We start from the raw sequence: 103,003 nt of genomic DNA on the forward strand, positions 1-103,003 counted from the left end.
GAGTTCAGAATGATTGTGACAAACAGGACACACGTTCTAAAAACAAAAAACAGCAACAAAAAAAACTGGGATGCAACTGAGTAGAGACAAACCCAGCACTGTATTATCAACTGCTTATGTTCAGGATGGAGAACTACTGGTTACACAGCAGTTCTGCAGAAATTATTTGGGAGTTAGTTACAGTAAATCCCAAGCTAAGCATTTGCCAACAGTGCCGTGCTTTTGCTTAAAGGAGAACCATCATGCCGGGATGTCTGAACGCATGTGAGGTAATCCTGCTTTGTATGGAACCGCTAAAGGCCCAGCTGGAAGTCTGTGTCCAATTTTAGGACTGCACTTCAAGAAGGATGTGCACTAACTAAAGTCTGGATTAAAGCAATGACATCAATCACAAATTTAGAAAGCCTGAATTCTGAAAAGACTGGAGAGAAGGAGTTTGTTAGTTTAAAGAGAAGTCTGAAAAAGGTAGGCATCCTTAATATGCTACAGATTGCTGCAGAGAAGAGACTACATTTTTCTCCCTCTCAGATGTAGCAAAGATGTGAAGTACAAAGATTTAATTTTGAAGGCTGAGAGGTTCAAATGATATGCTACAGAGAATTCATCGACAATGAAGTCAGTCATCCTGCGTGAAGAGGGATGGTGGTGTGATAATCACCCTTATTTACACACAAGCTGTTGCAAAGATGGGCACAATACTATGTGCTGATGAAGCAACATGTTACCTTACATTGCAGGAAGGAAGATTCAGATAATTATGAGGAAAAGCTGAGCACTGAGGACTTTATTGAGCTGTCATCACTGGAAGGTCTAAGAGAGGTTAGGCCTGGACAAAGTTAATCTTGCCTTGGGGCAGGAAAATGGGATAGATTGCTGTGAAAGCAGTAATTCCTAGGATGCTTATGTGAACGTATTCTTGGGCTTGTAGTTCTATTCGAAATTAGATCACCACTATTAACTACGACTCTAACTTGAGGGCAAAAAGATGACAGAGATGGTAAAGAAGGCAAAATTTGGTTCCACATTTAGACCTAGATTCAAGAAAATATTTAGTTTTCATACTCCTATTTTGGCTCCTAAATTTTAATTAATTGGAATTTGGAAGTATTTAAGAACATGCATATTTTTATATGCATATCAGAACTTAATGAACAATGTTATTGATGCTATCTGAGCCAAAAATCTTAAATCCCGTGTTCAGATTACAGGGATGGAAGTTTGAAAAAAACTTTTCTTTTTTCTTAGTTTAGCCAATCTATAGTAATTGAAAAAATAAAATGGAGCTCTACCCTGATGTTGTTTGAGTACTAATATAGCTAAATAAATAACTTTCCAGTTGTGAGATTATAAATACCAAAGGTCGTTCCATATTTGATAAGTGGAAAGGTAGTTTTTTCCAAGATCAGTGAGGCTTCTTTGTCTTCAGTGTCATGGACAGAGTTGGTTTAATTATTTTTGAAACAATAATAAAAAGAATATACCCAGTCTCAGAACATGACAAAAATGCACATTTTATCTGGCGCAGTCACATATTCCGCTTAATTTTGAGAGAGAGAAAGAGAGAAAGGGCTTTTTTAAACAATTGCCTTCTGACCAAAACATAACAGAAAGCTTTAATCTACAAGGACCTAGAAAAGATGGTGCTGCATCTGTTCGTCCTAATACTAAATTGCCTTATAAATTTAAAGAGACACCTATGACACTACAAGACATTTTTAAACTTTCTGATAGCAATCTCTATATAGTGCTTGCGCTTTATAAGTTGCTAGTTTTGACTTAGCTGAACAAATGAGTTTACATGACTATCCACATTGTTTGTTATTAAATAATTTAAAGTTGTTATTGACCTTTTTTATGACACTTGTTGTCTATAATCCATATAAAAGCATTGATATGAAGGACTTTAGCAACTTACCATTGGGCCAGGAAGAAACTGTACTGGATAAAGAGACACAAAGAATAAATCACAAAAACTGTATAGACTATAGACATCTCTGACAGATTTCTGAGGACTGTGTAATTTCCTTTCATTGTCAGTTATATATGTGATAAGTCTTACTAAATTGAAATGGAGAAAAAGGTGGTTAATGACTCTCCAACATGTTTACATATACTACATTAATAACAGAGTAGCTGAAGTGATACGGTGCACAGGAGTATTTAACAGCTAATTAACTTCTTTGTCTGTCTGAAATAAACATTCTATTAAAGCAGGATATGAAATACATATCCATAGCTTTCAAACTAGGGATAACAGCATAGTAGAGTTTACTGAAATATTTGGGGTCTTCTTTTAGTACATAACTGAACCTCACTGTTCTTTATGGTGAGGCGTCTCCCAAACTGATACTCTTCACAGCAATGCATGAACTTTGATATTTAAAATGGTTACTAAATCTAACCTTTGATCCATCAGTTCTGTCTTTGTGAACTATAGATAGCAAATGAAAACATTTAAAGCTCAAATCAAATCAATTAAGCAAAAGAAGACCCTGAAGGTCAGGAAGTGGCCCAAATTACTAAAGGGAATTCAAATTCTTTGTTCTGTCTTGTCAGGGCAAGATAATACACTGGGTAATTACTGATGCCTTTCTGGAACCAGAATCTTATCCTAGAGCACAAAAAGCTTAAACCAGATACAAATAACATTCACATAGTTAAGGAAGCAATATTTACACAGAAAGCATAAATAAGAAGAATGTTATTTAAATGCAACGCATGTAAAAGCTATCAACAATTTTGAAAGAAAAAAATTTAAAAAAATCAGAAATGCTTTTTGATTTAATGAAATACTACTTACATTCTACTACCAAATCTGTCCAGAGGGGGGAGGTAAATAGCCACATTTTTATGTTACCATAAAGAAATGGGAACTAGCTGAAAACACTCATTCTGCCTGTGTATGTAACTTCAGCTCATGTGAGCTTTATTTGTTGCAAATTCTTTTATCTCTGCTAGTCGTTTTTTTAACTTCATGATCCAAATCTTAGAAACTTTAGATCTGCATAATAAACCAAGGTGTTACATAAATGATGTTAGGAAGACAGTATAGAGTTTGATAGCACAAAGTACATGCTGATTAGGAATAAAATGCCACAATTGATATGAGTGAAGAGTTCTGATTTGTGACTAAGAATCACATGTAAAGCATACATCATGAAATCTTAACTTCACTAGAGCCGATGGGATTTTGACTATTAACTTTGATGGGGCCACAGTATGTAAACATAGAAGGATAAATCAGGATTGAATCACAAATAAGTGAAAAACATAGAACTAAGAAATATATAAGAGCTAAAACATTGGAGTAAAATATCAATAACCCTGCTTGATTTTGCATACAACAGTTCAAGCAGCATGGTGTATTTGCAACTTCTCTTTTATAAAAAAAGAGGAAGATTAAGAACAAATAAGGACAATGTCATGTCATGTACTACCAGTTAAGGCTCTCAGTTCTGTATTCTGTTTTTGAGCAGGATTTTCTTATACTGAGGCTCTGCCAGTACTGTAGCTTTATCTCAATAATAGCTCAATGAGAGCATTTTGCTATAGTAACTTACCAACAAAACACAAAATTTTCTCCAATGTTCCAATTCCACTCTACATCCAATATAAAGCTCAATCTGGGCCATCCAATAAGGAGCATATATACATTTAAGCACAAAGTAGTTCAACTGATTTGTTTCACAATGATGTGTTTTGCTAGATTGCAGTCTAAACTGACATAAATTAGCTATAAAGTTCGTAATTATTAGCTCTCCGTATGCAGCTAATTTATCATTTTGGAACTAAAACCAAACCAGACTGATTCAATCACAAGAACAAAAAAGTGCATTAAACAAGCCTAAATCTTGGTCTAAGACTACATGTCTGGTAAGACTAAGGAGAGTATATGTACAGGTGACTTACACCTTGGTTAAGAATGTTTCTTCTCTTTCAGCCACAACCCGGTTGTGTGCTGGCTATAACAGTGTACAGTTGTCTTCTGTAGAGCTAGAGAAACCCAAAAGCTTTTCTATGAAGTAATAACTGCTAGCAGGCTTTAGGAGCCTCCTGGCAGAAGAGGATCAGTGAATTCTCACATTTTCTCCTGCCGTACCTGCATTCAGATAAAAAGAGCATGTTAAAATGCACTCTTCTCTATTAATTTTTTTTTCTGCTAGAGGATACCTCCAGAAATTGCCTGAGCTTGCTTCAGCGCTGCTTTGAGCAGCAAAAAGCATTTCTAATCTCAGCATTTAATCCAGTTCACACCATCTACAAATTAACCACATTACATGGTTATTTCTTGCAAAGTATGACATAAATACCAGCAACAGACTCACATCTGCAAAAATTCCTATTGCAGGCAGTTCAGCACAACATGACAATTTGCTTTCATCACTCACTGGAAGTTGCTCTTGGTAATCCAGGGAGAAGATCCACCGGAATCACGTCTGAGAGTGTCACCACATTAGTTAATTCTCCTGTGCCTGTCTTTTGCCAGCCTAGTAAGTAAAATCAGTATGGAAATATGAGAAGGGCCTGTGCTTGCTGCCCTGCTTTCCAGACAGAGTTGAGGAGCAACTTTCTCAAGAAGTGCACCAGAGCTGCATGCAAGCTACTGAGGAACATATTTTTAGTTTCTGTCCAATGACTGTTGGTCAGTTAACGAACACTCAGTCATTAAACATTTTACTGCGTGAAAACATATGTGCAACCTGTCACGTATCATTTATTACTTCCATTTATCATTTCCATGTGTACACTCCCTTGCTATGTTGTATATCTCAAATTTGAGCAGTATGCTCTAGTCTGAAAAGGAAGAAAACAAAGTGTCAGTGCAACAAGGAGTTGTTGCGTCATAAATAAAATTGTGAAGTTTCATGGAGGGTAGCAATATAAATGCCCAGTAATTCTTGTCCCTTTCCAAGTCTGAAATGTTTTCCAAAAGTTCTTCCTTAGTTCAGCCCTGGATAAACCACTAGTAACCTATGTCAACTGTGCAGAGGCAGAAGGGGGTGTAGGGAGGCGCCGCTTGTCTTGTCTCAGCTGCAAATGGTACCTTGCAAAATGAGAAATGATCAGCATCTTGGCTTGTGTAGTTGCTAATGATGACATCAACCACAATAGTGTGGTTACTTTTTTTCAAGTAATGGCAATGAAGAGTGGTATTATTTCAAAATTTCCAGCTGAAATACTTCTAGTCATAGGGTTTGGTTGCCTGCAGCAACGAATTCAACTAGTTGATTAAGCACTACACCTAGCAGAAGCTCCCTCCCTAAATAAGTTTCTCTTCAGGAAGCGCTATGGCCTTACAGCTTCAAATTCTGCAGTCAGGTTGCCCCGTCACCCCATCCCAGAATATGAGACATGTAAAATATACTATACTGTGAAAACCGTTGACAAAACAGTTCAGTGAGTTCTGTCCAAGGCAGTTTTGCCAGTGGATTCAGCCCTAACATGGGAAGCATTTCATGCTTTCTGCATCACTAATTTCAGCAGGTGATTCAGAAAAAGGAAAGACATGAAAAAAATATAGAAGATATGCTCAAAACAGAAAGAAGCCTTGATATCAGCGACACTGTTTTTCTCATTTCTACACTTCAAAGTCCAAAACACACTGGGTTATTACTCAGGTATGTGCAAGGAGGCGAAACATCGGTGGAAAATAGACACTCCTTGAAGACGCTGGAAGCAGGGGGATTGTAGTGATCCTGACCAGGAGACCACTGTACATCCAGGAGGCAGTGATCCACAGTACAGTTAACCTGAGCAGGCCCAGGTCTGTGCTGTGCTGCCTTCAGGCCTGCCTTCTGGTGCACAAAGCCCTTGGCCGCAGGATAAACTCCACCAGCTCCTTGTCACAGAGGAGCTTGCAGGCAGCTCCCACTTGGTGCAGGCGATTACACCACCTGCATGGCCTTGCCTTTATCTAGAAGTGCAGCAAGAAGTTCTCATGTGAACATCCTTTATGAATAACTGTTTTCTTGTAAGAAAATTAAAATAGCTCGAATGACCAAGGAGGAGCTTCCCTCCACGGATGGGATCTGTGCAGCGTGCCGTGGGAGAAGTCCATCCAGGGTCAGTCCAATGCTGCAGAAACGTGGGGTTCACAGCATCTGAAGGGATGTAAGTTTTACTCGCTATCTGTATTACTCTTCTCTATTATGCCTTTTTAAAACAGTAATTTTATTAAGCCATTTGTTGTCAGGCCTTTCTTACTGAGATTCAGAGAAAAACCCAGCACCGTCCCTCTCAATTCATTGCCCCTACTCCCTGGTGCAGAACAGGGAGCTACAATATAACTGACTGGCTGAAGGGTAAAGTTCTGTGCTATAAACTCTGTGCTGCATTGCAATGGGTTATAGAGTAGGGGGATGCTGATACTTTCATTTTTATATTATATTTTATATTATAATTTTATTACAAAATTATAATAAATATGAGGAAATAATATAAATATTTTTGTATAGTATTTGTGTATGTAAAATATAATACAAAATAGGAAAAGGGAAGGATGCTTGATTTTATTGTAAGGTTGCTTGGAGCAGTTATGGCATTGTGAAAGACGGCTCAAAGCCAGAAGCAAGAGGAAGAAATAAAGGGAAAGAAGCTTAGACAGACTGACAGCAGTGGGCGAGAGCATAAGAAAAGATATGAATGTGGGCATGAAACAGCTAGTGCTCTGAAAGTAAGGACAGCAACTTGAAGACCTGCTCCTAAGGAAAGAAAGTCAATGTGATCCTTCACTGAAGCCTCTCAGATGTCATACGCTTCTTGCTGAAGCAACCCTGGAAGCAGATCTCTTAACTAAGATAAACTAATTTAAAGTAACGAAAAGCAGAAGTCCAAACACGGTAAATTTGTGTTATCTCTGCAGGTGTGGAACTGTTCCTTTTCTTCTTTTGGTACTTCATTCTTAAAACCTTAAAAACATAGGTAGCTATAGACAATACAGAAAAATGAAGCATGCCTCATTATTTATGTCTCAAGAGTTTCACAAGAATTGCTCAGGTTTAAACTTGTCCACTTTTGGAACAGAAGTTTCATCTTAATCTTTTGAGATAGTTTCTCATGGCACCTGTGGCTCCTGCCCTGCCTTTTCAGCACTCCTCCTGCATATGACACAGACTTGGTCGTGCCTCAACACCGCAAAGCCTCGCTGCTTCCTTAATAAATTCCTGCAGGATTTCAAAGGCACTGTGGGAGCTTTCAAAATGCAAAACCCCTCTCAGGTGCTAAAGGCAGAAAAACAAGGTGCCGGCCATTGGCTTCAGGTGAAAGGTGTAGTGGAGAATAAATAAGGGCAGGATGAACAGATGGGAAGGAGTGGTGGACTAAAGGGCCTTGAATGAAGGGAGTACTTCACTTTTTGTCCCCAGGAGTACCCAATCTCTCGCTCTTTTAGGGTTGCTTTTGGCCACGGTGTTCTTAGGAGCGGTGCACGCATTCACAATTTCCTTTTACTCGTGCCACATTTGTATACGGGACTGAAGCGATTTCCAAGAACACCCTTTTTCCCCTCTGGTGATACATCGTTCTTGTACTCTTACGGTCCTCTTTTGAGGCCGTTTTGTCCAACCCCTCTACATCTCCGTGAACGCCTGTCAGTGTCCTCGCGTTGCCGCCGCCGCTTCCGTCCCTGTTTCGTAGCTCCCCTCAGCAGCGGCACGGCCCGGGGTGCTCTCAGGGCAGAGGGGAGCCAAAGCCCAGCAGCTCGGGTCGCGGCGGCAGGCAAACCCAAGCGAGAACCGGGCACTATCTGTCGGGCAGCGCCGGCGCCGCAGGGGCGTCACTGTCCCTCCCCGGGAAGAGCGGCCGCCGCCGGCTGCACCCGGTGTGGGCTCGTTTGTCTCAGAAAACGGGCGGGCGCAGGGCCCTTGGCGGGGCCCTGCTTCACCCCTCGCGGCTTTTCGGGCGGGCCCCGGCGAGCCCGCGACCCCCACGGATGCAGAACGACCCCGCCGCCTGCTCCCACCCGCTACCCGGCCCTGCGGGGAGGCGAGAAGGGGACCCCCCCAAGGCGGCCGTCACCAGTCCCGCGGGCCGGGTCCAAGGGGGCGGGGCCGTGGCGAAGGGGGCGGAGCTCTGCCCCGCCCCGCCGGGAGCCTGCACCGCCCGTCCTGCGCGGCGGGGGGGGAGCGGCCCGCGCTGCCGAGGCGCCGCCGCCGGTCACGTGCGGGGCCGGTGCGTATAACACAACGCGGGGGGGAGGGGGCGGCGGCGGCAGCAGCGAGCTGCGCGGAGCGGTGAGGCGAGGCTGGCGGTGGGTCGGCTCACCCGCCCCGGGCGTATTTTCTTCCGCGGCGCGCAGGGGGGGGACCCGGGAACGGCAGGAGACGCGCCCTCCCGCTGCGGCGTCTGCTTTGTTGCTGCCGTTATTACGTGTCTTGCTGTCCCTTCTCCCCGGGCTGCTTCCCGAGCTGGCGCTGCCCGCCCGTGCCCGCGGGGCGGGGAGGGGGTGCCAAGTTCAGCCAGAGCCGGCTGCGAGGGGCGCGGCAGGGCTGCCGGGCCGGGCCGGGCCGGGCCGGGGAGGCCTGCGGGGCCGGCGCTGCGTGAGAGGGTACGTGCCCCCGCCGGGCCGCCCGCCCCGGAGAACCGCGGTTCGTTGGCCGCCTCAGGCACCGCCTCTCCTCCGCGGCCGCCGGGAGCGTGTTTGGGGGTGTGGTGGGGGTGTCGCTGCTCCCCCCCCCCCGAGCCTCTTACAGCGTGACCCGGCAAGCCGTCCGCCGTGCGGGGGGGGCGGCCCAAAGTAAGGCTGGGGTCGAGGCTGAGGAGCCGAAGCAGAGGCAGCCTTAGTAGCCGGGGCGGGGGGGGAGGCTCTGGCCTTCGGGAAGCGGTGTGAGCGCCAGCTGTGGTGCGCGGGTGGCCCTTCCTCCTCCTCCTCCTCCTCCTCCTCGTGCTTGCAACAGCCCCGTAGCCGCGGCGGAGCTGCGGGCGGGTGGCCGGTGCCTCCAGGTGTGGTGGTCCGCGCCCTGGGTCTGAGCGCACCTTTCCCATAGGCAAGAAGTGCAGTTGCTGTGCCGCGTCAGCCTGTCGCCCTAAAAAGTGTTTAATTACCGGTACTGAAACGAGCTGCTCGATTCCAGCCGCACGTAGGGAACTGCAGCGGTTCTGCTGAAGTTCTGTGCTTGGAACTGTGCTTGCCTGCTGATCCGGTGAGATCTCGCACTGGCTGTGGTAAGCTTATTCAGAGCTCCTGGGCTGAAAGTAAGTCTTTGACGTAACAGAACTAAACTATGTGCAGAAAACAGCCAGGAGGTGCCTCAGAACAAGGATTAGTTTAAATAGCTATTGCCTTGGCAATGGTATTGAACAGATAGTGTGTTACTGCATCTGTATTAATTGCTACTGAGCGGACAGTAACTTGATTTTTAGATAGGCGGTGCTTTGACGTGAAGTACCATGAGACTGTGTCATAGAAGCATGTTCAACTTCTAACTTCTAGAGCCCTTTAACTGAAGATTAAAATAACTGCTTTTAGATAACATCACTCGTGCTTCTAGTACTGCAACTCTTTTTTTCTTGGAGCAACTCCTGTCAGTACAGTGTGTTCTGTGGGTTTGTAGACTGGTTCTGTCTGTTTGTGTGGTTTGGTGCATTTTGTCCTCCTCCTTTACAAGCATCATGTCGTAATGTGTGCATGCTGGGGCATGTAAGAAGTCTTCCTGAGCAAGTATCATCCTTTCCTACAGGAATCTAGTTTTCATTGCTAGAGGGAGGTCTCTTGAAATACTAGCCCTTGCTGTGCTTTTTGCCAGCCTTACTATTTGTCATGAATAGAAAGCTTCCTATGCAACCAGTAGCTACTGACTCAGAGCCTTAATGTTAAATTGGGCAGTGCCAGTACTGCTTCAGCTGCTTGCCAGGCTGCAGCAGAGTGAAAACCAGCCGTGTTCTGGTTAGTGTGTTCTGTCACTGTTCTGGGCTGTGTATATGGCAGGAGGCCTCAGCAGGAGAAGAAATCAAAGCAAAAGCAAGTGGAATAGTGCTGTCCCGTGGTCAGGGATGGCACTTTGGGTCTTCATAGACCGCTTTGTGAGAAAAGCAGCTTTTTTTTGCTTGGACTCTCTCCTAGCAGTTGGGTAAAGTTGGTAGTTTGCATATCGGTAGTTAGGTGGCCTTTCATGGTTAAGTATTCTGCAAAACTCCCTTAAGCAGGCGTGCAGGCAGAATGGTAACCTGGGCTCTCTACTCTGTGTTGGAAACAACCTCTGTGTGAAGACAGATGCTGTAGTAGCGTAATTTGATCACTCTGGCATAGGTGTCATAGAAGAAGATAGAAGTGGAGCATCTCAATTTTTTGAGCTATTTTTTATACCTTCTTAAAGGATAAGATTCAATTAGCAGTCAAGTACTGCTCTGGTAGTCCTAATGAGTTCAATGGAAGTGCCTTGCAGTCACATCTCAGCTGTATAGGAGCACTAAATATTGTTCTTGTGGTGTTTTCTGATGGTATACCAGTGACTGTAGAGATGACCATACAAGCCTTTCAAGAGCACAAGGCATAAAGATGAGCTGTGAGAGGCAGTTTAACCTGTATCAGCTGATTGATGGAGTAAGGTAATGATGGCAACACCACTGACTGAACAGATGTCCGCTTTCTTAAATGGCTAGTAGCTTTGCATATAGGCAGCACAATTCATAGAGATTAACCTGCTAGTAGTATCTTATGGCTAATAAATCCAAACTAAACTATTAAGTTTCTCCCTCAGTGCTGATGGTCTGGCTCGGTACCTCAAAACTGGTGGATGGGGATTTTGGTGTGCTCTTGGTGGTGGGTCATATGACCAAATAAACTCCTGTCCACAGGGGAGTGCAGGTGTATGAAGTACGGTTGTAGGTGCATAGCGTTTGAGTGCCTGTGTATTGATTTCTTTCCATACTCTAAACTTGCCACTCAATTCTGTTGGTGGTTGCTCATCTCCATTATAGAGCAAATCCTGTTGCTTAAAACAGTATTTTCAAGCTTATACTAAGTTCTGTTAAGAGCCTCTTTGCTGCCAGCTTCATTTAGGCACTTCATTTAGCTTTTTAGCTAAAACTTTAGGTTCTGTTTCCATTGTCTGATGAGTAACTGCACACAGATTCACTTTCCAGCCCCAATTGTAGGAACATTTTCATGCGAATGAGCCTTCTAACTATGACTAATAGCCAGACAGTCATTCTTCTGCATCATTGCATGCTTCAAGCTTACAAAGTATATTTGAAATTGGAGGCTTGGGCTGAACAGCAAAGTCTTTGGGGACCAAACCAGTGAAGCAGGCGGACCCTTCTTAGCTGTGTTACTACGCATGTCACTCTACTGCTAATATTTGCTGTAAGAGTACAAACAAATTGGTGATTTTAACCTAAAGACTATTTGGGAGGAGAAAAAAATCATGCAAGTAATTTTACACAGTGATTCGGCTTTCTGTGTATCTTAGGCTGTTTAAGATGCTACTCATGTACATAACTGGCCTTGCTGCATACAAGAGTTGTGCATTTGGATTAGCTTCTTGATTCCCTTCCCAAGCAGTCTTTTCTTCCTTCTCATCAGTATCAAATGGAAATGGCAGGATCTTAATGTGTTGAAAGTGCATTGCTGTTCATACCAGCTCTGTATGTGGGATGTTGACAAATGATACGAGTAATGATAGGAGTGTGTTTCTCTCATCTGAGACATTTGAGAGATTGCTAAAGAAATATTGTGTGGGCGGGGGTGAAAATGAAGGATGAGCTTTGGTTTTTTCCCCCATCCCTGATGGGCAGGCCAGCAAAATGAGCTCTAACTATCCTCTTTGCTTTTGTCTGTATGATTCTCAGTGCTGCATTCTGTGTCCACCTGAAACAGTATCACTCAGCTTCAGGGAAAGTATTACAGACTGATAATACATTAACATATTTGATTTTGATCTTTCTCTAGACACTCGTAGAACTTATTCACTGAGGAAAATTATACCTGCCCCAGTAACAACAAACTGTGCTGTGTTGCCTCAGACAAGTGGATACGCTTCTGCTTAAAGGAGAAGGTAGCTTCGGGGCTCGAAGGATTACTAGAAGGACTAGTACTGTTTTGTTTTTGTTTTTTTTTTTCTAGTAGAACTGAAAAGCAGGCACAAACAAGAGTATTGTCTAACCACTGCTGGAGAAGGCATTTGTATCCTGTGTCTGTGGTAGATTGCAGGTGACTGATGCAGTCTTTTCTTCTGAAACAGGCTAGAAGGGGCTTGCTTAGTCTCTCTGTCAAATTCGTTGAAAATGGATTCCCTCTCTCCCTTTGCTGATGGAGCAAAAGGTAGGGGAAAGCTCTCTGTATGGCTAGCGCTTTGGCAGTCTGTTCTGTTCTAGACTTCTGTCTCAGTCTTGAATATTACAAGATCTGTCACTGTTACAGGCTTTTTGTTGCTTACCCAGTGTTCTCACTGTCTCATCTCTTGCTGAGTGGCTTCTCATCTTACAGTAGTCAAAGAGCTCCCTGCATCTATTTTAGCTATGAGTGTGTGTGGTGCAATCAAGCTGCCTGTCCAGTGCAGCAGAGTGTAAACAGTTTGTGGGACCAATCAAAACATCTGCTAGTATAGGAAGGCTAACTATGTGAGGCCAGTAATGTTCTTTGCAATCATTAACTGACTTCAAAAATCTAGATTCTGCAGGATCTGGTAAACCTAGTGTGTCAGGTGAAGATGCTAAACTGGAGACACTAAATTTGGACAACCTCTTCTTTTACTGTTGTTTTTAGCAGCAATAAATTGTGTATTGCAGCACAGTCTTTTGAGGCTGCTTTTAAAATTGCTTCTTGACACCTCTTAAAAGCAGTGTATTTAAATAGAACATTAACATTGTTTTTTGCCTGTGCTGAGCTGTGTTGCATCTGAGTCTACTTGTAATAACATTTAAAAAAAAATAAAAGGCAAAAAACCTTCAGATTGTGATTCTGTCAGTGTGGAAAAAGATTGGTTAAGACATCACTTAATAACTGTAGTCTGCAAGAGACCTGGTAAGTAGCAGTATCACTTGCCCAAAGGTCTAAGGCTCCCTGTCTAGCAGAGAGCTGCAAAAATAGCTATGCCAACAGGTTTTGTTTTCTCCCTTCTTTGAAAGATGTAGATACTCCTTTTTTTTGTAGTTCAAGAGCAATGGTAAGATGAGAATTAGCTAGTGATGTTTTACAGTTGCGTGTTAACTTCTTTATATTGTACTATTGTTTTTCTTAAGGTCAAATCTACAAAGTTGTTTGAGTATCTGACTCCCCTTCAAGTCAAGGTTGGAGGGGGTCAGGTATCTGAGTTCAGGAGCTGATAGTACCAGTCACTGATGGGTATCTGGTACCTCCATGTGAACATGGATTCTGTTCCCCAGGGTTGGCAGCCAAAATAAGTCTCAGTTAATTCTGAAGAAATACTTGGGCTAATAGGCATGCATAACTGCCCGCCCCCCCCCCCCGCCTCTGGAAACCTTAAGGGGTAAAGGTGAAAACCTTACAAGGAAAAAGTAAATGCTTACTGGTTATGCTTGTAGCAAGGCTTGCCTCGTTTGTGGCATACAGTTTGAACTTGCAAGCCACACTTAGAACCTGGAAAACCAAGAAGCAAGAAAACATGGGTATTTTGTTATTTAACTGCTTTATATGAGGAATTTTAATGCCTCTTAGTGGCGTGACTGAGTGCTGGACTGTTGAAAACAGCTTGCACGTTAAATGTGTTCCACAAAGAAAATAATTATCTTTCTCATACCAGTGTTAATATTAAATAAGGGAGAAAAGTGACATAATATTAAGCCATAACTTACAGCAGCATAAGAGATTGCAAAATCGGTTCTTTTGTATCTTTATTAGAGATGAATACTGAAGCAGAACAGCAGCTTCTCCATGATGCTAGAAATGGAAATGTTGAAGAAGTTAAACAGCTGTTGGACACCATGGACAAAGGAGAAATAAGCTTTGATATCAACTGTAAAGGTTAGTAGCCTTCCTCAGTTGTTTGTAATCTCACTGTTGAAGCCACATGTAGTGAAACTGTTACTGATAGTATAATCTTGCTTTCTTTGGAGTGCTCAATAGAGTAATAAAAACCACTTAAACAGCTGCTTTTACCCTGTGACTTAATGCCATACTTGCATAGGGGAGAGATCATAAAAGCAGAGTACAGGTAGTTGTAATGTACAGAAAACCTCAGAGTAATTTGCAGAAGTGTCAACAAGACAAAGAATCAGTACCTCTTTTTGCCTGTGTTCATGCTTATGCCAACTTTGGAGCTTTATAATACTAAACAAAACAGAACCTGGTGCCAGGGGATGGTTCAGGGAGGTAAAGAGCCTCCATCAGGGCTGCAGAGAAGATTAGGGTTTTTTGGGGGGGTTTTTTGGTGGGTTTTTTTTTGGCCTATGTTTCATTATCAGGTAGTAGGAGCAGCTACCTTTCTTGCCACTTGTGGGAATGTTTGGGTCAAATGTATGCTTTTTACCATTAGCAGTATACTAGGTTACCTGGGGAAAAGAAAGTAGAACTGCCAGTCGTCTGTGTCTGGGTCTTTGGCCAACATTAAAGTTTTGCACGTGCATAGCTAACGTAGTTATGGCTAAGCAACTTGCTTGCTGATCATTAAAATTTCAAACTGGGGCTGGATTTGCAAGCTTGCTATCAATTGCAGACTGCCGTATTTCTTTATTCATTTAGTAGCTTTATATTTCTCTTTATTTACATGAGTGTGTTTCTCTTTGCTTCAAAAAAGTGGATGTGTATCCCACTCTTTCTACACAGGCTGGTATTTCTTTATTCAGCATTTAACTGTTAAGCAGCACTGAGAAGATAGTGCCGCAAAGGGAGAGGGGAGAGAGCAACTATGCTTCCTCTCAGCCATGACAGAGGGAACACCTTGCCCTAAAGAGCAGGGAAACATGTTATCTGAACAAGTTCTATTCCCTTCCCAAGTCTTGTTCTTAATCATCAGTTTACTCATCCTTTTGTTTGACTACTCAGCCATGTTTGTGTTTTCCCAGTAGTTAATATGCTCACCTCAGAAAAACAAGTTGTAAAACCCAAACCCTTGCTACTTCATCTTCAGGGAGCTAGTTCATAATTTAAAGGGGAACTAGGCAGAGCTTGATGGAGCTGAAGTCCTCCACCGTCATAAGTATGTCCTTTGCAAATATTCATGACATTGTGTGTAGTGCCTAAACAACTGGAATAAAAGTACCTTAAGATTCAGGCAACAGTACCCATAAATAAGTTGCTAAAGTTTCTTGTGCTTAGAAGAGATTTCAGAGTTTCTCAGATGTGTTCTTAAACGGAATCGGAAGTCAAGAAAGCATAATGAAATGGCATAATCTGCAGTCCTGTATTATATCAAGCAAACTGGTCTCTGGTCAGCATTCCTGCTCAAAGTCAAGTGTTAGTATTGTGAAAGTGTGCAGCATAGAAGAGACTCAGCTAATGAAGGGAAAGATGGTGCTTAGCTGTTGTTCTTCCAGTTTATCAATACATGGCCAGCCAGTTAATATGTGCTTGCTAATGGGAGGTCTAGGAAGCTAGAGGCAATGTGCTGGTGATAGTTTTGGCTAAACAAAATAATTCTGAATATGGAATCTATACACAGTGAAATCTCTACTTTGTAAGTTCTGATTGTTCTAAATGTTAGAGGACACAGAAGTGTAACTAAAGTGTTCTCTGGGGGTACTGTTCTGGTTGTGTGGAACTTCAGAGTTAAATCTCTATTCTTCCGCAGTCACTCTTCAAAGACTGTTTCAATCACTCTGCTCCTGTAGAGTACTCCATTGGAAATAGTGTAAGACAAATTCAGGCCAAACAGCCTCTGCAGTGTAACTACCCCTGCCGTTCTGCCTCCTCACTAGCAAAACCACTATGTCTTGCTACAAATCCTGATCTGTTGGGTACTACCAGGTAGTAATTGCATAACCACATGATGATTAACTAGAATACAGGCTGTAGACTATAACTGACTTTTGTAACCCTCAATCTTCCTTTTCTTCCCTACAGCCTCTTGTCCTTCTGTCATTACCTTCTGGATAATCAGATGTCCCTAGAAAGTCAGGGTATGGGGAATGTCTTCAGTGCTGCAGCAGTTCCTTCAGGACTTGCATCTGTTGTGGCAATGACACTTGGCTTGGAATAAAGTACTTTTGGAGAAGGTGGGAGGCTTTACTGGAGGTAGCATAAACTACCCCCAGAGTGTATGTTGGGAGACATAAGTCTGACACATTAATGTGCCTGGGTGTCAAAGCCTACCTTCAACATCTTGTAAAACCTGTCTTGTCTTTCCAAGGGTGAGCTTATTTCTGAGGCTGTGCTCTAGATTCACAAGTGTGAAGTCTGACAACAGCAATCCCAAACATCCCGATTTCAGCCAAAGTGAAGGAAGATAAAATAAATCCAGGCTTCTTGTACTTGCTCGGTTGTGACTGAATTCTAGCCAGTCAACACTTGCAGATAAGCAAGACTTGATTGATGAGGAATCAGCCAAATGGTGTGAACTTCTACTTCCAGTTTTCTCAGTTCACTGGTTTCAAAAGAAGGTATCCACATTAAAACAGCACTAAACCCAGGTTTCATCCAAAATGATCATATTTTCTAAGGCTGTCTATGTTGGTTCATTCTCCTTAAATGCAAGAAATTAGAATATCTAGGACTTTGCAAAGTAAGAAAACTGTAAAATAAGGTCAATGGTCAATACTGTGTTATGGCAAAATTCATATTTGAATGGCTGCACAGTAGCCTAGCAGACCACAACCAGGAAATGACCACCTAGTTTGTCTCCATTCTCTAAACAAATGGTAACACGTGAGACTTAGTTACGTGGCATCAAAGCCAAAGAACTGGGTGGAAGGGGTAGGAGAATTATTTTTTTGTTCTTTTTATTCTGCTTTCCTATCCTTGCATTTTCCCCAGTGTAATGATGTCCTGATTTAAAATAATAATAAAGTGCAAACACTTGTGGTCACTTGAAGAGAAGTCACAAACACCTCAAGCACTTGAGAAGTAACTGGTCAGCTAACATCAGAAATGCAGACATTCAGAGTGGATGCAGAACAAGGGCCTGTGGCACTTTATTCAGTCAAAACTACAAATTTGGACAGATTCCTGATTTTTTTTTCATGACTGAATTCCTTGGCAGCAGCTATGTCTTGTCAATGCTGTAACTAATTACTGTCTTGGGCTAACTGTATGAATTCAGTGCAACTCAGACCTTTTGTGTTCTTTGAAAGAACCTTCTTCCCTACTAGACTGAGGGATGAATGATGTCCATTTAGTATGTTATCCAGCATACATAGTCCCAGAGTTAGTGATCCACACAGTATTTATCTTCTGTGGTACTTTAGCCCGTCAGTCACATAGGGCAGGAACTCTGTTGTAGGCCAGATAGGGATGAGGGGAAGATATTAAATCGGGTTGGAACAACAGAAGGAGTTCAGAAGAAAGAGAATCAAATAACAAAAGAAATAGCCAATAAAGGGCAGAAATGTTAGCTGGAAACAATTATAAGAAACGAGAAAATATTTCAGCTGTGAACCACATTCTAATGTTAATTTGTAATATGAGAGCAGAAAGAATGATTAACTTGCAAGACCAGCAGTTCTTTTTCCTTGTCCTAGTGGCTTGTCTCCTCAGAGCAAACTTGTGTTGTGCATGTTCCAAGCCTCAATGCTTGAGGATACATGAAAGGGGAAAACTTAATGATGGCAGTAATTTCAAAACAATTTCTAATGCCTTATTTTTATTTTGCTTCCAAATACAAAATGATAACTTTTAGGAGGCACTCGGAATACTGTGGGTCTGTTGTTTAGTAAAAACAAAGCACAAATCCGCTTTGCTTAATACAATTGCGTGTTACAATTGGAAAGTAACATCAATTGTGAACTTAGTAATCTCTAATGCTTTAATATCTTGCTTTTAAAGAAGTGATTGTAGGACAGTTCTTGAATTTCATTCATACAGCCAGTCCTCCGGGTCATGCTTTAAACGCTCTTTAAAGCATAAATCATAGTTTCCTTTGCATGGTCACTTCTGTGCCTGCTTCCTGCCTGTGCTTATCATTCCTGCAGAGGCTTAGAGCTGTAGATGGTACATGAGTTCTACAGTGCACGAAGATTTCAAATCATGATACTTAGTAAGGCTATCTTTATTAAAAATGAGTACAATCACAAGGCAACAAAAAACCCTAACATTAGGTCATCCCACCTGTTTTGAATCCTCTGTTTGGCAGATGGGTTGTCCTACCTCTCATTTGTGTGCAGGAAATAAAATCAGGTAAACCAAAGAGTTTTTTGATAAGCAAGAGAAATGTGTACTTGCATGTGCTATTTTCATAGTGAATGAAAGTAACTGAAGCTGCTTGCTACTGTTGGAGAACAACGTATTACATGAAAACAAAAGTTTTATTCTCCATCAGACTATATGACGTTTTCCTTTCAGAAAGATTTTGTAGATTTGAATCTAACATTCTCATACTGCATCCCGATTTAGTAATTCAGATGATGTCAATAGTATTGATGCTTCCAGCTTCCTTACTCCTGTTATTGTGAAGAATGATCGTCCGTGCCAACCTCCAAGCACATGACAAGATCTTTTTTGTATTATGTGACCAAAACTTAATTTACCTGTTTTGTCTTTTAGGCAGAAGTAAATCTAATATGGGTTGGACACCTCTTCACCTTGCTTGCTACTTCGGACATGCTGTTGTGGTAGAGGATTTACTGAAGGTATATTTCTACTTGCCTCTGTGTGTAAGGCAGAAAATTCTTTGTTATGCTAGAAGCAGTTAGTATTTATTCAGGTTTTTGTGATAGAAGAAAGGTGGCTTTGTAGAGAGGCAGAGCCACTCATACAGTTTATCTGCATGTGACATAGAGATAACTGATTGTTAAAACTCAGGAATGAAATAGTTGCGGTATTAAGATCAGCACAGTTTACAAGGACCCAAAATAGTGACACTGGAAGTCTATACAGTAGTATACAGCTGCTACTCTGAACATTGTTTACAATTATCAGTACTTAGCTAACTTTCTCATGGAGTATGTGTGTTTGACTGTGTAACAGTCTGAATGTAGGAATTAAAGACGTATAGTATATAGGTATGCACTCGTGAAAGCTTCAGTCTTTTTCAAGCTTAGTGGATATCTGCATGTAATAAGCCAGCATCTGATATTAGTAATGCAAATGCTTCAAGGGCCTGATCTAGCTTACTGTAGTACATAAAGTATATAATTTAGGCAATTTCACTTACTAAGTTGTAGGAAAGGCTAAAGTGTTTCAAATGCAAAAAAATCTGTGTTACCTAATTGTATGTTGTGCATAGAAGTGTGTCCAGAATTCTGTGCAAAGTAACCTGTGTGTGTTTCTTTCCAGGCACAGGCTAACATAGTTTGACTCATTATTTCTTTCTAACATCTTTGAAATAATGAACTGTGTGATGACCTTTGAAATGATGAACCTCTGTCATCAAAGCTGACCTATTTGTATCTTCATAGCCACATCTGCACTGCATTTGCAGTTGTTTCTTACTGAGTTTATTTTTTTACCCTCAGCTCTCAGGGTAGCTTCAACCAACCCTAACTGTATTATACCCTATTCATGTTTGAAAGATTTTGCTGTAGATGGCAAGACACGCTAAACAGCCTCAAATACAAAGGTAGCTAATCTAAACTTGAATTTCATTCAGAATAAAGGCTACCAGCCATAATCATGACTCTAAAGCAGGAAACGAAGTTGAGATTTCTTTGAGAAGTTCTTCTCTAGCCTACACACTTGCTCAGTAGATAATGCTGTTCTCAATCCAAGAGGGCTGCTTAAAGCAAAAGGTAAAGTTTTGTCACTTAATGCATTTATCAACACTTCCAGAGTTGGAAGAGTGTATGTAACTTTGTGCTTTCTTTGCTGATAGGGCTCTTGAAAGGGTATTATTTGAAGAATAAGTCGAATAACAGAGGAGGCTGTGCACCTCTGAAAGCTAGGCATATGTAGGTGTGTCTGTGTACTTGTGCCTAGATTTTGTGCAAATGAGTGAGATATTATCAGAAACGGAGCTCTGGAACTAGAGTCAGGTTCATCAGTTAACTTTAGGCAGGCAGCAGTAACCTGGCTAAATTATGTGATCTAAACTTATGTGATGAAGTTAAATATGTCCTGCCCCCTTTCTGACCCTTTGAGAGGTTAGGTAAAGTGGTGTACAAGAAGTGCTTAAAGAAACAAGGACAGGATTTCTTGGTTTCCTGGAACAGTGCCTGTGCAGTGTGGCAAGCAGTCTTCCTTTCAAATAAAAGGTATGGGATGGAGACAGTGTGTGACAAGAGGAAGAGAGATTCAAGACAAAGATTGTAGAAGAGAAAAGGGAGAAGGAAGGTTAAGTTTCAGATGGTACCATCTTAGTGCTGACATGGAAGTTTTCACTTCAAGTGAAAGAGCAGCAATAGGTGCCTAGAGAGAACACCACTTGTTAAATCAGGAATACCAGGAGGCCGGTGCTACTGTGTGTACATCTGTAATAATATATGTATTATTACAAAAAAAAAAACCCCACAACCAAAAAACCCAAAACAAACAAAAACCAAACCAACAACACCCTCACCCCCTGTGTTAAACTTATTTTCTGTATATCCTCCTCTTAAAAGTGAGAGATGCCTCGAAAAACGCAGGCAGCTTTTCCTTTTTGAAGCAGTTTATGCAATGCTGGTTATGAATCTTGCATATGTACTTTGTCTTTGTTTCCAGGATGGCTGCATTACAGTTCTGATCTGATTTGCCATGAGACCTACATTAGTGTCCTGTCCTCCCCTTCCCCCCAGTCAGAGGGAATAGCTATGTAGTTTTTGTTGGAAGGACATTCAGATGTCTTTTGGTCTTGCTGTTTAGGCTGGTGCAGATGTGAATGTGCTGAATGACATGGGGGACACTCCACTCCATCGTGCAGCTTTCACAGGACGTAAGGTAAAGTGTGTTGGCTTTTTTAAGCCTCAATTGTAGAATTATTAAGGAAGTACTAGCAATAAGATCACTTCAAAAATATGTTTTTTACAGTGTCTAAAAATTACTTATCGTCTGTTTTGGTACAGTGTGTTCAAAAGGACTAGACACATTGCCTAGCTGGTATAACTCTGTCCAAAACAAAAACATGGTACAAATATCTTATCTTGAAGACGAGAGAAGACTGGTCTGTGGTTTTCCTTGGTATACTTTGCCGTATTTTTTCTAGCTTTTTGTTGGCGAAGATTTTGCTAGCAGACAGAGAAAGAAATAGTAGTTGTCTTCCACTGTAGCACTGTGCATCGGTTGTGTAACTAACTGATATTGCTTCTGTTCTGCTTCTGCTGTGTGTCAGAGAAGATGCTGAAGCATAGCATTGCCTCTAGCTGCAGGTACTAATTACCATGTGGAAACCAGTGTGAAGATCTCTCGTCTACTGCTAAAGTACAACAGATTAATTTGTGTTTGTGCCTGGTATGTTTGACACAGTAAAAGGAGTAGGGCTTGTTCCTCCTAACTAACTGCATATTTACATAGAGAGAAACCGCATTGTTTTAATCTTAGTGGCTTCTGGAGGGGAAAAAACCTATAAATTAGGACACACTGGTCCATTTGGTCTCTGGAAGGGCTGTTTCTTCATAGAAAACTAGAACTAAAGAGCTTTTTATAGGCCTGTAATGTGAGACTAGTTTGATTGTTCCCCACATGCCACCATCATTCCCAAACTAGTACTACCTCTATGGATAACCTCTTGGCCCTTCTGAAGGAGTGACTACTTAGTCTCTAACCAAAAGAGCCAATCGTCCCATTTTTATCTGTCAAATTCAGCATTCACACCAGGTACACCAGCTTTTAAATTGGAGCAGGTCTGTTCAGCTATAACCGATCTCCTGTTAGTTCCTTCAGCCTGACTGACATGAGAGAGAAGGTTGCAGTTAGTCCCACTCTTCAATCTCTCTAAAACATCCCTTCCTGTTTTCATAAGTCAGCAGTGGTGAGAAGCCGTTATACAGCTCACTTACAGGATGTCAATAGCCGAAAAGCCCGATTGTGGCCTTGCCATAACAGAGATAGATAAGCAGTGTTTTTCAAATTGTTTTCCAGGAGGTGGTGATGTTACTCTTGCAGCATAATGCTGATACTTCTATTGTTAATGGGACTGGAGAGACTGCAAAAGAAGTTACTCATGATAAAGACATAAGGAATATGTTGGAAGGTAACTTTAATAGGTCATAGCCTGTTTCTTTTCAACACTGTACATTCTAAAAGCTGATTTTCTTCTGTAAGTTACAGAAGTTGAATTGAATTTTCTCTTTAAATTTGGTCATTAGAAAGAAAAAAGTCATAGGTTTTGGTTCTTGTCTGCAGTACTGACAGTTGTGGGGTTTTTTTTCCCCCACAGTATGTCTGCAAGTGACTTGGAGAGTTAAGTATCATGAATGCCAATAGCATTATTCAAGTAACTATTTCAGTCCTGCTGGGGTAATCCTATGTCAAAAGGGAAAAAAAAAGTGAAAAAAAGTAAAAAAAAAAAAAAACACGCTTCCCCTTGTTGCCTCCATTGCCTCACAGGTGTTGAAAGTGAGGGAGGTGAGTGTCCAAATACTTACATAGGCTCACTGCTTATAGTTTTGGAGAGTTCAAGAACCGTGTTGCTTCCTGGTATTATTATGTGATACCCCTAAATACTGCTGAAGCTCTGTGTCCAATACCACAGACTGTATATGTGAAAAGTGATCTCTCTTCTGATTCTACATGCAAGTGCACAGATAACAGTCCTTTCCGCTACTCATCTGCTAGATTGTTAGAGAAGAATAAAATTTCTGTAGGATGATAGGAAGAGTAGAAGAGAAACTGAAAAGAACACGGGGAACATCTGATGAGGGTGTCGCGTAGTTCCCCTGTTTTCCCTTTTATTAGGGAGTGGGGTTGGGTTGTAAGTGTTTAAAAAATAATAATAACATATATATGTGCATGTGTATACACACACATCTTGTCAAATATTACATGTTTTGAACATATTTTTGCTCTGACACAGACTTTTCTGAATAAATATTCCATTTATATCTGTCCCAAATATATAATACTGGAAACTCTTGTTTCTCTAGGCTTATTTTGATATAGTTTCTTGAATGCTGTACTTTATATGTATTTGCTACTTTATTGAGACCTTAAATTTGGGGTTTTTTTTAAATAGCAGTGGAAAGGACACAAGAAAGGAAACTGGAAGAAGAACTCTTAGGAGCAGCAAGAGAGGGGGAAACAGGGAAACTTACTGCCTTGGTAAGAATTCAAGTGCTTGTAATACTTTTGTGTTAAGTGGTTCAAGCCATAATGCTAATGTAACAACATGTGACATTAGACCTTGCATTTCAAACTGCTGTGACTTCAGAATATTAGTGCTGTGCACTGTGTTATTTTGGTAAGGTGCTGAACCCTCAAGGGTTTTCCAGCCTCCTTGTTGGAGGCTGCAAAACAGTGATTTTCAGCTTCTTTCATGTTTCTAAATACTCTTCAGTTAGTTGTAAATAGCAGTGTAATGGTTGTAGACTTACTGATGCAAGCTTGTTATGTTTTTGTGGATACCTTAATGTCATGGGTGCTTAGGTTTTCACCACAGTATGGCCTATTTTAAATCTTGAAAGTAAGCTTTTGTCGTTAGCATCTGTTGCAGCTGAAGTCTGTGTAGTTTTTAATGGACAGTCATCTGCACAACACAATTTCATGCTGAGCAGGAACTGAAAACTGTATATGTGCGTGCATGCACACTCATAGTAATTCAAGCTGAACAATACCATGGTGTGGTAAGGCTATCGGAGAAGCAAGTCACAGAAGAATTGAGACTGGAGGGTGGCTCTGGAAATTATCTAGTCCAACTCCTGCTTGCAGAGCGGAATCAACTAGAGCAGGTTGCCCAGGACCATATCCAGTTGGGTTTTGAAGCAGGGTCTCAGTGCTTGAACTCAAGCTTTTGAGAGTCCTGAAGAGTTTCTTGGAAGTAAGACATGCAGTATGGAACATTTTCTACCTAGTTAGCACTGTTAGTAATACCTTTTAAGGCATCAAAGCAGTCTGAATACTTCTACTTACTTCTAATGGAAAATTCACAAATGTGAGATTTGTATATTGAGAAATTTGACATTCTTTACTTTTCTGCCTAGAAGCCAGAGTGAACACCTATTCAAAATTTGTTATTTCCATCCTTTAAACTATCTCTTCTAGTCTGAAGAGCCCTTCCCTTTCTAACTCCTTCTTGCATGGAAACTGTTTTAAAATCTTTGGTCATCCGTGTAATTCTTATTTGTACTTTGTATTGTCCTCTTTGAAATGAAGAGAGAACCAGAGCTGTACACAGTACTTAAAACGTGGAAGAATAGTGCATTAATACACTGGCATGATTGTATTAATTGTAATTAATACACTGGCATAAGTGATCTGTTCTTGATTCTGGTAATTTGTAACACTTGTTGCATTGATGTTACATGCCTGCTGACTAAGCCTTAAACTGATGTGGAAAAAATTAGAAAAAGGTGATGCTTCAGAAATCTGCCATTAAAGAACTGTGCTTTCTCTCATGTGGCATGTAACCATGCATGCGCATGTAACTCTTCCTGTAAACATTTTCATTTCTAAGTGTTTTTTTTTTTAATATTTAGTATCATTAAGCTCTGTATATGTGAGGACAGCTATATGTTGACCTCTAAAACTTTTCAAAGTACTTACCACGGTTTTGACCCTGAGGCAGTTTTTAAGTCAAGTCATAACAGGTTTTTCTTTGAATCCTTCGGTGAGTAGTTGGACCTGTGACCATTGAATTACAATTTTGAAACTCCTGCTGACTCTTGAGGAAGTCCAAAGAACTTTCTCCACTTACAGCTCTATGGTGTAAACCTCCTTGACTTTCCTACCCTTATGTTAATACAGCTGTGGAGAATTTGTGTAGCTCTTCTGAACTGCCCTTTTATCTTGAGAATTCCCCGTACTCTGCCTACTGGTTTTCAGGCCTTTCTGCTCCTAATGTATCTTTTTTTAATTAGCAGACTAATATGCTCATGAAACTTTAGCTGCTTCTGTCTACTTCTGTTGAGAGACCTAACACAACAGAATTTGTTCTCTACTGCCCTGCTTTTGGAACAGAGTTCCACTTACTTGAAAGATACCCTTTTATTGTTAGTTCTCCTTTATCTTGATTATTTTTACCAAAAAAGACTGTACTGCATATTGTAACACAGTTGTCTGGAAGAGGTAATTTAATGGTACAGTTTCTCTAAACCTTCTAATTGGACTTCAGACCATTTTTTTCTCGTTTTCCTGCATGCACTTTAACTTTATAACTGCTCCTTCTATTGAAGTTTCCTGAAGTCAAATGGTAGTGGTGGCTTTTGTGCTTCTTTTCTGTCAAGATTCTCACTAGATCACAGTATGTTTTGCTACTAAAAGCTAGACCTTCAGTAACTGAATCTTAACCCAGGCTTTTTAGTCTACTTGAGGCAAAACCAGTGTGTTCTTCCTGTGAGTTCTCAAAAACGTACTGTACATTTACTGAAATGACTGGAGAGCTTTTTATCTCAATGAGTTGATGCATGAAACTCTTCAAAATATTGCCTTGTAACAAGGTGTAAGCTGCTGAAAGCACAGGCATGTGGCTTAAAAGGTCTGGAGGCAAGAAGTCAGGAGGCAGAGATAAGGCAGATGTAAAACAGCTGGTCGGAAAGAGCTAAAACCTAGGAATCCTCAGGAACTCGAGTATTTGACCTCAGTATTAATGAGGTTATACTTCCCCAGGCTGTCTCTTTTTGACTTGTGTTCTCTTTTCAGTTGAACTATAAATAACAGCTGTAGCAGTTTATAGGACTATTTCTGAAGCACGTTTAAGGTGGTTACTGTTGATGCTAACTTAAATTGCTGCCATGGGAATTCTGTTATTGTGGAGTAATTTCTCTAAGATAACATATGGCTGATGCAGAAGGCTTAAACTGAGTTTCTCTAAAATTGTTGTCATGCGCTTGTGACTAGTCTTTTAAGACTGCTTAACAGTAACTTAGCCTGTCTATTAAGGCAGTCCCATTTGGCTTGGAAGCTTAACTATAATGGCTGATATTGCATAGAATGGTTTGGGTTGGAAGGGATCTTTAAAGATTATCTAGTCCCACCCTCATGTATACATCCAATAGCCACATATTTGAGTAGAAGTGTAGTGGTATTTTAGGGTGGTTAGTAGTGTCATGCTTAATGACCCTTCTCTTTGGTGGGTTCAATTTCTCAAAACATTTATATTGTGTCCAAGTGAAACTCGGGTTTTTTTCCTCAGTTACATAGCTGCTCTAATCTTAAGTTGCCACAATAGTTAGACTTCAGAATGCAGCAAAACTGTTTGTATAACGGACTGCCTATACTAGGAGCTCCTAAATGGCCCAGGATAGCTCTGTTGCTGAGACTGACAGGCCTGCGCCCTTCTGTACAAAGTTCTTACTCTCTGAAAGAGCATGGCCACACATATGTGTTCTGGATTTAGCACTGGCCTGTGCTAACTTTCAGACTGTGCCTGGGAGTCTTCTACAGAGAACAGTAGATTTTGATAGTAGAATCAAACAGGGCCACTCTAGCAATATAAATGACTGAACTGCGATGCTGGGGAACTCTGGCACTATGCAATTGAGCAGGATAAATGTTTCCATGTTGTGCACTAGAAGTGGGAAGGGGTATAGCAAGCAAAAGACTGAGAAGTTCCTTACTCTAGCTGAATATCTTGCTTGATTGTTATAGTCCTTGCCCTTCTCATAACACTTGCTACATGCCCTCTTTGTTGCCAGATCTACACTGAAGCATCCTAGTTAGGAACAACTAACTTTCAAAAGAATGAACATGGCATCTGGAGAGGGAGGAAAACTGATAAGTAAGCAAAACATTGTTTTTTCCAGTTGAACAAGCCCAAACCGCCTGATATCAACTGTACAGATCAGATGGGGAACACACCATTGCATTGTGCAGCATACCGTGCACATAAGCACTGTGCATTGAAACTTCTAAAAAATGGAGCAGATCCTAAAATAAGAAACAAAAATGGTGAGTACCAAATGAAAGTACATAAAGTGTTAAGAGGAGACAGAAATTTTACAGCTTCTATAAGCTATGTTACTTACCACTCAATGTTTTGGGAAAATCTTATGGTGCTTTACAAGCTTTGTATCACTAATAAAGGAAGCCCAACACTGACTAAATTGCAAGAGACTTAAGAACTGTAGCAAAATATTCATTATATATGCTTTTATTTTCCAAACTTACCCATTTCTAGAAAATTTACCTGCTGTCTGTCTTAACCATGAAATGTGCCTGGCTTTTGTTTTCTTGATGCTAAACACTGAACACAGGTAACAAAAAAAGTGGTAAGATTGAAGATGTGGCCCAGACAAAGTGACTCTTCAGAAGAAGGCTTCTAATGAAAGCAAATCCAGGAAAACTTTACGCAGATGTTATGCAAACTGTGTACTTGTCATCTGATTAAAGATGCCTCTATCTTGATATTTGTGAATGTTCTGAACTGTTTTATATAGCTGAAGAGTTAAAAACAAATAAGTACGAGCAAAGGCCTCTCTGTGACTAGCAGAACTCCGAAGGACAGTTCAGTGCACTAAAACTTAGAGCCTTTTTAGTCTTCTGCCCCTGAGGAGCGTATGTTACCCAATTCCAAGTAAACGTAGATGCTTGTGGGACCGAACTTTAATGGGTAAACACAGTGTCAGATTATTTTTAAGTTAAGTACATCTAGGTTTATTTGCATCAAATTCTCATGCCTTGTCTTGGTTACTAAACAGATCAGACACCCCTTGATCTAGCCCAAGGTGCAGAAATGAAGCTGATACTGGGAGGTAAAACTGGAAAGGTAGGAACTTTTGTATCCGTTTAAAATGCCAAGGCTGTCTAGTTGAAGCTATTCCTACATGAGCTTTAATTTCTATGCAGGTTATCAACAAACCCCTGAGACGATACGAAGGTTTCCTATGGAAGGTATGTCTTACTTCCTTTTCTAAAATAGCTTATAAGATCTCAAAGTATGTCAGTGTGTCCTTTTCTGTACTTAAGTGAGAGTTGATGAATGAGGGAACTTTTCAATAATACATTTGTTAAATGACTTGACTTTAATCTAGTATATTGGATAAATTGTAGATGGGCTGGCTGGGTGGAGCAGTTACTAGATTCATGGCACTCTGATCTTAATCTCAGTCCCTAAAATATCTCTTCGTTTCTTGGTAATTTTTGTGGCAAAGCTTCACTGTGGTGAGGTTTTGTTCCTTGTCTGTGTGGCGGGCAAAATGTTGTGGGGTTTTTTTTCTTTACTGAATAGATGTCTTTAATAGTCTATGACTAATATAATATCTTTAATAATCTATGACTAGTATTTTGCCACAAGTTCACCACCTTCTGGAAATCTAAAACTTAGAGGGAAGATGTCAGTCAAGTGGTTGTTTAAAGCTTGTTTTGCTCTGATACTCAATTGAATCTTTTTTTCCTTGTTAAAAAGTTTTTTTTCAATCTTCTACATGAATGCTTCATTTTTATATTCCTTAATGAAATTTTTGAAGCTTCAGTGTAAATTTCCCTGTGTATTCACTCACAATTGTAATATAAGGAACTGTTTTTAAAACAGAACTATGTACTAAAGCTTGTGAAAGGTAAAATGTTGTAGTTGGGTATCTCAGTGTGTTTTGTTTCTCATTTGGTTTTATAAAGTAGAATTGTGTGGTGATCAACAACCACTATAATATTAAAAAATGCAGCATTTTAATATTTCAGTTCTTACTGAATAGCAGGCTCAACAAAACTTTTGTCTTTAGGTATTTCCAAAAAAAAGAATTGCACTGTAATTGTAAAGTATTCTTAGGTTGCTGTGATCACCAAGATATGTAAAACCTAAAATGTTTTTCTAATGACTACCAGTTTTATGAAATAGCCTTCAAGCTATCAAACTTACTGGGAATAGTAACTCTTCAGCTGTTAACCGTACCTGGCCTTTTTTGTTGTGGCTTGTTTTTTGTTTAGTTTTTTTTTTTTAATTCTTTTTTTAGAGCTCACGGTTTTTTGGTTGGAAACTCTACTGGATAGTTCTAGAACATGGAGTCCTTTCCTGGTATCGGAGACAGTAAGTTCTGTGTTTAAATTTCTGAAAAGCGATTTAAATAATTCCTGTGTTCACTTTAAATCTTTTTCTTTCAAAGAGCTGATGCAGCGAATAATGATCATCGTCAGGGATGCAAGCATCTAACACAAGCTGTCTGCACGGTACGAAGTGGAATGACTTGTAACTACTATTTTTTTTATGTGATGGTGTTCCATACCTAGACAATGAAAACTTCAGCTAGGTTGGTAAGCATGCCTTTGTTATAAAAAAGGGAAAAAGCTTGTGCTGTTGCAAGAAGTGCTGGTTCTTGTCAAGCAAAGTATTCTTATATTTAAAGTGGCCATAAAGCTCCTTCACTTCTTTCCAAAGTCTTGAAGATTTAAACAAACATAAGGCTTCCTAAAAGCATGCCTCTTCAGTTGTGCAAAACAACTGTTTGGAGCATGTGATACAGAATAGCAAAGCTCTGGTTCCTCCTGTAGCTGTCACTGGCTACTTGTGACTGATTGTGTAACCTAAGTTGATCTTGGTTGGAGAACTGATCAGTTCTGAAGGTGACTTTTGGAAAACTTCCTTAAATTCTGTTATGCTTGTGGGAATCCCTTTTGGAAGGGGTGAACGGAGGACAGAGGAAAAACAGGCCAGGTGTCGTTTAGAATACGTAGGAAGATGCAGTGTTTAAGGAAAAGGCATTTAGGATAATTTCAATACTTTTTCTTCTATAACTAACCTGTCCTAGTTCTATAGATTGGCACCACAATTTCTGTTAAACTACAGTTATATATACTCCTACTATATGAAAAGCGACTCTTCCTTTTCTATATCTACAAATTCCTTAATATTGGTGATCTTGCGCCACTGCTGAGATTTTGTCTGAATCAAGTGGTGCAAGTATATGCAAATATAGTATTTTGACATAAAGAACCTCTATATTCTTGTTCATGGTGTAAAGTGCAAGACAGCACACTTTGCAAAACTGTTCTGACCAAGCTTTTTGTAAACTATAGTTGTTTTGCGTCAAAACTGAGGCAAAAACTTCTGAGTTAAGAGTAATTCTCTACCTTGCTTACTCTTAATTTTTTTCTTACTGATTCATTATACTAATTTTGTGTTTTCTCCACAATAATTTAGGTAAAATCTACAGACAGTTGCTTCTTTTCTGTCAGGTGTTTTGATGACACTGTTCATCGTTTCAAGATTCCTAAAAATAGCCTTCCGTCTCAAACTAGAGAGGTAATAATGACTCTTTATCAAAGGCTTTGCAATGTAATAACTTCTGTAATGAATAATTTGCATACTACTTGCTATGGATGCATTAGTAGTGGATTCAGTATCTTGATCATCAGGACTTGGTAACATAAGTTGCAGATATTGAATCTTTTAGCATGACTATAGACTAAATAGCAAAAATGGACAGATTGTCATCTCTTCTTTAAAATTAGTGTCACCTTGTTTTCCAGCTCTGTGCCTGTATTATGCCCTGTAGTCTAACTTCTTCTTTTTCTTTAACTTCTCCATGTGGTAAACTTCTTTTGCAACTTCCTTCTGTTGCACTTTCTTTCATAGTTCATTATCCTAAACAAAAGAATGTTTAATGGTACATACTACTCCTAGCCGTTCTCCCAGATGACCTAATAAATTACATTTTCTTAAAAGGTGGGTCTGAAACAAGAGAGTAACTTTTTTTTTTAGGGCTATTTGTAGCGTAGTTACTATTGTACTTCTATAGGTGTACTAACTAGAGATGAAGTAGGGGTGGAGGCAACTGGAGTACTGTGTCCAGTTCTGGGTTCCCCACTATAAGAGATGCGAACAAACTGAAGAGAGCCCAACAAAGGGCCACTAAGATGATTAAAGGGACCAGAGCATCTCTGATACTAGGAAAGGCTGAGAGAGCTGGGACTGCTCAGCCTGGAGAAGAGGAGGGTCAGGGGGATCTTGTTAACGTGTGCAAAGAGGGACGGAGCCAGGCTCTTTTCAGTGGTGCTCAGTGACAGGATCAGAGGCAATGGGCACAAACTAAAACACAGGAGGTTCCCTCTGAACATAAGAAGAAAATGTGAGGGTGACCGAGCACTGGCACAGGTTGCCCAGAGAGGTTGTAGAGTCTCCATCCTTGGAGATATTGAGAAGCCATCTGGATGTGGTCCTGGGCAACCAGCTCTAGGTGGTCCTGCTTGAGCCTGGGGGTTGGACCAGATGACTTCCAGAGGTCTCTGCCAACCTCAGCCACTCTGTGATTCAATTAACAGGAAAAGAATCTACCTCTTAATTATGATAGTGCTTGAGGTTTTGTACACAGAGTTTGTCATGCATAAGAAGGCAGACTTTGTCACAGGGACCTTGCTGTCTAAACAGAAACCCAAAGATGCAAAATACATTCGCTACAGTCTTTTCTTAATTGATGTGACTGGTTTTTTTATGTGACCTTGGATAGACTGAGGGGTGGGTTACATTTGTGCTTAAAGTTTAATCAATTACGTCTGTGGCACTCTGACCACAGAGAATCTCATCTTCAATACGTTACAATTTTTAACAATCTGTTTTCTGCTTATTAAGGTGTCTCATTTTACTAATGAATATCTTATTCACATCAATAGAAAATTTTAATTTGTTCTTTTGCATGTATGCTGTTGCCTGCTGGGGATGACCCCTGAAATGTGTATTAACTCTTTTTTTTTTTTTTTCTGTTCAGAGTTGGCTGGAGGCAATAGAAGACCACTCTGCATATAGCACTCATTACTGCACACAGGAACAGTTGAGTAGTGATGAGGAGGATGATGATACAGTATCTGTTACAGAGCTACAGGATACTCTGAAAGTATGTACTGAGTGCTTTTTTGGCTCATGCATCTAGGCAGTTGCAGATTAGTACTGTTTTGTGTTGAAATACCGTAGAGTACTTTCGGCAAAAAGTAACGATTCTTTTGTCCCATGCATGTATAAGTGCTTCTTGTATTTGGATTGCTTACTGTCATGTATTCCTGTTTGGACTGTATGCATGAAATGGCATGTTTATCGTAGCTACAGGGTTGTGTTTTTCAGTTTTACCAGCACTACTGCAAGGTAGAAAGCTGCTTGAGACTTTCAGCCAGGAGAGGGAGCCTTGTGTACTGTACTTGGTGACACCAGACTGGAGGATAACAAAGCTAACCTTCAGCGAGCTCTACCTCTATAAAACAGGCAATGAAATGGCCTAGAAATGATCCTTTTAACACCTCAGGTCACATTAGATGCATTTTGCAGTGATTGTTCAGACCTGCAATGGAGATGAGTCTTCCTTGATAATTCTAGCTTTCAGCCTGTGATTCTTGCTTTTTGCCATACATATACTTCTAAAACCTTTTACTTTAAGGGAAAGTTGACACTGCAGCGCAAAAATCTTCATGTGACTGAACTCCAAGTGGCTTGTACCATACCTTTTGGTAAAAGAACTCAAAGTAGCTCATGGCAGAACAGAGATGGGAGGATAACTGGTGCTGGCAGTTCCCAGCAGCGTACAGAAGAAGATGGTATTATGTAATAGATAACTGTCTCCCAGTCAAATGTAGGCTTGGAATATGATGTTGGGGTGGGTTCCTGCATGTCACTGTACTTGCCATACATCAGTTAACCTATGCATTTGCTTATTTTGGCCTTAGGTTTGTCAAAGAACAAGGAATGGCTCTTCCTGGGTTTTCAAACTCTTTAATAAAAAAGGGGGGAAAATGCAAAAGCGGTACATACAACATAACTTTGGGGCTTGGTTTGCTATGCTAATTTAAACAAAAGCCGGTTAGCAATATAATGAGCATAAATCTTCTGTTTGCTTGTGTGTCTTTGAAGGTACTTAAAGTAATTTCTTTCAGTTTTAATGTATCAGTCTCTGTCACTGGGAATCTTTGTTAAGATTTAATGCTCTCCAAATTTAAAAATTTCAGTATAGTTAAGAGAATAAATATACACTTCCCTTAGAACAAGGCAATTCTGAACTAGCTATTCTTGCTGTCTTTCAGAAAGCACAAGCATGCCAACAAAGACTCAGTAAAGAGATTTCAGACTTTCTTGCAATGGTTAAATCTTTGGATGCTACAAAAGGTAAAACTTATTCTTCTAAAATGTAGTTTCTAACCAGCAACTAATTCTCTTTTAAGCAGCGCATGCTATAATTTCACTGAAATTAGATTTTCAGGAGCTTGAAAATATAGGACTGTTCTCATTGAAAAATATTCAAATAAAGTAACATTATAGTAATTGCTAAGAACTAAGATTTCAGATTTGGAAAAACAACTAAGTACGTTGATTGAAAGAAATTTTATTAGTGGCTGTAAATGTAGTGAAGCTGCCTTTATATATAGTGCTTACTGAGTAGTATCATAGGAATATAACGCAGGGGTTCACTTTCAAGGTTTTAAAAAATCTGTAGTTGGTAGCTTATTGCAGAGCATAAGTGTCCCCTGACAGGTACAAAGAGCTAGCTGTCTTACTCTAGCTTTCCCCTCAAAAAACTTGTCTTGTAATGAGTAGAAACACAATGAAAGCTGAGGCATGATAAACAGGACGTGAAGAGAAATCACAAAACTATACAGGGAACTGCAGGCATGGTGTGATGGGATATATTCCCCAGACTTCTGCCATGAGTTTTATGCCAGATTTTAACTTCTTGGGCTTCATATTAAATAATAACTCTTAAATTAACATGTACTGGATTTTTGCAGCATAACTGCCAAAAAATAGCACAGGCATCAAGCTGTTAGAGATTACAACTTGTTTCATTTAATGCCTTAAACACGTACAGAAGTTGCTCACGTATTAAATGCGCAAAGGAGTTCTGTAAGAACATCTGTCGCTCCTTTGAACCTGAGTCTTAGTTACATATTGTGACTAAAATTTATGAAGCTCAAACTAGAGAGCAAGTTGTTTATCTGTACAAATCTGTAGTCTGTAATAGCATAGCAGTTTTGGGAGGAAAAAAGTTTTTGCTCTTCCATCCCTGTGCCTTCCCAAAAGGAATCTAAAATACAGCTTTTTCTCCATATGCTACTGGGGTAAGTTACTGTGTGATGTTAACCTATCTTGCGCTAACTGAATTTTTACTGAATTTTTATTTTGCAAAGAAAAGTAAGGTTTCATAATACATGTGAGTGTTTTATTGGGAAGTCTTTGTAATTATAATACAATAAAACTGAATTTTTCACAAAAAGCAGTTTGAATATTAGTATGAGGTGGATAAATTCCCTTTGGTAGATGTAGGGGCAGTTTCTCTGTCCCCGTGTTGCTGACCTGAAGAACCAGTGAGGACATTCACTTTTTTTTTTAAATACACAACTTGAGTAACCAAAACCCATAGTAAAGCAAAAAGAGATACTATCTCTTTCCTAGAAACTGCTAGTCTTGGCCAATAGCAGTAATAAGTTCCCATTTTCCTCCCAATGAATGTTTGTAACTTGATGGCTCAGTGAACTGTTTCCAGGTTCATGTGTAACCTCCGTAGGTCTCAACAGAGAAAACTGCTGCAGCTCTCCCAATTCTCACATTGGGTTGATGTAGTATCTTTTAGAGTATTTGAGTCCTCTGGCTCCAGAAGAATGCAAATTTCTGAGTTAAAAGTCCTTCCATGTGGAACTTCTCCTAAAAGCTTTTGAGTTAATATAAAAATGGCTATCTTGGGACCTGATATTTAAAATTCTCTCCCTAACTGTCTCCACATGCTGTTCTAAATCCAGGTATCTTTGAGATTTATGCATATTATTTATTACAAATAAAGATGTCTCCTGCTCCTGCACTCAGTGTGTTGCCCCTCCTTCTAGAGGCACTAGCTGTTCTTGATAGGAGTCTCTACTAAGAGCAGCTAATTCCAGTCAGTAGTGAGCTTTGGAATCAAAGACAACAATTAGTGTGTGTGTATGTACTGTATCTTGTCCTGCACAAGCAATATAAGTTGCAAAATAAATTCAAGAACTGTCATTGCTGGACCTCTTAATCTTTATTGGTGTGACATCCGCTTGAAGCACCTGTGTTACTAAACGGTGTCAACTGAGCCTAGAGTCTGCGGCCACTAAATGAACACTTATTTTAAGTGCAACAAGTATGCTTCCTGAGAGAATGGCTTGCTTGACTTCTGAGGAATTGCAGCACATCACAAAACTTCAAAGATCAACTCAAACATTAAATAATTTCTACCAGCTGATTGGGTTGTCATGGTTTCCTGCTGGTTCTAAACATGTAGCCCCTTCTATAAATGGTCATAGAAGTCAGGATGTGAGGTGGCATTGCTCTGCAAGCTGTACTACTTATCCAGAAGATGAGTCCATGAAAATAAGATCTCCTTCCCCTTTTATTCATTAGTGTCTTTGTAACTCCCCATCTATTTTTCAAATGTAAATCTCCAGCTGCACTGTGGTAGGCTTTTTCTCTTTTATATAATACCACAACAGAAGGCAAAAAAAAAGCTACATTTCTCACTTTAACTTACATTAAACCAGTGCAGTATCCTTTGTATTTGAATTCTGTCACCTGGCAACTCTGAGGCTTTTAAATCTAGAAAGTGGTTAAAGGGGATAGTTGCTAGTCACTTTTCCAGTGTCTTCCTGCCACTTGCAGCGTACAACCTCTGCTTTCTAAGCCATGCTGAAAGAGAAACTTGATCCATTGATGTGCCACTAATACCAGTATTAGGGAAAGGATGCAAAAGAAAGAACTTATGTTCCCTCAGTGCTACTTTTGCTTGCCCTTTCCTCACACAGCTCTTACAGTGCACCAGCCTTCCTGTAGAATATGAATGTTACATCTGAATTACTTAGAGGAAAAAATAATTAAAAGAATCCTGTAGTTTACAGTGTCCTCCTAATGCTACTAATCTTTTGTGCTTTCAGAAATATCTTCTCCCCTCCTGCAAAAAGTTGATGTGGTCTCTGAAGTATCCCAGGAAACTTGTGAAGCTCTGGCTGACTGCCTCAACCTATTTACAAAGCAAGAAGGGGTATGTATTGTGCTGTGTGGGTCTATAAAGGGTCTGAATAGCTTAGTATGTTTTGCTAGTTCCCTGCTTACCTGTTACAAAAATACACACACACACCTATAGAACTTCATATTGTTGGTAAGCTGTCCTTTTGCATGCTGAATGTCTGATGAAAACTCATGCTTCTAGAGAAAGAGTAGCTAAGTTCCTCTACAAAAGGGTGTCTTAGTATTTGAGTGTTCAGAAGAAACCCAGATTTTGCTTACAAACTACTGCTTGTAATGTTCAAACTGAATGCTTAAATTCAATGAAGCAGTTGCTTTGCTAATTTGAAGGTTAAAATATTGAGAAAATTCTTTTTTTTTTTTTTTGGTACTGGCTAACTGAAGTGTTGAACAATATTGCTTCTGAATTTGTTTTTCAGACCATGTGCTTAGTGGGTGTGCGAATGCTATCTATTGAACTTCTGGCTTTCCCAGTGACAAATATCTTGCATGGTGTTAAACATAATGCAAACGCTTCAATTTGGGAATATATGTCAAACTCATTAATTCCTGGGGTAGGAGATCTGGTATTTTTCTCCCTCTCGAAGATACCCTAGTACCATGGAATAAACTTGTCTTCCTGTATTGTGGTAACAGTAATCCCTCAGTTAGGCTCTTGTTGTCATCAGTAAGCTGTGTTTCAAAATGAGGTTTGTGTTGGTGCTGTTAGTCTTCCAGTTATTTAACAGCGAGCTGCAAACACTGGCTTCATTGTCTAGGTTTGGTTTAAGATTTTTTTTTTTTCATTCCTTTCCAAGCCTTTTTGTCTCCAGTCACAAGTCTTCTAGACTTACTTGAGTCAAGCTCTAGCAGAGGTGAACAAGCATTGCTTTTTTACATTGAGTTTTTTCTTTTAAGAAAATCTAATATTAAAGTTGCCGGTTCTGTTTGTGGATGAGGGGGAAATTGTTACAACAGTGGGTGTATGGTGTTAGTATTCCTTAATTGTGTTGGCATCTTGCTTCAAGCCAGACTAAAATAGCTTCCAGAGTAGAGTATGGCAAAACATATGGTGAAATTGTAATTTTACCTTACTTGAACTTGAACAGTCTCAGTAGGCGTTAGAGGCCTTATTTTAATCTGGAAGCACATAGATTTGGGCACAGAGAGGTAGGCTGAGGTGTGAACTTGAATTTCCACCATAGCTAGTGAAATCAGTCAGTCATGACAGGGAGAAGATGTGATCCTGGAGAGTTTTTTGTCTTGATATGTTTAAACTTCAAGCTATTGCAACTCCAGAATGTAATGCAGGCTTTTAAAGATGCCACAAGCTCATAAGGGAAATTACAGCAGCAATCTCTTCCTAAGACTTGAACCTTTCCAAAAAGTTATGTTTCTTGAGCATTATTGTTCTTAAACCCACAGCATTTGGTTTTGTTGTCTTTTACAAGACAGAGCCCTGTTCTTTGCCATTCAGTGTTTCTAGACCGTAGTTCTGTTGGCATTGCAAAAGCAATATATTGGGTTCTGCATTAGCAAGTGATAGGACCCCAATTAAATGCTTTAATATTCCTTCCAAGTATATTGAATAGTAAAGCGGAACTCCAAAGTATCAAAGTCTAATATAAAAACGTCTGTCTAAAATACTCTTAAAAAGATCTTTTTTAGTGTTTTGTTTCTCTTCTGATCATGATCTCAGTAATGAAGTTAAGGCTTAGGTGTTGTGTTTGGGAACAACTGCCATGAATGCTCCGCTCTGGCAATAATTGGCTGCTGTCAACTTAAAACTGCTGAACTACCTTCAGGAAGGATAACTCTACAACTGTTGTATAAAAGCTGCTTTCCTGCCTGCCTGTTGTCTCCAGGCTGCTTTTGTTGTCAGCTGGACTGTTTGCAGCTTGTCTTACAGGGACTCCCTGATAGGACTTCCTCTGAGTAGAGAGGAATGACTTGCTCCACAATACCTTTCGGCTGTATTGTGCATGTCCCATGAAATCTGGTTCTCTCTAGAACAAACGTTTTCTCAAGCTTGGTACCTTTTTTTATCTTGGCTCTTTAAGGAGAATTCTTTTCCCCTCTAACTGAAATTGTCAGCGTACCAGAAGCCACTGCTTGACTAATGAGAGGAGAGGCTGCTAACTTAAGTAAGAATAACCACAGTGAACACACTTTTTGCCTTTTAGAGAAGACTTTTTGTTTAGTATTGCCCATCTCTGTGCTGTGTAAATTGTAGCATAATTGTGCAATATGCAAATGAAACTGCTAATACAGCGCTAAAGAAAAAAACGATATAAAGGTTCAACTCTCTTCCACTTGCGTTAGAAATGGTGCAGGAGTGTGATATCCAAACGCACCATCTGTCCGCTGCTTCTCCTTCCCCCCAGCGGGGCGTCTCCCCGGGTGCCGCCGTTGCAGGGCTCGCCGTGCGCCTTGTCGGTGGCGGCGGCGGTGGTGACGCTTCCGAGCGGCTGCGGGAGAGCGCGGCCGGGTTCCTCGCCCGGCCGGCGGGCGCCGTGGCCGCTGTCCCCGGAGGGGTGGCGCGGCCCGCTGCGGTGCCGGCTCCGGGAGGAGGGAGCCCCGCAGCACCGTACCGCCCGCCACCCGTGCCGGAGAAGGCGTGACCTCACCGCTCCGCACGGCGGGAGCTGCTGTGACGCCATAGAGGGGAGCGGGAGGGTGGGGGAGCTTCCAAAAATAACCCACTGCGGCGGGGCTCGGTGCGGGGCGGCCCCGGCGGGCTCTGGGACCCGCGTACCCTGCGGCTCCGGCGGACCGCCCCGCTCCGCCCGCGGCCCGTGAGCGGCGGGCAGGCGCCCCTGCCCCGGCGGCGGGGCGGGGCAGGGGCGGGAGCGCTCGGCCTGTCAGGCCATTTTTAGCCGGGCTGGGAGCGGGCTGCCGCCCCGCTTGTTTCGGGTTGGTTTCCTCCGCCCCCTCTCCGTCCCCCCCGCGCTCGGCGGGACCCGCTGGCCCTGGCGGGGCGCGCCGCCGGGGCGCGGAGCAGCGCGCGGGCTGCGCGGGGCGGGCGCGACTGCCCTGCCCTGCCCTGCGCCGCGCTGCGCCGGGGCATCCGCCCGGGTCCGCGGCGTGGTGCAAGGTGAAGGGGCCGCCCGCTGCCCGGCCCGGCCCGGCAGCCGCCGCTGCTGCTGCTGCTGCAACCCGGGGCGGCTTTACCAGCCGTGCGGGGCGAGGTCTCGGAGCGGCTGCCTTCCCGAAGTCGGTTCCGCGGTATGTAGTGTGCGTGACGGGTTGGGTTTTGGGTGGGTTTTTTGGTGTGTGTGGTTTTTTTTTTTTCCTTTTTCCTTCTTGACATTGAGATGAACCCTTCGGTGTCAAGCGGAGAAGGTAGAGATGAGCACAGATACTTTTTGCCGAACAATTAAAACATGTGAGGGAAAAACGAAGATAATGTGATTGCTTTAATCTGAGTATTTATTGAGGCGTTTGTGTCGGAGGTAGTGCAACTTGAAACGTTTTCTGCAGTGACTTTGGCACAAGGTTAGTAAGTATTGTTTCAAAGCAGGACTTCCTTGTCCTATTTCTAGCAGATATCAGAACCTGCATTCTAAAAGCAGTTTGACTCCAGTATTTTTATATTCTAAGGTATTTTTATATAGTTGTAGGAGAAGTTTAGCTTAAGGTTCTTTGCACGCTCTTATGTCTGCTAGATTTTCTGGGTGAGTTTAAAATTTACCTCCAGTACTTGAGCTGCATGCACTGAAGCTGTATGAAACTGATAGGAAAGGTATTCTTTAAAGAAATCAACTTTATTTTTTTAAGCTTGCTTCTTCCTTAACCAGTGCTAGATATAGTGTGCTGATGAATATCTTGATTCTCCTAAGTTTCACTTTTACCATCAAAGGTTATATTTAGCAGTAAATTAAGAGCTCGTATTGCATGAGTTTAGAACAAATAGCAGTTGTAAGCTGACTTCATTTGTAGTCTGTTTGTGGCTTTGATCTTCTTCCTTTGATTGTAGGTGTTGTCATTCTTTCTAGTTCGGTGGGGGCGGTTTTGAGAAGGGGATTTTGTTTACAAGCTGATGAAAAACCTTAGCTGATAAGGTAAAGGATTCAGAAAAAGTTTCATTTTTTGGTTTAAATGAGTTGTATACTCAGCTAGGTAGAATTTGATATAACAAATTAAGCTTGTCATTTTTACAGAAACTTTAAGGTCAAAATGCTGTGGGTCATAGTCCTTGGATTTAGTTATCTTTACCATGGCGTAACATGGTATCTCTTTTATGTATAACTGACGTACTGTAAATAAAAATGTGCACGGAGTTCAGCTAGCAAATACTAATCTCTAGAAGTTCAGTGTACTGCCTTAGTTTATTTCATGTTTCTTGGAAACAACTGAATGTCCGAGGGTTAGATGTGTCTGTGTGTGGTCTTGTGAATGAACACATGCGTGCTCTTTGGGATACAAATAGTTGTCTTTAATACATGTCTGGTTTGTGGTCTGGGAGACATGTATGAGCATGGCTGTTACTGCTTAGACCTGCTACCTTACTGGATTGTGAATGAAGAAGGTGCCTATAAGCTGTGTCTAGGTGACTCCTTAATGAGACTTTTTATTATGCGTTTCCCTGTGGGGGTGGAGGTGAGGGGAGCAGTGATGACACTCTGTGGTCAAGGAGAACTATTGATATGGCACCTGAGCAAACCTGTCTAGAAAAGTCCTGGAGTCCATCAGCAGTCCCTTTCTGCCTCCTGGCAATACAGTCAGCTACATTAACTTCTATAAGGTCTTGGGAGCCTTGGGGGGGGGGGGGAAGATGAAGAGGAGGTGAGGGACTCAAATAACCTCTTTCTTAGCTTCCCTGATTTTAATTTTACGATTTCTGAGTTAAATCTGGGAAGGGGATTGTGTCTTGGCTAGCTGGACTAGACCTAGAACCGTCGAGTCCTTAGCTCCTGAAGTCATGAAACCAGTACCTGTGTTTCTCTGCTCTTTTCTCCTTGTGCTTAGAAACAGGTGACAGCCCTTTTGTTTGTTTGTTTGTTTTCCTTTTTTTTTTGCTGCCTTTCAATCACTGGAGCACAACAGAGCAATTCTATTGTCAATTCTGTTCTGTGGCTCTTGCTGAAAGTAGTGGAAATCAAGGCAAGACCTCGGTGTGGCAAGGCCTGTAGGCAATGCCCCGAACAACTGAAACGTTCAGCTTGCAAACTTGGGGAAAGGAGGAGAGCAGTTTTCAGACAGTTGATAATTGCACTGGGCGCAGCAAGAGGTGTCTGGTGTTGAGAGACTGGAGGTGTGTCTGCATCAAGAAAACCTTTATTGGCTGTATGAGTCTCTAAATGACTTGACCCTATTTCTTCCCCTCTCCTCCCAATGAGTAGAAATGTACTAGAAATACCTAGTGCAGCTTGAGTCTTGTTTGAAAGTAACAAGTTCATTGGAAGGTTCTCTCTGCTCAAACAGGTGCTCAGGTAAAGACTGATATTTTTCCCTTATGCAGAAGAGCATGGGGTGTAATGTGTTGTGGAATGATGTATAGGCATGGCATATAAGAGAACAAAGCTACCGACAGGAAAGTCATTTGGCAGGTTGTTTCTCCTGCTAGAGCACCGGCAGTTCTAGTCATGCCTTGATGATTCTTGCTGTACTAATTTTTGGGTGCTGTATATGCATATGTCTTTCATCTGTGCTAAAGCTCTAAAGAGGAGATACTCAAATGAGAGGAACTTGATAGTGAAATGTTTGCAGATGGCATAGTGTTCTTACTCTGGAGGCATTTTCTTTCTGCCACTGTACTGCAGCCTTGCAGATAGAAAGCTAACTACAGGTCTGTGAAGACAACCACCTTATCAGTACTACGTAAAGGAAGCAGTTTAGTGAGTCCAAAGTATCTAGGAGATAGGGGAGTTAAAGAACGTAACTTTTTTTCAGAGACTTTCCTAGAACAGCCAAGACTGAATAGGTCACCAGAAGGGGCAGAGGAGCTAAGCAGCAGCCCAGGTGGAAGCTTGTTAAAATACTGGAACTCCATTCAGGGAAAAGATAAGTAAATATTACTGCTTTTCTTTTATAAAAGGGTATTATGTGTGTTGACAGAATACTATAATTTTGAAGCAGTTGATAAGATACTCGGTTGAGCACTGTATGCGAAAGGCTTCTGGGTGGCAGATGGTCCTGGCTGACAGAAGGATGCCTGGATGTTACTATAGGGCAAAAGATGAATGCTACTGGTCTCTGTAGTACAGCAGAGTCCTAACTTTTTGGGTTTGTTTTTTTTTTTTCCTTAAGAGCGTGCACTTCAAAAGTTAACCTTTTTCCTTGTAGCTGGTGATATGTTTGAATATAATCTATTGGCAAAGTGACGTACTAATTTCTAGTGACAGGGAAACTGTTGCTGACTTGTAGCTCTATGAGCCTGTGTGAAAGCTGGTCACACAACTTGTCTGAAGGCATTCTCCACTTGATACTGTATTGCCCAACTCAGAGCACACTGCTAACCTGTTCTTGCACTTTCCAGAGTGGATTAATGCTTTTTCAAAGCTTGGCTTGTAGATATTTTTTTTTCTTGGCAGTTGTTGTTAAGCAGCCTTGCTTGTGTAAACTAACTTGGAATCCATTCATGGGCCTCTGGGGAAACAGCGTAAAAACATACTAGTCTGAAATGAGACTCCTCTCACTGTGCTTCTGCAGCTCCCACTCTGCGGTTTACTTCTGAGGTCTTGTCTACAAGTTGGTTGGGGATTTGGGTTTTTAATGCAAAAACACGGAGAAAAGGGGCTTAGCTGAGGCTGCAGGGGGGAAAGATCAAGCAGCAGTCAAGTTTAGTGGAGTACTATTTGATATAGTAAGCTTCTCAAATAGGAATTAGCAATTCTGTTTTCTATGAATGTATCTGAAAAATGGTGCTCTTGTCTCTGTAAGCTGATAGAGAGGAACAAAAAAGAAATACACAACATGGAAATTTTCTTTCTGTGTTCTTGCTACTTACTGCTGTGAGGATATTGGTTTTTTTCCTCTCCTTCATGCTTGGAAAACAAACTGGAGTGAGAAGGGTGCACACTTTTATTCTTCTGGTGTCACTGTGATTTCATAATGGCATGTAAAGCTGACCAGCTTGTTTTCAGTATTCTGGCTTAACGTGTATCTGCTGTGTTTTGGAAGAAAGGATGAACAGCAGAGTTCTAAAACTTGCTAGCTCCCAGACGGCCAGTGTATTGTCAGCTAAGGACTGGTAACATTTCAGGGAAAAAAATGAAGCAGCAAAAAACAGGATTTAAGGCTGAACCTCTGTGCATAGCACCATACTTGTTAACTTTGTTTGCTGGGATTTTGCATGCGAGTGTGTGAGATACTTGACTGCAGCGGCAGTCTGGCTGAGTGGTCTGGTTTTGTCTCTCGGCTGCATAAAACATCAGAATGCTGAACTGGATAACTGTGGTCACACACGTTTACTAATTCTCTGGAGATGTATTCTCATTCTTGACCTTTCTTTCTTGAACCTTAGGGGTTTTATAACACCTTTTTTCCTTGTAAAGCTGATAAAAGCTAGTTTCTTAGAATAATAATTTTAAAATTTATTTCTATACATATGAAAAACAAATTTCGTGTAGCCTATCCAGTACTGGATATTAACGTATGCTTTTGAGAGAGAGAGATGGTATTTAACTTTACCCATATGTTCTGTGTGAGGTTGTTTTAAAGGCATTGTCGCTGAGTAGCGTAAGTAACTTAAGGCTTCGCGTCACTTAACTGTTGTCAAATCATCGTAAATTTGCTATGTGGTGGGATTTTTGGTATGTTTTAGTTGGCCTCCTTAAACGTCAGTGATTTCAGAACTCTTGCCTTATGTACTAGTAGGCTGTCCATGTGCAATTGTGTAGCCTTTCCTTGAATAAAGGAGGCTGGTTGAGTCTAAACTTACTTTTCTGCTGTTCTTTCCTGTGTTTTTAGTTGGTGTATTTTAGTCACTTCTGGTTCCATGAAATATAGGGGTCTTCTAGCTATGAAGAATAAAATGGATGATCTCCCATTTAGACAGTACTAGTGTGTGTGGGAGGATGTGTTGTCTTTTTTTTACTTAAACTTCACCTGGCCACAATCATGGCTTTTCATCCAAAACTGGTTTTTTTCACTTTTTTAATCAATGACTCTTCAGAGCTGATACCATTTTTATAATAGAGGTAAGCCATTGTGGAATTTGACCTCTTGTCTGATTTTTAATCTCGTGAACCAAATGTGTACTTGTTGGCTTCTCTCTCTCCCCCAGACAGCCAGTGACTTTAAAAGCTTTTTTGGGTTTTAACATTAATATTCATAAGTGTGTTATCTCTGCTTGTTGTGCTGTCCAGTGAAGAAACGCGTTAGTATAATGCTGACTGCTGAGTCACTGAAGTTATCACTAGAATTGGTAAATGGGCTGTATTTAGAAAGTGCTTATGTACTGAAAATAAATCACTGGTATTATAGTTTTCCTTGAAAGTGCATGCCAGGCCTGGTCATCAAGGAATATTAGTAACCTCTTTCTCCAGAGTGCTTGTATTGTTCTTAACATCACCCCCTTTTAAATGCATCGATAATATACTTAAAAAATAAATGTGTTCAGTGTTATGTACAAATGGGAAATGCAGGCCTATGCTATCCTATAAGGATAGTTGATAAGCATACACAAAGCAAATGATGCTCCGTTTATAGTAAAAGAGCTGAGCTGAATGTTGCTGCAAAGGAGTGCTAAGGGCCTCTTACAAATAAAGTGTATCCATTTGTTGTGAATATCCTGAGGAGTCCGGTATAAGACGATGTCCAGTTTTGATGTAAGCATAGCCCTCATCTGAACATTTCATCTTTGTATAATGCATTTGGGAGTGATATCTGTGATGTGCTTACTTTGCTTGCATAGCTTTATGTTAAGCCACTTGTAAGGTAAATGTGGACTCAGGCAGTGGTTTTGAATAGGGATGTTTTCCCTCCTCTCATACTTGCCACTGCTACATTATTAATGTTAAAACTTGGACATTAATGCAGTAACTCTTGGATCCATAGGTACACTAGAAGACTGAGAATGACTTTAAAGCATGCCTATTTGAAGGAAGTCTGTAGTGTATGTCATAATGTAGGGGTGCTCCTTAGCTTGGAAGTAGAACAGTTTAGTCACAGAAGCAGACAATAAACTTTCATCTGCTTCGGAGAGTTTTGTGCTGCCAAAGCTACACTGCTTCCACAACATAAGCTCGTTCAGATATGTTGTTTGACCCTTGACTAGAAATACAGCTTCCTATTAATCTTGAAATTTAATAGCGTTGCTGCTGCAGGTCCTTTTTTTGAGTTAAGAGCTATGGTGGGAGAAATGGTAGGGAGAACAAAACTGTTCTCACCTTGTCTGGAAACATTCAGTTTAATTGGTCAAAGCATCAGCCTCTAGGACTTGTGCATGTCTACTATAGCAGAAAAGCATCTGCAGGAACTTGGAGGGTTTGAACTGATAGACATGAACTAATGGGGCACAGTCATACATGGGGATTTTATCATTGTGGTGGGGAATAATCTTGAGTTGTCAAGATAATGGTATAGCTCCTCTGTGTAATTTGGTAATCCATATATGTCAGTAGTTTATACCTTTCTGGAAATGCCAACAAGACTATTAATTGTGGAAGTATTCTGTGCTATGCATGCAAATTGGATTGTCTGTTGTTCCAGTGGAACACCTTGCTGCAAGGTCAGACAAATCAAATTGAGGTGAAAATGAGCTGGCTGAGCCTTTAAGACAGCTTGAAACCTTAGACAGTTGCATCTGTGCCTATGGATAGCAGAAATCTAGTTTTGTCTGACCTGTATCTCCTCCAGCTCTGAGCCACATTTCAGGCTAAGGGCTAAACGCTAATCTGACAGCATATCAAAATGGAAATGGATGAGGTTGGAAGGGACCTCTGGAGGTTCTCTGGTCCAACCCCCCTGCTCAGGCGGGACCACCTAGAGCTGGTTGCCCAGGACCATGTCCAGACGGCTTTTGAGCACCTCCAAGGACGGTGACTCTACAACCTCTCTGGGCAACTTGTGCCAGTGCTTAGTCACCCTCACAGTAAAAAAAGTGTTTCTTGATGTCCAGAGGGAACCTCCTGTTTTTCAGCTTGTGCCCGTTGCCTCTTGTCCTGTCAGTGGGCACCACTGAGAAGAGCCTGGCTACATCGTCTTTGCACCCTCCCTTCAGGTATTTATATAGCTTGATGAGATCCCCCCTGAGCCTTCTCTTCTCTAGCCTGAACAGTCCTCAGACATCCTCACAGTACCTAAGAGACAGTCCAGTACAGTAGTTTTAGACAATTTCAGGGAACCATGTGTCACAGATCAACTGATAACATATGGTCAGTACTTTGCTATTGTCTTCGCTCCCACATACAATTTATTGACTCTAAAAAGTGATGTGTCACTCTAGGCTGTCAGATCCTGCTTCAGCTTGAGGTGTGGAGAACTGTTGGTGTTCCTTAGACTTAGACTTTCATCAAATCTACCTTTTAGTTTTATTCTAGCAGCCAGTGGTTTTTATTGGAGAAGCTCATAAAAGAGCTTACTAGAAGTTTAAGCTGGGGCCACTTCTTCCTCTGAAGTGTAGGTGCTACTGGATTGCATATCGGGTAGTAATAAATAGAAGATTTATCAGTAAATAGCTTCGCTACAATGTTAAGTATGTATCTCAGGGTGAAACAGGCATGTTTTATCTACTCAGTTCATCTTTAGTTTTTGCACAAGAAGGACCTGACTAGCAATGAGTAACACATTCAACACGTTGAATTCTTGCAACAGAGAAAGTAAAAAAAGCCCCAACAACAACAACAAAAAATCCCCCCAGATAAGGGCAAAAGTGTTTGAGATTATTCAGAAGGAGAGAAGATCTGTTCCACTGAATGAGAATGTTTGGATTACCTAGTTGTTCTGCATGGCAATGGTCGTGTTCTATAGTGTCTCCTTGTAATATATCAGTAAGTATCATATTTTGGGATAATTGGTGGTGATTTTAGTGGGTTTAGACTCTAGCAATTATTTCTAACAAAAATAAGAAATGGGAGGCAGTATTTCAGATTTCATTCTCAATATACAAATTTCTTTTTGCTAATTTGATCTGAGGTTGTGAACTTTCAATTTGGATTTCCGTAGCCCAAAGCATAGCTATCTGTCTGCCCTAACTGCCGGATGAACTTCTGTACGACATAGTCTAATTTCGGGAAGTGTCTTATCAGCCTATCCGGGGCCTAGCTGATGTCTGCCGGCTATTGCCTGCTTAGGGGTAAGGACAAAACAGTCTCTCAGAGGAAAATCGCCCCTAAGAGATTAACTTCTTCATGCTGCAAGTCCTTCTAAAACCTGAAGTAGAAGTGGGATTTCTGCATTTGTGTCTGTCTATGAAGTCTGATTCTTTAATATTGGAAAGTTGAGAAGAACCTGTTCTGGGCTATAGCAAATGAGAACACTTTCCAAGGTGGATTTTGTTTGGAGATCAGAACTCCAGCACTGCGTTGTGAAACTCACCGTTGACTTCTGGCCTATGTAGGAGTTCAACTTTTTTCATTTTTAACTAGTTTGGTTAGCATCCAAAATGAAATAAAAGCTAGCAAATAAGACTTCTGAGTTTTTCGTAAATGCAGAACAACTGTACAGCGTGCTGTTTGTTTTGGAATTGCTTTTTAAAAAAAACTGTCAGTTATTCTTCATGAATAATTAAGAAGATTCCCAGTGCGGAGCTTGTAGAACAGACAACCAGCTTCAGAAGTGTTAATTTTTTAATAGGAAGCTGGTTTCACTCTGAGTCAACAACGCGTCCAGTTGTGTAGCAGCACTAGGGAGCCAGTAAGAGCCAACAAAAACATAGCAAAAACATGACAGTTGCTTCAAAAGAGAAAACATTAATACACGCATTCGCTGTGATCCAACTGGGAAGTGTGGGGAAGAGGGTACAAAGGGGTTGATCAAAGTAATCAGTGGTGTATACCGAAAAATACTTAAGGGAAGTAGTTAGATCAAAACTGCCTTAAGATCTATTTTCAAAGCAGTCCTTAAGAATAAAAAGGAAATGTTTCCTGTGTGTGTTCTTAAGAACCCTTACATCTTAAAGTCTGGTCTGTCTGTTTGTGACACTAGCAAACTTCAAAGATGTCCAGAGTCTCTCAAAGGGAAAAGACGCAAAAAAGGCCCTACCAGATATGAAAACATGCAGCAATATACTGTTCTAGTCCTGTTGGCATCAGTATAATATATCAGCTTGAATGAGACCCTTAGTTTGGGTAAGGTTACTTGTGGCATATGCCTTTGAGGAAATAGATGCTTAATCTCACTAAGGCAGCAAAATATCTTTAGGGTGTGGTTTTTTCTGGTAATCTTGTAGCTCTGCAGCTTGAAATGAGCTTCGCAAACATGTACATCACTGCTGATGTCATTCAGTCCCAGCTTGTTTTGGCATAAGCTCTATTGGCAAATGTGAATAGCAGCCATATTTAATTTCAGCTTTACTCAGAATAGAAACAATACTTAACAGAAAATGACAAAATCAGAAGGCTTTTTGTTTGAACTCCTGATATTTGACTAATCATGATTATAATACTGGAACATGAGTAGGGACAGAATGCACTCTGGAAACAGGCAACTTCTGCAGCTCTCAAACCTAAGTAGGCTTCATGAGATTTATCAGTTTACAGTTAAGTCATCTAAGTAAAATATAAAAACCAAATATTTTTGAGAGGAAGACTTGGAATTGCCATTAAGTCTCACTTTAGAAACAAAGCAGAAAAAGGTGTGTTAAGTCTTGGCCAGTGCAGAATCACTTTGAAGAAAGCAGTTTCTCTGATAGAAAAGCTTAAACCCAAGGTTTTAAGCCAAAACCATCCTTCTAATCTGCAATCACAAATGAAGTCTTTGCAGTTTGTTCTTGCGCTCCTAGACAGGTTCTTGGCTCAGAACTATGACATTCTCCGCTGGCTAAAACTGTGGTGCTTCATCAGCCTCCGAATAAACAAACTTTGACACAGCCAAATGTGGAAACAGGAGAGGGGAAGGAAGGCAGCAAGGTCCATGTTGAGGAGGAAGTGTTGGTGTCTTAGGAGGGAAAGGTGGGAGGCAAACAGTCTTTGTCCCTAGCATGTGGATAGTTCAGAAACTTAATCCAGACAATCTTGAACTATGACTTTTTATAATAGACTTGTATGTTGGAAGAAGGGTGCTGACTGCTCTCAGCATCTCCAGCTCTTCTCTTGAGTAACAGTTCTCTTACTGCCTTGATGTCTGTCTGTGTTGACATGATCCTGCCAAAGTCTGAGTTTCTTCTGTGTGGATGATAGCTTGGCTCTTGCTTCTAGCAGTGGTTCCACTGTCTCTAAGTTTTATGATCATACCTGGTCCTTTCCTTCATTAGCACAATTTTATTATTTTAATAAATCAAATATAGAGAAATATTATAACTCTGTACTCAGAAAAATGAAATGTAGCCCTTTCCAAATCAGCCCTGCTAAACTCCTCCTCTTGAACTTTTGAGGTGAACATTCGTAGTTGACTAACAGTGAATCCTTGTGTTCATCTGGGGAATGATTGAGGCAGAGTCTTATGACTTGTTTTACAAAGTCTTTTGTTTCTTCTATAGGCTTTGAGTTGGGATGTGAGTGAATAGATTACCAGGACTTCAAATTGGTGTGTATGGGGTTTGCTTGTGTGTATGGGGGTCTTTCAGCCTTTGTACAGAAGGGAACTTTATTGATGATGTTTCCTGTATATGGGTCTGAAAGAAAGCAAAATGTTATGTTAGCCTTCTGAGTTTTCTTCTCTTTTGAATTTGATTACCTCAGTAAGATGTGGTACTCTGATGCTGTAGCTGTAGAGTCAGCTGGCCAGACTTCTGAGATGAAGACTGATGCTGTCTTGTGATACAGTAAGTAACCCTTTACCTATCATCAGTGAGCTCAGCTTACCTCCTTGATTAACTGATCACATCTTGGTTTGCATTTCAGTAGTTGCACTGGCAAGTGCTATCTAACTATTTTATTTTTAACTAGAGATCTGATAGATCTATGAAGCCGGGTAAATGGTAAGCCTGTAGTACAGAGAGAAAACCTAAGGAAGAAACGATGGTTGAAGTAAAACATGACTTTTTTGGATCAGTCCTGTACCCTGGGGTGAGCCAAGGCTAAGAGCTAGTTTACTCCAGCAAATGAAGAGTTATGATACAAGGCCTTAACGTATGTTAAGATAGCAGAGGTTTGTGTCTAGTTCCTTGTGGTTGATGGTGATGGGGAGTGGTGAGTCAGCAAGGGGACTTTGTGTGGAAAGGCCTATGTGTAAACAGATAAGAACTCTGAAAGTTTTGTATAAAATATTTATATGCTTTAGGAATCTAGTGATGTGTTCACAGAACTGATTGCATCTGTTTGGGAACACTTTGTTTTTGCTTTAATGTGAGCTGTCACACTTGCTGTTGTATGATGTGTCACAGGAGTATTCATAAAGCACTCGTTCCTTTCTCTAGTATTTCAAATACCTGAGGCATGCTTGCAAAGAAACGTACTGAAATTAAAACTGTTCCTGGATTTTTTTGGGCGGAAGGGAGGAGGGTTAGGAGAAAAGTAGGATTATACATATTCATATCATATACTAATATGTGCTTAATGGGAGTTAAATCCCGTGAGTAGAAGTATAAATCAAGCCTTTTATTTATTTTCTTTCTGGAAAACTTCCTCTGTTGAAGCTCAAATGTGGTTAAAACTATGAGAACTCCATGTGAGAGCAACTGGTTTCAGTTTTCATTTCAGTAGCAGCTTAAGCAACAGCTTAGTCTTAAACTAGGTAGCAGAAAACCTAAAAGCACTTTTTCATAGAAGCATATCCTGTAGAATTAGTGCTGCAGTAGCAGGCTTCAAAGTTAGCTAACAAAATATATAGAACTATTCCATTTCTAAACAGATATGCCTCGGGGAAGATATTCAAAGTCTTTACGGTTCTTCCATGATGAAATGAAAAGGCAGGTTTTGTTCAAGACATGGAGGCAGACCTGACTCTTTCGAAACTATGTAGTTCTCATTCTACATTAAATGTAAAAGAATAACAGATTTACTCAGCACTAGTTTAAACTGGTCATCACAAAGAACTAGCTTATGCAAGGAGGCGCTAGCAATAGGGACTGTATTGTACTAACAGCAAAATTGCAGCTATGTGAGCTTGTCTGTTAGAATAGACAAACAGTATACATATCAAACTGTCTGCATTGAGGTTGTGATTTGCACTGTTAGCCTCAGATTTTTTGGTAGGGGTTTTGGTGTGGTACGAAGATCACAGAATAAGGGAAAGAATCCTCGCTTTGGATTCCCAGTGCTTCCTGTGAGTAGTTTTCCATAGTGTAATGTGTTACAACACAGAGCTTTGTAGGTTCTGCCTTTCAGGGTAGTATGTCCTGTTGGAGTACCTGACCTTGGAAACTAAGAGTTTCATATAAATAGATGTAGTGTGAAGCAAGTGGCAGGTTTGACTGGCATTTACTTCATTACAGAAAGCAGGATTACATTTCTTAGCGTCAGGAGATGTCTACAGAAAACTGTCAGTTCTACTATAGCAGTGTTTTTCTAATTCCTTGGTTCTGTGTTAATTTCCAGCCAGGTGTTAGCTTGCTGCTGAAAACTGGCACCTTGTGTCTGTGCTTCGTGGCAAATGTCCCATAAGTGGTGACGTTTTTGGGAGGATGGAATTTCTGTGGCAGTTGGACAAAGCCATTCATTTTGAAAACCAAACCCCCACTTCTGAGCAGTCAGAGACATTGGCGAGGCAGCGTCATAGGCTGCTTTCCTGCACTCAGCTTACTGCAGAGCAGAATTGGTACGCGGTGTACTGACACTCCGGCAGAGTCTGGCTTCAGATCCCCTGGTGGTTGCTATGTGAAAGAGGTGGTTCTTCCTTCCTACACAACTCGAAAGTCTGCATATTTTGGGCATTCTTATTCCTAATACTGAAGTTGAGTGCTTTTGAAAGTAAAATTCAACTAAATCACGCTGTAGTGTTGTGAAGTCTGCCTTTTCTCTCTCAGTCCAGAAGAACCTAGAGCTCTAAGGTATGCTGTCTTTTAATTTACTATTCTAATGTTAAAGGCAGGTAGCCTTACATATTGTTGAGGTGTCTGTATTTGTTCTATGCCTTGCTTGCTATGTGGTGTTTTTAGGATTTACTTGCAGCTGCGATAGCATGTTGCTGAGATGATCATTTATTAGCTGGGCATACAGTGGTGTGACCCTTTCCTAGCCCACAAAAGTGCCACTGTTGTTGGGCATTAATTTAAATTAAAAGCATCCAGCACCAAACAAAGCAAGTATTTTGTGTATTGTACTGAGATGTCTTCAGGATGGACAGAGAAGCCTTGGTTACAGGCTGCGCTGATATAGTTCAAGACTTCAGGCTTTAAAAAAAAAAAAAAGTGGTTTGGTGCGTGTTACTAGTCCCCCACCTACTTCATGGAAGCTGAGGGTACAGAAGGGAATGGGACTGGTGTTTGTTACACACAGATAAGCTCTTTGATATTTTGGAATAGATAACATGAACTTTCTACTAGTAATACACAGTGAAGGAGTTAACTTTTAAACCATGCTCTTATGCTTAGCAGGATTGCTAATAGCATGGAAAGACAATAGAAGTGTCTGCAAATAGCTTGTTGCTTTCTTTTTAATAAAATAAAAAGAGGTCTGACTGCTAAAATAATCAATTTACTATTCAATTCTACTATTTAAACTCACAATTCAGTGCTTGCAGCCTGAAGAACTCAAATATTTATGGGAAGCTGTTGGAACCAGATTTCCATTCAGTTAAACCAGAAGTGAAACCAGTTACCAGAACTTGGATATCAAACCTCTTCAGATGGAGAAGTATTTTTTTAAAAAATCAATTGTTGCACTGACCTAGATACTGAAGTCTTGGTGATTCTGTGTCAGTGTATCAGGTTATAGCTCTGTGCGTAGCTGGAAGGTTAATGATTGAATGATTGTTTACTTCTGTGAGACAAAGCTAGATAGTTTCTATCAGCGATTATAAATCTGAAGTTTCACTATAATAATATTCTCTTTAGAGATGAAAACAAGACTGATCTTAACTGTCATTGTCTAACAGTGCAAGCACAAGCCCAACTTTATTGATAACTGTAATAGCTCTTGTGCAGAGTAGCTCCTCACAAGGTTAAGGTAGGAAGCCTGACCAGTTGAGCATTGGGAACTCAGCTGGCCTCATGCCAGGGTCGCTAGAGCACTCTGTGCCGCTGTCCCCGCAAGGCTCAGTGAAAAGCTTATAACGCTGATGGTGGCACTGGCATTGTGGGGACCAGCAACAGGGATCAAAAAGATGACAGCCATTCCATAGCTGGAGGATGAGGAGCTGAACCCAGTATGGTGTGAATTGCCATCTGTCTCTTTCTCAGCTCAGGCACCACTACTAAAGGTACAGAAATCATGGCTGTATCACAAGCTGTGCCTTACGCAGGCTGTCACTAAAATGTCTCTTCTGATATTGTCCTGGGTATGCTCAGACTGGATTTTCAGAGCTGTGTATACGCTGATACCTGGATCATTTTGGTGTGATATTTACTACCTTATTGTCCTGGTTTTGGCTGGGATAGAGTTAATTTTCTTCTTAGTGGCTGGATAATGCTGTGTTTTGGATTTAGGATGAGAATGCTGTTGATAACACACTGATGTTTTAGTTGTTGCTGAGCAGTGCTTACACTAAGTCAAGGACTTTTCAGCTTCTCATACTGCCCTGCCGGCAGGGAGGCTGGGGGTGCACAAGGAGGGGACGCAGCCAGGACAGCTGACCCAAACTGGACAAAGGGATGTTCCATACTGTATGACGTCATGCCCAGTATATAAACTGGGGGGAGTTGGCTGGGAGGGGCGGATCGCTGCTCGGGAACTAACTGGGCATCGGTCAGCGAGTGGTGAGCAATTGCATTGTGCATCACTTGTTTCGTATATTCTTTTATCATTATTATTATTTTTCCCTTCCTTTTGTGTCCTATTAAACTGTCTTTATCTCAGCCCAAGAGTTTTACCTTTTTTCCGATTCTGTGCGCCATCCCACTGGGGGAGAGTGAGCGAATGGCTGTGTGGTGTTTAGCTGCCTGCTGGGTTAAACCACACCACTTACATAAATACTTGTGTCACTATGTAAAATAGTGCAGTACTCAGCTAATGCAACTTCATGAAATCAAGTGATACTCCACTGAAAAATGTTGGTCTATCTGTGTCCAGTTTAATAGACTGAAATGCGTATGCTTCTGAAAGCAGGTGTTTTCTTTGTTGTCTTATGCCCATCTTCCTGCTTTATACATAGATCCTAAAGATTTTGTGTTAATAAGCATTTTTAAAACTAGTCTAGAGGTTCCTTCTGTAATCTTGCAGTTGTTTTTGTGTTGAGGCACTGAAGAAAGACAGGATGGGGAAGAAAAAACTTTGGGAAGAGGGTAAAGCTGAAGTGTCATCTCCAAAAATGGTGATGGAGTAGCCAGGAAGATGGAATAAGTCACCTCAGAACTTAATCATTGGCCAAGTCTTGTGGATGAAAAATAGAGTATGGCAAAATTATGCATAACGGCAATCTACTGCTTACATTTTGGGGAAACCTATCACTCAGTTGGTCAATTGTGTTGTTCAATAAACTTATGCTTTGAAAATAGTGCCAATCTGCCTGCATATTTCTTGTTAAGCATGGAAGAATGGAGTGTGTGGTTCTGGGAAAAAAAACAAAACAAAACATCCTGCCTTTACAGTCAAATTACTGCAAGAAGGTTTTAGGACATGTCTTGTCAATAATAAAAGACAAGGTGACAAAATGGTGGTATTGCTTAAAGCTGCTTTGTGTTTAAAAAAACCAAACAAACAGTATGCTTATTTCAAACAAGATTATTTCTCCAGTGATATCGGTATTTTTAAGTAGAGTACATGAAGGTTGAACTAGCTCTATCTCTGCAAGCATTGCTTTTCTACAGATGAAATCAGTCAAATAATAGTAGTAGAACCATCTCTTTTTTTGTTTTGTTATCACATTGACACTGTAGAACTGTTTTGGTGCTTAAGAATATAGTATAGTTACAGAGAGTAGTTCAAGACCACTACCTTCAAAGAGCTACTAGTGTAGACTAGTACCTAGTACTTCACCGAGTAGTAGGCTGTAGAGGTTTGTAGAGCTACCTCTTGGCTCTCTGAATGTGTGTGTCCATCCCACAAGCTCAGTACTGTTGACAGAAGTTTTATATTGGACCTTCATCTCCAGCCCCCAAATATTGAATTAAGGTTGCTTTAAAACCAGTTCATTCAGATATGAATGAACATCCCAAAGGTTACAAGCAACAAACTTACACATTTTCTTTTTTCCTTAGCTTCTGGCTAGCTGTGCTCCTTATGTAACAGCTGAAAAGCATTTTTTTGTTACCTACTAGTAGTGTGTAATTGCTGTACTAGTAAGTGTTTGGCAGCTAGGAAGCCTGGAAGTACACAGTAAAGTGAACTTTACAGTAAAGCTGGCTATTTATTTTCCAAAAAGGGAATTTATTTCTAGTACACCTTCTGCAATTCTGAATAGCTCTACATTATGGTAGGGCAGAGGAACCTTAAAGTCAATAAGAGACTTTTTTGGGGGAGGCGTGGTGTCTTAAGCCTATATCTGTTGTTGCTTATTTAGTAACACTACTGTGCTTTTAGAGGATGCAAAAAAAGGTTCATCTGGATTTTGTTAGATATATTTCAATTTTCTTCCAATTTGCTGTTAAGTAACATGGAAACTTAAGTTTTAGGTAAAGATTTAAATCACTCAAATCATTTAGCAAAACAAAACATTAGAGCATAAAGACATCTAATTCAATACTGAAAAAAAAATTGCAAATACCATTTTAATAACTGGTTTTACTTTGCTTTTTTATAAGAACGAAAAGTACTATTTTACTTTCAGTCCTCCACCCTCCCTCTCTGAGTGAAATATTGATGCTGCTTCTCTAAATGGGCAGTTCCTTAACTATTTGATAGCATGCAAAATGTAACTGCTGCAGAAACTGCTTAATAACAGATCTTTTGCAGTGGCATGTCTGATTTGTATGAAACATTGTAGTAATTGGCCTGGTTGGTACTGTCAGAGTGAACTTTAAATGAAAGTGACAGTAACTAGTCCAGACTTTTTTCATTTTGTTCAAGGTAAAACTATTAGACGGTAAGTGACTTACTGGTTTTATTGCTTTCAATTAGCAACCCAATTTTATACTCTTTTAATTATCATTTAATTGGATTGCCCCTTTACACTCAGAGCCTGGCAGCCAAACCAGCTGATCTAGTATTTGGCACAACTGAGGGGGTGAAAATTTCTTCCATAAATCTTTCTCCAGAGGATATGTTACTGCCAGCATAGAAACTCTTCTCTGGAAGTGGCAAATCTACTTCAATATCTCCTTTCTAGCCTCTAAATTTTCACCCCCTCATTTGTGCCCAACTCTGAATCCACTGTTTGAGTGGTGGTTATAACTGAGGGGGCTGAAGCTTCCAAAGTAAAGCTTTAATGTAAAATGTAACCAGATAGGACATACGAACAGTTCTGAAATGAGATTCAAAAAGGTAGTGTTGGTATATGTGTAAGTTGCTTAGGAAAGTGTGTAAGTTGTCCCTGTAACTGTTCCAAGAGATTAATTGTCATGTCCTTGCATGTTCTTAGTGGAGGGGGAATTAGTGTTGTAAACTGACCTTTGAGAGTAAACTAGAGGACAAGGCAGCAGTTGAGGATGCTTTTAAAAAGGGACTAGAAGGGAGAAAGGAAGAGAGTCAATGGTTTAGGGACTGAAGGAGGAGTAGCACATTGAAGCCTTGCTGGGCTGGGAGAAGAGGCCCTTCCCGAGCGTTCAGCTACGGCCCTCTCCTCTCCCCTGGCAGAAAGAGGAGGCAGGAAAGCACCAGGAAAAAAACCGAGGAGGAAATAGGAAGGACATGTTGCTCTCCCATTACTAGTCCTGGACTCAAAACGTGGATAACATCATCCTCTCTGGAGCCGATTGCATGTGTGGGCTTAAAAAAAGGTCCACCATCTGATGGCTGGGCTTCTTTTTTTGTCAGCTTCCAGCTCCTCTGTAAACTGTTTTGGGAGTGGGGAGGGAGGGCTGTTTATATCAATGTTAAACCAGTTAGTAGAGGAATCTCTTTTTTTAACCTCCTTCTGTAATCCTCAGGGTTAAATGTTTTCAGCTCATAGTTCAGTTGCAGTTATTTGTAGCTGGCATTCACATTTGCTCTGTAATTCAATTTAGATGATGCTGCTTGGCCCAAATTAGAGCAGACTAGTACAAGGAGCTTGGTGTGTGTAGAAACCAATCACTAACTCCATAGTTAAGGTCATCCAAGTAGAGTTGTAAATATTTCCCCTCAGTTTTAAGGTATAGTTATCTGGCTTGAATTCACTTGTGGAATTGTGATTTACACTGTCAGATCTTATTTGTCAGATTTCTCAACTACTGAAAATGCTGAGTAACAACCTTATTGTATCGCAAAAATACTGTAATATTCTCATTAATCCATGTGGCTTCAGTTCCAGCTGTTTGCTGTTTGTTTATTTGTTAGGTCTATTTTCTGAATAGCTTCCAGCTACACATTCTTCGGAGAGATGAGATTTTATTCATACATGTGTCTACTTATAGGTGAGGAATTTGAAACTGGAGCATGAGCAGGAGAAAAACAAGATCTTATCAGAAGCATTAGAGACACTAGCTACCGAACACCATGAACTAGAGCAGTCTCTGGTTAAGGGATCTCCGCCTCTCAGCATCATCAGTGAAGAGCAGTTCTATGATGCTGTTTCAGGTAAGTAATGATGTCCAGAACATGAGTGTGTAGCCAGTACGAGTGGTGAATGTGTTTGGGGAGGTGAGGGGGTGGGAACAGTCTCACTTTAAGTGAAATCTCTGCCTTTCTAATGTAGAACTAATTTTAGGAGAATGCTTCATGTGCTTTATGAGCGGGCCTCTCAAATTTTCCCTGAGTTCACCTGCAGAATTGTATTGTTTCACCTTAGCATGACAAAAAGTTACAAAACCACAGGGCAGTCATGAAAGATCTGATTGCTTGGCTGTCTACGCCCTTTTTTTAAATAGCAAAACTTAAGGTTCCTATTTTAGGAGATGTAACTGTATCTGGTAGCCTTCTGACTTGCTTTCTCCGTGGTGGTGTATGTTTTTTATTTTGTTTTGTTGTTAAAATGGATCCATAAAAATCACTAGTTTTGAGGGATAATGACATTAAGAAAGGCTTGTTCTATTTCACTTTTGTATACCTTGAGTGTCACAGGTGGAAGAAAAGCATGAATCAAAATCCTGCGTGCATTTCTGAAGTATCTTTTCTTTCCCTGTCTGCTCTTCAGTTCAGTATCTTTCATATTTTCATGGGCAGAACATGCAAATAGTGATTTTGGAAAACTCCAAACTGCATAAGATGATTACAACATGCATTTGTATAGAGAGGTTCTACCTAGTGTAGCTCAATAATAGCTCTAACTGGGTGATCCTGCAGCACACAGCTGTCTGCAGCTATGAAGGATCGGGAAAAGCTTGAGGGTGAACATAGTCCAACTGTAGCAGATAATTAGGTTGTGATGGCATACTTCACGAGCAAGTATGGGATTACTTTTTCTGTGAGCTGAACTGTCTGATGCTTCTGACAGATGAGAAAAGCGGTGTTCCCAGACTCGATAGGTGTTCTGCAGTGCACAACTTAAGCAGAGAATAGAAACAGGCAAAGTGGAGTCTATGCTCAAGTATAGCACTAGCACCGGAACACGATGAATCAACAGCAGACTTTGCTGCTTCGCACAGTAACAAATTTATCAAGTCTTCAAGGGGGAGAAGAGATTGAGGAACACTAGAAACAGGTTCTTCAACCAGAACCAAAAGAACAATTCTGCTGAGAGGCCTCAGGCTCTTTTGCTTGTCGCAACAAAGCAGAGAATAGTTGTTTATCTGGTGCTGCTGGAATGTAGTCTCTCCAGCCAGGCTTGCTTTGTGTATATGAGAGAATACTCAGCTTTAAAGAGCTGTTAGTCTATACATCTCATAACTGACCTGGTCTCTAAATCTTCTTGAATGAAAGTGTCCAAAGCCTCCTCTGTAGTTGGGAGAGGTGGTGGTTTTGTCACTTGGAAGCTGCAAACAAATTGCATCGAGTGGATTTGTGTAACTGTGAAACTTGTTGAGCATATATATATACACACACATGTAAAAAACCCCATATATGTCAATTCTCTCTCCTTCGGGAGAAGTTACTTGACATAACTTATCTTGATTGCAATTTAAATAATTTTCCAGGACAGATTCACTTTCTTGATTGTCTGTCAACTTCATCAGACTTGTGTTAGATTCTCTTCTCTAGGTTGTTCACATTCAGTGCTTTGCAGTGATTAGGGTCCTCTCTGTCCCTGAAGGCAGGTGTTTGGGGGAAGGGCACTCTGACTTTGGGGGGTGGGGAGCGGCTAGAGAAAGGGAAATGTGACATATTTTCCTGGCTGCTGGATGCATGTTACGACTTTCACTGTAAGCACAAAAGGAATTAGTTTTTTGTGGGTGTGGTTTGGGGTGGGTTTTTTTGCTAGTCACTGGGATCCTGGTAGTATTTTCTAACCCTCTTGCTTTTCTGCTCTGTCTGTGGAGTCTCAACTAGAAGGCTTCTTGTCTCTGTATGACAAGAATACAGTGAGAGCAGAGGAGTCAGGGATATTTGACACTGGTTTAGAGTTTGGGAATGTGGGTCTTCTTTCTTGGGCCAATGAGACAGGGGATATGATCATAAATATTTTCATAACAGAGAGCAGAGACTAGGCCTGATTGTCAGAAGCTAAAAATTTGTATCTCCAGAAATCTAAACTACTAGGACTTAGTCTTCAAAACTTTTGCTAAATCTGATTTGCAATCTGATAGTATTTGTGAAGTTAAATTATATTGATTTTGGATAAATAGACATATTCATGAATTATCTTACTAGGCTGTATAGAAGATTGAGCAAACACACAAGTGTGACAAGTTATAATGTCTGTCAGTGGAAAAATGCCACTACTTCGAGAGATTTTTTTTCTGTTAGGATACCATCTTTTTCTAGTTACAGTTCTCTGAATTTTTAAATCGCCACTGTAGGAGTGAGTTTAGAAGTGAGAGTATTGCATAACTAGGCTTGCACTTTGAGCTGAAGAATCGTCAGCTTTGACTTGACAGGTTGAAAGAAGCAGCCACTGCTGCTTTTTGGGTTTGTTTTTGTTTTTTTTTTAAAGAATGTTGTCTGCATATTAGACACTTCTGCTTGTTTACTCTCAACAAAAGTATCACTAGCTGTGACAATTCGGAGCAATGCAAGACTTTTCAAACAGGTTTTTGAACAAGAAGTGTATTAGAAAGTATATGTTCACAGCAGCAGCTACTTGTCCCCATTTACCATGCTCTGATTCACATTGTAGAGCAATCTGATTGCATGAATCAGACTCCTGAATGAAGCTGAATCAGAAGATATGGTCCGGTTGCTATTGGACTCTCAGTCCATGGTAGGAGAGTAGAGCTAATCTGAAGAGACCACCACCAGAAATGTATCTAGTTCAAGTGTCATGTCCTCAGCACCATCTGTTTGGCTTGCAAATCTGCTCCAACTGAGCCATGCTACCTGCTAATGTTGGCATAGACTAAATTGGTCACTGATCAGTCTGTGTTGTGTAGTTCTGTTTGTAGAAATTGTGGGCACAATTACAGAAATATCCTCTTTCTTTTCCAAAACTGTGGTGACGAAAATGTTTGTAATGTGGTAAGATTGCTTACTGTAGTAGTAGTTTATTTGCTGAAGTTTCTTTTTATTTTTAAGTGATATGCTGTTATCAGTGCTTTCTGACTGTTGTGGTAACTCCTAAATCCTTGCAATGGGAGAGCGGTAGACACTGAACTTGAAAGGAAGAACCTACAGGAAATGGGAGCTATTTGTGTTACCAAAGCATGATATCCAGTGTTAAGAACAGTGTAGGGGTGTTATTAATCTGAACTCTGATAGCAATAGGTCAGTTAACAGTGCTTCCCAGTGCGCTGATCCTTTCATTGTGGGAGTGGTGGAAATGTGTAATTAAACTCGATAGCCCACGGAGTGCTGGAGCTTTCGGTTTCAGCATTGAATGCTTAACATGTGTCAAACTCTTCTATGTTTAAAGCAGGGTGGGATGGGGGGCGGGGCATTGGGGAAGAGAAGAAGCACTAGACAACTAGCAAAATTTAATAAGACCAATGGTATCTCCTAGAGAGCTGGAGAAGTTACTAGCTTTGGTTAAGTATACAGATCTCAGGAAGCATATGAAAACGGAATACAAATACAGAGTCCCTCCATAATGCTGAAAAATGGCTAAGCAGGTGAAGGTACTTGATTTTTGCCTTGCAGATAAGATTCCCTGATAATATGCAAATTGCACACCCAATTTGGGAAGAGCTTAGAACTGTCCTGATTTTTCTCTTTAACGGGTTTTATCTGAGAGGTGGGGATTTTCTGCAAACACAGCTTTTGTGTGTGTTGAGGGGGGTATTGATGGTTTTACATAGATGTGATCTTACTATAAAAGCAGTTATTTAGCTATGGGAGTATTTAGATTATACTAAAACTAACCTGTCATAGTACAGCTTCAACTGTTATGTACCACTAATGGGTGCTGTGTTTATAAATAATGCTCCTAAATGGTACAAGTAGTAGTAGACTAGTTCTGTTGCTTTTGCTCGCTTCCTAGTTTGTCTCCAGTTATCAGCTCACTTCAAAGTAAAAAATTGTGCAAAAAAAGCACAGAAACTTACTGCCCTTTCCTTCCATGTTTAGGGTAGTTTGTCAAGTGGCTTTTTTTGAACATGTACTGAGAATACTCCTCAACCTCTGCGAGAACACTGCTGCCTGTGGACTTCTTGCCTTGAATATAGTTTAAAAAAATGAATTTGGGTATCTCAGAGGGATGGGAAACGCCTGGTCAGAATTCAAGCCCAACCTTGCCAGTGGTTAAACACTACCTTTCTCAGGTGTATTTATTAATCAGATACATTGGCCAAACTTTTCTATCCGAACTGAAGACTTACCAGTTGTTGCAATAGGAGATGAACTTTCCTTGAGTTAAGTTTCTGTCATTGCTCCTGCTGTTTCCTCTTGCTCTCCCACTCTTGCAAAATGTAGCTGGTGTTTTTACTACTACCCTGACACTTCAGGTTTCGTGAGCTGGAGTGCTTCCTAGTCAGCCTGGTCTTGTCTCAAAGATCACTTAAAAATTTTGGCTTCTGAACAGGGACTCTTATTCCTTCTCCCCCCTCCTCAGCCCACACCCTCTTAAGTTCAATAGAAAAAAAAATCTCATTTTCTCCTAGTCATCTGTTTGACAGCTGCTCTGTAGCAACTTGTGAATATAAATCTTTTTTTGCAATGACGGGGGAGTATGCAAATCTTAATTCAGAAAAGAGTTAGCTGCAAGTACACAGGGAGAAGCTCAGTTTGAGTTGCCTGTTGATTTATGCTCACAATACAATACTAGGCTTGTTCACTCTGACACCTAAACAAACTCTCAAGGCTTGTGAAGCTTGTTGGGTCAGAGGAGGTAGCTGAGGTTTACGGATTGGAGATTGAGATCTTTGATGACAGAAGCTGTTGTAGACATACTTTCTCAATGAGAGCCATTTCTCAGGAAAATGGGAGAGATGTCTCGAGCAATTTCTTATAACAGTGTCTGGTTTCATTCTTCTACTGTTCTTTATTGTATAGCATGCTCTTGTATTAAGTAAGGCACGTGCCCTGGAGAAGGCTGGCTGGTCAATGTCTACAGCTCTGGAGAGGTTTACAGGTGCTGAGCTTCATCCAGCGTAATTGTCTCTTGGCAGTGTAAGGCCAGCATTAGGAGAACTGATCATATGTAGCGTTTAAAAACCCTTGTTACACTGAGAAGCATATCAGAGAGTGGTCAGCAGTTCTGATGAAGCTTACCTATTCTTCCCTTTCCACCTCTGGAGTCCTAGGTCTGTTGCAGAAACTCAAATTGAGGGAAATTGTGTGTCGTGACTCTTGTCTGAAACCAAGACAGTCGCAGATGGTATGGGAGAAGAAAGGAGCCTTACAAGAGGCAGACTCTTTGCTTTATGTTACCAGGCTTGCTTCATGCTTTTCTTATCATGATAACTGTTGGCACAGTTGAGCAGCTCTTTCAATAGAGAGGTGGAATACTTACCTTGAAGGGGTTTATAGCTTGTCATGCGGTCAGGATGCTGAGGCCCAAGTTGTGTTACGCTGCTAGAGTGTCTCCTCTTCTGTGATATTTGGATACACAACAGTGTTTTCCTGACTACCTGGGCTTATGATCTCTGGAGAAATCTGTGTTTTATGTAACAGACTTGTCCACCAGTAAAAATGCTTCACCTTATCCTACTTGTTATATATAGTACCCACCAAGCTAACGCTTTGATATGTTATATCATAATTTGGCACAGAACTAGACTGACAAATTTGGGGAAACTTGTGAGAAGATTCTCGGAGTGCCAGTCCACTTTTTTAACATATCCTCAGCACCAGCTGGCAGTTCTTTTCATTCCCTAGCAACTGGCTTAATTTCAGTACTGTGTTGACGAGGATGGGGGGATGTTTTTAATGAAAGGAAAGATCTTCTTTGTGCTTCTAGATCTTACTCTCTCTGGTGAGGATGGAGACATTGTGGCACAGCCCATCCATTCATCAGGATTTTGTCTTGTTCTTGACCCTTCCGTGATCTGGATGTAGTAGAAAGTCCTCTTGTTACTGTCCCCTTCACCAAAGCAACATATAATTTACATGTTCTGGAGAGGCTACTGGCATAGTTTTTTAAGAGAAAACAAGAAAGCATCTGGCAATGGACAGCTATGACTGAGATATTCTTTTGGATGGACTACTACTTCAGCAGGTTTTGATTACTAGTTTTGAATTAGAATCAGTACGTGAGAGAGTGACTAATCTTGCAATTATTTCTCTGGGTATTGGCAGCCAAAAGCAGTAGCATATGCTGAAAGAAGTACATAGCAGGAATGGTGTCTACTACAGTTTGGGTTCACTTTTTTCAGAAGGAGTGAGGCTTGTATTAAGCTGTTTACCATTCAATGTTGTACCTGGTTTCTGCTAAAGGATTTCCCAAACGGGATAGGAATTGGTGCATCTCTACTTGTCTTGAGCTGTTCCCTTGCTTCCTGGAACTTGCAATTGGGTAATCCTTTGACAATCTTGTCAAGTTTGAAAGAAAAACATGAAACAAAAATACAGCCTTTTGCCAGGAAATGTTTACTTTCTGATTTGGGGCAAGACTGTCTCTTCTCCAGAGCTGGTCAAGCACTACCTGACCAAAACACTGGTTGGAAATAAGGTGGTGTCTTTGATGTTGTTTTTAGTTTTAGATGTGATGTGGATTGTACTATTAAACTTTGTACTCTGGAAGGCACGTTATCTTATTGATTGATGAGCTTATCATTTAGACTTTGCTGGGACTTACGTGGCTAACGTAGTCCACTGCGTACGATACCTCCTTCTGTTCTTTGATACTTGTCCAGTAAGTTGGGAAGTGAAGGTTGCTGAACAGCACCGAGTGTCTAAGAATTTAGACCAAACTGAAATCTTATGTAGAAGGACGAGTCAATACTTGAATGTTGAGGTGACTGTTAGTTAGGTAAGGTACTGGCATCTATGTGACACTAGCACTTGTCCTAAGCAAGTTGTAGTAGCTTCAATTTAATAAAAATGTCAGATTTTGGCTCTGTTTGGTAGAGGATTTTTCATGTACAGTGTTCTTGCTTATCGTGCAGTCTCTTTAGATACAGAGCTGCAGCGATCTGTGGCAGTACTAGTTACTTACCAAATGGATGCTGTCATCAGGACACAGTAGCCTACTTGGGTTTCAGTTTTCTACAAAGAGGGAAGATCTGTTAGTGACTGAAGTCTAGCACAGGCAGTAGATTCATTAACATGCACCTGCTCTTTTGCAGATTCAGAATCTGAAAAATCATTAAGTGGGTTTGAAACAACAACAGCCTACTCGTTAGAGGACAGCATGGATTCAAAAGATACAATAACTTCAAGCATGTCTGAAGAAAAGGTTTGTGGCAGTGGGGAGTCACTGTCTAACGGAATCAAAAAACACAGGTAGGATGTTGCCCGTTCTCAAGGTATTACGGTATGCATTAATGGTGAGTAAAAGACCACAGGAATCTCTGAAAAGCTAACTGTGAAAACTTTTGAAACTGTTAGGGATGACTGACAAGTAGTTGGTTGTGTTATGATTTTATAATATTTTTCCAAGGCTAGTGCGCTCCTTTGCATCTTGTTTTTTTGATGATCGAATTTGAATAAGTAAAAATAAAATGTGCTATGTAAAAATGGACACACTTGTTTGTGAATAGATCTTATTGAAATCTATGTGGATTTTAATTCCTTCATGTATCTTTAATGACCTATGCATCCTATTGCCTCTTTAATTTCCAGTCATTTGATCCTTCTGTTGATATCAGGAATGAATGAAAAATATTGCTAGCCTGGCATCAGAAACTCAAATGTGAACAAAGGGAGTCTTATTCTAAAAGTCTCATCCATGTTTTATGTGCTTATTTTGTGTTGTCAAATGATCCATTTTTGTTTGTTTCCTTGCCCACAAAGGAGGACAATAGGTCTGGAGTTAATGAGGTGTAATAGACACCTCTATTCTCGAGTTTCAGTGAAAGGGCAATATAATGTTTGTGCTACAGATCAAGCCAGACTTCAGTGTGTTTCAGAAAGACTACTTTGGAAGTGGTTTGGATGTGTGGAATGATGATGGGGACACCAGATTTCTGTAAAAACAGGAAATTAATTTTACAGAAGCAAGCAAGACACGCTTTAATTACATGGTATCTTAAATAGTTAAATTGCAGTGACTGTTGAAGTATGTGGTAATGTCAGAGACCTGATGTTTCAAGGTTCAACCTCTGCATGTATATCCCTCCCATACTAGGCAAAGACTAAGGCAAATGAGGGCTTGGGTGGAGTAACAGGGTGGTTTGGGAAGGTACCAAAGCAACTAAGTGTGTTGCTCTGTGCTCTTGTGCTGTTAGCAGGGTGGTATTTATGGCCTTGGCTAAGTGCCTTTCCTAATTAGAGCAGGAAGTTCAGGGGTAGGAGGGAAGCACTAGGTGAAGGTGGACTCTGAATTGCATTCATTGCCTTGGAAACAATGAGGAGAAAGGAGGCGATTCGTGATCAACGTGAAAATGATGATGCGTGTTGACATGCATTGTCTTGAAGAGTTTTAACAGGAACTGATCTTCTGTTTACTATAAAAAAGAAATAACTTGGCAAGTTTCCATAACGCTGCACTATGCTGTCAGAACTGTAGGGAGCAGGTGACTGGAGGAGCATTTAAGATGTGCTGGTTTTATAAAGGGGGATGAAAAGTAATAAACAAGTACCTCTGTGTCCTGATTTTGGCTAGGATAGAGTTAATTTTCTTCCTAGTAGCTGATATAGTGCTGTGTTTTGGATTTAGTAGGAAAATAATGTTGATAACACACTGATATTTTTAGTTGTTGCTAAGTAGTGTTTATACTAAGTCAAGGATTTTTCAGCTTCTCATGCCCAGCCAGCAAGAAGGCTAGAGGGGCACAAGAAGCTGGGAGGGGATACAGCCAGGACAGCTGACCCAAACTGGGCAAAGGGCTATTCCATACTGTATGACGTCATGCCCAGTATATAAACTGAGGGGAGTTGGCTGGGAGGGGCGGATGCCTGCTCGGGAACTAACTGGGCATCGGTCAGCAAGTGGTGAGCAATTGCATTGTGCATCACTTTTTTTGTATAGTCTAATTCTTTTAGTAGTAGTATTATTGTCATGTTGTTATTATTATTTTTCCTTCCTTTCTGTCCTATTAAACTGTCTTTATCTCAACCCATGAGGGTGGTTTTTTTTTTTTTATTCTCTCCCCCATCCCACTGGGTGGGGGGAGTGAGTGAGCAGCTGTGTGGTGCTTAGTTGCCAGCTGGGGGTTAAACCACGGCACTCTGTGTAAGTTATTTCTCTGGGTTGCGTGTCTTCTAGTAATAAAGAGAGCATAGGGTGCTGGAGTAAAACAAGTGCATAAACTGGCTGGCTAATACTTTCCTGCTAAAGAAAAGTGGAAACATCTGTTTTGCATATAGATAAGAGTGTATGGTCATATTTTATGTGACTAAATGGCTATAGAGCACATTCTAGGTTGGGCTGCAAGTTAAAGCTTTTTTACCTGGCATCTTGGTGACACATTGGGATTTGTCCACAAATATATGGATGCAAACTGTTTCTCCCTAGAGCTCAGCCAATTTAAATTTTACCTCCAAGAGAACCTTCTCAGGGGATGGGAGTTGTGTGGTGTTTCTAGCCTCGTTTCTGAGGCTCTTGGTGGCAGTGATGTTTGGCCTGGTAGGGGTTCTGTTTGACATGGCTTCAGAACTGTGTTACCTACATGGAGCTGCCGGCTCCAGTTTGTGCCTCTTTTGGTTTGGGGGCTAGTTAGAGGGTGTGTGGTCAAATACGCATCGTCTGTGATGCCACCTGTGTCCTTTTCAGAGCAGAAACCTTAACTTCTTGATGCTGTGCGAAGTGAGGGGGGCAGAATGTTTTGACAGCACTTAATTCCATCCTTACACCTTTGGGTTTGCTATAACTCTTTTAAGTTGCATTTATGTTAACTACATGGAAACAAGTCACTTAAAGAATAGACCAGATTAATTTCTTTTGCTTAAAATCTTGATACCTTCCTGTAGTTCCTCAGATGAATAGAGGATCTGCAGCTGCATTTGGGTGGCACGTGAGAGTACCTAACACTGTTTAGCAGTCAGTATAAATAAGACTATTTCCTACCTTCATCTAGAAAACCTGAGCTCTAATCTGCCTCTGTTATTTGAGTGGTGGGGGTTTTGCACAGGGAGGTGGAGGTTGGGTTTTGACTCGGGAGACGTAGGTTTTGGTTTTGGAGATGTAGGAATAAATCTGTTGGTTCCAAGGAATTAAAAGTGTTGGGATGTACATATAAAGATAGATGAAGCCAGTGCCACTTACAATCTGCTTATTCTGATTTTTTTTTAATGTAGTTTCCATCCTACTGATTGATCATAAAGTGTTTTGAGAGTGGACTTAATTTTTAAAAGTTTTTTGGGACAGGATTTGAGAGATAGGAGAACAGTACATTAAATAATCTGGAAGCATTCAAATCACTTCTTTTTAAGAGGGAAATTTTTAATCTGAGCCAAACTTAAAAAAAAAAAACAAAACAAAAAAAAAAACAAAAACCAAAACCAAACCAAACACCCAAACACCACCACCCCCAAAAAAACCAACCAAAGAAACCCAAACAAAACCCTCAAAAAACCCTTGCACAAAAATGTTCCATAATACATCCACTTGTTGCTGCTGTTTCCCTCTTATTGCTGAGTTTTTGTTGTCAGCTTTCCTTTTGATCCTCCCATTGGGGGCCTTTCAGAATGCAAATGTGTTTGTGTTTAGCTTTTTGGGAGCCAGGAGGTTATTCCTTCCCCACAAGATTCCTGTAGTAGTTGATCTACTATAGACAATGCTTTGGACAAGTGTTTTTGTTTAAGTGAATGATCTTAAATACATCTTATCTGTTCTACTGCACAGAAGTTCCAGCAGATGTTTTTGTCACTTAAAGCTAAAATTAACTTCCTGAGTTGTTTCTAAAATTAACATCTGGAAGGAAATTTTTGCATTCACAAACCTTTCCCTTAATCACAGGGAGTGTGTCAAGGTTAGTAGGCCTCAAGTCTTGGCAGCCTGTCATTTTTCCACATGTTCTTACTTGTCCCTGGGATCTTTCTTGACGGCTTAAAAACTGCTTTGTTTCTTCAGTATGTGTGTGTTGTATGGAGAAAAGTACTGACTCCCATATCAGGTTTGGGTGATATAGGTAAGAAATATGGATGAATGGCTGAAACTGAATGCCAACTTTCAAGTAATTAAGCAAATTGAACGGAGGGACAGGTTAACTTTAATGAAAATGTAAGTTTTAATATGAAAGGAAGGCAATCCCTGTGTATACTTTAGCAAACTAGAGGCATGTGAGTGTGTTTTACATGCAGAAGGGCTTACTTAAACACAAATACCTACTCTGCTAACTGCCTTCATTAAAGAATACACAGAAAAAATAAGGAAACCCTGCAAATGAAGATAAGACTGAATACTTGGTAGATACTGTCCTCTCCTGGACATTTGTATCAAAGCATCCACAGAAGTGTTTTATACTTAATATTATTCAAGATGGTCTGTTTCATGAAATATTTTTGTATCAGTGGAAAATCAGAATAGGGAGTGATTGATATGAGGTTGATCAATTAAAATAAATCCTCCTACCCACTCATCCCCTGCATGGGAGCTGAGTAAAACAAGTCAGTGTTAGGCTGTTAGCTACTTGCTAACAAAACGTAGTTTGGTACCGTGAGGAGTTCAGGCATATGAATAGGTTTTTGATTGGATGGGGCTTGTATTTTAAGGAGCATTTTTTGGTTTTGTTCTTTCTCAAAACAAGCATCAGCCCTGATAAAGGTGTTTCAGTAGCAGGTAAGTATGGGAGGTAACACAGCAAGTAGGGCTACTGAAACTAACAACTTAGCCTGAATAGACTTTTTTTTTTAAGTTTTTCTCTTGGCAATGTTTCTGTTTATCAAAAAAGTGGGGTGGAGGAGGCAGCTACAGCCTGTTCACACTCTCTAAAAAAGATACTGCTTTAGCTACTTTGAAGGGAGACAAGACCTTGGTTAGGAGGGCAACACGATCATTTAGACAGAGTTAACTAAACTTTGAAACTCAAATAGTTCATGCCGTTTGAGTGAGCTGTAGGTAATTCTTATTTGTTGAGAATTTTTCTCATTGGCAATAGCTTCATGATCCAAACACAAATTTTAGTGTTGTTGTGGACAAAGGACTTTGACCTATATTTCTGCCTTTCTATAGGTAAATTGGATTAATAGTTGAGCTCGTCAGTAGCAGTAAGAAAACTGAACAAAATCTGTGCCTGATTTCTCATAAAGCTGAGAAATACAGGCTGTATTACACAGCCTAAATGTTGGTCTTGAAAGTATATTTAAGACTTGCTTCAGGGTATGTCAGCCCCCTGTAGAACAGGCTGCTGTGTTTTCTGTTCTTTAATGATGCTGATTTTTCTGTTGTTCCTGAGGACTGATTTTAATATAGGCAATAAATGTCATGGCCCTTCATTGTCAGTATACAGGTGACTAGCAAAAAAACTCCCGCTGTTTAACCTTCAAATCTGTTCAGACATAGTGAACATATCTGTGTACCTACTCGGAAAGAACTTACTTTTTCTCACAAAGACACAACTAAATATCTTAACGGTGCCATTGTGAAAACACTGTTCTGATAACTGATGTAGAAATTCTCTTCCACTGCTCTTATGCGAAATGAAGGGAATGGTTCTGGTTCTGTTTTTGGAGAAGTTCAGGTTTCTGTGCAGGTAAAACAGTTTAAGTGCTTCAAAAGTAGCACTGTCGTTCCCCCTTGGTTTTTAATTTAAAAATTGGAAAACTGTTACTTTCAAAAAAGAGTATTTGGGTTTCTTAGTCATGGTTAGTAAAGCAAAACTTCTCCTACTTCTGCTTTCTTCCCTGTTCCTTACCACAGAACAAGCTTGCCATCTCCGATGTTTTCCAGAAATGACTTCAGTATCTGGAGTATCTTAAGAAAATGCATTGGAATGGTAGGTAATCAGAAAGCTATGATAAAAGATGTGAAGTGATTGTTTCATTTGAGGCCCAAATGAAAACTTGTTGGGGAAAGGGATTTTTTCTTTTTTTTTTTTTTTAAATTTGCTGCTTATGCTTTATTTGCTTTCACAACTCAAGAAGGTAAGACTTAGTCAGAGCAATATTCCTTCAGTAAAAGCATTTTCTCTTGATTTTAACCCTTAAAGTACTTTGTGGTAGCAAAAATTTTTTACTTTGTGGAAAAAAAACAAAACCAAAAAAACAACTACTCTAATTTTGCTCTTCTCCCTTCCCCTTAGTATCTCAGTCTTCCCCCCATGGTGTTACTGGCCAGATAGTGGCCAGATCAGAGGTTAGCTGGTTGGCACCTGATTGCTTCCAGCTAAGGGTGAATTGAGAAGAGTTCTTCCCTCCATTAGATCCTGCAATAGGCTGAAAGTACTTACTGCTGATAAACCTCTGTCAGCCTGTAACAGTAGCCTACAGAAGGGAATGTGTGTGTTTAGTCACTGTTTTCTCCTCCTCCCCTTGCTGTAGTTAGAAACGACACCAAGCAATGAGATGTGGAAATGCTGGGGAATGCCTGTATCAGCAGCTCCAAGTCTCCTGAGATGTTGTGCAGCATCTGAGGCTTCTCACAGTGGCTTTAGCAGAAAAGTGTTGTGACCTTAAAATACAAAGAGCAGATTGAAAGCCTGTCTTGCATAAGGTGTGTGCAGGAAAAAAATCCATAAAGATCTTAATTCTGCTTTGCAGAAATTGCTGCACAGAAGTTGCAGGTGGGGGGCGGAACTTGGAGTGGATTGTACTGAAGTATCTGCCAAAGCTGTTAGTGCCAGATGCTGATATTATGGTTAAGAACAGTGCTGTTTACTGCACACATTGCCAGTAGTCATACTATATGCTTTTAATTTGCTACTGCAGGCAGTTTAAAACATTGCTATGTTATGCGTTCAGAGGGCATGCTTTTTAAAAATGGGAAAGAGAATAAACTGCATCAAAACTGTAGGACTACTTTTAAATTTTTATTCCTGTAACAAAAATTCCTGTTTTCTTCAGAATACAGAATCCCTGTTTTTACTCCTGCGCCGCCATGTTTCCCTGTTCTTTCTCATCCTTCTCCCCCTGCCTGCCCACCTGCCTCCAAGAAAGATAATATGTTTAAGTGATTAGATGGCTTATATCTATTTTAAAAGTAGTAAATAACTTAGTCTTTAAAAAGGTCCTTAATACTTCATTCCATTGTTTCGTCTCACCTTCTTAATGCATTTGTTGATAGGAAGTTTATTTGTTTGATGTTTGGTTTTCTTTTTGTTTTAAAAGTAGCCTTAACATCAACACAGATAAGCTTATCAAGCTCATAAGGGATATATAGGGAGCATTATTTTTCAGCATTAGCGGAGCCAGGTCAAGCACATTGCATTAGCACTAAGAGCATAATTTATTTTTCTAATAAGCCAATTACACTGGGGTTACTGCAGGTCAGTGTATCTAATCATTTGGGTTTTAACACAAATTTCATTTGTGCATCAGGAGTTGTCGAAGATCACAATGCCAGTTATATTCAATGAGCCACTGAGCTTTCTGCAGCGACTTACAGAGTATATGGAGCATACATACCTCATCCACAAAGCCAGCTCACTTTCCAGCACAACTGAGCGAATGCAGGTACTTTGGGTGTGGTAATTTGTGCTAGCTCTTGATGAATGCGTTGGGATTTTTTTCTTCATAGCTAGTCTCATTATAGGAGGAACTCCTGTAATTTGCTGCATGTCGGATTCTCTTATTCATTAACCAGTTTTACTTATCTAGGAAAATGTTTTGCTTTTTGTAAGGCTTGCTTTTTTAGCCTTTTGATGAAAACTGTTTATTCCCCTGCCTTGCAAACAGAACTTTGCTAAGCTATTTCAGAAGAATCATTCTCTAATACCATGACTGCTGTGGATACTTGGTAAAGACTAAAATCCAGGAGATTAACTGTGTACTTTTGAATAGTGTGTTGCTGCGTTTGCTGTGTCTGCTGTAGCCTCGCAGTGGGAACGTACAGGGAAGCCGTTCAACCCGTTGCTTGGAGAGACATATGAATTGATCAGGTAATGGACAGAAGATGCACTGAAGAGTGGAGAGGGGTGTTCTGTGTAACTGATGTTTCATTGGACTTGTCAGGTGGCTTGCAGATTGCTCTTCGGCTTGTAGGATTCCACCCGTTCTCCTAGCAGCTGCTGGAGGTGCTTGCAGTGCATGTTGGTGTTCAGCAGTGCACCTTCCAGTGAAGGGAAACTACTTAACTTTTCAACTCAGAGCAGGCAACTGAAATTTGCCAGGTTTAAAAGCAAGTTTTATTTACAAAAATGACTTTTTTTCTGAAACCTGCTGAATGAAAAGATTCATGGTGCACAAGGGAGATGTTAGCATTGTGATATTCATTGTATGAGTGTCCAGAATACAAATAGGCAATGTTAGTCTGTTAGTGTGCAGCTGCACTTAGGGCACATTTTCTGTCAGGTGAGTTTTTGGCCTATGTTTATGTGAAAGTTCAAGAAAGAGGTCACTATCAAAAGTAAACATATTGGCTGATCAGATTTGGTAGTTCTTCTTACCTTTTTACATTATGTCCTCAGTTATTTAGAATGATGATATTCTATGTATTAGTGATCTAGGATTTTAACTAACTCTTGCACTGAGTACACCACCTATGCATGGGACCGACTATCTGTTTCACCCTGGGGAAAAGAACTGCAACTTCACTACACTTGATACGTAGATACATGCTTTCGGTTATCTTTATTTTGCAGAGACGATCTTGGATTTAGACTTCTCTCAGAGCAAGTTAGCCATCATCCACCCATCAGTGCTTTCTATGCTGAAGGTTTAAATAATGATTTTGTGTTTCATGGATCAATTTATCCTAAACTCAAATTCTGGGGCAAGAGCGTGGAAGCGGAACCAAAAGGCACAATGACTTTGGAGCTTCTTGAGTAAGTTGATAAGTAATAATTGCATAGGCACAGTGACCACATCCATGATGATTAGTGTGCATTAGTCTCTTGGCTTAGGAATGGACATGTCGTAACACCCACATCCTAATGTTTGATGGCAGATCACTTTGCAGGGAGAAGGGAATGAGAAGATACAAGGAACTGCCATTATTTCTCCTAATATACCGCATACTAATAGTAGCGGTAGTTGGGGCTTGTGTCTGTATGTTCTGCAGATGCCTGGACATCAGTCTTACTAAAACTAGTACACTTGAGTCCTGTTGGCTTTCCTCATGTCGTTCAGTGCTAACAGTGATTGCACTGAAGTGGCTGTTTTAAGGAACAGTAGCAATAGGTTAATAAACTTCTTGGGTTTCCTGACATTGCTATGTCTGTTTCAAGACTTGGTGTGATTTATAGATGATGGCTTGTTGCAGGAGTGGCATCCAGTACAAAGATACAGTATTTTAATTTTTATTCCTCTCCCTTAGACACAATGAAGCCTACACGTGGACAAATCCTACGTGCTGTGTGCATAACATTATTGTGGGCAAACTTTGGATTGAGCAGTATGGAAACGTGGAAATAACTAACCATAAGTAAGTTAAGAGTGAGTGCTTTCACTTGCTGCAAGTTTGAAGAGGAAAAGCATTTGGAAGTAATTAGTGCCCTCTTGTTCTGCCTTTAGAACTGGTGAGAAATGTGTACTAAGCTTCAAGCCCTGCGGCCTCTTTGGGAAGGAGTTGCACAAAGTTGAAGGCTACATTCAGGACAAAAGGTAACAGCTTCATTCCTCAATGAATGAACAAATGCCTGCCTCTGTTTCTGATGGGAGCTGCAGAACTGAATGCCCTTAACATGGTCTGTTAGGGGATGAACCCGCAACAGCAAGGTTATGAATTGTGCAACGCCAATAATGGAGTTTTAAGAGCTGTTCTCAAAAGTTCTTTCAAATATTTTTGTCTGCAATGATGAAATAAATCTCTTTAAGCTCCTTTGTAAACTTAGTCTATTTTTGACAGCAAAAAGAAACTTTGTGCGCTGTATGGGAAGTGGACTGAGTGTTTGTACAGTGTTGACCCAGCTACATTTGAAGCTTACAAAAAAAATGACAAGAAAAATGCAGAAGAGAAGAAAAGCGGTAAACAGGTATTAATCACATAAAGAGGTGGTATCTGAAAAGCATGATAAGACAGCTAAATATTTTAGTAGCATTTAAGAGCATTAAGACTTCTTTTCACTTGTTCTCCCTTTCCTAGCATTAAGGGATAAAATGCTTTCTCTCTCAAGGATTTGTATTCAGACTTCCCAGAACTTGGAGTGATCTAAATATTGGCGGGTTCGTTACCTGCCTCTTCCTCCCAAGTCACGTGGAGGAAGTAGCATATCCATTAGTTGGACCATGGTTCTGATCATATATGATAACACTTATATTCTAATAGGATTTGGACTCCTAGAGGAAGGACAGGCTAGTTTCTCACCTTGATAGAAGATCGTATTTTCCAGCTTTTACAAGAATTTTTGTATGGTTGTGAAAATTTAATAGAAAGCAATACAAATGCTGGCTTTTTTTTTCCTCCACAATTGCCTTTTTTTTTTTTTTTTTTTTTTTTTTTTTTCTTCTCGGGGAAAAAAACTCATTTTTAATTCTTCCAGGTTTCTGGTCAGCAGTATGCTTCTTGTTTAAGGTGAATGGTGATGGTGACAACACACAGCTTGATGAAGAATAACCATTCACATGGTAGCTTAAAACAGGGATTGTTCCCCTTTGACTGAAGCCAGATTTGTTGGTTTGGGTGTTGGTAGTTTTTATACTTAAAGAGACAGAGAACTCTGAAAGCAGTTGTTCCTGTGCAGGTTCAATTTGTTGCTGTATCTCAGATTGCTCCAGTGCTTGTCATCAGGAGAGTGCTAAAGCACTGGGGATTACTGCTTCTCTTCAAGTCTGACCCTGTGAGTTCTAGGGAGAAGGAGCAAAGAAAAACATACCCTGTGTCTTTGTTCAGCTACCACTTTGCATTTTCCAACAGTGCTTAAGATGATCCTTGCTTTTCACTTCAAAATGAAGCATCTTATTGCATAAAGCTCAAGCTGCAATGTTGCTCTGACTCTAGAAAAGCACGCTTTTTCTACTCATTTAACAGAACTATTTCTGTGTAGAAAACTGAAAGCTTTGTACTGCGCACTATGAATCAAGTAGTCTTTGAGTATGTATTCCCACTGCCCCCTTGTGTTGAAGGAGCTGATACTGTTTATGGTTTTTGAGCATCTAGGTGGGCCAAGTCTCATGTATAATGTCTGGATGTGGTTTGTCCTTTCATGGTAGCGAAGGATTCATTCAGGCATGAAAGTACATGGCCTTTCAAACTTCTCCTAATTAGAATTTTCAGATTTTTTAGTTGTTTTCCAGCTATTCCTTCATGCTGTGTTGCTACTAATGAAGAATCGCTTCTGTCTCCCTTTAGGGGACCTGCTTGGATGCGAGTCCTTTTGCAAATTGCCCCAGATTTTTCCCCTGAAACCTTTTGATTTTTATGGGGATAAAACTTAAGGAAAAATAATTTTGCAGGGAGCTAGACAAGCCTTCATGTATGCAAAGGTGATATTTTACCAACATCATAAGAGTTGTAGTAGACCTGGGGTTAGACCAGGATGATGCTGCTCTGAATGAACTACAGCTTTTTTTAATCAAGATGAAGCATTTCCTGGAGAATTTTCAGTGCAAATATATGGAAGAGCATAATGTAAGGCAACAGCAACTGCCCTCACACATGCCTCGTTTACAGACACCAGAGGTGTTGCTTTGGCAAAGTCTGTTACTGCCCTCCTAGCAATCTACTGAGAGGTTGAGTAGCGCTGAGCATAAAATATGGATCATTGTGGCAAGAGCACATGAAAATCCACTTTTTACCTAGTTCTTTGTAATTCTTAAGACATTTTTAAGAATATGTATCCAACAAGACACAAATTGCAGTGTGTATTGTAGCCTTTCTGTAAAAGTTGGAGTTTGACAGTCTGTATTGAAGTGTCTTTGTTTTGATATAAGGGTATCTTTCTGATCTGATCTGCTTAAAATTCCCTATTTCTGAAAGATTGATCAGTGTCCTTTAAAGGACAGAATGGCAGGTTGCCAGCACAGTTCAGATGTAGTCAACTAAAAGCCCTGTTTGTCTTTCTGGTAGCTGAGGGACTGAACCTGGTCTGCATGTTGTTCTGGTTGCTTTGCAACCTGTTCGTTATTAAAAGCACTGTACTCAAGTGCTCCACAGTGAAACAGAATCCTTAATACTTCCTAATTTTCTTGGAGGCGTAACACATGAATCATCTCAGAGGATAACTGAGTCCAGTTTGGGTACTGGACTTTTTCTGCACTAAAACATCAGTCTGTATTATCTGACACAGTCATCAGAGAGTAAAGCTTATTAGCAGGAGGATTAAAGCTGTTGGCATGTAGCCAAAGTATTTAAAGCATTAGTTGCCTTTAAGTTCAGCTTTACTCTCCAGTGGTCTCTGAACGTGCTGCTGTTTTTAGCTGTGATAGTGACGCCAAGTTTTGTTGGGAGAGCCATATTCATTGTCTAGCTGGCTTTAGTTCAGTATTTTAACGTATGCTTGTCTGGCGGAATTAATGTCAGCAGCATTGGACCCCAGCTTCTTTAAAGCTGTGCATAAAAAGGGTGATGGTTTAGAACTAGTTCAGGTCACATCTACACTGTGACCACCAGTTATTCTCTACTGCCCTAGTAACCCTGGGTGGAGTTTTTCCCATTCTGGGAAAACCATTTCACAGTGCTGTGGCTGCAGCTGCCTCAGGCCATATGTGTCAGCCTTCATAGGATACCCTTCCCAGAAGAAGTAGCTAGTCTAGGATATTCATTTAACATTTGCAGTTTGCCATTTCAGTAGTGTAGTGGTCAATGGAAAGGAAGGTTCCTCTGAGCAAAGAGCAGTAGTGTAGGGCTTTCTGTTGTGCACAGACTGAAGACAGCCATTTGCATTATGTGCTGGCATTTCTTTGATGTGGAAGGATGAGGAATGTGACTTCTGTTCTTCAACTTTAATGAAGCAGTAATGGAGTTAAATATCAGGCATGGAAATACTTGTGTTTGAGGAAACGGGACATCTCTGTGGTAGAAAAATTGACATTTCTTAACGCTTGAACATACAGATTATATCTACAAAGATGTGGATGCAAAAAACTGTTGGTAGTCTTCCATTGGGAGGGAATTGGGAGTATGTATGCTATGTTAATGCTGTTATCCTTCTTGACAAGCATCTAGAAAAGTTTCTTTGTTGCTGAAATTATTTACTTTTGGTCAACGAAATAATTTTGTGTAAGTTCTAGTGTTGGAATGAATGGGTGTGAATGGTTTATGACTCCAAAGAACTCCTCTTTTCTTTGTGTGCTGCCTTTAGGTGGGCAATACTGAGGAACCAGATGAGATGCCATTGCCAGATTCTGAGAGTGTGTATGTTATTCCTGGAAGTATTTTGCTATGGAAGATAACTCCAAGACCTCCAAATTCAGCACAGGTCAGCTATGCTTCTGCTTATTGAAAGCAGTCTGTGCTATCCTATTATTCTGTATGCTCAACACAAAGCAAATCCATTTGTTCTCTTTTTCATTAACAAGTCTGGATTTGCCTGTTTATTGCAACAAACTTTCCCACTACAATTCTAACTCTATAACATGGGGTTGGAGGGATAACTGCCACAGGCACGACTCTTGAGTTAGCGGAATTTCTCTGGAAAATGGGATGCTTCATGTAGCTAGCGGTATGGGGGCTTTCCCCACCTCCTCTCCACCCTGTTCCCCCCACTGAGGCACCTACCTTGTGAGAAATCTCTTCTGAAGGGCTTTATTAGAGGACAGACACTTTCTAGGAGACGCTTGCAAAGCCTGTGTAGCATGAGTTGGTGTGTGAAGGGCTGTGGAGCTGGAAAGCCCGTGGGTGGAATACAAGGGTATGTGTGCAACTGGAAAGACAAAGAATTGGAACAAGAAAGGTGCCCTCACTGGGTTAATCGGGGGGAAATATCTCTACAGAGATAGAGAAAATACCAGTAGGACTGGAAAAAGAAGATAAGAGAGAAATAGTGCACTGAGTAATTGGATGCTGGCCTGCTTAAACAGAAACATGAAGGATCACCTACGCTCTGCCTGACAGTGCAATTTTGCTGGTATCTTGAGCATTCCTGTCTTGAGTGATTAAATAATAAAAAAGCACTTGGATGTTTGTTTTTAGACAGCCGCTTTCTTGTGTATTAAGACTAGCAGCTAGAGATGTCGTAAAGTCACCTTTTATCTTTGTCTCTGAATTTCAGATGTATAATTTTACTAGCTTCGCTATGGCTTTGAATGAGTTGGACAAAGAAATGGAGAGTGTCATTCCCAAAACTGACTGCCGGCTACGACCAGATATCAGAGCCATGGAAAATGGAGAAATAGGTAACTTCAGCTATTGGCAAAGGTGTTTTTTTTTTTTTTTTTTTTTTTTGTTAAAACTGAGGGACTGTAAAAAAAGGAAATTCCACATTCAGGTTGTTAGATGAACTGTTAGAGTAAGTAGCTACCCTTAAAGATACATCCTCCATGCTTAAAGACAGTAACTCTTTAATGCAGCCTTCTGCAGGTTGTGGTATGCTTCTAGTGAAGGTATGTCACCCACCTGTACTGGGCCTGGTTGGGATGGAGTTAATTTTCTTCATAGCAGCCCATATATGGTGCTGTGTTTTACATTGGTGACCAAAGCAGTGTTAATAACACATCAATGTTTTAGCTATTGCTGAACAACATTTTCACAGTGGTAAGGCCTTCTCTGTTTTTGTGGTGGGCAAGAGGCTGGGAGAGGACACAGCCAGGACAGCTGACCCAAACTGACCAAAGAGATATTCCATACCATATAACATCATGCTGAGCAATAAATTGTGTGTGTCAGGGGGAAGTAGCTGTTGCTTGGAGACTGGCTGGATTCAGATCTGCTGGTGGAAGGTAGTAAGTGATTGCTTTTGCATCACTTTTTCCTCCTTTTTTTCTTTCCTTTCACTTTTATTAAACTGTCTTTACCTTGACCCATGAGGTTTTTTTGCTTTTTCTCTTTGATTCTCTCCCCTAATCTGCTGGGGTGGATGGGAGCGAACAGGTGGCTTGTGGGTGCTTAGTTCCTGGCCAGGAACCCACCACACCACCTACTTGCTTATGTTCTTCCATATATGCAAGAATCTTAAACTTCATGATGCTATGCTTTTTATTTAGCTTTAGGCCCTCTGCTGTGCTCCATAGTCAAGCCCTATAACTGGAAACTAGTCTAAGGAGGCAATCTTTGAGCATTGAAAGGAAGTATTTGTGAACTTTTCAGTTCTTTGTTTCCATCAGCCCGATGCAAAATGAGTATTTTGATGTGCCAGTTCTGAGAAATGCAGTCAAAACTATTTAAGTGAAACTGCAATGCCAAAAATATACTTGATGCAAAATTATTCTTCAGTGAGAACTGAACACTTCTGTTGTCCTAAAATAGTGAATTAGAAATACATCATGAGACTTTCAGTGACTAGAAATAGTGTGCTTTTTAGCAACTTCATAGAGATTGTTACTGCAGATGCCATAGAGTGAAAAGTGTCTTCTAGAATTCTGACGTGTGAGTTGGTGTTAAATACTTCGATGTGGTGTGGAACAGCCTTCCCCTGGCCCTCTTTTGCTCCTTTTTCTTGGCATTTTGCGTGTTAAAGCAGGATGGCCAGGTTTGTAGACTAAAAGCATGGGGACTCCTGCTTTCTCTGGATTGCTAAGTGATTGGGGTAAGTCATGAAACCTCTGATTCAGTTTCACCTATGTAATAATTCAATGAGTGTGACTATTTCTGGTAAACAGTCTGAGATCTAGGTATGAAAAACAGTGACACGGGCATAATGCAGTGCAGTTGTACTAGTGCGGTTTTTTTTCTCAGAAGCTGATAACCACTTCTTTGAGGCTTTTAAAAAAGCAGATCAGTGAATTCCCACAACCAGTTTCTCCTGCCTGTACAATTCTTTTGTGGCCAGCAGGATGGACATACTCTGTTTGTAGCATTCCCAGTAATTTGTCTGTCTAAACTTGAAGTGCAAATAACTATGCTGTTGGCAACAGACCATATTCCTTAACTGTACTAACAGCATGAAGTTTGTCTAGCAGATAGACTGGTAATATGCAGTATGGTAGTAGCTGGCAGGGTAACTGGGAATGGCTGATAGTCTTCCAAAAATGATTCTCTCAACTACTTCTTTCTAAGATGTTTATAAAATGCTTTTTGAGGATCCAAGTATGAAAGAGATCACTTTTCACCTAATCTGCTTCTTAGTCTGACTTACTCCTCAGATGTTCTGACCATCCTTTCTGCCAAACAGAAGCAACTGTTCTGCTTGTTTAGGACCATGACCTGTGCTACCTTAGTTACCTTCATTAACAAAAAAATGAAGGGATGCTGCAGAGAGACAATTCTTTGTGGTTTGGAAATGAATATTCCAAACCCCGATTGATGAGGAACTAAGCACTAGTAACAACTTACCCCAACCCTTAACAAGAAGCATGTGGCCAGACTTCTGAAATAAATCCAGCATATCTTAATCAGTTTCCCTACTGAAATAAATTTTGGGTATGCCACCTCCCCTAGCTCACATCTGCTGTCATGTAAACACCTTTTCAGGGTCCTCAGGCCATGGGTAAACATGTATTTAACAGTCTTAAAGACTGGAATTCCATTGGCTGATCTTCTGCCACAGCTGGCCTGGCTTTGCCCTTAGACTAAACTAGAAGCTCTTCTGTGTTATGTAGAAGGCTTTTTAAATGGACAACTTTTACTACTTCACTTGTTTATTTGCTGGGTCAGATGGAGTAATGTCCCTGTCTTATATTACACTTTAACATCTTCTGTATTTTTATTTGTGTATTTTTATTCCTTCAAGATCTAGCCAGTGAAGAAAAGAAGAGGCTAGAAGAAAAACAAAGGACCGCCCGCAAAAATCGTTCAAAATCAGAGGAAGACTGGAAGACGAGGTTAGTGTGCTTGCCTCTGTGTACGTGTAGTTACATAAAGATTTTGAACATTGAGGTTAACTGCCAGTGCACACTGGTGATGTGCAGTGTTGTGTCAGCATGAAGAGCTGACATCATCAGATATATTTGCAGAGTTGGTCCTGCAGGCTGTAGTGCTTCCACAGAGAAGCGTCAGGCTTGGTCTCAGCTCCTTCCCTCTCACTGCCTGCATACCCATATTCAAATACAAACCGTGTTGTCTTTTCTGAGCACCTCTTGGTTCTGATGTGAAAAAGATGTTGCCACTGATAGCTGCTTGTAAGGACTGTTCTTGCTCATTCATTTATAACTGCCTCAAATTTGCATGCTTGGCCAAAGAGAGGAGGAAATGCTTCCTCTGGTGAACTTGATAGCTTATTGCCCATGACTTCTCAGATCAGTTGCTGTGTGCTGGCAATACTGTATTCCCACTGCATACAGTTATTCTCAAAGTTGGTGAAATGACTTTATCACCCAGATATCCAAATCATTTTCTCCTTTCTGAGAGGGTTACTAAGTACAAAAGTTAGAAGAGCTAAGGGAAAAGTTAGCTTACAAGGGATCTGCCAGGATGGGTTGGGTTTTTTTCCTATGAGAGGGGTCAGTTGGGAGCTCTTACACACAAGCTAAGTAGAAACTGTGAAAACACGACCAAATGAAACTACTTTGACCAGACAAGGTCTATTTAAAAGTATAATAATAAATTGGCAGTCTCTTCACAGAAAAAAAATGGTAGGGCTAAACTCTCTGAAAGTAAGCAAGCTTCATCTCTTCCCTGTTAACTAGCTATTAATACACCCAGACACTGTGGATTAAATATCTTTAAAATGTCTGTTTGTAACTATAAATCACTCTTTTCTTTTTTTCAAATGAAGTCAGCCATCATCTCAGAGTCCCAGGTTTGGACATGTCTGCCTTTTGTCTTTTTCCTGTGCCTGCTCTCCTGAAGTGTTTGGGTTTGTTTGCCCTGAGACTGGTGGAAAATAACATCTTTGTAATGCTTCCAAGTAAACGTGTTAAGTGCTGGACAGCCTTGCACCTCCCTCTTCCTTTCCTGAATTCAGTGTGGTTCTAGCTCTCACCAAGTATTTTCAAAGCAAGGGATAGTTATATTCTGTTCTTCCAGGTGCCTGAAGTAGCATAAGCTATATCTCAAAGCACCTGAGGTTGGTATTGGAAATTGGGGAATTCCCAGGGGACAACTCAGAGCAATGTTTTTTGGGGTGTATAATTAGTGCAGACACCGTTCACGAGGTTCTTCAGTTGCTGTTGTGCAGGTACTGTAGACCTGCTCAGCACTTGCCTGGGATATCCTTTAAGAACTCTTTGTTTTCCAGGATGTTTCTAAAGCTTTGGCAAAAAATTCCTAGTGTCTGATCTCTTCAGTAGGAATGCCAAGTGTGACTGCCTCCAAAGGATGAACGTAAAGTGTGTGGAAGAGTTGTTGTGCTTTGGGGGGAAAAAAAAAAATGTGTACTGTGAAGGGAAACTCTCCTGCCTGTTCCCAGAAGGTCAACTGTAGGTCTTAATCTGCAGTGTAATATAAACTCTGATGTAAACTACTGCAATTTCCTTGCCACAGAAAAGCAGGCTTCTTACTTTGTCTAGTAGAGTTCCTCCCTCGTAAGACAATTCTCCAAAGTGCCTAGTGATTTTTTTAAATTATTTTGAATTCACTTTAGCAGTGGGGTCTTGGTGTTTCTGAAGAAGTGATTCATGTTGAACACTTAATGCTTTAGAGACTGACCAGTAGTCTTAAGTCTTGAGTAAAAGACTAGTTCAGTTATGAAACACAGCAGTGGTCGGTTGCTTTTGATGAAAATCAGTCCCCTCCTTCCGCCGTCACTTACTTGGCTAGATTATCGGATTGCTTTGGATCTCCTGTGTCTCTCAAACTTAGTTCTTCCCATCACCTTTCCCCTTCCTATTGAAGGAGGTGGTCACTGGAGGAGGGGCACATTGTCCTGACCTGTACAAGTGTTGAAGACACACTAGTGAGGTATTGGGTGGTAGAATTCCTTAATCTGAGAGATGAAGTAACTGTGCTTATAGCCCTGCCTCTCAGCAAATGCTCGGCTTTGTGCTCTGGAGCGAGCTGCTATTACCTGTGAACTAAACACATGTGCACACGCACACACCAGTTGCTTCGGAATAGCTGACTCATCCTGTGCGGAGGTGATGCCGTAGTGAACCATGTACAGTACCAGGGGTGAATGACTCCTGTTGACTTCAGTTCACGTAAGCAGGACAGCAGGAGAACCATTGCAGTGTTCAACTGTTCAGTTTACCACCGTGAAGACGGTACAAGACGTTTCTTCCAACAGGCATCTCATATCTTTTGAGCTAAGCAAGACTTGCCTGTTAGCTGCCCTGCTTTGTAACATGACACTGCGATACTGGTGGCCTTTATGCTTTCGCTTTTTAAAGAGATCAATTCATATTTGGTCCGAATGTGCTTTAATTTCTGTTCTGAAACCTTATGGTACCCTAGAAGGGAAGAGCTGAGTTAAAATGGGCTGCCTTGCACATGCATGATTTACTTAAGTGAGTGTGTTCGCTGCAGAGGAATATAAAGGAAGAACTGGCTTTTGTGGCCAGCGAGGAGGTGAAGGGAAGCTGTGGAGCGTATTAACCACAGAAGCAGCTTCTGGGAGGCTGACTTGTGCCATAAACATGGCTTGGAAAAATACAACAAGAAGTTAAAATGCTAGTGGTTTGGTACTGTGCAGTGTGTGCTGTTGAGGGAGAAGATTGAGTAACTGGGCCCAGACAGAAAGCGGTGTTCAGTAACGGGTGGCAAGATTGCCAGAAACGGGTGTGGGAGAGGAGGAAGGACAAATTTCTGTGCCATGGTGACTTGACGGGGTTGTAATCACCACTGGGGGATACTTGGCAGTTGTATGGCCTTGTAAGTGCACCTTATTTTACAGATAAATAGCTCCCCCACCAAAAGGTTATACACACGTGCACATGTAATCTGTCCCTGTGTATACACAGTGCCTCAAGATTAGGTAGGAGGGGAGAGGGAAAGAAAGAAAGCAGGTGCTAATCTTCAGCGTTCCTAGCAACAAACAGCTTAGCAAAAGCTTGCAAGTAATTTCATGCAGATGGAATCAGCTTTCTGGCCATTCAGATTAGACCCCCGGTGCTAACAGTGTAATGCAACACAGTTAAGTTGTAATAAGCCAGGACTTTTCCTGCAGCCTGTGGGTGATATTTTATCTACGCTGAGGGCAGCTGGCACACTTGTTCTGAGTTAGGTGCATTGCAAAACAAGACTTTAAAAAACAAGGGGAAATCTAGATCCCGGGGAAATAATGTCTTTCTGTTTTCAGGACTGCAGTGCTTGTGGTGTTTACATGTCTTGCAAAAACTGTTACTGCTTATGCATGCCAAAATGATTGTTCACAACTGCTTTGAAGTAAAACTGTACCTGTCCTTTTTTATGTGATAGTCCTGACTGCTTCAAGTGACCAAATACTGGTCTCTAATTTCACCTAGGAGACATTTAAGAGGTGGCAAATGGAGAGATCTAGCCACTGAAGATGACTTTAAATTCACTTATGAATTTAAAACCAAGAGGGCTCCTGCAACCACAAGAATTACTTTGAACAGTAAACTGCTGAAGATGCAGCAAAGCAGTTCTGAACTTCCATAAAAGTGTGTGTTAATAGCTTCACTTAACATGCTGTATGTTTCCTTGCAGATGGTTCCACCAAGGCCCCAATCCCTATACCGGTACACAGGACTGGCTTTATTCTGGCAACTACTGGGACAGAAACTACTTTAACTTGCCTGATATTTATTAAAATGCAATAAGGAGCCTGTGACTGATACAAATAAGTCTTAATCTGTTTTAATGTTTTCCCTTGTTTTACTTATCTCCTGAAAAAACTGACATGTTATCAAAGAGAATATTAAGCATCTCCACAGTAAATCTGGTGGTACATGATCTGCAGTCCCATAGGTAGGGGAGTAATTGTTCTGGCTGATGGTGGGTCCTGTGCGGACAAAGTAAGTCGCCATGGTTTCGAACTGCCCTGTTTGCTGAATACACCTATATTAGGTTGTGGTGTATGAGGAATAGAACACCTTTGGCTGTTCTGTGAATACTTTCTTTCGTAGGTAACATTGGCACAAGTAAAACTGGTTTTATTTATTGTGACATGGGAATGTTTAAAAGCACACACAGTAATTGCAATATTCTGTTCTTAAATGAAGAGGGGTGTGTCACTTTTGTAAAGATGTAATTTTTCATAAAGTGACTTTTCTTTTACTAAAGTAACTCCCTTGAATCCTGAGCTCTGGTCAGAGATTCCAGAAGTGTTCCCGTCTCTGGAGCATTAAGGCAGTTGTTTAAGCTGGTAACATTACTCAGAGGTATTTATTCAATGTTTTGTGCAGTGTGTTTTGAATTTTGCTCTCTTGTTTTGCTACCAGCCTTATGGTTTAAGGAATTAAGAGCCATTTAAACATCTACAGATTTGATTTGAACTGCACACTAGGAACAGGTTTTAAAAGAATCTGTTTCATGCACTAGAAGTTCTGGTGCCCAGCACCACTGCAAAAAGGCAAGAACCTAATCAGTCCAGGACTTGGTGGAACATGGCAGCGGGCACAGGACCTGTGTCTGTACTGTGCAAACTCCCTAGGAGGAAGTCTTGTGCATTTCAAAGGTAGTACAGCACCTCAGTGAGGCCTCCTGTGCACAGCTGCTTTACCCCTTTTCAGTGGGGTGCATTCAATCTTAGAGTGTAAGTTTATATTGAACTGTGTACAGAGCTTCTAGAGGGCAAGCTGCTCTTTGTACAATATTTTAACTGCTGTCTGGAGGTTAGTGTTAATTGAATAATTTAATTGCTACTAAATAAAGGCTTCAAAACTTCTTGCATCTAGTGTAAAGTGAGTGGTGGTTGACAGCGCTGACCCTTTCTGAGCAAGCCTACTCCAAAAGCTGCTGCAATGAACTTGTATAGTGTGCTTCCCTGTGCTTCAGGGACCTCTTTTCCCCTAAGCAGGAGCAGTCTGCTTATGGGGGCATGGGGATGGCTGGGGAACTGAGACCCTTCCTCCTTGAACACACAGTGAGGCTGCAGCTCTAGCCTTGAGGGTGGACTACTGAATCTGTTAATAAGGCAATGAGATGCTTTCTATTTTTATTCTCTGCACTACTAGAATTACCCAGGTAGTGATGGTGAGACATATTTGCATAGATAAGGGAAAGCCTTTTCTTTGGCAGCCTTTCATATGAGGGCCTAGTTCTCACAGTGACCTGTAGATGCAAAAATTGAATACCTGCACTGTCTCTTGGACTCTCATCTCTGCACTCAAGCCTCTGCTCTGGCCAGCATTTCTTGAAGTCTGTCTTAATTCCTGTGCAACTTTCAAGTGTGAGTCTGAGATCTGTAGAAACAGTCTAGCTATTGGGTCAGTGCTTCAGCAGGTCATGCAGCATTGAACACTCAGTGCTAGGAAAAACAAAGCATTTAGTTCCCAGGTTCAAGAGGGTGAAACCTCTATGCAACATCAACTTTTCTTCTTTTGTTTTGAGTGACTTCTGTTTCATAACACTTTTTTTTTTTTTTCCTGGATCTAGTCATACTTCCAAGAGTCTGGCATATTTAAGTGACCATAGCTGTAGTTGTGAAACCTCTAAAGCAAAATCAAGGTACTTTTTCTTAACCCCTTCCTCAAAGCATAACCTCAGCTGTCCTCCTTGATAAACCTGTAGTTTGAATGAATTTGACCATGTGTGAGAATAACTCCTTCCTCTAGTTGAAAGTATGAATGTGCTTTTACTCCTGACACTTGTGTACAGTTCCTTCCTAGAGTATAACCCCAGCAGTTCAGGTTACACTGAACTATGGCTCTGTATGTAATCTGTCAGTATCGTTGGGGCTTATGCATATGCCATGTTAGCACAGTGAAGAAGCTGGGCCACTCTTCAGTGAAACAGCTGCAAAAGGTGTGTCTCAGTGGTCATAATTCACACAAAGTTAACATTCAGGATGTTGTGCTGTACTAGGAAAGCATAAAATGCATAGGAATGCAGTTCTAATTGCTGGCTTTTTTGAAGCATTTGCATTAAATTATTTTATTTATTACAATGTAGTCTCCATTCCTCCTGAACTCTTCCTGAAGTCCACACAGCCTCTCTTCTCAACCTGTTTAAAAAACAACATGAACTCAGTAGAAAGTGTGCAGCAAGACCTACTTTAATTGCTACCTAAATGCACTCTAAGGTGAGGTATTTTGCCGCATTCTGAATATTACACAAATGCTAAAAGTTCAGGCTGCAGGCATAAAGATGTGTATAAATGTGAGATTAAAAACTTGGTTACTTTAGACTAACACCAGAGCAAGACTAGTAGTACTAATTGCAAAGTGTAACTGTGGGTTTGTGTAGTGGGGGAAGGGGCTACAGGGGTGGCTCCTGTGAGAAGCTGTTAGAAGCTTCCCCGGCTCCAAACTTGGACCTGCTGCTGGCCAAGGCTGAGCCCATCAGTACTGGTGGTAGCACCTCTGTGATAACGTATTTAAGAAGGGAAAAGGACTGCTGTGTGGGAGAGTAAAAAGGGAGGGAGTGAAAAGGTGGAGGAAGAAGAGCTATAATAAAAAAAAGGAGAGGAAGAAGAAGATGAAGAAGAGGAGCTACAGTGAGGAGTGGGATGTGAGAGAAACAGCCATGCAGACACCGAGGTCAGTGAAGAAGGAGAGGGAGGAGGTGTACTGGAGCAGAGATTCCCCTGCAGCCCGTGGAGGACCCCATGCCAGAGCAGGTGTCTGGGCCCGGAGAAGGCCGTGACTCCGTGGGAAAGCCCACGCTGGAGCAGTTCGTGGAGGACTGCAGCTCGTGGAAAGGACTTGTGTTGGAGAAGCTCGTGGAGCGCTGACCCCTGTGAGAGGGACCCCACGCTGGAGCAGGGGAAGAGTGTGAGGAGTCCTCCCTGTGAGGAGGAAGGAGCAGCAGAGACAATGTGAGATGAACTGACCGCACCCCCCATTCCTGTCCCCCTGCTTCTGGAGGGAGGAGGTAGAGGTATCAGGAGCAAAGCTGAGCCCAGGAAGAAGGGAGGGGTGGGGGGAAGGTGTGTTTCTAAGATATGGTTCTATTTGTCATCATCCTACTCTGATTTGGTTGTTAACAAATAAAATTGGTTTATTTTTCCCCAAAATCGAGTCTGTTTTGCCTGTGCCGTAATCGGTGAGTGATCCCTCCCTGTCCTTGTCTTGACCCACGAGCTTTTTGTTGTATTTTCTCCTCCCCATCCCGCTGGGGGGGTGAGAGGATTGAGCGAGTGGCTGCATCGTGCTTTGTTGCTGGCTGGGCCTAAACCATGACAGTAACAAGCAGAGGAAGGCCTTGGTACTGTTACGTATGACAAGTAGTTTAACCACTGGTCTTAAGCCTTATTTTATTTTGAAAAGGGTTAAGTTAAGCTTTTGGTAGTAAAATCCAAACACTAGCATCTCCCTATGCAAGACCCATGCAAGAAGCAAGCTTGCTTCTTCCTGACCCTGCTGTGGGAATGGGGCCTGATGTGATGGTAATCTGTCCTGCAGTACCTTAACTTTCTGCAAGAGCATTTATACCTGTGTGCTTATCATCAGCTGGTGAGCCTTTCTTTGCAGACATCACATCATCCAGAGGTATGGCAACTGAGAAAACATCGGGTGTGCGTAGCTTAGCCCCAGTTTCCTCTGCAGAATTAGAATTGGGGCTTGCCATATCTGTTTCCTCATCAGCTGGCCTGGCGACTGGGACTGGGACTGTAGTGAATCTGCTCCTAGCACCTGCATCTCGCTGTGCAAAGACAGCATGGCTAGGAATAGGTTTCCAGTCCTGTGTGGTCTGAACATTAGAGCCCACTAAAATGAAAGGTGGAGCATTTCCCCTCTTGCTTTCTTCTTGCATCACATAAATTGGAGCAGATACTTGTGACAGCTGACCACATTGTTGATCTTCCCCCCTGGAAAGACTGAGGGTTGCCTGGGAATAAGGAACACCAGCTCCAGCAGGAGGAAGGGATGGTGGTGATTTTTGACCTTGTCTCAAGTCAGTTAGGCAATAGAGGGTCCACACATTAGAATGTGGTGGTGGTGGCTGTCCTGCTTCACGTGATGCCGTGGCTACAAAGATAAAAATAAGAGCGCTGGTATCAGGAGCAGTGAATTCCAGTCATATTGTAAATCCTTATGTCTAGAACAAACACACATACACTTGGTGAGAGCAAGCATTTAGAGAAGGGAGCTGGGATAGCAAACACTGTTTGGTATGTGGCTGACAAACAGCGGCAGCCTAGAAAAAGTTAAATTGTTCATGGTCAAGAGCAGAGGCTCTTCTGAGTAAGCATTTGTCTGGTATTTCTGAGACTGCAGTTTGTTTTTTTTTTAAAAGAGCCAATGTTAATTTACAAATCTGCCTAAGCTCAGCTCTCCTCTACAACATGCTTTGCTGAGACCTCTTGGCTGTACTACTTCTCCTGGGGCCTGGGACAGGGCTTGGACAGATTCTACAGTACCAGGGAGACTCGGGGCAGGGGAGCTCCACCCTGGAGGGTTTCTCCAGCTGGGCAAGGGAGGAGCTGGGCACATGTCACCACAGGGAAGAGATGTGGTGAGGGCCTCACCAAGAAAGATGAGCACCAGCTCTCTTGCTGTTTGTGGAACTGATGACCAGTGCTCAGCCCACTCAGCCCAGCTGCAGAAACTCGCCAAGCTCAAGACAGCACAGGCAACCACCACCATTTTTCTTCTAAATGGAGAACCTCATAGGTCAGTGCCGGAATACGAGATTTTTCAGGGGAGGAGAATCAAAACTAAGAGCTCTTCAGCCACAGGGCACATGTATTACATCTTAGGTCTCTAACACCTGCTTCAGAAAATATGGCTTGTTTTGAGCAGGACCATTTGGCATCAATGGGCACCTTCCCATCACTCTTGTCTGCGTATTTGACCAGAGGAGTGCAGGAGTTCTGCCCAGAGCTAGCCACATCTCTTGGAACAGATGGCAGGGAGATCTAACACATGTGCACTGGGGCCAAGCAGACAGTGTTGGTACAGTAGTTTCTTAGAAGTCATCTCTACCCTGCATTGCACTGACAGGTGCTTTTCCATTTAGTGACAACTGATGAAGCTGTAGAGCTGGAAGCTGAAACAGAAAGCTTACACAAAGACCCGAACTTTCTTACCTGACAAGACATAAACTTGCTCAGCTGATTCCACTTGTGCTGTAGATTCCGTTCTCTCAGGATGGCACACTAAATCATGAGCAGATGGACCTAAGGTTGTAGCACTTGAGCCTTGGTCTGCATTTAAAGGCTGCTCAATCTTTAACAGATAAGCTGTTTGGTCTACAAAGGGAATGATTATTTTCTGTGGAAACTGCTCCACATAAGGTGGAGCCTCTGCATCCATAATCTGCTCATCATCCCAACACAGTGATACAACCTCAGTGGCTGAGGTAACCTCAGCTTCATTGCAGAAAGGCACAGCCTGCAATGGGTCTTTTGGAGCAGATGGTGGTGGTGGTGAAAGAGGTGATGGTGATGGTTCTTCCCACAAGGGGACCGAGGAAGCTTGAATTACATCATTTGTTGAGACATCAGCCTGGCTGTCTGAGGGCCCTAGTTCTCCAGCTATGGAGGACTGACTCCACACTCCTGGTTGTGACCTAACAGCCTCCACAGAAGCCTCAGCTTCTGGGACAGCAGAAGCATCTTCAGCAGCACTTTCTACTGGTGTAAATTCGTTCTCTGAGGTCTGAGAGTCTTCGCGAAGAGTCTGCACGCTGGTTGCCACATCCCTCACAGAATAAAAAGAATCACTGTTACCTAGCACATAGGCAGCAAGCTGTGCAGGCTCAGCAGGGACGTACATCAGTTCAGGTCCTTCAAGGAATGAAGCTCCATCAGATCCAGAGGGGGATCTGCTTTCTGCAATGGAACTGGCAATTGATGGGTATTGAGTTACTTTGAAGCTATATTGAATATCAGGTTCTTCAAGGAGCTGGTCTTCCTCTGTGTCAGTACACTTGTCCCTTTGCTTGGGCTCCCCAGAAAACAAAGTATCTGTGTCCTCTGATGTCTTCTCTTCCAGTCCCTCATTCCCATTTTCTGCAAGGTAAAAAGCACATAATGGCAATACTTGAGGAACTGTTTCCGTTTAAATAAAATTAAAAGTGATTTCAGCACCGACTCAATTAGATGCTCTGCAGCACATTTATGAGGCTTCCCAGGTTGCAGAGATGGAAGAATTTAAGGAGGGGTTTTGCTGCTTGCCTATCAATAACGGGAAAGAAAATTCAGAGAGCAGTGGTACCACTTCAAAACCTAGGAAGCCTTACTTGTATTCCTGGTCCTGCAGTGATGGCTACATTCATAGCTGCTGCCCACAAACATTGCTACGCTTATCGGTTAAAAGATTAAACCTTTCACATTAAGGAGATCAGATATAAGCCAGCTAGAAGACCATGGCTCCTCTTTGCAACACCTCAGAACTCTTTGGATCCATACAAGTTATTTTAGATGCATAGATGGTGATATTTTAACTTCCTCAAGAATCTTGATTAGTTGAACTGACAGGTCTCCAAGTGAAGAAGAGAGTGAGACATGAACAAGTTTTAGATACAGAGCGAAAAATGGCTTCTAGATTAGTTATCAAGGGAGGAACACAAGAGAATACTCATGGGATCAAAACAGTGTTCCATCACATGGTTAATAAAACCCTCAGCATTGGAAAAAACCAACAAACCAAGAGGTCTGGTTTCTATCAATCATGATTAGCAAGCATTGGTCAATATGTAAAACCAACACAGTAGCAGAAGAGAAGGTGAATCTTTAATACATCATCACAGCTCAGCACTGAGCTGTTTTCTGAAGTCATGACTGGATGAGATCAGAAATTATGAGAGAAACATAACTCAAAGGATGACAGAGCTAAATCCTCTCTGAAAAAAACATTATTCTGACTGCCATCCCAAGCCAACACAGACCCATCTGTAATCCAATGTCAGTATTTGGCAATGCCACAGAGAAGAAAGGCTCCCTTGCAGCTACACAAACTAGCTAGCTACCTACTGGTGCACCACCAGTCCCAAACCCCATGCTGGCACTGTGGGCGGGAGACTCCAGAGGAAACCTTGCTCGAGCTTGCTAAGGAATTCCTCTCCGATCATCCCCTTTCATAACACAGTTATGTGACCACATAGTAGGGGATGGATGACACAGAAAGAGAGGGGTACAAGAGGGACCTGTATTGGAGCTTGGTGAACATGCAGGGGTCAGTTCACAATCACATAAGCAAACCACTGACAGGCATTCAGACAGAAAATTTCTGCATTATGCAGCCATTCTCCATCATACTTGAAAAGTCACGGCAGTCAGGCAAAGTCCTCAGTGACTGGAGAAAAGGGAATATCATCACACCCATTTTTAAAAAAGGTAATAAGGAGACTCTGGGAACTACTGACCAGTCAGCCTCACCTCCGTGCCTGGTAAGATCATGGTAAAGATCCTTCTGGAAGATGCGTTGAAACATACGGAAGACAGAGAGGTGATTAAAGAACAGCCAGCACGGCTTCACCAAGGGCAAATTGTGCCTGACCAACCTGGTGGCCTTCTACAACGGAGTGACAGCATCAGTGGACACAGGAAGAGCTACAGATGCCATCTACCTGGACTTCTGTAAGGCCTTTGATACTGTCCTCCACAACATTCTGGCCGCTAAATTGGAGAGAGAGAGGTTTGATGGATGGACTATTTGATGAATAAGGAATTGGCTGGATGGCTGCATCCAAAGAGTTACAGTCAACAGCTCAATGTCCAAGTGGAAACCAGTAACGACTGGTGTCCCTCAATGGTCCATACTGGGACGAATACTATTTAATATCTTCATCAATGACAGAGAGTTGGATTGAGTGCACCCTCGGCAAGTTTGCAGATGACACCAAGCTGAGTGGTGCAGTTGATTCACTAGAGAGAAGGGATGCCATCCAGAGGGACTGGACAGGCTTGAGTGGGCCCATGTGAACCTCATGAAGTTCAACAAGGCCAAATGCAAGGTTCTGTACCTGGGTTGGGGCAATCCCCAGTATCAATACAGACTGCAGGAGGAACAGATTGAGAGTAGCCCCATGGAAAAGGACTTGGGGGTACTGGGGGATGAAAAGTTGGACATGAGCCAGCAATGCGCGCTTGCAGCCCAGAAAGCCAACTGTATCCTGGGCGGCATCAAAAGAAGCGTGGCCAGCTGGTCGAGGGAGGTGATTCTGCCCCTCTGCTCTGCTCTGTGAGACCCCACCTGGAGTACTGCGTCCAGCTCTGGAGTCCTCAGCACAGGAAAGACACGGACCTGTTGGAGTGGGTCCAGAGGAGGGCCACAAAAATGATCAGAGGGATGGAACACCTCTCCTATGAAGAAAGGCTGAGAGAGTTGGGGTTGTCCAGCCTGGAGAAGAGAAGGCTCTGGGGAGGCATTATTGTGGCCTTTCAATACTTAAAGGGGGCTTTCAGAAAGACAGAGAAGACTTTTACCAAGGCCAGCACTGACAGGACAAGGGGCAACAGTTTTAAACTGAAAGAGGGTAGATTTAGATTAGATATCAGGATTTTTTTTTTAGAGTGGCGAGACTCTGGAACAGGTTGCCCAGAGAAGCTGTGGATGCTCCATCCCTGGAATTGTTCAAGGTCAGGCTGGATGGGGCTTTCAGCAATCTGATCTAGTGAAAGATGTTCCTGCCCAGGGCTGCAGAGTTGAACTAGATGATCTTTAAAGGTCCCTTCCAACCCAAACCATTCTGTGATTCCATGATTATGCAAAAATTGCTGCGTGATATCATTAATGCAACATTTGCAAATGCACCAAAATTCAGCCTTTGGTGATACTTTAAGTTGTGCTGCAACATCTACCAGTCATTTTTACAAGAAGAAAACTGCTTCAAGTGCTGAAATCAGTGGTGGTTAGCTTTTATAGAGGAGATCCTAAGCTAGGAGTAAGATAGTAGCACTTTCTGTTCATAGCTGGGGTTTCTCTTCATTGCTGTAATTACCTTAGTGTATAGCTCTCAATCTATAGACCAAGGCTGTCTCAAGTGCTGGCTGGTCCCAGGGTTACCTGGAACCAGCTTAGGTGGCCTTCTGAATAAAGGGGATATCTGAAGCTGCTGACACTTATGGGTAACCGGACGATGGAGACCCAAACCAGTGCGGCAGATACAAACAGGCTGTGGGCGAGACAACGCACCCATATCACTGCTCCCACACAACCTTCAGGTGGCACCATGTATTCCAGCCCTTACAGCCAAACCCAGGGAGCAGCTGAAAGCTCCCAGCACTTCCCAAAGGAATCAGCATCCCACAGAACTAAATCATCTTTTTATAAACAAAGAGATACAATATCTGTTTGCAAAGAATAGGTAAGTATGAAGTCGCTATCTGCTTAGGGGGTGATAAATTGCACTGCAATATCTTAAAATTAAAATGACCAAAGGCATCCAGGCTCTCCTCTATACTCTAGGAGAAAGTACAGCATCCCAGGGGACTAATTATTCCCACATTAAATAGAAGCAAATGCTTTCTGAAGATGCCTGCCTTTTCAATAGCCCAGAGCCTATGTGCCTCTCTCAAGTGACTAGGTATGGACAGGATGCATTCCATAAGTGAAAACTACTTGCACCCGTTTGGGTTGGAACATAGTCTCAAAATATTTTAAAAGAACAAACAGCAACTATCTTACCGCTAATGAACTCAAACTGTTCAACCAGTTCTGTTATATCCAGATTTGGATGCCCTGAAAACAGAAGCAGAAATTAAGCTGGAGTAGGATAGCACTCTCAAATAGCTCAGTTCTTCAGATGAAGCACTGGTAGGAACAAACCTTTTCGAAAGGTGACAAGCTCTTGGAAATAGAGAGCGAAAAATTCAGCAATGTCGTCCGGGTTTTTTTCTACGACAGCCCGGCTCACCCCCTCAAGCAGGGTCTTGAGGCCACGTGGAACAATCACCCTGGTCTTTGAAGACTGCATCTTCGCCCACTCAAGCTGGCTTACGGTTTCCCATCTGTACAAACAGAACCCCTCGGCTGAGCGTCTACCCTGCCCCAGTGTGAAGTGTCTAACGCTGACGGCGTGATCGCAGCTGCTCGTCCCTTGCCATGCCATCAATAACCCTCCTCCACCCCTTCCCAAACACTCCTTTAACTTAAAGCAGGTATGTACCGTTTGCAGCGACCAAATCCTTTACTCCCCCTCTGCACCTTTAGGCAGCAGGAGGCACAGTCGGGGGCCAGCCAACTAGCGAACCACGATGTGAATTCAAACCCATGTCCTGAATTCCCTTTTTTAAAGATAAACCCCACCAAAGCACCCCCCACGAGCCACAAAAGCCATTCGTGTTCAAGCAAAGAGTTTACAGGACACTTCTTCCTCCCCCCCTCCTCCTCCATCCCCTAGGGTACTTGCTCTCTCCTGGTCCCAGCCTCCCGCCGGCACCCCCCCCGACGAGGGCAGCGAGCGGGGCAGCCAGGGGCCACCACACCCAGCCAGGAGAGCATGACGTCACAGGGCCCTTGCATCATCCGCGCAGCCCGGCAGTGCCGAGGTTAGCAGCCCTCGGTGTCTGCGCTCCAGCGTTACTTGGTCAAAAAGGATGACAGGAAGGAGCGGGAGGCGAAATGCGCGATTAAAGTTTACCCTCGGGCAGCCAGAGCGCTCCGCAGCCGGGTGACGCTGCCGTTCGCCAGCGAGGGCTTTCCTCCTGCAACAAACACCTTGTTTCCCGTTGTCGCACAAGAACCGGTGCATTTAATGGACACGACCATTTGAGCGCGACTCCATTTATAACCCTTTTAATAATATATTTTAAGACAGAAGTACAGTGTCATGGCTGCCGTCGCTCAGGACAAGCGGCGTAAGGGCTGCGAGGGCGAGGCTGAGCACCCACGGGCGCTGCTCGCCAAAGGGCACGGGGGAAGCGAGCGCCCACAGCGCTTGCACCCCGTGAGCCGCTGCCTTTTCTCCCTTCCCACGCTACCATGAAACCCGCTCCTGCTTTCTGCCGCTGACTTGCCTTCAAGCGTGTAACCGGCTGAACCCACAGCGCAGGCAGAACCCCTCTGAGGAAGTGTTTCGCCTTTGCCGAAACACCAGTTTTCCTCACCAGCAGCAGGCAGCCGAACCAGAGACGTTTCTTCCCGGCCCAGGAAGAGCGTAACTTTGTGCCGAGTCTCGGGTTATGACGACGTCACACGATCCAACGCTGCAACCTGCGGAAGGCAGAAGGGCTGCAGCCACATCCCTCCCACCCCTCCGCCAGCCGTGGTAGAGCGGGTGGGTGCACAGACCCATCCCCTGCTTCACAGCCTGGCCTTTTAAGATAGGTGACATACAACACCCAAGGGATTTAAACCGACGTGACAGACTGCAAAATACAGCACCTGAGAAGCGATGCTCTGTGGTGACCTCTGGCAGGAGCTCAGAGCAAACGGCTGGGGACTGTAACCTCTTCAGCCACGGCAGCTACACTCGAAGAGGAACGAGGTTATTCCTTAATACGGCTCCGTTCATACTGCAGAACCTTATGATCGCAAGGGCAAAACTTGAAACAAACCTCAGCAGCCCCAGGGATAGCATTTGCTTTCCAGTACGCATTTCCAGTGGATACACACAAGATCATTTTCTGTTCCAATAAAACAAGCACAAAAAAGGTAACTGTGTAGTGCCGTATTTTCAAGGCTACCACTGTGTTTCTGAGGATCATGAAGGCAGGAAGATCATGGGGGCAAGCCATGATCAGGAGTCTGCTGTGGGATAAAAACTTTTATCCACCAACAATGCTACAGATCAGTCTTCATCAAAGTTGGAAAACCATCATCTACCTACCTGCTCTTGCATTCCTGGATGCCTGCATCTCTACAAAAACCCAAGGGGAATCCCAGCAGCACTGAAGATTTAAGACTCAAGTATCATTGCTGCTAAAGCATTTAGACTACAATAGCTTCCTGTAGTAAGTAACATATTCACAACAGGTCATTCAAAATTAACAGAATATTGTACCACTTTCAAGTTAGTTCACTGGGAAGTACATTAATGGTAAACTCACCACAAAATGCTTCTTCCATAAAAGAATCCTTAGAAAGTAATTTCTCATTAAGAAAACTTCTCACAATAGCTCATCAGTCCTGGAGAGTGACAACACAGATCATAATATTAAAAAAGTTAAATATGAATATGCTATGACTTATGAAATTAGGAAGAACAGCTTTCCTATAGAAAGAATAAGATATACTTCAAGAATATATATGAGGACTAGAAAATGTATCATTTCTGGAGTCGGGATAGTAATCTGAAATCTAGATTTCTGTATGGAGAACATATGGGAGCAACAGGGCTTCATGAAGGCATTAAACATACCTGGGTGCAAATGCAGTCATATGGTTACTTTGAAACCATCCTCAATGAATACAGATCAGAAGGTAACTTGTAAATTTGCTTCTTTTGAAAACTTCCAAAATTCTAGGCCCGCAAAGCTCTGCACAGCAAAAGCTTCAAAGATGTTTAAGTACAGATGTCATAAACCACAGAAAAAATTATTATTAGAGGTAACAGAACAGAAGCATAAACCTCCTTAAATATTTAAAAAGGCTTCAGCCCCTAACATAAAAGTGTGTGTCTCTGAAACTTAAGAAGAGCTATAGGGAAAAATATGTCTGGCAACTAATTCACTTGTGCTGGAACTTGAACGCCATTTTTGTGAGCCATCTAGAGTAAATCCATCATACGAAGTGTACCAGCCGCTCTCCTAAAACATGCTCCTCTCTGGCCCCAAACTGAAGAGCCTGTCAGCCGGAGAGCAGTTCGCCCAGCTGAAGGTAGCTGCCTTGTCCTACCATCCTTTGCCCCATCTGCAGAAGTAATAGCTTCCAGACAATGTTAAAGTCTTAGAAGACAGAGATTGGACAGAAGTTCAGCAACTCAAGTTCCCAGACAAGCCTTATTTTTCTGCCAAAAAACAAGGATCAGGTCATTCATTAACTCTTCATTAGATAGTTCACAACAGGTTAATGAATCACACTGGTTGGGGGCATGTGGGGTGTGTTCAGTTTTGGTTTTTTAACTTGCAATCTCTTTCAAAGCTTCAGCTAAATAGCCAGAAGAAGAGGACTTGCATTTTTTTTGCAAGCACCACCTCTGTGTTTCTACCTGCCAGAGACTTCAGTAGAAGTCTAAGTGGGGGTTTGCATTCATGTACAAAAATCTCCATGAAAACCTTCTTGCTTTTCCTACCAAAGGTACAACATATTGGTTTTATTTAAGGTGCCTTTATGCGTATTCTCTCTGACTCTGTCTTCCCCTTCATCGGGGCCTTTGCTGCAAGTGGGAAGAAGAATATGTCCCAGCAGCACAATTATCTTTTTTCAATACAGTAAACATACTGCTTTTAGTGAAAGACTGGGAGGCGTTTGTTACGTAAATGGTTTTGCTCAGCAAAGTCTGACAATCTCTCTCCCTCCCCCTCTCAAATATTTTAACTCAAACGAGCTTGCCTTTTTTTTTTTTTTTTTTTTTTTTTTTTTTTTTTAAATTCTCTTAACCTCTTCACCTGAAAGCCCTTCCAGGCATCTTCTATAGGTAAGCACAGCTTGCCAAAAAACAACTGAATAACACTGAGGACCACCCAGCCCTGCTGAGCTTAACAGGCTACAGATTGGAACACCATCTTGGAAGAAGTCACATCAAAAGATAAACAGCAGCAATGAAAAAATTAGGGGTAACACAACTGAACATGAACTTCCCGTGGCTAAAACACAGGGGCTAAATAGGTCATGAAAATCTTGGGTAATTAAGCAAAGAGATTAAGCTGAGCAGAAGCAGGGAGGCAATAAGCAAATCTAATATGCTCCTACCCTGGTAACCTATGCTGGGTCCAGTGTTGGGGTCCAAACATACATAAAAAAAGTGGTCAAAAATAGAAATAATTCAGTATTTAACTCTGGAAAGCCTGCCTCAAATTGAATTTCTTACTGCCTCATAAGAAACAGGTGGGGTGGGGGAGCGGGGTGGTGGCATGGGGAGTGGGAATATCACTTTTTGCCATCTACTAACAATGGCACACTTTTATAACTGTTTAATTGAGCAAGTTTTGAAGTTCAGGAAAAATACAGATTTGCAATATTCTGACAAAGTTAGGCCTTTTGTAAAAGAACCCAATCTTTTTTCCAGTGCATCTGTAGACCGGCTAATTTCATACAAGAATTTGCTTTGGCATAAATTAAGAGTATTGTATACAGATAACTCAGTGTAGAAATAGCAGGTTCTCATGCTTTCTGAATCTCTGTATAGAATACCATATTTTAATTGTTCTTTGGCCAAAATGAACTAGAAGTGGAACTTGCCTGTATATTTCCATCTTCTGTAAGTCAGCTTTTCCAGATAAAAGTAGTTTTTGAGGCAGTATTTTCTAGCTCACCTCAAAACATGAGAATGCAAGACAATATTGTATAAGCATCTACTCAAACTGTAATTAGCAGAGAAACAATTGCCTGTCCTTTTTTTCTGAACTCCTAATTTATATAAAATAAATTGTCATACAGTTCCTTCAGGATGAAGGATCAGAGTCAATACACCTGTACTTCTTACTCCTAAATTTCAGTGGAGTCTACCATTTGTGTTCTAGGCTGCCTGCAGAGCCAAGGACAGGTACGCTGGTCAGATGCCACTGGCTGCCCGACTGCCTTAAAAGACAGCCAAGTATAAATGTACTTCTTAACGTTAGCTTTAACAATACTTGTTTGGGATTGCGTAACTTTTCATGAAAGTGATTGCTACCACTGTTAGTATTTTGTAATGATGACTGGAAAGGGAATTTGAGCGTTGTTTACAGGCTACCCTGCCTTCACTCCACTGGTAGGTTCAATTAGCACCCTTGCAACGCCACATACAGCCCGACACCAACGTAACACTTGCTCCTGTGCAAACAGTTACAGAGCAATTTTTAAACACGAGTACAATCAATTGTTGGAAAGACAATCACATTGTTGTAAACTGAAAAGCAATTCAATACAACATTTGGGGAATTTTATTTAAGAATAAAGCATAACTAGAATATGAAACAAGCATTCAAAGTCAGAGAGAGAAGAAATTAAAGTGCTTGCTTTACAGTAAATTAGAAACATTTTTCAAAGGTGTAGGAATACAACAAATACAATTGTGTGTGGTTCTTTTTCTTTAATGTAGAACAAGTAAATCTGATGTCTTAAAACGCATCTTAAACCTTGTTCACTCTATGGTTGATCTCAACATGACACACGTAACTCACTTTCTAAACCAGGAGACTATAATTATACTGGAAGAACAAAGGCTGAGGTAATTGCTGACTAGAAAACTCTGTTACAGAGTCACTTGACATCCCAGAAGTTTTCCCAATACTTGATACCATCTTGTTCAGGAGGCCACCAATTAAAAGACAAATTTGAGGAGCAAGGGAACAAAACTCATGTCCACGTTTCTTTTAATTTTACTCAGAAATATAAAAGTGCAAGTTCTGTAAATTAACAACATTTACAGTACATCACAATAAATATGCCACCTTGTGACATCTAAAAAGTTCTAGTTATTTGAAATGAGTCATATTGAGATAAAAACTGCATCAACATCAACAAAAATACCTGACCCAGTAAAGATAGTCTTAACATAGTAACTAGCAAGATGCATATTCCATTATTGCTATTAGACCATGCCTCCGAGTTCCAAAGTATAAAAGCTTATCAGTTTACACAAAATACCCTTGAAATTTTTCTCATCACAGGCACAATCTAACATAAAAAATAATTTTGACATTTACAGTGTAGGAGATTCTCCTACGAGGTGAGGGAAAAAAAAAAAATACAGAAACAGACAGTTCTATTTTAGTGATGATTCGCTAAATCCACAGAAAAGCTGCAATTTGCACAGAGTTAAACTGTTATATGAATATATAGTGTCTTTCCATACCCACTCCTGGCCTGGTGAGAACAACAGGCCTTTTAGTAAATCTACTACAATTTGCTAGCTACCTCCAAGTATGTAGACCCTAGATATCCCAACACAAATCGCATGCAGGTGCTTTGTGTCCTGAACAGCCTAGTCTCACATTATATTTAAGCAGTGTATTTAAAAGGAATTTTGTCAGTAACTGTACTGTTTCTAGCTATTTACCCAGAATGGACTGTGTCTCTGATTGCAAAACATTAGAAGTCAGATAGGACAAAATAAGATTTCAAGTACATTAAAGCCCATTTTTAAAATCACTATTTGAATTCTAACTAGTCATTATATACACAATATATTTTCTAGTCAATACTTATTTGGATTGACCAAATAAGGTTGAACACTCATTTATGACTCAATATTACTGACAAAGTTGAATAAAAAAACCAGTGTACTATCTGTAACGCACCTAGATTATAGAAAAATAAAACTGCTTTTTTAAGAGTCTCTCCTCTCCTTCAGGAACTGCAACAGAAGTGTTTAACTGCTCTAGGAATGCCTTTCATAGCAGGAACTGTGTATTTCTAGAGAGAAATAAAAGTGTCTCAACTGTTTCATTTGGCCTACCAAACAGGGTATTACTTTTCTCCTCCATATCAGTCTTGCTTTAGATGCAATCTCAAAAGCAAATCAATGAAGGTTAGGCATGGGCAAGGTCTAAAACTTTGGCAACATATTCTACAAAAAGATAAGGAGAAAAAAAAAAGTTTAAGCTAAGGAACTGTTTAAGGCAACCTGACCAAAGTAAAGATAAGGCTTTTGGATAACTATTTCCAAGGATATCCAGTTTTCTTAGCTTTGCGAAGTAACATAATTCAGCTAACTTTCTGGTCAGATTTGCATAAGATTCTTTAAAAAAATATTTACCTTCCTAGAATATGATATTAACTGAATATAAAACATAAGGAGATACTACATATTACAGACAAAAGTAAAAAAGCTACAGATGAGCACACAGATGGCCAAGTATTAAAAATTATATGGTCATGATAAAAGTTTTAAGCTCTCTGAGGTATTTCAATATCTTAACACCACAGGTTTGGAATACCATATAGAAACTTAGGATATCATAATATTGGTATAACTACCAAAGTAAATTTTTGGTTGGGTTTTTTAATACCTTTAAAGGTCACTGCTATAAAGATTTGCAGCTTGAATGAAAAACACGTAAAATTACTGTATTTGGACTATGTATTTTAACATAATATTCAGAATATTAAGAGCAGAAACAAGAACTGCCCACA

The 103,003-nt window shown here is 41.2% G+C and overlaps 2 protein-coding genes across 7 annotated transcripts; one reads left to right on the top strand and one right to left on the bottom strand.

Annotated features, from left to right (window-relative positions):
- Nucleotides 1-8,135: 8,135 nt before the first annotated feature.
- OSBPL1A (oxysterol binding protein like 1A) lies at nucleotides 8,136-88,905 on the top strand. 6 transcript variants are annotated; one of them, XM_050892188.1, is made up of 29 exons: nucleotides 11,892-11,993; nucleotides 12,180-12,259; nucleotides 13,799-13,921; nucleotides 18,593-18,678; nucleotides 20,828-20,902; nucleotides 22,043-22,154; nucleotides 23,136-23,221; nucleotides 26,860-27,004; nucleotides 27,754-27,821; nucleotides 27,902-27,946; nucleotides 29,005-29,078; nucleotides 29,155-29,218; nucleotides 30,189-30,290; nucleotides 31,753-31,878; nucleotides 33,053-33,134; nucleotides 35,912-36,018; nucleotides 57,613-57,775; nucleotides 64,951-65,107; nucleotides 70,626-70,701; nucleotides 72,242-72,376; nucleotides 72,704-72,801; nucleotides 73,504-73,686; nucleotides 74,178-74,285; nucleotides 74,375-74,464; nucleotides 74,709-74,835; nucleotides 78,103-78,219; nucleotides 79,012-79,135; nucleotides 81,628-81,718; nucleotides 85,443-88,905. In XM_050892188.1, the coding sequence occupies exons 2-29, from the start codon at nucleotides 12,223-12,225 to the stop codon at nucleotides 85,543-85,545; spliced, it is 2,904 nt and encodes a 967-aa protein (XP_050748145.1). In that variant the 5' UTR covers nucleotides 11,892-11,993; nucleotides 12,180-12,222; the 3' UTR covers nucleotides 85,546-88,905. The 6 variants fall into 6 exon arrangements, with proteins under 6 accessions (XP_050748146.1, XP_050748145.1, XP_050748147.1 ...); XM_050892189.1 differs by lacking the exons at nucleotides 11,892-11,993; nucleotides 12,180-12,259 and adding an exon at nucleotides 8,136-8,169; XM_050892190.1 differs by lacking the exons at nucleotides 11,892-11,993; nucleotides 12,180-12,259; nucleotides 13,799-13,921; ... (7 more) ...; nucleotides 29,005-29,078; nucleotides 29,155-29,218 and adding an exon at nucleotides 29,283-29,302.
- A 398-nt stretch (nucleotides 88,906-89,303) lies between these two features.
- Nucleotides 89,304-95,777, bottom strand: CABYR (calcium binding tyrosine phosphorylation regulated). Its single transcript, XM_050915754.1, has 4 exons — nucleotides 95,612-95,777; nucleotides 95,471-95,524; nucleotides 91,570-91,851; nucleotides 89,304-89,866 (listed from the first exon to the last, which is right to left on the bottom strand). Exons 1-4 carry the CDS (start codon nucleotides 95,757-95,759, stop codon nucleotides 89,304-89,306), a joined length of 1,047 nt encoding a protein of 348 aa, XP_050771711.1. The 5' UTR covers nucleotides 95,760-95,777.
- Nucleotides 95,778-103,003: the final 7,226 nt, after the last annotated feature.

Source organism: Gymnogyps californianus, chromosome 2, assembly GCF_018139145.2.
Source record: "Gymnogyps californianus isolate 813 chromosome 2, ASM1813914v2, whole genome shotgun sequence".
Lineage (NCBI taxonomy): Eukaryota > Metazoa > Chordata > Aves > Accipitriformes > Cathartidae > Gymnogyps > Gymnogyps californianus.

Excerpts from the sequence above, each read along its gene's own strand:
- OSBPL1A (XM_050892188.1), top strand. The coding sequence starts at position 12,223 with ATGGATTCCCTCTCTCCCTTTGCTGATGGAGCAAAAG. Across the intron at positions 78,220-79,011 it reads GACCTCCAAATTCAGCACAG|ATGTATAATTTTACTAGCTT; the intron begins GTCAGCTATGCT and ends TCTGAATTTCAG. Across the intron at positions 79,136-81,627 it reads CATGGAAAATGGAGAAATAG|ATCTAGCCAGTGAAGAAAAG; the intron begins GTAACTTCAGCT and ends TATTCCTTCAAG.
- CABYR (XM_050915754.1), bottom strand. The coding sequence starts at position 95,759 with ATGCAGTCTTCAAAGACCAGGGTGATTGTTCCACGTGGCCTCAAGACC. Across the intron at positions 95,525-95,611 it reads GCTTGTCACCTTTCGAAAAG|GGCATCCAAATCTGGATATA; the intron begins GTTTGTTCCTAC and ends TTCTGTTTTCAG. Across the intron at positions 89,867-91,569 it reads GCTTGCTGCCTATGTGCTAG|CCACGGCATCACGTGAAGCA; the intron begins GTAACAGTGATT and ends TTATCTTTGTAG.